A 143,534-nucleotide genomic window follows, 5' to 3' on the forward strand; every position below is an offset into this window, starting at 1 on the left:
TAAGAGAGGGGAACCAATCAGTGAGCAACAGAAATCGGTAGATAATTATTAATTTTTAAAATTTGATTTTGTGTTTTTGGCTCAAGAACAAACACAAAATTGTCAAAACTCACTGGTTTATTGATAAAGAGAAGAAAATGAAATGCAATTAATAGGAGCACAAATGCACCCAATGATTCCATTTTGCTCAAAATATTGTCATAGAAAAATCTAATCAATTAATTGGACCGAAGGGTCTGTTTCTATGCTGTACATCTCTATGACTATGCGGCTATGTGTTTCCACAGTTTAATCTTAAAATTAACTTGCGAACACCAGAGGGCACTGTCTACAAAAAGAAAGAAAGATTTCCATTAAGAGAGCTTCTCATGACCATCAGATGTCTTAAAGTGATTTACGGTCAATGAAGTACATTTTAAAGTGTAGTCTTTATTGCTAAAGTATTGGCAGTCAACACAAACACACTAAGCAGCAATGTGTCAACGACCAGATAATCTGTGAAGTTGTTGGTCAGCCAACAAATGCAAATCAGCCAAGACAGCAGTGATAATTCTATGATTCTTCTTTGAAATAGCGCCGAGGGATTTTTTACATTCACCTGACCAGGCAGTCTTGGTTAACATCTCACCTTAAGAATGCACTTCTAATATTCAAGCACTACGCTGGAATGTCAGCTTTGATTTTTGTACTTGGCCCTTAAATGGGATTTAAACCTGCAACTAATTGAATGAGGAACTAACTACCTAAGCTACCAACTTAGTCATGGTTAGCACTGCGTACAATGTGTTTGAAAAACAAAACACAGGTCTGGTATAAATTTTAAATAAATTTATGTGAGTTTTATATTTGGCTTTAAGGTCTAAATGCCTCCATAGTGCAACTGATTTTAAAGTGTTACTTTATATCTGGAATAGTATTTACAAATTCTGAAGTAATGCATGAAATAATGAGTAAAGTTTGCACTCTGGTTCAAAGCGGCAAGCCAGTGTTAATTTATCCCAAAGTTGGGCTAGTCTTGAGAACTGTCTCCATTCCGAATGTTACAGTTAACTAATTTGCATAATGCCAAACATACAATCTGTCCTAAACTAGTGCAAATAGGCAACATTTTTGTAACCAATTTTTGTTAAAGAAATACATTTTAAAATATACCTAATTTATTTAAGACAGGTAACTTTGTACAAGGTACTTAATACAGCTGAAAATGGGGTTATCATGGAAAATTACGTTTTAATCACCATGTTAATTGTGAGTAAACACATTTTAAATAATTGAAAACTACCTTACCTTATGGCTAGCAGTCAGTTCTGTTGCAATTTGTAAAGAAAGAAACTGTTAGAACATGTTTATTAGTGTTCACAAACCTAAAAAAAGTTTCAGATACTCTTTGAAGGCTTCTCTTTCTTTTGTTTCTAGTTTAATTATGCTGCCATTAGCATTGCGCAAGACCTCCAGGATCTTGGAGCAAGCATGCAATGATTTTACAGAGCTGCACATCACTGAGTGTAAATACCACTGTGTGGACAGAGTTAGAAATTCTGGAAGAACACCATCATACTACAAAAGAAGAATTAGTCCTTGTCGAAGGTAATTGTTAGTCAGAACCTGGCATATCTACCTATATATGAGATAGTGAGGAATGCAGATGCTTAAGAAGTCAGAGGCAATAAAATGTGGCACTGGAAAAGTGTAGTAGGTCAGTCAGCATCTGAGGAGCAAGAGAGTTCGACATTGCGGGCTATATAATTTGTAGCACTATTTTGCATTGATATGTTATAGCATTACTTTGAAACCCTAGCTTGAAGGTAGTCCTTAAATTTATCCTGTCCTCAAACAATCTTGAAGTCAAATTCACTGTGTGAAAGCAAACCACATGATAAAAGATGATGTCTGCTATGGCATTCAACTGCGGAGAAAATAATGTTATCAGTTAAGATCCCGAAACAAACCCAAAGACATCTGAAGAAGTGAAGGTTTCAAAAAATTACTCTTTCAGAAAATGTTGAAATAGGTTTAAGACCAACTAGCAGCCAGAAAAGCCACTGAACTGAACTACTGCTGCAAAGGAAACATCTTGGAACAGGAAACTCCTCCATTGGAACATCAGAGCATACAGTCTCGAAAAGCTTTTTGCCACCACTAATAGAGGAAACAAGCCTTTAGGGAATCAGTGAAAACATTACAAAACATTACATTAGCGGCTAAGGAGGAAAATTAAATCAAAAATAGAAGCAAAATACAGCAAATACTGGATATCTGAAATTAAGGAAAATGAAAGATGCTGGAGACATCTCGTCTTGAAACAAAGTCTTTGAATCAAAATGTTAAATCTGTTTCTGTCATGACAGGTGGATGTGAGCATAAGAGATACAGTTAGTAAGTTTGCTGATGACACCAAAATTGGAGATGTAGTGGACAGCAAAGAAGGTCACCTCAGATTACAACGGGATTTTGATGAGATGGGCAAATGGGCTGAGAAGTGGCAGATGGAGTTTAATTTAGATAAATGTGAGGTGCTGTATTTTGGGAAAGCAAATCTTAGCAGACTTAGACACTTAATGGTAAGGTCCTAGGGAGTGTTGCTGAACAAAGAGACCTTGGAGTGCAGGTTCATAGCTCCTTGAAAGTGGAGTCGCAGGTAGATAGGATAGTGAAGAAGGCATTTGGTATGCTTTCCTTTATTGATCAGAGTATTGAGTTGGGAGGTCATGTTGTGGCTGTACAAGTTAGGCCACTGTTGGAACACTCTCTCAGAACTGCCTGAGGGCCACTGTTGGAATATTGCATGCAATTCTGGTCTCCTTCCTATCGGAAAGGTTTTGTGGAACTTGAAGGGTTCAGAAAAGATTTACATGGATGTTGCCAGGGTTGGAGGATTTGAGTTATAGGGAGATGTTGAATATGCTAGGGCTTTTTGCCTGGAGCATCGGTGGCTGAGCGATGACCATATAGAGGTTTATAAAATCATGAGGGGCATGGATAAGATTAAAAGACAAAGTCTTTTCCCTGGGGTGGGGGAGTCCAGAACTAGAGGGCATAGGTTTAGGGTGAGAGTGGAAAGATATAAAAGAGACCTAAGGGGCAACTTTTCCACTCAGAGAGTGGTCCGTGTATGGACTAAGCTGCCAGAGGAAGTGGTGAAGGCTAGTACAATTGCAACATTTAAAAGATATTTGGATGGGTATATGAATAGGAAGGGTTTGGAGGGATATGGGCCGGGTGCTGGCAGGTGGGACTAGATTGAGTTGGGATATCTGGTCGGAAAGGACAAGTTGGACAAAAGGGTTTGTTTCTGTGCTGTACATCTCTATGACTCTATGTTGTCAGACCTGTTGAGTTTCTCCAGAATTTTCTGTTTTTCTTGAATGAGAGAAATTCCTTGGAAGAAATTGAGATGCCACAAAACAAGGCTGATTACCGAATTCCCAAAGATTTGATCCCCTAAAGAGAAAGATCAAAATGTTTAGTTTCCATCTGGAAAGCTGGTCTGATGAACAGTGGTAAGACATTTCACAATGAGTTCACAGATTTCAGAACCATTTATTCAATGACAAACTTAACAACAGCAGGTTAAGGTGTTTCTTCAGTTCCAAGCTTGAACAAAAATTGATTGAAGAAAGAAAAGTTGCAACACGAAGTATCAAAGCCCTAACAATGAAGTTGACAAAATCTTTAAGATTTCAATGGGTTTTACAACTAACTTTTGTTCAAAGTTTTATTCGCCAGTTAAGTAGTTTTACCAATTTTATCAATAGAATTCAAAAATAAATGTCAGATAAAGAGAAAGAGCAATTAATGATCACATTGTGCCAAAGTCAGCACAAAGATATCTTGGATGCATGAAACAAAATATGAATAATGTCCTGGCAGCCATCTTTGATACAGTCAAAACATCAGCAAATTTTCTTGACTGTAACCATTTTGATAAAGTTCCATTCACAGATCTTTGGGACATCATTCAACCATCTTCAAAAAGGAATGTGGTTATTTATTCCTATGAAGTTGTCTCATTGATAAAGGAAAACTGAACTTTAAAATGAAACAGCAGTTTACAGTTTTAGTGTGACAACAACAACCTTTACAAAAGTTCAACAACAAGTTTAAGTACAAAGAATACAAAAGAATACAAAGCAACAAAATGTATTGAGTGCAAGGAGAAAAAAATACTAACAGCTCTCTTCCAAATCAAGAAAATAATGAACAACTTCAAGTGCCAATCAATAATCAGTGAATGCAACTATATTTACCAGTACAATTCTTTTCACCAGAGAAATTTAAACTTTCAGATCCATTCAATAGATCAGCAAATTGGCAAATATGGAATGTATAATTCCTAAGATTTCAAACAGCTTCAACACTGGACACCAAATCAAGTGCGTAACAGATTAGCATATTTCTTTAGTGTATGGGATCATGTGTTAAATTGACAGCAGATCAATAAGAAGCAGATTACATTTGATAATCTCATAACAGTTTTTGATCAACATTTCACTCAAAGATAGTTCAGAAGTAGCTGAAAACAGAGTTACATCAAGACACTGGTAAAAAGCATAGAATTTCAGACCGCTACTGCCTTAAAGCTATTGTGAACTTTGATGAGTTTTATTATTGTAATATTGATACTACTTTTAGCATTTCAATGTGTGTGAGCTGAAAATAAACACATTCACTTAGCCTAAGAAGATGAGAACTGGAATTCTCACAAGTCTAAGCGCTCAGTTGATGCTATATTTGACACAGTACCATGAATTTCTTGGCATTTCAGAAGTTGTGATTTCTCTCTGTGCAATGACAGCCAGGATTTTACATCACAATTGAATTAAATGAAAGAACACAATTATATGTTTGCACACAATTAAAATTTAATTGATGCAAATCATTCAAGCTTTAAAAAAATGGCTTCTTAAGCAAATTATTCTTCTTTTTCTTCCTTCGGCATCAGTTACCTTCATTTGTTGAGGTCAAGTTTCTGATTTCCATCCCTTACAGCAGTAAGTTTAAATAATTAAACCAAACATCTGGCTGGATGTCTTAATTTACCACAGACGCAAGCAGTGGTTCGGAACAAGCAGTGGATCGGAACATACAAAGTTAATGTCTTTATTGTGGCCGTTAATTGAGGACAACGACATCAAATGTGACACCAAGCTCATGATATACAGAGCTGTTGTAGTTCTCACCATCCTATATGGCTCTGAGACGTGGACTATCCGAGAGTCACCTCAAGGATCAGTACCACCAAGACTGCCTGCACAAGATCCTGCGGGAAGAAAGATGCACAAACACCAGCATCCTCAACCAGGCCAATTTCCCCAGCATCAGCTGCAATGGGCTGGGCACACCTGTCCCACCAGCTCTCCTTGTCTCTATACAAATCCAGCCAAACCATTCAGTTTGATGACCCAGCAGCAAAACAGATGATGCCTGAGCTGCAAAGTCTGAAATCAGACCTCTTCAAAGTCTGCTGCATGCAGCTAATCTTTTCATTTTCCAGTGTTTAAGATGTTTCTATGCAACATGAGTAAAGTGTAACAGCTGCAACATATTTTTAGTTTTAATTATCACTTCAGTAAACTGTTGTATCCAGCACTTGTAAAGTCATAATCAGTATCATTCTCAAATGAGCTCAAACTGTGCATATATTTTCATGGGTTTATAATTATTTTACATGAAATGCATTATAAATGAGGACTGTCCATTTTAATAGGTTTAAACTCTAACTTTACTAAAATCCACAGCTGAATTTTCTCTCATCCTATCAGTCTCTCATTTCTGTTCTATACTTGTTTCTCTTTCGATTTAATTATAACATGCCTTATTATCTTCTTTTATTTCTGCTCAACTGAACAATCTATCCTGCTGCCAACCTTTCGCTGATGACTCATCATTCAGCCATCATGACCTCTTTATCTAGATGTCTCTTCGTAAACATTGCTGCCTTGTCTTTCTCAATGCTCAATACCTCCACAAAAAGGTGGAGCAGCTCTTCTCAACAGCAGTTAGATCATCTCCCTTAAGTCTTTGAATGTCTGTCTACGTCCACCTTACCATTTTGTAAAATCCCTTTGTTTTTATTCTCTTATAGGATGTGGGCACTCCTGACTCTGATCTTGAGAAGATGGTGCTGAGCTGCCTTCTTGAACCACTGCAGTCCATTTGGCATTAGTACATCCACAATGTAGTTGAAAGGGGATCCAGGATTTTGACCCAGCAATAGTAAAAACCATGATATATTTCAAAGACAGGATAGTGCATGACTTAGAGGATGCTGATGTTTCCCTGCATTTGATGCCCTTGTTCTGGATTATCAGGGTAGTGAGTTTGGAAGGTACTGACAAAAGCATTTTGGCAAGTTTCTGCAGTTCATTTTGTAGATGGAAAACATGACTGCTGTTATATATTGGTGGCGGAGACAATGAGTGTTTATGGGGTAGAAGGGATGTTGGTCAAGTGGCTGCTTTGTCCTAGATGATGCTGAGCTTCTTGAATGCTATTGAACTTCAACCATCCAGAAAAGTGAATGTTATTCTTCTTACTCCTGATTCATTTCATAGATGAAGGAACAGGCTTTGGGGAGTCAAGGGGTGCTTTACTTGCCTCAGATTTCTCAACTTCAATTTCTGATCTGATCTTATATCCACAACTTTTAAGTGTCTGGTTCAATTAACCTTTTAATCAATGGTAAGCTCTGACAATATTGCTAATTGCAAATTCAGTGATGATAATACCATGGAAAGTTAAGGGAAAATGGTTCAATTTTCTTTTGTCTGAGATGGTCATTGCCTGACACCTCTATGAGACAAGTGTTATTTTGACTCTTTTTCTAAATTAAAGTATGTGTAAATTGAATTGGGAATATTTCTAACTTTGAAGATAATGTAAACTGTGCAAAATTGTTTTGTAATACTGTCAACAGTGTGAATGTCTTTCACTTGAAATCAGTGGAAGTAAAAATTAGATGAGATTTATGATGAGTTGATGATTCACTTTCACCTGGTTTCTGCTGTTGTTCAAGGTGAAAATGACTCCATTGCATTTGAATCCATTTCAGAACAATGTGATAAATCTCAGTTCTCAGTGCCAACATGAAGAATCATTTGATCTGAAGCTGGATCACTTCTGCCCAATGTTTCAACATACAGCACAATATTACTCCCTGACAGTGTTAGTAGTTTCAATCAGAAGCCAAAAATATAAATGTCTGGTTCATTTAAGATAGCCCTTAAACTACTGTTTTGGACAGCACTTTGGAACTTCAGTCATTTAATTCATGGTGTACTTCATCTATGAGTGCAAAATGGTGAAAAATTTGATTTTCTACTGCAGACATTCTTTTTTCCATGACTCTTCTCCTGTTCATTTCTCACCAAAAGCAAATCATAAATCTGGTGGGATTTGTTCTGAGATTTTTCTGTACACAAGGTGACAATGGTAGCAAATGTTATATCGATTCATTTATTGTTTCATGAATGTGGTATTTTCCTCTTTCAAGGATATCTCTGCAATGTAAATTCCAATTCAAGCACAAATTTGATTACAATCTCTGATCTTTGCTAGTCAAGTAACCATGTAGTTATATCAAGAGATTATATCATAACATCAAATTTAGGAAATGTATATTGATACACTGCAAATTAATTAATCTGAGTTTGCATTCAATAGCATGAAGCCATAGATAATACCATAGAGAATCCTTCTAAACTAAGGGAAAAAAGGAGCTAAGCCCAAAAAATTCTTCTCCTTCAGTATTTCAAAAATGTAACATTTCAGCTGTATTTCTGTTAAAATATGGATCCGATATGTACTAGATTTCTGATCTTGGACCTCGATTGACAAAGGGCACAAACAGGAAGCCCTACATCTTTCGACAAAATCATATGTTTTTTGAAAAATATGTCATATGTCTGACCATGCAATGAACTTATGTGTCATATCGAAGGCACCAATCTTTATATATAATTATTTGTCTTTATTTTCTGGTTTGCACATTGCAAGGTCACATGTCCTAACCCATCAATAATAATAGTTTTAATCTGTGTCTGTTTTGAGTAACACACTTGCAAGCACTTAAAGAGAACTCAAACAATTAACACAATACAGTTTACGTTGCATGGAAGGCAAACTTGTAATGTCTGAGTTTCTACTTATCTGGCTTAACAATTATCTCCAATTGTTTGTACTACATGAGTACCTGGAACTGATGATAAATACAACACAATGTAATGTAGTTGCCTTTCCTTAGATTTACCAGGACCATTAAATCTTCCCAACTCAAACTGCTGACAGCTATCTTAAATTGCAGGTTGAGAGAACACCCATCATAAACCAGCAAGATCCTTTTAAATATGCATTAAGCTGAAAGGAAGTAGCTTTTTTACCAGGCAAAACTTGAAATTCTTATTTTCTGTGTTTTTGCCCAGGAATTTAAATCAAATCCACAATTCTACCGTTGACAGAAACGTGTGACAAGCTTTCTCACTTCCTTCATTTTATTTTGATAATGTGGTTTATGCATTAAAAAAATGGTTCTACTTTTCTAATTTCTGCCAAAATTGTGAGAACCTTAGTGTCAGCAAATATAGCAGGAAGTTCAATTACAGTTTCAGAATTCCGCATTGCTGATATTAAAGTGAACTTATGGTTACACCAGTGTTAAATCATATTTACTCTGATCAAGCAATGTTTACTCCTGGGCTTCATGTCCATTCTGATATGTCATGCATAAAACATATGGAAGCAGCATCTGCAACTTAAATTCTGCAAAGCAGGAGAGGAGGAAGACTGTCAAATTACCCAGCCAGTGGAACTATATGTTCAGTTCTAATTATATTTTATTTAGAAAGATAATGCTGAGTCAGAGCTAGGCTCTGCACATGGATGCTTACTGATGCGTATATGATGTAAAGGTTCAGAGCGATTTACAAATTCATTCTGAAATGTTAACTGCATTAAAAATGGGTTTTATGAGTGGATTCATGGTCAGGTTTTTCTCCCGTTTTTTTCCGTTCTGTCATAAGTGAGCTATACCCAAGAGGATTAGATAGGTACATGAACAGGAAAGGTTCAGAGGGATATGGGCCAAACTCAGGCAAATGGAAATATTCTAGTTTGAGAAACTTGGTCACAATGGACAAATTGGACCAAAGAGTCTGGTTCCATGCGGTGTGACTCTATACCAAGTGAATCCCAGATCTCATGCTGTCATAGAGTCATAGAGATGTACAGCATGGAAACAGACCCTTCGGTCCAACTTGTCCATGCCGACCTGATATCCCAACCTAACTTCGTCCCACCTTCTAGCATCCAGCCCATATCCCTCCAAACCCTTCCTATTCAGATACCCATCCAGATGCCTTTTAAATGTTACAGTTTTGTACACTACTTCCTCTGGTATCTCATTCCATACACACACCACCCTCTGTGAGAAAAAGGTGTCCCTTAGTTTCCTTTTATATCTTTCCCCTCTCACCATAAACCTATGCCCTCTTGTTCTGGACTCCCTCATCCCAGGGAAAATACTTCGTCTATTTATCCTATCTACTGCCTTCATGATTTTATAAATCTCTATCAGGTCACTCCTGCTGGAAAAACAGCCCCAGCCTATTCAGCTTCTCCCTATAGCTCAAATCCTCCAACCCTGGCGACATCCTTGTAAAACTTTTCTGAACCCTTTCAGGTGTCACAATATTCTTCCGATAGGAAGGACACCATAATTGCACACAATATTCCAAAAGTGGCCAAACCAACGTCCTGTACAGCCGCAACATGACCTCCAAACTCCTGTACTCAATACTCTGACCAATAAAGGAAAGCATACCAAACACCTTCTTCACTATCCTATCTCCCTGCAACTCTACTTTCAAGGAGCTATGAACCTGCACTCCAAGGTCTCTTTGTTCAGCAACACTCCCTAGGACCTTATCATTAAGTGTATAAGTCCTGCTAAGATTTGCTTTCCCAAAATACAGCACCTCGCATTTATCTAATTTAAACTCCATCTGCTACTCCTCAGCCCATTGGACCATCTAATCAAGATCCCCTTGTAATCTGAGGTAACCTTCTTTGCTGTCCACTACATCTCCAATTTTGGTGTCATCTGCAAACTTACTAACTATATCTCCTATGTTCACATCCAAATCATTTATATAAATGACAAAAAGTAGTGGATCTTCATGGCACCCCACTAGTACGGACCTCCAGTCTGAAAAACAACCCTCCACCAGCACCATCTGTCTTCTACCTTCAAGCCAGTTCTGTCTCCAAATGGTGAGTTCTCCCTGTATTCCATGAGATCTAACATTGCTAACCAGTCTCCCATGAGGAACCTTGTTGAACACCTTTTTGAAGTCCATATAGATCACGTCCACCACTCTGCCCTCTTCAATCCTCTTTGTTACTTCTTTAAAAAACTCAATCAAGTTCAAGAGATGACTTTCCACACACAAAATTAGCCTTCTTCCAATTAGTCCTTGCCTTTCCAAATACATGTAAATCCTGTCCCTCATGATTCCCTCCAACAACTTGCCCACCACCGACGTCAAGCTCACCGGTCTCTAGTTACCTGGCTTGTCTTTACTACCTTTCTTAAATAGTGGTACCAAGTTAGCCAGCCTCCAGTCTTCTGGCACCTCACCTGTGACTATCGATGGTACAAATATCTCAGCAAAGGGCCCAGCAATCACTTATCTAGCTTCCCACAGAGTTCTAGTGCACACCTCATCAGGCCTTGGGGATTTATCCACCTTTATGCATTTCAAGACATCCAGCACTTCCTCCTCTGTAGTTTGGACATTTTTCAAGATGTCATGATCTATTTCCCTATCTTCTACATCTTCCATATCCTTTTCCACAGTAAACACTGATGCAAAATACTCGTTTAGTATCTTACCCATCTTTTGCAATTCCACACAAAGGCCACCTTGCTGATCGTTGAGGGGCCCTCCACTCTCCCTAGATACTCTTTTGTCCTTAATGTATTTGTAAAAACCCTTTGCATTCTCCTTAACTCTATTTGCCAAAGCTAGCACGGTGGCTCAGTGGTTAGCACTGCTGCCTTACAGCACCAGGGTCCCAGATTCAATTCCAGCCTCAGGCAACTGTCTGTGTGGAGTCTGCACATTCTCCCCGTGTCTGTGTGAGTTTCCTCCAGGTGCTCCAGTTTCCTCCCACAGTCCAAAGATGTGCAATTCAGGTAAGTCGGCCATGCTAAATTGCCCAGAGTGTTAGGTGCATTAATCAGAGGGAAATGGGTCTGGGTGGGTTACTCTTCGGAGGGTCAGTGTGGACTGGTTGGTCTGAAGGGCCTGTTTCCACACTGTAGGTAATCTAATCTCCTGTCCCCTTTTTACCCTCCTGATTTCTCTCTTAAAAATATCCCTCCTGCCTTTATACTCTTATAAGGATTCACTCGATCTATCCTGTCAGTACCTGACATATGCTTCCATCTTTTTCTCAACCAAACCCTCAATTTCTTTAGTCATCCAGCATTCTCTATACCTAACAGCCTTTCCTTTCACTGTAACAGGAATATACTGTCTCTGGACTCTTGTTGTCTCAGTTTGCAAGGCTTCTCATTTTCCAGCCGTCCCTTTACCTGCGAACATCTGCCCCTAGTTCTTGCCTAATACCTTCAAAATTAGCCTTCTTCCAATTTAGAACTTCAACTTTTAGATCCAGTCTGTCCTCTTCCATCACTATTTTAAAACTAATAAAATTATGGTCGCTGGCCCCAAAGTGCTCCCCCACTGACACCTCAGTCACCTGCCCTGCCTTATTTCCCAAGAGTAGGTCAAGTTTTGCACCTTCTCTAGTAGGTACATCCACATACTGAACCAGAAACTTTTCTTGTACACACTTAACAAATTCCTCTCCATCGAAACTATTAATACTATGGCAGTTCCAGTCTATGTTTGGAAAGTTAAAATCCCCTACCATAACCACCCTATTATTCTTACAGATAACTGAAATCTCCTTACAAATTTGTTTCTCAATTTCCCTCTGACGATTAGGGGATCTATAATACAATCCCAATAGGTGATCATCCCTTTCTTATTTCTCAGTTCCACCCAAATCATGAAGGGTATAGACAGAGGAGATAGAGGTAAGCTTTTTCCCAGGGTGAAGGATTCAATAACGAGAGATTACGCTTTCAGTTTAAGGGGGATACACATGGCAAATACCACCAGAGGATGGTACTTCCCTGGAGAGCGTTGCCAGCACAGCTAGTAGAGGCAGGCATAGTAGTTTCAGATGCATGAGCAGGTGGGGAGCAGAGGGATACAAATGTTTAGGAATTGGACGACAGTGGATTTGGATCGGCTCAGGCTTGGAGGGCCGAAGGGCCTGTGCCTGGTCTGTAAATTTTCTTTTTCCTTTGTTCAAATAACTTCCCTGGATATTTTCCAGGAATAACCTCCCTAAGTACAGCTGTGATGCTATCCCTTATCAAAAACACCACTCCTCTCTTGCCTCCCTTTCTATCCCTCCTGAAGCATTTGTATCCTCGAACATTTAAGCTGCCAGTCCTGTCCATCCCTGAGTCACTTCTGTAATTGCTATGATATCCCAGTCCCATGTTCCTAAACATGCCCTGAGTTCATCTGCCTTCCTGTTAGGCCTCTTGCATTGAAATAAATGCAGTTAAATTTATCAGTCCTACCCTGTTCTCTGCTTTGGCCCTCCTGCCCTGATTGTTTGAGTCGCTTCTTTTCACAACAGTACCAGTCTCAGATCGATGTCTTTCTTCACTATCTCCCTGGGTAGCCCCCCAACCCCACCACCACCACACTAATAGTTTAAATCCTCCCGAGCAACTAAAGCAAATTTCCCTGTCAGTATATTAGTCCCCTTCCAATTCAGGTTCAATCCGTCCTACTTGTACAGGTCATTTCTGCCCAGAAAAGATTCCAATGATCCAAAAATGTGAATCCTTCTCCCATACACCAGCTCCTCAGCCAGGCATTCATCTGCTCTATCCTCCTGTTCCTACCCTCACTAGCTCGTAGCACCGGGAGTAATCCAGATATTACTACTCTCAAGGACCTCCATTTTAAATTCTTGCCTATCTTTCTATGTTCTCCCTTCAGAATTTCATCCTTTTCCCTTCCTATGTCATTGGTCCCAATATGTACAATGATCTCCTGCTGGTCCCTGTCCCCTTTGAGAACATTCTCTGAAACATCCTTGATCCTGGCACCAGGGAGCCAATACGCATTCTGATTTTTTAATGCTGGCCACAGAAACGTTCGACTGTGCTTCTGACCAGAGGGTCCCCTAACTCCTGCTCCAAACCAGAGGTGCCAGGAGTGGCTCAGGTATAATTCTTCTAAATTATTTCCTAGCTCCTGGCTTATGCAAATTATCTCTTCAAAATAATAACTGACTTGGCAAACTTACTGCAGTCAAGTAAACCATACTTGATCAGTTCCACCCTTTTCCATAACGATTTTAAAACTAATAGAATAATGATCACTTGCCCCAAAGTTCTCCCCAATTGACACCTCAGTCACTTACCCTGCCTTATTTCCTAAAATAAAGTCGAGTATTGTTTTTTCTCTACTTGGTACTCCCGCGTACGGAATAAGAAAGTCTTCTTGTCCACACTTAACAAATTCCTTCCCATTCAAGCCCTTAACACAATGACAGTCCTAGTCAATGTTTGGAAAGTTAAAATCCACTTTCATTACAACCTTTTTATTCTTACAGATATCTGCGACCTCTTTACATTTCTGTTTGTCAGACGCAGCAGCAACTCGAAGGGTGGGAGCTTGCACCAGGCGGCTGCCGGGAGCAATGAGTCACTGATCTGAGCTTTTATATTTGAAGTCAGAGAGCAGAGGTTTCTGGGAAAGGAGGGACTTCTTATTTTTATTTCCATCCAGCTCTATAAGTCAGTGTTTTCTCAACTCGAGATCCTAACTTTGTAGGGCCTCCCACCCAACCACCTCCTCTAACCTTAAAGCCCAGAGACATATCAGGTAAGTGTCTCTTCGTTTTTACTTTGTGATAAGGGGACGAGCAGGGATGGCTAGTTCCTCCCGCATGATGTTTGAGGTGAGGGATGCCATTCGTGTCCCATCCAAGTACATCTGCAGGAAGTGCACCCAACTCTCGCTCCTCCAAGACCGTGTTAGGGAGCTGGATGAATTTCGGATCATTCGGGAGGCAGAGGCTGTGATCGATAGAGTTACAGGGAAGTAGTTACTCCTAGGCACGAAGAAAGCTGGGTGACTGTTCAAAGGGGGAAAAACAGTCAGTGGAGGGATCCCCTGTGATCGTTCCCCTGAAAAACGTGTATACCATTTTGGATTCTGTTGAGGGGGATGACTTACCAGGGGTATGCAGTGGGGCCCAGGTCTCTGGCACAGGGCCTGTTCCTGTTGCACAGAAGGGAAGGAGGGAAAGGAGGAGAGTGTTAGTCATTGGGGACTCGATAGTTAGAGGCTCAAATAGAAGGTTTGTAGGGAACAAACAAGACTCACGGTTGGTGTGTTGCCTCCCAGGTGCCAGAGTGTGTGATGTCTTGGATCGTATCTTTGGGGTCCTGAATGGAGAGGGTGACCAGCCTCAAGTCGTTGTCCATGTAGGTACCAACGACATAGGTAGAAAGAGGGATAGGGATGTAAGGCAGGATTTCAGGGAGCTAGGGTGGAAGCTGAGAGCTAGAACAAACCGAGTTGTTATCTCTGGTTTGTTGCCTGTGCCACATGATAGCAAGGCAAGGAATAGGGAGAGATATCAGCTGAACACGTGGCTGTAAGGGTGGTGCAGGAGGGAGGGCTTCAGGTTCTTGGATAATTGGGGCTCATTCTGGGGAAGGTGGGACTTGTACAAACAGAATGGTCTTCACTTGAACCAGAGGGGTACTAACATCCTGGGTGGGAAATTTGATGGTGCTATTCGGGTGGGTTTAAACTAGTTCAGCAGGGGGATGGGAACCACAGGTGTAGTTGCAGTGCACAGGAGGATGAGAGTAGGAAGGACAGGGACAGGATTTCAGGGTCATAGGAATGTGCTGGCAGACAGCGAAGTGGTTTGAAGTGTGTCTATTTCAACACTATAAGTATCCGAAATAAGGTAGGTGAGCTTGTAGCACGGTTAGGTACCTGAGACTTCAATGTTGTGGCCATTTCAGAGACATGGATAGAGCAGGCTGAGGAATGGATGTTGCAGGTTCCAGGGTTTAGATCTTTCATTAAGAGCAGGCAAGGTAAAAGAGGGGGAGGTGTGGCCTTGTTAGTCAAGGATATTATAATGGTGGCTAACAGAAATTTTGATGAGGACTCATCTGCTGAGGTAGTGTGGGCTGAGGTTAGAAACAGAAGAGAAGTCACACTGCTTGGAGTTTTTATAGGCCTCCACAGAGCTCCAGGGAGATGGAAAAGAGGATTAGCAACATTATTCTGGGTAGGAGTGAAAGGAACAGGGTGGTCATAATGGGGGACTTTAACTTCCCCAACATTGACTGGAAATGCTATAACTCTAATACGTCGGATGGATCAGTTTTTGTCTAATGTGTACAGGAGGGTTTCCTGACACAGTATGTCGAAGGGCCGACAAGAGGGGAGGCCACATTGGATCTGGTGCTTGGTAATGAACCAGGCCAGGTGTGTGATTTAGTTGTAGGTGAGCACTTTGGAGAGATTAACCATAATTCAGTTACATTTAGTTTAGCGATGGAAAGGGATAGGTACATGCCACAGTTCAAGAGTTATCGACGGAGCAAGGGCAATTATAATGCAATTAGGCAGGAATTAGGATGCATAGAATGGGGTAGAAAAATGTAGGGGATGCAGACAATGGAAATGTGGAGCTGGTTTAAGGAACAGATATTGAGTGTCCTTAATAGGTATGTTCCTGTCAGGCAGGGAGGAAGTGATAAGGTAAGGGAACCGTGATTTACAATAGAAATTGCATTTCTTGTTACGAAGAAGAAAGAGGCTTATGTGTTGATGAGGCAAGATGGTACAGGTGAGGCGATGGAGAGTTACAGATCAGCCAGGAAGGATTTAAAGAGAGAGTTAAGAAGAGCAAAGAGAGGACACGAGCAGTCTTTAGCAAATAGAATAAAGGAGAACCCTAAAGCTTTCTAGGAGAAGAATGAGGTACGAGATATTAGACTAGTAAGGATCAAGGTTACTTACGAACAGGTGTTATCAACTCTAGAAGGAGTGGAAGTAGACAAGTCCCCTGGACTGATGGAATTTATCCGAGGATTCTCTGGGAAGCTAGGGAGGAGATAGCAGAGACTTTGGCTTTGATATTTGAGTCGTTATTGTCTACAGGTTTGGTACCAGAGGACTGGAGGCTTGCAAATGTTGTGCCCTTGTTCAAGAAGGGGAGTAGAGATGACCCAGGTAATTATAGACCAGTCAGCCTTACTTCTGTTGTAGGAAAGGTTTTGGAAAGGATTATAAGAGATAAGATTTATAATCATCTAGCAAGCAACAATTTGATTTCAGATAGTCAACATGGTTTCGTCAAGGGCAGGTCATGTCTCACAAACCTCTGAGTTTTTTGAGAAGGTGACCAAGCATGTACATGAGGGTAGGGCAGTTGACGTGGTATACATGCACTTCAGTAAAGCCTTTGAATAAGGTTCCACATGGTAGGCAGTTGGAGAAAATGCAGAGGCATGGAATTGAGGGTGATTTAGCAGATTGGATTAGAAACTGTCTTTCTGAAAGTAGTGGTTGATGGAAAATATTCAGCCTGGAGTCCGGTTACTAGTGGTGTGTGCCACAAGGATCTATTTTGGGACCACTGCTGTTTGTCATTTTTATAAATGACTTAGACACTGGCATAGCTGGATGGATTAGTAAACTTGCAGACAACACTAAAGTTGGTGGAGTAGTGGACAGTGTGGAAAAATGTTACAGGTTGCAGGGGGACTTGGATAAATTGCAGAATTGGACTGAGAGGTGGCAAATGGAGTTCGATGCAGCTAAATGTGAGGTGATGCATTTTGGGAAGAATAACAGGAAGGCAGAGTACTGGGTCAATGGAAAGATTCTTGGTAGTGTGGATGTGCAGAGGGATCTTGGAGTCCATGTACATAGATCCCTAAAAGTTGCCACCCAGGTGGATAGTGCTGTTAAGAAGACATACGGTCTGTTAGGTTTCATTCATAGAGGGACTGAGTTCCGGAGCCGTAGTATCATGCTGCAACTATACAAAACGGTGGTGCGGCCACATTTGGAATACTGTGTACAGTTCTGGTCCCCATATTTCGGGAAGGATGTGGAAGCATTGGAAAAGATGCAGAGGAGATTTACCAGGATGTTGCCTGGTCTGGAGGGAAGGTCTTATGCGGAAAGGCTAAGAGACTCGAACCTGTTTTCATTGGCAAGGCGGTGGCTAAGAGGGGATTTGATAGAGACATACAAGATGATCAGAGGATTAGATAGGGTAGACAGTGAAAGTCTTTTTCCTAGGATGATGATGTCAGCATGTATGAGGGGGCATAACTACAAATTGAGGGGTGATAGATTTAAGACAGATGTCAAAGGCAGGTTTTTTACGCAGAGAGTGGTAAGGGCGTGGAATGCACTACCTGCTAATGTAGTCAACTCAGCCACATTAGGGAGATATAAACAATCCTTAGATAAGCACATGGATGATTTTGGGATAGTGTAGGGAGATGAGCTGAAAATAGTTCACAGATCAGCACAACATCGAGGTCCAAAGGGCATGTTCTGCGCTGTATTGTTCTATGTTCTGTATATTTGTTTCTCAATTTCTCACTGACTATTCAGGGGTCTACAATACAATCCCAACAAGGTGATCATCCTTTTCTTATTTCTAAATTCCACCCTATAACTTCAATGGATGATCTCCCAGGAATATCTTCCCTCAGTCCAGCCATAATGTTATCCCTAACCAAAAACACCATACCCATCTCTATCTTGCCTCCCTTTCTAACCTTCCTATAGCATTTATACCCCAGAACATTAGCTGCCAATTCTGTCCATCCCTGAGCCATGTTTCTGTAATTGCTATGATATCTCAGCCCCATCTTCCCAACCACGCTCTCAGTTCATCTCCCTTATCTGTCAGGCGTCTTGCATGGAAGTACATGCAGTTTGATTCATCCAGTCTTACCTTGTTCTCTGCCCAGTTCTTGGCTGCCTTGATGATTTGACTTCCTCCCTTTTCTTTTGTACCAGCCTCAGCCTTTTCTCTTTTCTCACTATCGCTTTGGTTCCCACCCCACTCCACTTGATGAGCCGCCTGAGGAGCTCCAGCAAATCTCCCTGCCAGGATAATGGTCCCCTTCCAATTCAGGTGGAATCCATCCCTTTTATATTGGTCATTTCTACCCTTGAAGAGATCCCAGTGATCCCAGTGGCCCCTGTATCAGCTCCTCAGCCATGCATTCATCTGCTCTATCCTCCAATTCCTACTCGTGCTACCATATGGCACCAACATAGTCTAGATTACCCTCGAGGACCTACTTTTAACCTCCTGTCTAGTTTCCTATATTCCCTCATCCCTTTCCCTACCTACGTTGTTAGAACAAATGCGCAACAACCTCCTGCTTGTCACTGTCCCCAAGAAAACATTCTGCACACTCTCCGAGATATCCTGAACCCTGGCACCAAGGAGGCAACATACCATTCTGATGTCTCATTGATGGTCACAGAAACATTTGTCTGTGTCCCAGACTGGAGAGTCACTTATTACAATCGATCGCTTAGAAGCCGACTTACCCCTCATTAGAGTAGGACCAGTCACGGTAGGAGAATTCTGGCTGTCAATGTCATACTCCCTGAGAGGACAATCCCCCCGACAGTATCCAAAATTACATATCTGTTTGAGATGTGGCTAGCCACAGAAGACTCCTGCACTACCTGGATACCATTCCTAGCGGTCAGCCATCTACCTAACTGAATCTGCGGTGTCTCCACCTTCCTGAGACTAGCTGCCATCAAACCCCCTTGCTCTTCTTGAAAGAAAATGGTTGTAATGTGAAAGACTACAAATAACATCAATAAACGCTGTTCTTAGCACTGAGAAGACTGGAGTGTGGACTGCCAAATACATTATTTTGATTCCACTCTGTGATTATTAGGTCACTATCCAGAATACTAATCGGTACAATTTAACTTTATTAAAACATTTTACTTTGTTAGATATCCTCCTTGAGTATAGAAAGATGGAAGTACATATGAATGGGACACAATATAGGGAAGATACCAAGATAGTGAAACTATGAGAAATTTGTATCTAGTTTTAGTAAATCTTACACACAGTAAAAAGCGCAAACCTTGAGACTGTCTGTGGGAATTGCCTGTGTTTGTGAAAACACAGACTTGTAATGTCTTGGCCCATCTCAGAGGTAAGGTATTGGAGCCTTTTGATAAGAGACAATCAAGCACAGATAGACATGAAAAACATTATGCTATAATGTGATGCTCATATGAAAAGAATATGGTGGGACAAGCAAATTATCCTCACGCACAAAGCTGAGGATGATTGGAGAAATGAATAAGGTTTGCATGGTGGAGAAATGTAGAAAACAAGATAAGAGAAAGGAAGAGAGAGACAGAGGGAGAAACAGAGAAGAGCCGGAAAACCAAGTGTGTCAAGAAGAGAACTCATTGTATACTTCCCTGCCAGCAATAAGTAAGTATTTAGTCCAGATTAGACTTTATTCACTGACTGAGCGTTTTTTTTAGATTGCTTGAAAACTTGATTTCACATTATATCATTAAAGTAGCTTTATGACTTAACCTTTTGCGAGTTTGTTCCTATAAAGTTAACAGCTCACAAATCCTGAAAATCAAAACTGTGGAATCTTTTGAATTGTCCAGCAGTTCAAATGATCTTATGGCTCATTCATGATTAAATATTCCAAATATTAATTTATACGATGTTGCATAGTCAGGGAATTCTCTGTACAGAAGGAGGCCATTTGGCTCATTGTGTCTATGCTGGAAAATGTGTTCTCCAATAATCTAACTTCCAAGCTCTTGATATAAACTCTCACAATCTATCTCTTTCACCTTTCAGGAAATTAGTTCCAAATCCACGCCACCTCCTGGCTGTAAAACCAATTCCTCAGCTCTTGTCCCACGATTTACAATAATCAATGCCCATATTTATTCCTATTCACTCGATAGAGTCTTCCCATATCTTAACATCTAAATTAAATCTTCCTTTTGTTCCAAAACAAGCAATCCAGTTTATTCAAGCTTTCATCATAATCATTCTTTTCCAGTTCTGGTAACATCCTTGTAATTCCTTCCGTGCTCTCTCTCATGTGATCACATCCTTCTGAGGTGATCAGAAGTGCACGCAGTATTCTACTTGTGGCCTAGGATATAATAACCTTTCTTTTCACAGTCCTAACATGATTTCTCCCACTCTCATAGGCTATGCCTTGAACAATAAGAGAGTGAAGCCGATATGTCTGCTTAAGCACCTTATTTAACTCCTGCAACATTTGCATCTTGGGGACATCTACTCCACAGTCCTTCTGCTCCCATACATAATTCCTTATCCAAGCATTAATTTAATGCCTTGTCTTATTTGTCTCCCCCAAATGCATTGCCTCACATTTCTCCAGATTGAATGATAAATGTCATTTCTCTGTCAGTCTGACCATTACGTTGATATCTACGTCCTCACCCAAGTTTTCCCAACACTCCCATCAGCAATGTGGCCATTTTCTGGATGAGCTGAAAATTTCTTAATTATGCCCCTTATCCTTAAAACTATATCATAGAACATGGAATGGCACAGTACAGGAACAGGCCCTTTGGCCCACATGTCTATGCCGACCATGTTGCTATTCTAAAGAATCTCATGTGCCTACCTATGGTCCACATACCTCTATTCTCTACCTGTGTGTGTGTCTATCTAAATGCCCCTCAAACTTTGCTTTCTTATCTGTTTCTACCACTTCCCCAGCAGTACACTTCAGGCAACTATCAAACTGTGTAAACAAAACTTGCTTCACACATTTCCCTTAAACTTTCACCCTCTTACCTTCTTATGCCCGAAACATCGATTCCCCTGCTTCTCGAATGCTGCCTGACCTGCTCTGCTTTCCCAGCAACACACTCGCGACTTAAACCTCTGCCCCCTAGTATTTGACATTTCCACCCTGGGAAAGAGACTGAATATCCACCCTCTCTGTGCCTCTCATAATTTTATATAATCATTGGTACTTACTTCAAAAAGCAAGTGACTTAGTGCAATTCTGGACTTGAAAGTCAGTGCAGTTACTTGGTCATTTCAGCTCTCTGCTTACTCTTCCAACTTTCCATCTTTATCAACAGGCACCAATATCTCAGGGCATACTCCATAGGCAGCGGCTGCACGCACATCCATCATTGGATCTTGGTAGCCTCATTGCATCATCATAGCAGATTTTGAATCCACCAGAATGGTTCTGCACTTCAATGGTGCACTTTGGAGCATCATTGAACACTTCATTGGAAAATGGGACTTTTTGCTCCTGATGTTAAGCTACTCATCACTGGCCACCTCATGCAATTCTCCCAACTTCCTCGCATATCCCTACGTCGCTCAGTGCATGTCAAGTTTCCGCCCTTTGTGACTGGAATGCTGTTTCCTGTGGTATTAGAAGGGGCTCAATTTGGTATTACTTGCCTTTGTGGTCGATATCTATGATTGTTCACAACATTGAGAAGTTCCTCACAGCCAATGTCCAATAGTTTCCCAATTTCCTCACTAATGTTTACATGATTCAATGTCTGGAAAGACTGCACCCATTACGTTTCACTCAACAATACTGCAAATTCCTCCACATAATATTTAGTAGTCATCAGTGGTTATCTCATGTAAATTTGTTGCTAAATAAAGATTCCAAATGACTCAAGTTCATTTTGGACCTAATCTTCATATTTAGGTATGGCGCCACTCAACTTCATGACAAAAAAATCATGATAAAAAAACAAGGTATATGATAGACAGACTGCAGCATTAGTTTGAAGATAGCAAAAATGTGTTATCCTGCAATGGTAATGACTCATGTCAATTGCATATTAAGACTGGGATAAGTTGGATGCACGTTAAGTATTCGCTGAGGATTCATTTGTGCTTGTATCAGGGATCAAAGAATTTTCTTTCCAAAGTCTCTATGTAAGATTTCCTTAAGGGCTACTTTTTTGATTTTTAAAGTTTATTCTGCATTCAGAGCTCATTTTCCACTCTTAAGTCTACTTTGTTACTTGATGCTACCGAGTCCTAACATTAACTTCTGTATTTGTGTTGAATTTCATGCAGAATTTTCTTTCTGCGATTGACAACAGTACAAATATCAGGGGTTATGTTCCCAACTTTTCCAACTTATAATTTATAATTGTTTTTGTTAACTTATTGTAAAAAGAGATATCCTACATTTCTAGAGTTTAAATTTGACTTAATTGGTGCAAGATGACATATTGGGAATGAGTCTTACATCTGCAGACCCTTTAAAAAATAATTTGAAACAATTAGCAACTCTCCAGCTTTTTTTGGTTTTGTTTAGCTAATTTCAGGTTTCTTTCCCCCTCATGCTGTCAGAGTACTGACTTCCAAAGCTCCAGCTGTGCAACAAGACAAAAAGATACAATTTAGTTCTGCAACTCCAAATTACAACTATCAGATTACGAATGTTTTGATTCACAAATACTACACATTTCAGTGAATGTTCGAAGCTCATACACCCCCTCACACAATCATCTGCTCTTTAATGAAACATAGCTTGGATAAACCAAAGAAATGTTAACTGTGATTCTTCATAACCATGTTAAAACTGAGCCAAGATCTTGACAGCATTCATTATAATCTGAATTCTATTGTTGTCAGGCAGTTTTAATGCTCCATTCAAATGTACAATTCCAAGAGATTGAGTCAGATTTTGGAATTAGGGAAGAATCTGAACTGATTCAACTTTAGTAGATGACCTAAGACATGAATTTCCACCTCAAAATTTGATAACTAAAGGGATTTGAATGAACTTCAAACATTTTCTCATGTAAAGTTTTAAATAAGTATTATTCCTTCAGTTTCAAGACCACACACACTATAATCAGCCCCTCTCCCCGCACTGTACACCCTTGTCCAACACTTGAGTCTTGGTCCCACTGGCACTGATAACTTGGGCTCTGCTGACACCCCCACTGCCCAGTTGACACTTGTGTACAGCCTCAGTGGACACTCAAATCACCTGTAGCTTCAACATCAAGGAATAGCCCAGTGATGAACCAGAGTAATTCAAGCAGCTGTGCCAATTGCAGGCTCCCTCCCTCCTGTCTCCTGTACTGGTCTTACAATCATAGATTCTGAATAGTGAGGAGCAGCAACAACAACAAGAGAGGGAAAGTACAATCAGAGGAGCTGGAGATGCCTCCATGGGAGAGAGAGGGCAAAATTTTATAGGGGCCTGAGCAACATGGTCTGTGGTAAGATGTGTGGCAGAATCAGGTAAGAAGCCCACTGAGACACATCTCAATGGCAGAAGCAACTCCATCCATCTTTTATGTTTATCTGGAGCTTTAAGGTGAGTTTCACAGGACAGAAGGGAGGGAGTCTGCAGTTGGCAGTTACTTATTCATCAGTGGGCCATTCCTTGCTGCTCAAACAACAGGCAATTTGAATATCCACTGAGGCAGACGCAACAGTTAATTGGGCAGTGGGAGTGACAGCAGAGCCCAAGTATCAGTGCCAGAGGGAGCAAGGCTCAAATTACAGACCAGGATGTACAGTGCGGGGAGATGGGCTGAGTACAATGTGTGTGTTGTCTTGAAACTGAGGGAATAATGTTTATTTAAAACTTTACATGAGAAAATTCTTGGAATTCATTCAAATCATTTTTAGCTATCAAATTTTCAGCTGGGTGTACTAGGTCATCATCTACGAAATTCTGGATTAGTGGTGCTGGAAGAGCACAGCAGTTCAGGCAGTATCTGAGGAGCAGTTACTGCTCCTCGGATGCTGCCTGAACTGCTGTGCTCTTCCAGCACCACTAATCCAGAATCTGGTTACCAGCATCTGCAGTCATTGTTTTTACCTATCTACGAAAATTGAGTCATCTCAGATACTTTTGTGATCAAGTTAAGGGGGATTATTCTGGTTAAAATTCTGTTTGTTGGCCCAACATGCCTCCTTAATATTTGGGCCCTATCTTACCAAACTCGCCAACAAAGCTGGACATCAGGAAAACTCAACATTGAAACTAGTTCAGGTACCTGGCCTATTCCGCTTACCATTTACTCTGGGCAACTTCCATGTTGCCTACAACCAAACCACAGCCCAGGTGCAATCCAGGGTATGTCAGAGAAGTCTCTGACATCAAGCAGTCTCAACATTTAAGGAGAACAGGATCAAGTCCAAACAGGATAAGCAAATGCATCAGAAACCCAATAAGTTTACCCACAATGATTTGATATGTAACATTTGCAATCTGACCTGCAAATTGAAATTGCTTTAGCATTATATATGAGATACATATTAACCTGGCCAGAGAAAAATCAGATTCCTTACTAAACACATATCCATCAAAGTGACGGAGAGTCCATCATCAACACTGAACATCATTGCCACAAGCTCGATTGTCACTTTACATCGTGTATCTTGCAGTATTGTGCAGGAATTGTACAAAAATAGAAAAATGACATGAATTCTTTGTTTTAAGGTGGCAGATAATAACAACTCTGTCACATTTTAGAACTGAAGATATAAACAATGGAGCAGCTTTCTTAACGGTTAAGCGGTAGTACAAAGTCACCCAATAATTTTCACATGATTAAAGAATTTGTAATTTATTCAGTTTAACATTCATACATAAACACAGACTTTTCTTCATCTGCCTTGATAGGGTTGAAAGGATTTTGAAAATCTGCCTCAGATATACATCTTATGCCATTTGAGGTCCAAAGCTAGGATAAGGACTTTAGAAGATTCTGTTCCATAATTACACAAATTGTTGAAAATTCAAGTAATGGCTTGTTGACCTCATTCTAGATACTCAGCTTGAACTTAGTTGCATGTCTTAACGATTCCATTATTTAAGATTGCAGGATAAGAAATCATGGGTGGAATCCACTGTGGTGAGTTGTGGATGAGAATTCCCACAGTCTTCTTCCCTCCACCCCGAATAATTCCATGAGAGAAAGGCCTGTGGATGATCTTCCCACCCTGTCACGAACAGACACTGTTAAAGGGACAATTATTACTGTTGTGAATGAGATTACAGGAATGCACTATACCTCTATTCACACCACTTCATGTGTTACCATATAAAACCTGCAAATTGTAGCGAAGTCCTGACATAACAATCAATTGTATACTTTTTTTATATTACTGTAGTCCTGGAATGAAAAGATTCATCAACCAAGTATCTTGAACTGAAACAAAATTATTGATATATTATGCAACAAAATCAGTTCACTTAAGACACAGAATCAGTTAATACAAACCATTTGTAATGTGAAAAGATAGACATTTTCCCCATCATATAATCCAAAACAAACATACCCACAAACACAATGGGGAAAGTGGATAAATTGGATTTCTCATTGTAGAGATTCACTGGCCAAAAAGCGCTTTTCTTTTTAATAGGTTGATCTGGATTCCTTGCATGTGTGGTCAAATCACTAATACACAGTTATCTCTGGTGTCTCGACAGACACAGCTTGTTCAGAAATTACAGCATTATGAAGTTCTTCCAGTTGTCCTTCCAGGAGAACAATTAGGTTTCATGCTAATCTTATGACAAACATTATTTTTTCAGAAACAGGAGATTCAGAAAAAGGACAGTCTTCCTCACAGGCTTTTTGTGGCTGAGTAAATCCAGATACCAAAAGAACACTCCACGCTCCTCACTGTTCAAACAGAAGTGGTCTATCACAATACAAATAGTTTTCACAAGACTCGAAATTCCAAAAAAACACCTTGTCAATAAAACTTTCAATGGCCAATGGCCTTTCAGGTACATTTTCTTGCAAATAACTAATCCAGATACCCACATTGAACATGGAGTACATCTTTTTGCTTCCCATTGAGAAATATAAAGTGTCTTCATAACAGTATCCACTTTAGGATCATATTCTGCCACTGCTTGCCTTATCTCAGTGGTGACAGGAGGCACAGCATACATGGAACCCTAAAGGGGTTACTTGCCACCTCCAAGATAGTGAAGGAATCCATTCTTCAAAGGTATTTATAGCGTGGTTAAGGCATCCACATGGAGAAGGGGTGGCCTGTTAACAGTAACTTTCCTACTTTTCCTGCTGAAACCCCACATTGTATAAACTGCCTCCACCATCCTTCACCTGTGCCTGGATCCATCAGCAATGCTGTATCTTATGTCGTGGCATACTGGCAGCAGCCATACGTTCCCCGGTGGCATTGCTCAATGTAGAAAAACCGCTAGCCTCTGTCTGGCTGGCAGCTCTCAGTGGGTGGAACTTCCTTGATCGTGGCAGAAGGCTTTCCAGTGATCTGTCAAGTGCCTGTGATGCAGAGTTGAAGAAGGGTTACACCTGAAATCGTTGACTTCTCCACCTCCTGATGCTGCCTGGCTTGCTGTATTCCTCCAGCCTCCTGTATGACTATAGGGCTGCTGTCGGCTCTCGAATCGGGGCTAAGAACCCCATCGCTCTATTAACTCAAGCCCACACATTTGATGAGTGGTTTCCATCTGCATGTACAATCGGCAAATATTTGAATGGATGTATTTCCTTCAATGACAGCAAATTAGCATAGGTATTTAGGCACTGGAGAATTTCTTTCCAAGTGTGCAACACTAAATTTATCACGATGAGCCAGATCTTTAGAGCTATTGTCTCGCAGTGCCAAGTGTTGACACTTGTCACTAAGCTCAAGGCAAAACGTCCACATAGACTGAACAATTTCTATATCAAAGATTTCACCATTACTGACATAAGTTTCAATTTGACTCCTTGTCAAAGTGATCTCATTGTTTAGCAAAATGAGGTTAACCAACCAATCACACTAAAACAGTCTTAGGCTGCAAACCAGGAAATAAAATGCACTGATCATCCTTCACCTTTTGTAGATTTACACAGAGTGAAATAGATGTTCAGATCATACACATTTGAAGCTTAAATCACATTTTAAAATTTGAATATGTATTAAAACATACAATTTTAAATGGACTGGATTTTTTTTCTCTAGAGAAATATGGAATTAGTTTTCCTCAGCCAAAGAGATTATTCGTCAGTGTTACAACATTAAAAACCCAGTCACACCTCACCATGGTAACTTTGGGTTAGGGTGGTGGTTAAGAGCAATATTACAGCATAAAAGTTCTTTGTTCAGTCATTTCAAACTGATTACAGTTTGAGGAAGTTCGACCGTACACCCTAATGAAACGCTTAAAATCACTAACAGCAACTCCCACATTTGTCTCCATATGTGCACAATTGCAAGAGATTACTTTTGTTTTAGAGGAATATCAGTGGCATTTTTCCATCGTCATTGCCAGCACAAAATAGCGAGAGAGTTCGAAAATAGAGGCAGGGATGTCTTGCTGCAATTATACAAGGTATTTGTAAGACTATACCTGGAACATTGTGTGCAGGTCAGGAAGGTCTCCTTATCTGACGAAGGATATTGTGATTATTGAGCGAGTGCAAAGAACCAGACTGATTCCTGGGACAGAGGGACTGACATACAGTGAGAGATTGGATCTGTTAGGACAATGTTCACAACAGTTTAGAAGAATGAGGGGGACCTCATCAAAACCCAGAACATTTTAACATAATTAGGGTGCAGGAAGGATATTCTCAGTAACCAGTTCAGAACTGTCTCAGTCTGAGAATAATGGGTAGGCCTTTTAGGATTGAGATCAGAAGAAATTTCTTCACCCAGAGAGTAATGAGTTTGTGGAATTCACTGCTCCAGGAAACTGTTAAAACCAAAGTTTAAAATCACACAACACCAGGTTATAGTCCAACAGGTTTAATTGGAAGCACACTAGATTTCGGAGTGACGCTCCTTCATCAGGTGGTTGCTTTCACTCCAAAAGCTAGTGTGTTTCCAATTAAACCTGTTGGACTATAACCTGGTGTTGTATGATTTCTAAATTTGTACATCCCAGTCCAACACTGGCATCTCCAAATCATGTTAAAACCAAAACATGGAACACTTTTAAGAAAGGGAAAGATATAGCTTTTGCGAACAAAGGGATCAAAGGATATGGGGAGAAAACAAGAACAGCACGATCATATTGCATGGCAGAGCAAGCTTGAAGGGTTATTTTTCATGTTTCTATATAAACTGGGCGCAAAAGGAAAAGACCTTAAGATCTGTAAATCAGAGACTTCAATGTTTTGGGACTGAGGCAGATAGATAGTTGATAAGCAAATGGCTAAAAGATTGACGGGTCAGATGGAAATGTGGAATAATCAGATGATCTATGATTTAATTGAAAAGCATAGTCGGCTCGAGTGGCCTACTTCTGCTCCTAATTCGTATCTTCATAGTCAACTGACCCAGTTTAATTTGTATGGCCCAACTACAAAATCAGGCTAACACAGGAAACCAGAAAACAATGGTGAGATTTTAAACTTTCGTATCAGGCGTGGGAAAGAGATATGTATCAATAATAGTAAAGGGGATACGGTATTGAATAACATTTTACAATCCTGTCAATGCTCTCTAATGACCCCCAACTCTAGGACACGCCCTGCCCCAGTCTCGCCCCATTCCTGCCTCAACCCCGCCCCCTCCTGCCCCTGCCAGTCTACGCCCCGCCTCCTCAAGCCCCGCCCCCTTCTATCAAAGCCTCGTTCCCTCCTGTCGCTAGCCGCAGGCACTCCCCACACCGTCATTCTCTGGTTACGTCATAACGCGGCCCACCCCTTTCCACACAGTCCTCGCCCACTGCAAGGCCCCGCCCTGTCTATCAGAGCCCCGTCCTGGCCTAGGCCCCGCCCTCTCCCGTCCCAATTTCCGCCTGCTGCAGGGCAGACCACACTCACTATATGTCCCGCCCTCTCCTGCCAAAGGCCTCGCCCCCTGGCCGCGCCTGGACCCGTCCGCCACAGTGCTCTCAGAATCCATCACGTGAACTCCCACAGGCCCCGCCCGCCGCATTCCAGGCTCCACCTCCCATCCCCGCCGCGCCCCCTTTTCATCCCACCCCACCCCCCCCCCCCAACACGCATGTTGGTCACCTGACTCCAGCCCAGCGGCCGCCATTTTCTGTCGCTCTCTGTAACCTGTAAGGGGGGTAAAAGAGTGCGGAGGCAAGATATCTCATAGTTATCAATGGCTGGTTGGCGCCTTACCTTTCCTTTCCACCGTTAAGTACAGATTTAAGAGACAAAAACTGGCATGTTTCGCAGCATTGGTTGTTGCTGAAGGAGCGACGGGTTTGTGCAGCGCTGAAGAGGTTCCCGGAGAAAGCCGACCCGAAGGAACATGGCTCTGAAAATTGTGAAAGGCAGTATTGACCGAATGTTTGACAAGAATTTGCAGGACCTGGTACGTGGCATCCGGAACCACAAGGAAGATGAGGTGAGCTGGAGCTCTTTTTGCGGTCGCGGTCACCGTCACATCCCTCGCAGACGTGAATGAGGAGTGTTTAAAGAAACACGATAAAAGTAACTGCAAATGAATGCACCCAAGGCCTAGCGATGACAGGAACGGGACAAACCGATCTTTCCCTTCCTCACTTCGGCCCGACGCTTGGAATAGTTCGTTTCCGTCTGGAAGCTGGGCTGTCGGGCGAGTTGCTGCTGTTGTCAGGAACTCCCAAGAATCGGCACCACCTTTATCCTTCTTACCCTGGCATTTAATTTCCTCGCGAAAATGTAAATTCTGTGTTGTAGGAAATGTTGAAAGTTATTTTATTTCGCATTGCCACCCCCTTTCCATTTCTCCTTCAAATGTAACATTTAATTTTGATCAAATTGACAACTGACAGTTCAGGGTCCAACTGTGTTTTGGTCCATCAGCTGATACTTTTGCTCTCACTCTGGCCTGATCGCCAAGCGACATACGTGTTCAAGCTTCTGACTTTGCTGTCACCTAATTGTTTACTTAATGGTGCAAGAAAATGCTTAAGATTTGTTAATACTTGGCATATGTAAATGGAAGATATGCAAGTATTGATGTCGTGATGATTTGCTGTAATTTTAAATTTCTCAAGGCATTTCATTTTGTTTTGACATTGTTGTTCGTTTATGAAAATGGTCATTCACTTTCATTTAGTTGTTAAACCTTTGGTCATTCCAATAGACCTGTGGCTTAATCCTTGTTTGATAATTCTGATACAGTTTTTTTTTGTTTCTTTTAGCTATTGACCAAATTCACTCACTTGCCCACTTTTTATGTTAGACATAATAGTGCTTTTCAAAATAGATGTTTTGTATATAGTGGAAAGTTTGCTCTTCCAACTGAGGTATAGCTGTACTCACTCTGCTATGATAGTTTATATTTCAGTACTAGGTTCAAATGTTTTGTTTTAAGGTAGTGAATGGAACATTAATGATTGAAGTTTTGTGCTACTTGACAAACATATACAGATTTCATCAGATTTTGATTAGTTCACACGTGCTGTTAACTCATCAATTATGTTGAAATATTTAAGCCCTAGTTATTCATTATAAAATGTTGGTTGGATCGCTGATTTAAAGAACTAGTTTCCCTTTGTCTTTTGTCGGTGAATATGTGACATGAGGGGGAAGGGTAAGATGGGTTTAATGGCACATGTTATGTTGGGATGGGGCAGGCTTGTTGGGCCAACTGGTGATTCCCCAGTCCAGGACTGGAGCGCTTAAAATTTGTGGTTGACACTGCATGTTTTGTGAAGGACATTATGTTGTTAGATGTGCCATCGTGCAAATGAAAGCCGTCTGACTATTCAGGTGGGCATTAACATTTCAATAGCACTAATTAGTAAAAGATCAGGGAGTAAATTCTGATGTTCTAGTGATCTTTTCCTCCACGATCATCATCTTAAAAACCAATGTCTAGTCCCTATATTGGCTGTGAGAACATGTATGTAAAACACTTCAAAAATACTTTCACTGTAGCATTGTTTGAATAGTTGTGAAAGGTGTAACAGTGGAAATGTTGATTTTTCTGTTTTAAAGAAATCAGATTGAAACAGTCATACTGCTGCAAGGAAATATTGTTAAGAAAATAATGTCTAAGTTAAAATTGTCAAAAGTAATTTGATCACTTTCAAAAAAAGCTTACGTTGAAATTGCTTTGCATTTTGAGTGGTTATATGCTTTTCAGAAGCAGCACAATCCCAAAATCTGAAATCATCTGCAGTAGGGATTCCAATGACAGCCCTTGAACCTCAGTGTTTTGATTATTTCATTTAAAGTGAAGCTTCTAAATTATGTTTAGTGTGTTTGCTTCATTTGATTAATGTAAGCTATAAGTATTTGGATATGTATTTAAACTTTGTGCAGGTTCCTGAAGTTCCACCCACCCATGGCTCTATGCACCAGAGGAAATTACAAAAAATGGAGAAAGGAAATATCTGTGGAATTGATTTAGGATGGTAGCAAAGGAGAAGCTCAATCTGTCGGGCTGAAATTCTGTGGTTCCACACTTTTCATTCTGCATAATACTGTGTAACATTATTTCATTCATTGTAGAGAGTATGTGATTGCATCATCTGACGTTGGTGATATTGCAAACCATTTAAATTGAATTTACATGACTAAATGTAGCCCACAGATATTGATTATTGACATTTTCTAAGGCTGCAGTTTTGCTTTAACTCTGTTGATGCAAAAGTGCTAATGGCCAGTTTGGTGAATCATATCACCAAATGCATTTTAAATCAAAGTTGTATAATTCTTTCTAATAACTGGAAAGCATGACCTCTGTGTGCTGCACATTAGCTATAGCAATCTTCTCACTGTCATTTAGGAGCAGCCTATCAGTGTTCCATGAAAATGATCAAGCTAGTCGTTTTTTAAGAAACTGCATTGCAGTTAACTAAATGTTTAGAATTTGTTTCACTTCAGAAAGACACCCAAGTGTTGAATGGTGAACTTTAAAGTTGAGGTTGGGGAAACTTCTGTTGTTACACCATCTTTGTCATTTGGAATATTCACGAAAGCATCTTTGGGCACTGGAACTGTTCATGGTCGAGGTTTGGAAGGAATTCTGCTTAAAAAGATTTGTTACTAACTTGTGACTTGCAGTTTTGACATTGCAAGCCAAAGAAATCGTTGCCTTACTTAATGATTTACTGTTCTTGTGCCTAAACTAGGAAACATTTTTCATAAATGTGGTGACTTGATTAATTCAGAACTCAGTTTTCATTTATGAAAGCAAATCTTGTGTCCTTGTGAGGTGAATTTCCATATCGGTTGTAATTTTAGAAGTTAATATGTACCTTTAGACATGAAGTCTTCAGTTTTGTATTATAATCCTAGCTGATAGTAATACCGCTCAGGTCAGGTTCAAGAATCAAGCCTGGTTTGGTAGATCATATGGTTGTTGCGGTTGGTAAGCATGGTTGTTAGTCCCCAGGAGTTCAGTTGGCTGGACAACTGGATTATTGTACAAAGGAATGCCAACAGTGAGGGTTCGATTGTGACTGGAGATGAGGCTATCGTGAAAGACTCTTCTCAACTTCTCCCTGTTACCTGTGGCGAGGTGACTGTCTCTGTAATGAGTCAGTCGTCTCTCTACGGTCAGGTAAGACGATGGTAAATGTACCTTTTACCTTTTTTTTGTCACTGAAATATTCTCACATGAGGCTGCAAGTGTTCTTTAGCAACAGAATATGACTTCATGACACATTAAATAAGCAGAGCTATGTAAGAAAAATGTTAACACAAATCTTAAAACAAACTTAATTGCTGCTTTACGGTTTTCTTCCTTTGGACTGCTGAAATAATTTTCTTTAAAAGACTCCTTTTGAGTCTGCTAGTTCGAACCCTACTCCATTCCAATGGCCTAAACATCTGTCCAGAAACCACTGCCAAGGTGTTTAGTTCCCCTGAACTAGTTTAAACAAAACACTGAACAGTCGTCCTGCTAAGAGAAAGTCTGTTTTCCAAATGAGCCCTGGGTTCATACAAACTGAGCCTTTGAGCCTTCTGTTGAGAACTTAAATCTAATATCTACTTAGAATAAATGTTTCAAGACAATTAATTTATCTGTCATAAACCCAGGTGTACAAATATTTGTAAATGGATTAACATTTGGTGGGAATAAATCAGGCATATGCTGCAGTCATAGAAATGGACATACTTTGGCTATAGTCCATATTACATTTTTAACTTTGAAAACAAAATGTTCATGCAATGGTCAAAAATCCATTTTTCTCTTTTAAATCTAAATCCCTAAAACAGGAATAATATGCACATTTATGAAAGTTGACAGGGTTGTAGGGGCTGTTGCCTGTGTATCCTTTCTTCAGTGCTGAAAGCAGTTTGATTTTGCCGTGTAACTCTAGACCCATTATGTTTGTGTGTTGTTCCAGAGTGACTGACTTGCACAAAGCAACTTTTGGGATTTTGTTGCCTTCATCTGGGGAAGTGAAAGTGTAAGAAATGGTGGTCAGTTTGCTGTGCATTTCAGCACATTGAGCGTGTGTGTCGGTTTGTGAAATAAATAATTTTTGTGCATTATTTGGAAACATGTTTGTATTTTAGTAGTTATGGCATGTTTCGTTGGCATTGATATCAAATTATTGTGATGATGTTCAGAATTGCAATCAGTCGTAGCAATTTGTCCATTCTTGGTTTTGTTTTCAAGGTATACTTGTAGAGTTTAAAAATATTTATTGCTGAGCGAAGAACGCATGGTAATTTGAATGCATTATATTTATCAACACAGCATATTTTCCTCTGGTAGGAAATATTGCATTCTAAGTATCTGACCAAGAGTTGTATTCAAATCAAATCAGTGAATAAACATAACAATATTCTTGTGTACTATGCATTTTTATTGTAAAATACAAGCCTGAAGGAGAGACACTTCAATTTTAATCATGAGAATTAGCAACCATTGAAAGCATGGGAAGATGAACTTTTGTACCAACATCTATGTGGAGGTGAAATTGTCCTATTTTTATAGGACAATTCATTAACTTTGTGCCACTGGTCAAAAACAAAAAAACATTTTTGCCTGGTGCATAATTAATAGCAAGTTTGTTCGTATTATGTGACCAGAAGCGTTTAGAAAACAGATATGCTAAATTCCAGAAGGGAATTTCAATGAGATGACTCATTCTTCTGATAGCATAAAAATAGCAAGTGCTTTTTACAGATATTTATTGACAGTGATATTAATATCTGAATCTTATGCATGCTTTTATGTGCCATTACAGATTGAGATGTAGGAAAATATTCAAATCTAGCTTTGAGAATATCAGGCTTTAACAGATACAGAAAATAGCATTGCAAAGTCTGGTTTTGAATTTTTGTTTAAATATTTGTTGCTAGTAGAAATGACTTAATCTCTTGGATATTTTGACATTTTAGGACATGACCTTAACTTTCCCTATCACACCAAAGATTCATGTCCTGTCTCATCACTTTTTTGATGGTCTATTCTCTCAGCTTTGTGCATGCCATTGCCTTGTCCCTGCAACCAAGTTTTGAAGTTGAACATTACAGGGCATCTTTAAGGCTAAAACATGTCAAATAAGGGCAAACTGGAAAGGGAAATGAAGATAACATTTTAATATATTTTGTGTTTATTGCTAATCATTTGTGGCATTCATGTCCTTTCACTTATAATTGTGAAGAGCTTATTGCAAATTATTACCAATTCTCAGCTGCACCTCGTGTTGCTGTTATTCAAACATGAAACCTGTACAGAATTATGTTCAAATTTCAACGGCCGTTTGGTTCAACTGATCAATGACTGTATTTGTTTTCCAGTTGAGCAGTTGGTTTTCATTTCTCCCGTTGAAAGATTTAGTTGTAATATTAAGGATATGGACAGTTTTCATCTTGGGTGAAAATTAAACTTAAAGCATTCCATAATTTAAGCTTCCAATTTCTTTAGAAGATAAAAGTTTGTTATGCAACCCATTAGTATTTTTTTCTTTAAACTAATAGTGGCACAAGATTTTTTTTATAAAAACTGTTACTGTTGGTTGCAGTTTTGAACTTCAGTCTGCAGCAAGAGATAGTCAGCGTAATGATAAATAACTGGCACTGAGGAACTGAAATATTTGGACCACTTAGTACACATCAGATGTTTTGCTTCAGAGAGAGGCAAGACTGAATATCAGATATCTGATTTAGACTATGAAGTATCTAATCATGTGCCCATCCATTGGAAATGTGAACTGATGAATAAAGGAAAAGGTGCCATTCTTCTGCCTAGGTTAGGTAGCTTCTGGCTGTGGAGCTAAGACTCAAAATTACAGGCACATAGTTTGACTGAACTTTCCTGATGCAGTGCATTGACAATTGTAGCACAAAAAAAAGTCACTTTCTCCACTGGTTCAGCATTCACAAATGACTAGCTCTGGTTCATTCCCACAGCTTAATTGAAATGTCATTAATTTTTTTTTACATCCAATAGTACTAGAGCAATCTACCTGCACAGAAGTAATTCAACTATATTTCTAGTGACACTCTGCTCACTGAGCTGATTTCCCTTAAAATGTAGTTTGTAGAACTTGATTGAACTTCACTAGAACTACAAATTGGGAGAGGTTATTTTAGTATTACTTCATGCTGCTGTACAATAATAATTCTTACAAATGCCCTGTAAAATGCTGAAAGCTTAAAATTTCACTGTTATAAAAACTTCTCATAATTCCATTGTAAGCATAGGATCCTTCCACTGCAATGCTACTTACTTGATCAAGGGTAGAAGATTAAGTACACTGCAGCCAAATCTTTGTTAATAGATACTTGAGTGAAAAACAACAAGTTACTATTATGCATTGTCATAGTAAAAGCTAATGTAGTGACTGGACAATCTAGCAGTGTCCATTAACAAACTTGATGTAATTATCCCTGTCTATTACTGTGTTGGTCTGTTTGTGCATTCTGATAATGTATTTAAGTGTTGTTAACAAACCAATTATTGTGTGGGACATAATTATAATGGTAAAGTAAGCAAGACTGTCATAATTTTTCACCATCTATTTATTCTATAGACAAGGCCATCGTAGGTTTTACTAGTTTCCAGTGATAACTCCAAGGGAGTTTCTAAAATAGTTGAGTCTGTTTTAGTTTTGGGAAGGATAATTCTTCAATGTGTTTAACTCGATTTGAATGGAGGCCACTCTTCAAAAGAATGAATGTTGAAATTAATTTTGAGAAAGTTTTGAGCGAGCTGCAACTTAGTAGACACAACTAAACTCTCTTTAATTCTAAGAAAATAATTAAAAATAAAGAAATGTTACCTTGTGGCAACTCAATTAAATACTAACTAACAGGAAATAGTTTGATCAGGTTATTTAATGAGGAAATAGGCACATCCTGATTTCTCAGAACTGAATTTCTTACAAATTTGTGGCTTTTACACATCTGTTCATTTTTCTTTGGGGCAAGGGAGAATTGGTCAGATCATCAAAGCCATTGAAAGAAGTAAGACCTGATGTAATACAGATCTCTTCTCGCTTCAGCACACGTTTCTTTTTGTTTTCAGATGGAGAGAATATATATTTAATACTACTTGTCACCTTCCACATGAAGCTGTTCCAAACCTGTAATGCCCTATACGTTGAACTCGAGTTTGAATAAGCTTCATTGTTGGCTTCCCATCTCCCAAAAGCTCAAATACAAAACTTCTCATTCATACCACCCCCACCCCACTTGCCTAGCTCTCCTCTGCCTTTATTGGTGGCTTGTCAGGTGCCTGGAATACTTAGATTCAACCCTTCAGTCATCTCCTTCCTTGAAACCTAAAACCAAAAACTGTTGATGGCTGAAGATTGAAAACACAAACAGAAATTGCTGGAAGAAACTCCAAATCTGGCAGCATCTGTGGAGAGAAAGTAGACTTAATGTTACAGGTCCAGAGACCCTTCTAAAGAACTGAACCAATATGAATATTGATTTTTATTTTAAAAATTGCTCAAAGCTAAATCAGGATGGGTGCAGCTGTTGTCATGGGCATGCCCTCTGTTGTTTGATTAGGATGGGACTTTAATGCACTGAAATCCATCTTGAGCAAATAGTAAAGGAGATTTTCATTGGTCACTGAGTAATTGCCCAGACAAGCGGTTACAGTTTTTAATTGGACATTTTCAAACCTCTTAATAAAATGGATTTTACTAACTTGTTTTAGAAATCTTTTATTAAAGAATTCCTTTCTTTATTGTAAATTCTTGCTGTTAATCCAGTCTCTAAAATTTAGAGTTAAATACAGGCATTGAAATGTCCACCAAAGAGTGTAAATTTATTGTAAGCTAATACAAAATGATAGAGATTAGAGGTCTCTCTTTGTGGTTAAAAGGAGATAGATACCGATCTCTATGGGCTTTACAAATGACTCAGCTTTGTTGCATGTTGTCACTCACACTTATGCTTAGGAAATCTGTTTGTTTGAAATTTAAGACTAATGTTAAACAGAAGTTTCAAACTGACCAAGATTTGGATGAAAAGTCTTAGCTCAACTCTTCTTAGATTTTTATTAAATGGTGCTAGATAAGGTGTGATATATCAGTGGTGAGCAATGGCACATTCAGGATTTAATACAATGCAGCAAGATTCTTGATATTAAAGTGAAAACCTGTAACACAGTAGTCAGCGACTTTCTTTAATCAAATTTGACTTGAAGCAGATATATCTTGAGTATTGTACATGTGTTTCCACGCGGCAACTTCTGGTCAAGGCAGGAGTTGTAGAATTTCCTTTTTCTTTAATTTTCTCCCTTTATTTTCATTTAAAAGCTGGCAAAATTCCAATGAAAAAGTCCTAAAAACTTCATTGATGAAGGAAATTATCTGTTGTCCGAAAGCTTTGAAAGAAAGATAAGTATCAGAGTAATATGTCTGGGGAAAATTTAATGATTTCATAGGAGGAAATTGGATTCTTCTTGTTGCCAGTGCGTTTTTATTTGTATCAAGTTTTGCAGTAGTTGATTACATTTTTAAATTGACAGTCGCCTTGAAGTTTTGTTTTTCCCTTGGCATTGGCACCTTTTAAAATCTGTTTTCTTAGCTTTTTTTATTTAGTCATGGGATGTTGGCATTGATTCAGTCAGCATTTACTGTCTATCTCCATTTACCCAGAGTCAACTCCACTGCTGTGGGCCGGGAGTCACATGTAGGTCAGACCAGGTAAGGACCGCAGTCTGCTTCATGGAACAGTATGAGTGAACCAGGTGGGTTTTTCAGATGAGCAATAATGGTTTCCTGGTGGTCATTAGGTGGCTCTTAATTCCACCATCTGCCAGAACAATACCGCTGAACCATTGCTACCTCTACATTTGGATTGTACATCCATCCATTCATTCTTGAAGTTGTATATGTAAACAGGTTATTGTCCCTGTTAAGTCACTACATGGTAACATACTTAGAATTCTACTGTTAAGGAATGTTCAGGGGAAATTGGAATCTTCAAATATTATGGCATGTTGCTTCTATGTTATATAGACCTTGGGTTCTTCACATTGGAAACTGAACTTGTGCTTATACCATACAAAGTAGGAAGTTAATGAAAAGCCTCCACAAATTTACTTCAGTATTTCTGGGTTGGTTTGTTTTTAAAAGGACTGAGATATGGAACCTTGTATTTGGAGCGGAGAAAAGAAACTGCATATTGTTCAGTTATTAACAAGTTTTAAATGTAGAGGGAATTCAAGGTTCATGTTAAGTTGAAGCAAATTGCATTTCAGAATTTCGTATTATAGAGGAAAGGAAATCAAATATTTTTAAACCTCAAAATCAAATTGTTTTAATTGATACAAACTTGTTGAAAGTCTTCGTCCTTTCACCTGTCCATGGATTTAATAGACTGGAATTGTGAACTGAATCAATTGACTGGCTGTTAGCAACTTGGAAGGAATTACTCAAATATATGTAGGGCTCTGAAATCAAGTCAAGCATAGTTATTTAGCTTATTCCAAGAATTCTTTGGCCAAATTTGCCTTGTTTAATATTTTACTGAACTGCTTTTAAAAATTGAAGTGTAACATTAAAAGTTGAACTTGAGTAGCATGAAATGCCTCCCTGTAAAGTTTCCTTGCATAAGTAGCATTTTAATGTGAAGTGAAAATAAGCAAAAGGGTAATATTGAGGTTCATTGGAAAACTTGAGTTCTGTTTAGTTTTTGTGTCGATCAACAATTCTTCAAGACAACTTAGTTTGTCAACACTCAACAGTGTTAATGCAAACAAGAAAACAAATTAACATTTAATGTGTCAAAAGTCCACCCCCCCCTGCTGAGTGTGTGTCTCCACCCTCCCCTGCTCTCTGTCTGTCAGATGTATTGCTTCCCCCCCCCCCACCTCCCCGGTCTGTCTGTGTGTGCCTCTCCTCTCCTTATCAAACTAGTGTGTTAGGTTAGCAGCAGTTAGCTGTACTGCTGAACAATAAAACTTCGAACACAACATCCTCTCAATGTGGTTTAGCATAAAAGTGTTATGTTCTGTAATGCAATTAATAGTTTTAATCGTGTTTATCATTATCAAATACTTTGTTTTTGAGAATGGTTAATTATTTTGCCATTGTTTGAGTTACCATACATGTCTGAAATCTGACCCATCTTCCATGTGATATAATGTCATGGGCTGTTTGCACTATGCCTCTGAATTTCACAAGGTTTGAAGTACCATGGTTACACCATGGAGGCTGACACACGATCTACTTTGTTGTCTTTACTTGTGCTAATGTTACTGTCGTATCAAATTCCTTTGGTGACTTTTTAAGTAAGATCGAGCCTAATGCTGAAAGTAGGCTTTTGGTTTCAGCATCAACCAATCAACATAAATATTTCCAACTTCCAAAAACCAAGAGGAAAATAAAATTATTTGCTTCACTCGCTTGAGCTGGAGTGAATGTTAATGGGTTAGTGTTCTTGCAGGACTTTGGTAGTGGTGTTTGTGTTAGCATTTACTTGAGCTATCTATTCAAAGTATATGTACCGACTTGTCTAGCCTGTGAATCGCTGTGGTGGAGCTCACGTGGATAATGGTTTTGAAACTTATTACATTTATTTTCCCTTGAGGTTAAAATATTTGGGTGAGTACCAAGAATAATAGCTATTTCTAAGGCTCAAATTGAAGTTTTGGTTTCATTTCTTTGCTTGATTTTCCTTTGTTGTTGTATATTTATTGGTATCAAACTGTTAATCATGTGAGATATTGTTTCAAGTTATCTTCACTAACTCAGCAGTTCACTATATTCATTAACACTAGGTCCCTGTTCATTGATTTACAACCCTTTACTAACCCGTAGTTCACTATAACCATGGTTTCGTTGATTCAGTTACAAAACCTATTTTGTAGTAAAGTCCTCTATTACAGTTTAGACTAAAGTTAAAATATCCCTTTCATCTTGCACCCTTATCAGGCCTATTTCTACATTTGATGTGGAGGAGCTGGTGTTAGACTGGGGTGGGCAAAGTTAAAAATCTCACCTCAGGTTATAGTCCAACAGGTTTAATTGGAAACAGTTTTTGGAGGGCTGCTTCAGGTGGTTGTGGAGCAGGTCCATAAGATAGAATTTATAGCAGAAGACTGCAACGTCATACAACTGAAATGATATGTTGGACAAACCTAGTTTGCTGTTAACTCTTTCATCTTTTAGAATGGGGTGCAAGTTTCGGTTCATTAATATGTAAGTCCGAGAACTACTTTCAGTCACATTCTTGAGATAACTTAAGGTTTTATTAAAGAGAAAGTGACATATCAGCTCAGACGATGTGTTAAAGGTGTGCGGTCAGAGTCTATCTGTATCCCAATCTTGAGTCAGACTGGTATCCAAAGAATGAAGTTATAAAATATCACATGGACTGACTGCCTGCAGATTGTGTTTTTTTTTGAGCAAAATAGAATGTAATTCTGCAAATGCACATTCAGCCCCATAGTCCTATGTGTGTTTGTGTGTGCGCATGCTTGGTAAAGTGTCCATGACTGAGTGTGTGTGAGAGAGAGAAAGAGAGGGGGGGGGTGGAAAAGAGCAGTGTAGTGGGGTCACCTATAGTGTGACATGAACCCAAGCTCCTGGTTAAGGCCATCCTCGTGGGTACTGAAATTGGCTGTCAGCCTCTGCTTGGTTGCTCTGCGTTGCTGCATATCCTGACCTCTGCTTTGGAGGGTGGTCACCCAAAGATCCAAGCCCATATGTCCCTGACCACTGAAGTGTTCTCTGACTAGGAGGGGACACCCCTGTCTGGCGATTGTTGTGCAGTGTCCATTTCAGTGTTGTTGTAGCATTGGTTGATCTCGTCAATGTATCATGCCTTGGGCAATCCTTGCCTGCAGCATGTAAGAAAAACAATGTCAACTGAGTCACATGAGTGCCTGCCACATACATGGTGGGTAGTGTCCTCATGTGTAATGGTAGCATCCATGTTGCCACTCTTGACACATTTTGCAGTGGCTGACATAGCTGTAGAGTGTTGTGGGCAATGTTGGCATAGAGATGTACAGTACAGAAACAGACCCTTCAGTCCAACTCATCCATGCTGACCAAATAACCCAACCTAATCTAGTCCCACCTGCCACCCCCTGGCCCCCATCCCTCCAAACCCTTCCTATTCATATACCCATCCAGATGCCTTTTAAATGTTGCAATTGTACCAGCCTACACCACTTCCTCTAGCAACCCATTCCATGCATGCACCACCCTCTGCATGAAAAAGTTGTCCCTTCGGTCTCTTATATCTTTCCCCTCTCATCCTAAACCTATGTCTTCTAGTTCTGGACTCCCTGACCCCAGGTAAAAGACTTTGTCTATTTATCCTATCCATGCCCCTGATGATTTTATAAACCTCTGCGGTCACCCCTCAGCCTTCGCTCCAGGGAAAACAGCCCCAGCCTGTTCAGCCTCCCCCAACTGCTCAACTCCTCCAATCCTGGCAACATCCTTGTAAATCTTTTCTGAACCCTTTCAAATTTCACCACATCTTTCCGATATGAAGGAGACCAGAATTGTGCACACAATATTCCAACATTGCCTAACCAATGTCCTATACACCACAACATGACCTCCCAACTCCTGTACTCAGTATTCTGACCAATAAAGGAAAGCATACCAAACTCCACCTTGGCTATCCTATCTACCTGTGACTCCACTTTTGAGGAGCGATGAACCTGCACTCCAAGGTTCCTTTGTTCAGCAACACTCCCTAGGACCTTACCATTAAGTTATAAATCCTGCTAAGATTTGCTTGTCCAAAATGCAGCATCTCGCATTTATCTAAACTCCATCTGCCACTCCTCAGCCTATTGGCTCATCTGATCAAGATTCCATGTAATCTGAGATAACCTTCTTTACTGTCCACTACACCTGCAATTGTGGTGTCACCTGCAAACCTACTTAACTGTACCTCTTACATACAAATCATTTATATAAATGGTGAAAAATAGTGGACCCAGCACTGATCCTTGAGGCACTCCACTTGTCACAGGCCTCTAGTCTAAAAAACAACCCTACAACATCATCCTCTATCTTCTACCTTTTGAATCTGTATCCAATTGGCTAGTTCTCCCTGTATTTCATTAGACCTAACCTTGCCAACCAGTTTCCCATGGGGAACCTTGTCGAATGCCTTGTTGAAGTCCATATAGATCATAGCTACCGCTCTGCCCTCATCAATCCTCTTTGCTTCTTCAAAAAAGTCAATCAAGTTTGTGAGACATGATTTCCTATGCACAAAGCCATGTTGACTATGCCTAATCAATCCTTGCCTTTCCAAATACATGTACATCTTGTCCCTCAGGATTCCCTGCAACAATGTGCGTTCACCGGTCTATAGTTCCCTGGCTTGTCCTTACCACCTTGCTTAAATATTGGCACTGCGTTAGCTAACATCCAGGCTCCCAAGCACTGAGGATGTCACCTAGACAGGGGACGAAACGTTTGCAAGACAAATTCCCAGCTCGGCGAACAGAACCACAATAACCTCCAGTCTTCTAGCACCTCACCTGTAACTATCAATGCTACAAATAACTCAGCAAGGGGCCCAACAATCACTTGCCTAGCTTTCCACAGAATCCTAGGATACACCTGATCAGACCCATCTGATTTATCCACTTTTATGCATTTCAAGACATCCAACAATTCCTTCCTTCTCTGGAATATGGACCGAAGGCTGGGCAGTTGGTTATGAATAGTGGTCTGATTAAGGTTTGGCGGTTGTTTCGAGGTGGGAAGTGGAGATGTAGGGAAGGTCTTGGCAAGGTGCTCATCCTTATCGATAATGTGTTGCAGGCTGTGAAGAGCATTGTGTTTACTGTCGTCCCCATATTTTGCTCAAAAGCCACAGTCTGCATGCTGTCAATCCATGTAATATTTTATAAATTCTACTTTGGAAATAGAGCCAGTTTGACTCAAGATTATGATACAGATCCTCCTCACGCCTTTAAATGCATTGTTTGAGCTGAGATGTCACCTTTTTTTATAAAAGATCAAGGTATCTTGAGAATGTCACTTAAAAGAAATTCTGGGATTTACGTACTAATTAACCGAAATGTGCAACCCATTTTAAAAGATGAAAGATTTAATCGCAATCTAGGTTTATTTAACATGGCATTTCAGTTGCATCTCACTAATATTTTGTGATAAATTATCTTATGGTCCTGCTCCCCAGTTACCTGATGAGGGAGCAGTGCTCTGAAAGCTAGTGCTTCCAAAAAAGACTGTTGGACTAAACCTGGTGTTATGTTATTTTCAACTATTTCTACATCAAAAGCTGCCTCTGAATAGCTGTCAATATGGTAAACCATACCATCCCCATCAAGTTTGCTTGAAAGATTATAATATTGATAAGCCATCACCAACTGTGTCTTGACCGTGAATAGATTCCAGAAAACCAAACATTTTCCTCCAGTAATATGTATTTGTTAAATACCTTTTTATTGGGCCATTACGCCTTAGGAAACTAGCTGTCAAAACAGCGCTTAGGTGTAATTGAGTGAAACTCACCAGTAAATCCTAAACAAATCTCTCAACCCAGCTGTGGTAATCTGTTTAATATGCTTTATTCTTTAATTTGAAAATTGTACCTGTATTTTCATTAGTTAAAAAAATCTCACAACCAGGTTTAGTCCAACAAGTTTATGGGGAAATACTCGCTTTTGGAGCACTGTTCCTTCGTCAGGAAGCTGGCAGGGCTATGATCCTGCCCCTTTAGCTACCTGACAAAAGAGCAGCGCTTCGTAAGGTCGTACTTGCAAATAAACCTGTTGGACTAAACCTGGTTTTGTGATTTTTAACTTTGACCAAGCCAGTCCAACACTGGCACCACCTCATCATAATTTAGAGCATATCGGCCTAGCATTTTTACTAAAATTTACTAACTTAAAAGACAAAAGGACGAACATTTAATGATGCAAGCAGATCAAACAGATCACCTTAATCCTGTCATGAGTAGCACCCAGCATTTTAGAATATGTTTTAACCCATCTCCTCTCTGCCAGGGCAGAAGCCCCTCAAACCTTTATGTATTACAGATAAAACAATATAACAACTCAGGAAATTTTAATATATGTAACAACTATGTATACAAGGGATAGTGTAAGAACAGTATTTCGTAATTCTATTGCCGCCTCGAACTTGCACTGCTGAATGAAGGAGGCAATTTTCGCCATGCATTATACAGGTCACTCAACTTAAAATTTGTATATTTTCAAGGTTCTAACTTGCTGATAGCCAAACATCAGATGGTAGTAATCTAACCGTTGCTATGGAAAAGATGTTTCAAGTGTTTGATTGGGCAGACTCAAACTGGCACTCGGTGCTTCCATAACAAGTTTCAAGTATTGTAACTTGTAGCAGGGTGAGTGCACCCTACCGATGGGCCAGGAGACCAGGGGTCAAGTCCCACCTACTCCAGAGACTGATTAAATTAGATTTGATTCCCTACAGTGTGGAAACAGGCCCTTTGGCCCAACCAGTCCACGCCGACCCTCCAAAGAGTAACCCACCCATACCCATTTCCCTCTAATGCACCTAACACTATGGGCAATCTAGCATGGCCAAGTCACCTGACCTGCACATCATTGGACTGTAGGAGGAAACTGGATGAAATCCACGCAGAATGTGCGAACTCCATGCAGACAGTCGCCCGAGGCTGGAATTAAACCTGGGACCCTGGTGCTGTGAGGCAGCATTGATGACCATTGAGTCACCATGCCGCCGTTACTAAACTATTCTAAATTAGAAAATATCTGCTCTTGGTGCGGCTGTTGCAGGATGGATATGCAGCTGGGTTTGCTTCAGTTTAATGAAGTGTGAAAATTTGGGTCAATGTGCTTAAGTTCAATAATGCTTTTGAAATCAATGCTACCTGCTCTGGAGAGCTCAAGGAAAGCTATGTAAATCATTTGTTTTTTTTAAATTCAATAGTTCATGGAACATACGATTGGTTCCTGTGAAGTGAAGGATGGTCATGTGGTTTCATGTATGTTATAAACCTCTATAGCCCTCAGCCTCTGTGACACTGTAGGAAAAATAGCCCAGCCTCTCCCGATAGCTTAAACCCTCCAACATTGGCAATTTGGTTATCAATCTTTTCTGAACCCTTTCAAGTTTACATCATCCTTCCTGTAGCAGGAAGCCCAGAATTGCATGCACTCTTCCAATGGTGGCCTGACCAATGTCCTTGCTGCAGGAGTCGAACGGCACAAAGGCTAACAACCAGAAGCATTTGGGCAGTATGTAAAGTGCCTATTTGTTTAGAAAGATAATGTCAGAAGCAGCAGAAGTACTGTTCAGAGGCATCTCCAAATCAGTTTGGACTGAATTTCTGAGTGGCTTAAAGTCAGCAAGGGAAAATCTCTGAAAAGTCAAGGCTGTTGAAGAGGATTTAAGACTTCTGTGGTAAGAATCAAATGAGCAGTGTTGCAATTTCAAAGCCTCAGGCCGAGACATAAACAATGGCAGGTGCGTTTCGGTGAATGTAAAACTTTGCTAGTAGAAATCCGTTACAGTCAAGCCAACTAAACTGGCATTTAAGTTGGAGACAGGGTGACTCTTCTGTGGTTTGAATGTCTTTTGTGTTCTTTTTAAGGGTGAAAGGGTTTTTGTTTGATATTTGTAACAAATTTAGTTTCAGAATTTGTATTGTGTACCTTATCCTTTTTTTTTGTAATGCAGAGTTGTTTATGTATATTGACACCCTTTTTGTGAACATCTTCAGTGACTGAAGACCATAAGTTTATTTTAGTTTTGTTATCAAGCTAATGTCAGTTTAGGATCTGACTTGTATGATATTACCATCAGAATCACTTCTTAAAAATAGTTTGCAAACGACTTAGTGATACCTGAGTGTTCTTGGTGGGCAGTGCAGGTTTTGTGACACTGCTGTTTGTCTTCTCCCTCCAATCTGTTTGTACTTCCCTCCTACCCCTCCCTCCCCACACTTCATTTCAAGTATTGGATCAGCTGTTAACTGTTGCAACTACACAGTAACATTTGCACAAGACTTGCAGAACATCGAGTCAAAAAATCTGACAGCAAGAGTGGTCTTTTCTTAAATTTGAACCTGTTTTTCTAATCAACCTGTTCAGATGTTAGCATACAGCTCTGGAGCAGGTAGGTCTTGAACCTGGGCATTCTGTTCCAGGAGCAGAAATGCTATCACTGCACCACAAAAGGGCACCCTGAAAAATCTTGAAATGCAGTGCTAAATGGATGATGTCGCAATATTCTGATCATTATAATTAGATCTTTGAATATTTAAACACTAATTCAAAATTTTCAGTTTGGAAGCACTTAATATTTATACCGAAACGTAATAAAATGTATTGTAGAATTACTAAACCAACTGATTTTTTAAAAAAAATCTATGTTCAAAGTCAGACAGCACGAAAACAGACACTTGGCTTCAACTTGTCCATGCTGACTAAGTTTCCCAAACTGAACTAGTCCCATTTGCCTGCATTTGGCCCCATATCCCTCTGAACCTTTCCTATTCATGTACCTGTCCAAATGTCTTTTGACATGTTATAACTGTACCTGCATCTACCACTTCTTTAGCAGTTCATTGCACTTATGAAGTACACTCTGGAAAAGTTGCCCCTGTGTCTTTTTTAAATCTTTCTCCTCTCATCTTGAAAATATGCTCCCTAGTTTTAAACACCACCACCACCCCAGGGAAAAGACCTTTGCTATTCACCTTAGCTGTTCAATGAAATAATTAGTGTACCATCTCACCAATCATACGTAAAATGAGTGTTGAAAATAACAAATTAAATGAATTTTGACAGACAGTAGTCAAGAGGAGTTAACTTATCATTTAGACAAGGGGTTGAATTTGGGTCTTTGCTCACACATTTGGCCTAGCTACTCACAAGTAAATGCAGTGAATTTTATTGGAAACGTAATATTGTGTTAATGTCATCCAGTTATCTTTGTGCAAATAAGCCAGCAAGCTGAAGCATTTGGAGATACAGTGAGAGTTAGAAATCTTCAAAGTGTGCTCTTGTATATGAAAAGGTTGTGACCGCATCATCTGCTTCACACATATGGCCATAATTATCTCATTTCCACCACCGCCGCCCCCCACGTCCTTGGCAAAATCCTAACATCTCTCAACATAACTGACAAATGCATACCATGTATAATTGGATCACAAATGTTACTGCAATTTCATTACTAAAGTATCATGTTTTAAAACTGTTCCCTTATAGATACTTCTGTTAAATACAGTTGGTTCCCTTATTTTAGCAATGGAAGAGGGTGGTGTTTGGGAAATCAATCCAGATAATTAATCCTTGTTGTTTGCTTCCATGACATTCAAGTCACTTTAGAGTACAAATCTCTGTGAGCTCAGCAAGCTATGATAAAATGTAGTTGACTTGTTCAAGGTGAATTGCTAACCCTTCCATTCCCATAGTGAGGCAGTCCCTGAACTCAGTGCTACTAACAATGAAAGAATATTTGTAGACATACCTGTGAGCATAATACCAGAAGAAACTGGGCCCTTAACCATGAAAACGTTGTGACATCACCATGCTGCTTTCTAGTCATCTGCCTTATTCTTCAAAAGCATAAAACTAAATGCAGTCATCAAAACAGATGCTGCATGAAGACAATAACCCTCCAGCCTGTATGGAGTAGATATGTGGGAACTGTCTTGCTAAATCCAGCGACATAACCCAACCAAATTCACTCAAATTCATCATGTGAAAAAGCATCAGAACTTTGTGTACAAATACAACTTTAAAACGTGGGAGCTAACTGACATTATTCAACCATAGACCCAGGTTCAAGGCCTACTTATTCCAGAGCTGTCATTGGATGTCTAAATAGGCTGATTAAAAATATTTGCATGGTGTACGTCAAAGTATGCATACCATTTATATCTTCATGATTTTCACCAGACTCTTTCATTCCAGTCATTGTGGAACTTTGCAAATTCTGCAGCACAATTATTCAGAATATATATTATTTACGCCACAGGTAAAGTCATTACGACAAGATCCAAAATGATGTTCTGACAGACCTTGTCATTACAGACATTTTATAAAAGAATGTTTTAAGCAACAGCCTGATTCTCTTACGCAAAGTATTCAATCATTGTGGTTAGCACTGCTGCCTCACAGCGCCAGAGACCTGCCTCAGGTGACTCTCTGTGTGGAGTTTGCACATTCTCCTCTTGTCTGCGTGGGTTTCCTCCAACAATCCAAAAATGTGCATGTTAGGTGAATTGGCGAGGCTAAATTACCCGTAGTGTTAGGTGAAAGGGTAAAAGTAGGGGAATAGGTCTGGGTGGGTTATCCTTTGGCGGGTCAGTGTGGACTTGTTGGGCCGAAGGGCCTGTTTCCACACTGTAAGTAATCTAATCTAATTACACCATTTGGATGTCAACCAATATTCAAGTCATAAGATCAGCAGAGAAGATTGACTACTCTGTACATGCCACGTTAGAATATTCGTGAAAAACAAACAAAGAAGATGGAAGACTATTTGTTAAATCTTGTATTTTGAAAAAAAGGGTGATGCACTTAGGATACTTTCACCTAATAGACCAACTGAACACAGGCAAACAGAAATGCAATCCTCAATTTCTTTAGTCATCCAGCATCGCCTATACCTTTTTATCCTAACAGGATTATACTTTCTCTGGAGTCTCATTATCTAATTCCTCATTATCTAATTTTCCAGCTGTCCCTTTACCTGCGAACATCACCACCTTTTGAAAGTTCTTGCCTAATACCGTCAAAATTGGCCTTGCTCCAATTTAAATGATCAAGATCTCTTTTTTTGTAATCTTAGATGACATCCTTCCCTGTCCACTACACCACTGATTTTGGTGTCATCTGCAAACTTATTAACCATGCCCTGTATATTCTTATCCAAATTATTTATGTAAAAAATACTGCTCGTCACAGGCCTCCGTCACTGCCCTATCCTCTGTCAGCAAGTCAGTGTTTATATCCACTTGGCAAGTGATCTAATTTTAATAAAGCCTTTGACAAGGTCTAATTGGCAAAGTTCATGTAGACTGTACCCATCACATGACTTTATTTTGGTTACTTCGCTCAAAAAAAATTCATGTTAGTGAGATATGATTTCCTACGCATAAAGCCTTGTTGACTATCCCTCGTCAGTCCTTTCCTATCCAAATGCATGTAAATTCTCTCTGACTCCCCTCAAGGATCTTACCTGCCAATGATGTTAGACTGACAGGTCTGTAGTTCCCAAGCTTCTCCTTACAGCCTTTCTTAAATAGTGGCACAACATTAGCTACCCTCCAATCCTCTGGCATCTCACCCATGGCTGTAGATATGGCTGCAGAGGGCCCCACAATTTCTTCCCTAGCTTCCCACAGGATCCTTTTTGAAGTTATCTTTGGCTCAGGGACCTTGTGAATCAGAGGGTTGTGGTTTCAACTCCTGGATTTGAATGTAAAATCAAGCTCTGGCTTCAGTACAGCAATAAGAGTGTGTTGTGCTTTTGGATGTGTAACCTGAAACCCTACCTGCTTTCAAAGTAGATGAGAAATATTCCAAAGCACGATTTCAAAGCAGAGCAGAGGATGTTTCTCTGGTGCTATGACCAATAATTATCCCTTAATAAAACTGTATAAACAGATTATCTGGTTGTTATCAATTTACCCTGTGCAGATTGGCTTCCTAATTTTCTTGTTTTGAAACAGGGACTACGTTTCATAAGTATTTAAATTATCTGTGAATATCTTGAGGATGGACTCTGGTTGTGAAAGGTGGTATAGAAAACAGGTCTTGCCCTTTACTTTGAACATTTGGAATCAGTGACATATCACATGTTGGCTATGATAGTTCTGTTGCGACATTGTACCACTGAATAGTTCAACTAATGACTTTGAGAGTTTATCCAAATAACAATGATTTGCCTTTAATTAAATCCTTGATCAAATCTGATCTGTTTGCAGGACGTGCTCAACATTGAGCGACTCCCTTCATGGCCTTCTGGCCGTTACAACTGTCTTGATTCATTAGATGTCTCTGTTAACTTTTAGCTAATGTGCCATTTGAAAGCAGCTCAAAACGTATACGTGAAAGATTTGTGGATACATGTTGATGCGACAGTGTAACACATGGACTTCACATGGAACCCATTCCTCTAAGTTCATATGACCCAAGGATGACTAGGACTATCTTCCTGGAAATCATTGAAATCTTAAAGTAATTACCTTATTTCTTATTTTGTAGTCAAAGAAAAAGGCTGTCCAGAATTTGGCCTAAAAACTGTGTAGTTTAGTTTTTGTCAACGTGCAGTCATTGGTTCAAAATGCAGTTGTCTCTGGAATTTAACAAAATTGTTTGACAGTATTAAACTCTGAAATTGAGAGTATACTGTATAAAAGGTGTTTGGAATATCTGTAAAACACTGAAGGTTAAGTTAGCATAGTCTTTAGACCATAGGACTGCTCTCTCATTGGAGAGAGATGATTTGTGGTTGAACCGGAGGATCACCATATCTTGGGTGAGGGGAGAAGTTGAGAAGGAGAGTCTTTGTTGGTATCCTCAGCTGCTGCAGGAATTGAACCCCACTGTTGGTGTCATTGTGCATTGCAAACTAGCCATCCAGTCAACCAAGCTCAACATTGAAATATATGTAGACTGACATCCTAGGAATTAATTGTGACCAGGAACTAAATTGGGTTAGCCATATAAAGAGAATAGCTACAGGAGCAGATCAGAGGCTAGGAATCCTGCAATCGGTAACTCATTTCCTGATTCCCCAAGGCATATGTCAAGGTGTAATGGAATACTCCGCACTTGGCTGGATGATGGCAGCTCCAACAACATGCAAGAAGCATGAGTCAATGGATATGAAGCTGGGAAAGCATGGCAGATCAGACGGCATCCAAGAACAGAAAAGCCAACATTTTGGGCTCAAACCCTTTGTCACAACTGGGGAGTGAGAGGGGGCTACAGAAATAGAGGGGTGTGGGGCGGGGGGGGTTGGGTAAGTCGAACGGTGATAGGTGGATGCAGATGTAGAGTTCTGGTGATTTGGTCATTGGGAAGGGTGGAGCATATAGGTGAGTAGAAAGATTGGTGGGTTAGGTCACAGGAAGGCTGGACGTAGGATAGGTTGGGGTGGAGGGATCTTGAAGGTGGTGAAGTCAATATTGAGGCCATTGGGCTGTAAGCTCATTAGGCGAAATATGAAGTCTTGTTCCTCCAGTTCATGTTTGGCTTCACTCTGACAGTGGGAGAGGCCTAGAATGGACATGTCCTCCAGAGGTTGGGAGGGGAACTGAAAGGGATGGTGTCAGAAGGTAGGATTGTTTGATGCGTGTAGCGTGCTTTGCTAACCAGTCCACAAGTCTGTGTTTGGTCTCCCTGATATAGAGGAGACTACATCAGGAGCAATGGATACAACAGATCTGGTGGTATGAATAGGTGGGTAAATCTGTTTGAGGCCTTGGATAGAGGTGAGAGGAGAGATGTAAGAGTAGGTATTGTACCTCATGAGGTTGCAGGGAAAGCAGTTTGACACCATCTCCAGGAGAGAGCAGCCTGCTTGATTGGTGTTGTGTCCTTCAATAATCATGTCCTTTACCACTGACCCAATAGCATGTGTTCCATCTAGAAGATAGATGGCAGAAATTCACCAAGGGTCCTTTGATATATTTTAAAACCACAACCATTAGCACCTAGAAAGAAGAGCAACAGCGATATGCCAAAACCACTATCTGAATGATCCCTTCTCAGCCACCAACCATCCAGATGCCCTTCGGTGTTGCTGGGTCAAAATTCTGAAACTCTGTTCCTAACAGTACTCTAGGTGTATCTACATCAGATGGACTGCAATGGTTCAATAACACAGTTCATCACTTGTTAATGGAAATAAGAATGGGCAATAGATGTTAGCTGAGCAAATGAGTTCCAAAAGTCGAAGGACTTAGATTAGATTTGTTGAAACAGGACTTCAGCCCAACGAGTCTACACCGACCCTCCGAAGAGTAACCCACCCAGACCCATTTCCCCCTGACTAATGCACCTAACACTATATGGGCAATTTAACATGGCCCAATCACCTGACCACATCTTTGTGACTGTGGGAGGAAACCAGAGCAGCCGCAGGAAACTCTCACAGACACAATAATGTGCAAACTCCACACAGGCAATCACCTGAGACCCTAGTGCTGTGAGGCAGCAGTGCTAACCACTGAGCCACCATGCTGCCCCAATTATTAGGTAGGTAAAAACAATGACTGCAGATGCTGGAAACCAGATTCTGGATTAGTGGTGCTGGAAGAGCACAGCAGTTCAGGCAGCATCCAAGGAGCTTCGGAATCGACGTTTCGGGCAAAAGCCCTTCATCAGGAATGTAAATTGATGAAGGTCTTTTGCCCGAAACGTCGATTTCGAAGCTCCTTGGATGCTGCCTGAACTGCTGTGCTCTTCCAGCACCACTAATGTAGAATGCCCCAATTATTAATCTACCACAATTATCAGTCTACTCATCTACCACCCCCTGAGAAACATGACCACTGGAAATGACATCACAAACCCAAGGAAACCCACACATACAAAGCAGGAAACGCCAGTAGTGCTTCGACTGGAGGCTCAGTGAAGATGTTACATGATATGGTGATGAAACGTCTGAGAATGAACCTTCCAGGTCAGCGAGTAAACCTACATCCAGAACCTCAACCTGAGCTACAAATCTTCTCAACTTGCTAACTTATTATCAAACCTTTTCCAAACTTGAGCAATCCTTTGGAAAGAGTTAGTGCTTTATTATGTAAGTTTATTTTATCTACATTAATTTATCCATTGGGGATTTTTCCTCTCAATTTACAGCTTTCCTTTTAATGCCAGCAATTTAACTGAAGTAAATGACTGAAGACCTTCGAATCAGACCTTGTCTGATTTAACCTAAAGATGTGTGTTAAATGCAAGGTTTTTTTGGTTTCATCTGTCAGTATTAAAATCAAAAAGTTGCGTGCTCTCTTTCAGCTGTGTGCCTCAGTTGAAGGCCTGAGGCTCTTATGTCAATGGTGCATGACAGTCAGATCAATATCTATATAAATGTAGCTTTCTATATTACGTGTCAGACCCTTGAGCCATTTAGACAATGTTAAAATGGCTGGACCAGAGGGAGAGGTTCTTTGAAGAAAAGAATTGTAGCTGTGGAGGCAACTATCTTTATGTCCTGGGTTCTCATTCTGCTGTGTTATTAAAATCTATCCATACCACTGATAGTTTGCCTCACTGATGCCATAATTGGACATATTGCTGTTAAAATGGCAACCCATTGTGCTGCCACTGGCTATCATTTTCTACTCATAGTTGAATCAAAATCAGCAATTAAGTTCCCTCTACCAGAAATTATAGGCCAACTTAATTTGGAGCATTCAGCCCAACTGAATATTTCCCAGCTTCCTGATCATCATATTTGTGGTAGTGGAAATTAGTGGAAATTTTGAGTTTACAAGAAATGTTATCTGGGTTCAATGTCATTGTTCACTTATGAAAGTGGAAAGTTTGTCACTGCCTGTCTTACCAAAGGATCATTAAACCTTGGCCAAAGGACCAAGGTGTCTAAGTATATTGTTTGCCATGATCCTGAGCATGCGATCTAGTAAATTTCTTGATAGTTGACAAAAGAGAGTTCTCGAGGTAAGGCAAGAGTGACAGCCTTTGACATAATTCGATGGGGTGTGGATGAAATTCGTTCACTATCGTTGGGTCAAAATTGTACAATTCCTTCCCTAAAGGGCATTGTCTATCAACCTGCAGCATGTGGACTGCGGGATTAAAGATGGCACCACTACCTTAAGAGCAACTGAGGATGGGCAATAACTGCTAGCCCATGTCCCAGAAGTGGTTAAATAGAAAAATAGTTGCTTAACTAACTTTTCACCAAATTTTGATTTGAATTGACTGGGTGCAAAAACTTCTCACTTGCAGGTTCAGTTTTGAATCAATTGGGTATGGAACTACATAATTCTGAGAGAGCTGTGCAGACTTGATCAAATTTATACAAAGCAATCCCTGAAACATAGCTTATGCTCTGACCATTCCTGTATCTGTCAAGTTTTTAAATTAGTGTAGCATCAGAACAACAAAGATGGAGACTATGATCTAAACTGGCAAAGGTTTTGGAGCTCTGAAGCACAAAGGGATTTGGGAGTCCTAAATCAAGAATCTCTGAAGGTTCACATGCAGGTTCAGTTGGCATTTGGGAAAACGCATGCAGGGAAGACAAATGTAATGTTAGCACTCGTTTCAGTGGACTAGAATCTAAGTGCTGAGAAATACAGTCTCAGCAGTAACAAGGCTTTGGTCAAACAGCATTTGGAATACTGAAGTTTTGGGCCCCATACCTAAGGAAGGATGTGCTGATGTTGGCAGGGTCCAAAGGAAATTTATAACCATGTTCATGGGAATTAAGGGCTTGCTGAATGAGGAGCAATTTGAGATGTCTTGGTATGTGTTTGATAGAGTTCAGAAGGATGAAGGGGATCTGACTGAAACTTACAGCATTCTCAGAGACCTGGATAGACTAGATGTGGAGAAGATAATTTCACATGTAAGAAACTATGATTAGAAGGCTTAGTTCTTCATTGAGGTTGAGATGAGGAAGAATTTCTTCAGGCAGAGGGGTGGTTAATCTGAGGAACTGAGGGCTGCAGAGAGCTGGGGAGGCCAAGTCACAAGTGTATTTTAGACAGAGATGGGTTCTTAATCAATAAGGGAGTCACTGCTTACAGAGGAGAAGACAGGAGATTGGGGTTGAGAAGTATATCAGCCATGGTTGAATGTTGCAGACTTGATGGGGAAAATGACCTAAGTCTGGTCCTAATCTTGGTGCATAATGGTTTTTGAAAATTGGAATTGGCGTTCTTGGGTAATTTTTCTTCTGTGTCAAGAAAGAAAGGGTGGTGACATGGGACTGATTAAAATGTTATAATCACAGCATATTAAAATAATGTTCAGTGTGTTACGTGCAACATTTGTACTGTAAAAGTGATCCATTAGCACCTCTGTTTGCTGAAAAATTATTTTTAAAGCTTGGTTGGTCACCCTCTACTGGTACACAGCATGAATGGAGTTAAAGAAGTTGTAATTCAAGTACAGTGTCCCATTTTCTGCTTGGGGACTCTGTATTTTGAGTTCAATTTGTTTTATGGTCTGAGCACTTTGTCCCATATTTGTACCCTAACCCTCATACTGCCACATCTTGCCATTACATGGGTTACTACTACTGCTACCTTCCCATTGTTAGCCACTGTGGTCCCAATTTGCAGCTATTTATTTCCCCAGACTCCCCTTTATCCACTCGTTTGTCTGCCCAAGTGTTCTTTCTGTAGATTTAGCTCAACCTATCATTTACTACTGCCTTTTATCCTCTCCCCACCCCATCTTCAGTATATATGCCAACTTTACAATCCATTCTGAAGAAGGGTCACTAGACATGAAACGTGAACTTTGCTTTCTGTTCACAGATGTTGCCAGACCTGTTGACTTTGCTCAGCAGTTTCTGTTTTTGCTAGTTAAGTTTGAGTTTAATAATGTTTGAAGACTCCTAACACTAATAACGGATTGAGGAAGTTAATGTATAGGTGACATAAAATTTGTCAAGAGGATCTCTGCTCTGGACTCCCTGGTACTCGGGCACATCCTTGCTCTATTTAACTTTTTGAATCATGTTGGAATTTTGAGATTTTCCCCCTCTTTTTTTTTTTTCTCTCTCTGAGCTCCTTTGAATATCATGTAATTTAGCCAATCTCTTTTGATACATCAGTCCTGCCATCCCAGCAATCTACCTGGTAAACCATTATGCTCCTCACTCCATAGCGAGCACATGCGAAAGGTCTAGCTTTTAAAGGCAAGGATGTACTTCTGAAGCTTTATAAGGCTTGGTCAGACGTCATTTAGAATATTGTGAGCAATTTTGGGTCCCAAAAGTCAGCAATGATGTACTGGCCCTGGAACGTCCAGAATAAATTCATGACAATGACCCCCAGAAGGAAAGATATAACATAGGAACGTATGGGGACTCTGGGTCTATACTTGATGGAGCTTAGAAGAATGAGGAGGAATCTAATTGAAACTTAGAGAATACTCAATAGCCTAGGCAAACTGGACAGTGGGAAGATGATTCCATTGGTAGGAGAGGCTAGGACCTTAGGTGTCCTCGCCTCAATTTAGGGGTAAGGGAAGGCCCTTTAGAATGGAGATGAGAAACCTCTTCAGTCAGAGTGGCGAATCTTTTGACTTCATTGCCACAGACGGCTGTGGAGGGCAGGTCATTGAGTAAATTTAAGACCGAGGTAGGTTCTTGATTGTGAAGGGGTTTAAAGGTTTTGGAGAGAAGGTAGGAGAATGGGATTAAAACTTATCAGCCATGATTGAATGGTGAAGTAGACTTGATGGGTGGAATGGCCTAATTTGTGCTCCTGTGTCTTAGGGTCATCCTATGGTGTATCCATCCTCTTTTAAGGATTCCAAAACTGCGCACAATAATCCAGGTATGATCTCATCAATCTGCCCTCCGCAATCACCGCAAAACATCCCTGCTCTGTACTCCAATCCTGCCACTATGAAGGCCAGCATAGTAATTGTTGCCTTTACCACCTGCTGAACCTGCATGCTTCGCTTCAGTGACTGTTGTATGAGGACACAGGGCTCATTGCACGTTTTCCTATCTCAATTTGTAGCCCTTCAGATAACTTGTCTTTCAGATAAGTTGGATACCCTCACACTTATCCACTTAGTTCATCTTACTTTACCCCTCAACTTAGTGAGTGAAACATCTGTTTCCTCCTTGCAGTTGACCCACCCACCCAACTGTTATTTGCAAACATAGAGCTCTTTATCTTAGTTCTTTCAGCGAAATCATGAATATATATTCTAATAGCTTGCGTCCAAGCATTGATTCCTTCTGTGTGCCACCTAGTTCCCTATTCATGTTGTCACCTACCCTCACTCCCATGCACTTTACATGCTAATCTCTTGTGTGGGGCTCAGTTGAACGCTCTCTGAAAGTCCAAGTAAATCACATTTATTAGGTTCCCTGCGTTGTTGAGTTGCCTCCTTGAAAAATTTCAGCGGATTTCAAGTGTGATTTTTTCCCTTGTGTGCCATGTCCAATTCCTGTTACTGTTTTCCAAGTGCTCTGTTACAAAATCTTTCACAGACTCTTGCATTTTCCCTTGTCAGGTTAAGTAGTCTCTAATTCATTTTTCTCTTCACCCATGCATGCATGTTAAATTTTTTTTTAGATTGTTCTCTGCTCCACATCATTCTCTCGGCAATAACCTACCCAGTACTGATAAGTGATGGATGCCAAAATGACATGTTTGTCAGAAGCCAGCAGTATCAACTGTATGTTGTTAGCACGCCATGCCACTTTTCGTTTCAGTTGAAATCGAGTGAGTAGAATTGTAAACACGAATGTGTTCCTGGTCAAAACAGAAATTGGTTGACTGTGATGATCCTTTTCAAATAAGTGCCTTTTTTGACTGACGAAGCAAGAAGTAAAATCTGAATTCTTTAACACTTCAGGCCAAATTCAACCTCTACCTAACGGCTTGCCTTTTTTTGTCTCAACAATGAAACATGGCATGGTCGATGAGCAAGCTGTGCTGCAAACATCTCGTAGTCATAGGCTCATAATATTTAAGTATTGCGTCTCAGGCAACAGCAATTTCTACTTGAATAGCAGCTTTAACACAATGTCCTGAAGTGTTTCACAGTACAATAATGGAGCAAATTTGTACACCAAGACATGGCGCAGGCAGCAGCATTTTGGAGACTTCAGCTTTATGGAATGCACCATGTGGCAAATTGGCCAGGAGGCCGTTGGACTAGTCAAGTTGAAATACAAAAGTATGAATTAGAGTTGAGTAACAAATGAGCAGAAACAGCAAAAAGAGTCTTGCTGTCTTCCAAAGTTGGAAGAGGGCAAATTGGCCATGGCAAGGATATATGGTCAGGAGCTCATTTTGGCGTTGAGTATAATCCCCAAGGTTGCAACATTGAGTCGGTCTTGGACAGTTTCCAGCAAGAAGATTGGATTCAGTGGCACAGAAGCTGAGTTTGTAACAGGCAATGAAGAAAATGGCTTCCACCTTTTCAATATAAAAGCAGAGGAAGTTTCTGTTCATTGTATTGAATGTCAGCTTAGCATTCTGTCAATTTAGTGCTAGTGGCAGAACTCTGTCATTCACGAAAACCAATTGGACTAGCTAATGACCTTAGCAATACTGTTCAACATCTGCCAGTGATTTCAGTCGCCAGTTTTTGCTGTATGTTGTCCATTATTATAATGTACTTGCCCTTAGTTGTATTCATTTGGTCTCCATCTCTTTTCAAGGGAAGTAATTGGAATGTTTGTTTGTATGGCACGTGCATTGTGCAAGCTTTAGTGGATGTTTTTGTTTCTTGGTATTAACTGATGAAAGGGAGTTATTTTATAATTTACGCATGAAAGATTATACTGGTGGGCTCTTCAATTTTGTAAACATTATCTGATAATTTTGCTTAACTATTCAATGTTTTGATGTTTCTTAATTTTCAGGCCAAATACATTTCACAATGTATTGATGAAATAAAGCAGGAGCTGAAGCAGGATAATATCGCGGTCAAGGCCAATGCGGTCATCAAGCTTGCATATGTAAGTAAAATGTGGCAAATTTGAAAGAATCTGCATAAAATTAGATACTGCCAGCACACTGCACAATCTGTTTATTTAAGTTGAATACAACTGACACAAATCAGGCCCTTTGGTAAAATTCTGAATTCATGTTCGGCTTTTAAGGTTGATGTTTATTGCTCTTTGATGTGTTCTGCATCAGTTCCTCCTTTAGGTGCAATAGTTAAGAACGTGTATTTGAAATTGTTTTCTCAACCCCAATATTGTGCTACTCAAGTACCAAAATGTCACCTAAGCAGATACAGTTGTCTTATACTTGAATTAAATATTGAGAATTTTGCTTTGTGCCATCAAAAGATTTGAATGTGACATTTGAAATAGAACAGCAAGTCCTGGAGGGACCTTTAGTTTGTTTTGCTAGCTAATGAATTCAGATCTTGACACCTAAAGTATGTGGAACAAGTTTCAACTTGGTAAAGTTGAGACTGACACTAAACTTGTGGTTTAAGTGCTTCATTGTGAGACAAATAGAAAAATAATTCTGTGTGGAATCTTTCTAAAAAAAAGATATATTTTGTTTACTATTATCTTAGTGGTTGTCGTGTAATTGTTTTGAATGCCATCTTAAAGTAACAAACTGTTACAGTTACAGTTCAAAATGTTTTTCCACCCCCAAAACAGCTGCAGATGCTGGGTTATGATATCAGCTGGGCTGCCTTCAACATTATCGAAGTAATGAGTTCATCGAAGTTTACATTCAAGGTAGGGATGTTTTCTCTTCTCTGTACAGTGGCCTTATAAATGAAGGAACGATACAGTAATATGGCAATATGAAAGATCGTTCTTTACCACTTAAACAGTGGTATGAACTGCTAAAATATCATAACATTAATTTTCTGGGAATTCACCTTGAGATTTACTGATGACAAATAGTCCATTCATGAACTGAGAAATGAATTTTAATTTTTTGTCTTCATGCCTCATGGTATGAGAGAGAAGAATCTTTGGCTTAATTAAAAAAATCCATTGTGGGAGCACCTTGCACTCGAATGAAATTTTAGTTTTTGCAGGTGAAGTTGTAGTTCAACTTGTTGCTCAAACTTGTGTATAATCGCAAATGATGGGTTCTCTGTGATCAGTGTGTGGTAAATTGGTGCAGTTTTACTTTTGAAGCTGAGAAGGTATTTATCACAAGCATTAATAAAAACACTATCCACCCATGGGTGACAAAATTTTAAATGACTGGAAATGACCTTTTTTTAAATAACCGCCCTTCTCACTTCAGTAAGTACTGGTTGTTACAAAGAAAGAAAATTTACAGCCCAGGAACAGACCCTTCGGCCCGAGCCGGTCCAAATGTACTGCTTAAACCTGTCGAACAATTCCTAAATATTTGTAACCCTCTGCTCCCCACCTACTCGTGCATGTGTCCAGATACATCTTAAATGAATCTACTGTGCCTGCCTCTACCACCTCTGCTGGCAATGCGTTCCAAACGCCCACCACCCTCTGTGTGAAGTACTTGCCGCGTGTGTCTCCCTTTAAACTTTCCACCTCTCACCTTGAAAGCATGACCTCTGGTTATTGAATCCTTCACTCTGGGGGAAAAAGTTTGTCTCTATCCACCCTGTCTTATACCCTTAACGATTTTGTAAACCTCAATCAGATCCCCCCTCAATCTCCTTTTTTTTAGTGAAAGTAAACCTAACCTACTCAACCTCTCTTCATAGCTAGCACCTTCCATACCAGGCAACATCCTTGTAAACCTTCTCTGCACCCTCTCCAAAATGTCCACATCCTTTTGGTAAGATGGTGACCAGACTGTACACAATATTCTAAATGTGGCTGAACCATTGTTTTGTACAATTTTAGCATGTCTTGCCAGCTCTTATACTCAAACCCTGTCCAACGAAGGCAAACATACTATATGCCTTCTTGACCACTCTATCCACCTGTGCAGCAACCTTCAGGGTACAATGGACCTGTACTCCCAGATCTCTCTGCGCATCAACTTTTCCCAAGGCTCTTCCATTCATTGTATAATTCGCTCTAGAATTATACATGCCTAAATGCATCACCTGACATTTGCCTGGATTGAAATCCATCTGCCACTTTGCCACCCAAAAAGAACAAAAAAAATTTGCATAAATTAGAGATTTCAGTATTTAAATGTATTTACAAGATGCCTATTTGTGTAAATGCAATAAATAATGTAGCTTCCTTGAAAGGTCACAAATACAATTGGCGAAGTTTGCCACGCTTGGTTTAATTATAGACATGGCCAGTTTTTTAGCCAGGACTGCCTTCCTATCTGCTGTTTTTAAAATTATAAAACATTGGTAAACTTGTATTGGACATTCCTTGAATTTTTGAACTATTTTAGGTGAATTGGGTAAAATTGTATTACTAACCAGTAGAATGGAAACTCTTCTTGTGCACATCTAAGGTTTTGAGTCTTGCTTATTGCATGCCCTTGTTGTCATTCTATTAAGTACTAGTTCTTCTCTTGCCAAGCTGACTTTCGCCATATGTAGTTTAAAGTTTTTGAGTCTTCATGATTAAAGTCTGTCTGTCTTTTTTTCTCCCCTCACCTTCCTGGCATCAGCTGTGTCTTACAATTCACTTCACAAATACTAGCAGTTGTAAATTTTGATGAAATTTGTATTTTTTCCCATTTCCTTGAAATTGAGCATTCATCGTGGTACCTTAGGCTGTGTCTGCTGTCTTTGTTCTGATCTGCTATTGCCTTTGCTTTACTCATGCCTGCAGCCTTGACTGGATCTGCTTATACGTTTCCAGCTTGCAGTCCAGTCTCTGCCTCACCATAAAAGGACCAAAGTAAAGAGAGAAATAGAGCAGGAGGAGATGAAAATTGGGCGGGGGGAAAAAGGAGTGAAAGAAAAGGAACAGTCAGAAGGGAAGGTGGTGGTACTAGATAATGAGACTGGCTTGTGATTTATAATAGCTGGTCTGTGACCAGATCAAACTTCATTCTGATATGTAACAGACAATAAAGAAATCACTTCAGAAAGGAGTGAGATCAAGAATCCAGTTGATGAAGTAGAGAAGGAGTGAACAAAACAAGTCCTAAAATGATGATGCTGAGAATGGATTAATGTGATGGAATGAATTTGAGCCCACACAAGCAATGGGTGGCAAATCAGATAATGAGCTGAATCTTAAAAAAAAAAAGGAGAAATTAATGCGGGAACAATTTAATGCATGAGAGTCCAGTAGAAATATGGAAAGAGGTCCTTCAAATATTTTTTGTAAACATGTACCAAAATGAGAGCCTTAGAGAAAAACGTGAGTCTGGGCAATTAATGAATATAAGTAGATAGCAGGTGAATTGAACAGAGTTTACATTAGAAGATGCAAGTGACGTGCAAAAATTGCTATAAACAGAATTGAGTAACTCCATGAAATGGCAATCATAAGGGGAGTGGTACTGAGCTCCGTGGAGCTATGAGTGGTGATGGACTTATCCTTGAGTCTTATAGCAAGTGCCTGGTGTTAAAATTAATGTACAACTTTAAATTTTGCACAATTCCCTAGATTTTGGGCATGTACTAGAAGATTGAAAAGTAATGTGTGTGTACCCCTTCATTCAAAAAGGAAAGACAAAATCACTGGGCAGTTAACTTAATATCTATCATAGAGAAGATGTTTGAAAGTATTACTAGAATACTACAGGGCACTTTTGACAAGTTCAAGGTGAACAGGCAGAGTCAGTGATTTTTTGAAAGGGATATTATATTTAGTCAACTTATTGGAATTATTTGAGAAAGTTATGTGCACCATGCATGTAAATTTTCAGGATTCATTTAATAAGGAGTCACATCAACGGTTAATGTGGAAAATGAACGCTCATTCATTCTGTCAGAGCTACATATTGGCATGGCTATAATTTACACAGTGCCTAGCAGTGGTGAGGGTCGTGAGTCCTGGGAACATTCTTCCTTAAATTGCTTCCACTGCTTTTTTGAATATTTTTAAGGTCAAGGTAGAGATATTTGATAAGACATCAGTGAGGTGTTATCGAAGCAGTCAGCAATGTGGTGGAATAATCATACAACTGTGATCATCTTCAATGGCAGAGCAGGCTCAAGGAATCTAGTAACTGACTCCTCCTGATTGCTATGTTTGTATGAATGTGATGCATTGCAATATGCATGTCTATCATTTCTCACTCTTATGCATTCCTTCTGATTTTTCTGACAATCTCTGTGGTTTGTTATCCTGCAGAATCCAAGTAATGATCAAGACATAGGCATCAACTTTGTTTCTTTGTTTCTCCCATCCTCCCTTCTCCTGGATAGAAACCAAATTTTGTTGCAAAACTTGTCTTTGCCAGTAGTGTTTCCTCATCCTGATGCTTTGGGTCTTCCTGGATTCATAAGACTGATTTTTTTTTTGAGCTTCCATTCTAAGAACTTCCTTGAGCAAGTTTGAGATTTACCAGTATCTTGTAAATCTGCAACCAATGCTTGCAATTGCTCAAGGTTAGAAACATCCCAGTTATGTTACAGGTTTGAGAATGTGCTGTCATGGAGTGGCTGCAGTGGCTGAGCTTTACAAAGGAACAAATCGTGAAATGGACCTTTTGTGATTTTTGTCGTAAGCCCTGGTGATAAGAGTTCGTAACCTTTTATAAGACGTTGTCTGTTTACAAGCCTTTATCTTAAGGTTTCAGAAATTGTTAAATGTAAGAATGCAATTATTGCTTTGTATTTCAAATTTATGCACAGTAGCCTGATTAACTTGTATCTTTGACCAAATCTGAGACTCCATTTACCTAGATTCCATCGTTCTGAACCAACGTGAAGAATTCAGCTTCCTAATTTTCAGTTCAGCATGCATTAGTTTCAGCAAGTCATGCTGAATCTGCACAGTTGGTAATAGTTCAATGCTGGGCTTCTGCTAGTTAGCCACGAGTTGGACAATATAGCTTGCTTCCAACTTCCAGATTGAGAGAACTTGGCAGTCCACCTTTTTCAATGCATACAAGTGCTGAAAATTTACAATTGTGCAATTTCTTTTGAAGCTGTAAATGAAAACCATTTTGGTCAGACTTAGCAAGGTTCTAAGTTGTGATCTTATTCTGGGCTTGAATTTAGACTGCACACTGTTTCTCATCGGAAGTCCATTTCAACTTAATTTTTTTCTTGGAAATAATTTTCTGTGCTAAAATCATGTAAGCTGATAAGCAGCATCAATTAATTGTTTACTTCAATATTGGGCATGACTAGAAGATATACTCATTTAGAAATCTTTGTTTGCTAGTTACTTGTTTTTGCTTTATTGCAGAGGATAGGGTATCTGACTGCCTCTCAGTGCTTTTATGAAGGGACTGATGTAATCATGTTGACAACTAATCAGATTCGTAAGGTAACGTGAGAGATGTTTCCAATACTTTTCAATTCAAAGCAATTCTAAGTTGTGGTGCAAAATTGTACCTTTGTCTTCATTTCATCATATCGTATTATTAATCCTAATTGAAAATTTTACAACATTCACAGGACCTCAGCAGCCCAAATCAGTATGATACAGGAGTTGCTTTGACTGGTTTATCATGTTTTGTTACCCCAGATCTTGCCCGGGATTTGGCAAATGACATTATGACACTGGTGAGTGCTTTGGATTTGGGACTTGTTTATGCTTTATAGGAATTCCTTGTTAGATCGCTACTTAGATTATTCACTAACAATATACTTGACTTCTGGTCCGCAGATGTCTCATACAAAGCCTTACATTAGAAAGAAAGCTGTGCTTATTATGTACAAGATATTTCTCAAATACCCAGAATCCCTGCGACCTGCCTTCCCTCGCCTTAAAGAAAAGCTGGAGGATCCTGATTCTGGTGAGTTATCTTCACGGCAAGCAATACCACGCAACGCGTCGGAAGTTTACACCAAATGATGGGAAAGTCTTTTGCATTGTATAAATAAAGAACTCCATGGCTGTACAACTGAACTAGAGCACTTATCATTTCTTCCAATAATAATTAGGAATTCAATTAAATTAATTGCTACTTCATTAAAATGCTAAAGAAGACAAATTTGAGTACGTTATCAGGAATGTACTGATTTTACTTCAGTTCCCACGTTAGCCTTTAATAAGAACAGGAAGTGTATTACTTGTACACAAGTTGTTCCTCCAGTTCTTGGCTAAAAACATGTTCTCAAACTCTACTTTTAGATGAGAACAGGAATGCATTTCCCATTTAGACAATGCTTATGGTATTCACAAATGGTAATTTGCATATGGAATTTTGCATTGTTTTCATATCTCATTTTACAGTTTTAACATTTTGAGATATTTAAGTATTTTAGTTTTAAATTCACAAGAGGAGTGCTATACAAGGCCACAAACTGATGAGCAAGCACAGGGCTAGAACATTTTCCAAGAAAGAACATGAAAGCTGATCCAGATCATTCAATGTTGACTGTTACCTCTGCCTGTCTCATAGGTGTCCAGTCTGCTGCCGTGAATGTTATCTGTGAGCTTGCCCGTCGCAATCCGAAGAATTATCTTTCCCTTGCTCCGTTGTTCTTCAAGCTAATGACTTCTTCAACTAACAACTGGGTCCTCATTAAAATCATCAAACTAGTAAGACTCAATTAACTGTTATTAGGGAAAAAGAAACTTGTTGGGCAGTCAGTTATAGAAAATCAGGAAAAGTGTTAATTATTCATGGAGCTTTTTCCATAGGAAGCAAAATACTGTTTGTTGTGATGAATCATACAATAAATATGTAAACATGGCTTACGACCACTGTATTCAGTTTGCAAACAAATTGTGTAATATAAAGATTAGGTCTACTCAGACTACACAGACTATGGAGGTGTGCCGTCATTAGGGAGAGACAACTGGTGGTAGTTTAACCTGGGGATCTCCACCTGAGGGAAGAAGTTGAGAAGGAGACTTCTCTTTTATGATAACTTGCGCCAGTGTGAGTTTTGAATCCACGCTGTTGACATGACTCTATTGCAAACCTGCTGTCCAGCCAACTGAGCAAACCGGTCCTCAGATTATCAGTTCTGTGTAATATCAAGTATTAATCTATTGTTAACATGAGAGATTTTTTGTGCTGCACTTAATAAAATATTAGAATTAAGTGCAGCAGAAATTATTCTATTCTAGTAATATATGTTACTACTTCCATAGGTTGGAGGTTACCTTTTTGGTTTTACTGATAAAATTTCATAAAATTGACATCAATATTAATTGGTGCTGAAACTTCTGGAAATATTGGTTGAGGTGTAGTTAATCTAGTATCATGGGATAATGCAAGTTTGAGACAAGTTCTGGAGCCTAGTAGAATACACAGAGGCTATGTCTCTGAGTTTAAATACCAAGCATCGATTGAGTAAACCTCCAAGACAGCCTTACTTTTAATATGCCTTCCATGATGACTGAATACCTTTATAATGCTTTCCAGTCAATAAATCTTTTGAAGTGTTATTGCTGTTGTAATGTTGAAAACATGGTAGCTTCAGGAAATTTAATTGTATTTTCTATTTATTCAACTGCTTGTAATAAGATATAGTTGTCATTTATCAAAGTGGAACTTCAGCATTTGATTCAACGAAACAGGGCTTTGACTAGAATAATTCTAAGTTTTGTTATGACTAACTTCTCAAGAAAAAGGAAAATGCTATGCTTTCGAAAATATTTTCCTATCTAGATTTTAAAATTTAACACTTTTGGGTGTGGAGATAAAAACAGTGTTATCATATTGATTTCATGGTATTTCAAGGAGCTTGTTGGGGAATTTGGAAAGAGGATTGGGAGCTCTGAAGGAGGAGGCAGAGGGACCTCTGTCAAATTGGAATGCTGAGGTACAAAACTGCTTTTTATGCAGTTCATGGATAGGTGCCTTACATGGAAAAATAAATTTGGTAACATTTCTCACCTGGAGAGAATTTGATGGCGTTGCTCAAAATATTAGCATATCAAAACTCCAGAAAATGGGTTTCTGCAGAGCAAGTAGAATATAATGCTGAAAGGACGTATGTTAATACTTCTAATTCCTTCAGCAGTCACAGCTGAGTTTACAAATTGAAAATATTTTGCATGCATTAATTTAGGGACTGTATTAAACAATCCTTCTCTGTTTATCTTGATATTTTGATGTGGAACCAATGTAACTGTGATGTGATGTTTGAAACAGTGCTTAATGCTATATTAGATTTTTAATTTGTTTGGTTTTTATTTGCCATATAAATTTGGCTAATGAGAGAGCTTTAAACTAATTGGCAAAGGAGGTTTTGGGAAAAGGGAAATGCAAACTTATGAAACAAAAGCATCTGTAGGCATTGCAGTACTCAGAGTAAAAACATAGAAAAACTGCAGCAAATGGAGTCAAAGAATGAAAAGATGACTAAAGACAAGATTAATATAAATGTGTGGAATATTAGCCACAAACTAGATGCATTAATGGAAAAAAATACAAGTTGATGACTATGATCTTAGAGCTATGATGGAGACATGATTGTAAGGCCATCAAAGATGGGAACTAATTGGTCAGCTATTTCTGACTTGTCGAAACAACCAGCAGGAAGTTAATATTGGTGGAGTAGCTTTGTTAGTAGGAGATGGTATGTGTAAGTTTCCAAGGGATTACCTTGGACCAGATATTGCAGAATCCATTTAGGCAGAGGTAACAAAAAAAAAAGACAGCCCTGGTGGGAATCCTCTACAGAACCCTGCCCAAAGTTGCTGCTATTGAGTCATAGAGTCTTAGAAATGTACACCATGGAAACAGACCCTTAGGTCCAACCTGTCCATGCCGACCAGATATCCCAACCCAATCTTGTCCCACCTGTGAGCGTCTGGCCCATATCCCTCCAAACCCTTCCTATTCATATACCCATCCAAATGCCTCTTAAATGTTGCAATTGTACCAGCCTCCACCACTGCCTCTGGCAGCTTATTCCATACATGTACCACCCTCTGCGTGAAAAGTTGCCCCTTAGGTCTCTTTTTTTTTTATATCTTTACCTTCTCACCCTAAACCTATGCCCTCTAGTTTTGGACTCCCTGATCCCAGGGAAAAGACTTTGCCTATTTATCCTATCCTTGCCCCTCATAATTTTGTAAACCTCTACAAGGTCACCCCTCAGCCTCCGCTCCAGGGAAAACAGCCCCAGCCTGTTCAGCCTGTCCCTAAAGCTCAAATCCTCCAGCCCTGGCAACATCCTTGTAAATTTTTTCTGAACCCTTTCAAGTTTCACAACATCTTTCCAATAGGAAGGAGACCAGAATTGCACGCAATATTCCAACAGTGGCCTAACCAATGTCCTGTACAGCGGCAACATGACCTCCCTACTCCTGTACTCGATACTCTGGCCAATAAAGGAAAGCATACCCAAACGCCACCTTCACTCTCCTATCTACCTGCGATTCCACTTTCAAGGAGCTATGAACCTGCACTCCCAGGTCTCTTCGTTCAGCAACACTCCCTAGTACCTTACCATTAAGTGTAGAAGTCCTGCTAAGATTTGCTTTACCAAAATGCAGCACCTCGCATTTACCTGAATTAAACTCTATCTGCCACTTCTCAGCCCATTGGCCCATCTGGTTAAGATCTTGTAATCTGAGGTAACCTTCTTCACTATCCACTACATCTCCAATTTTAGAGTCAGCTGCAAACTTACTAACTGTACCTCTTCTGCTTGCATCCAAATCATTTATGTAAATGACAACAAGCAGAGGGCCCAGCACCAATCCTTGTGGCGCTCCACTGGTCACAGTCTGAACAACAACCCTTCACCACCATCCTCTGTCTTCTACCTTTTGAGCCAGTTCTGTATCCAAATGACGAGTTCTCCCTTTATTTCATGAGATCTAACCTTGCTGATCAGTCTCCCATGGGGAACCTTGTCGAACGCCTTACTGAAGTCCATATAGATCACATCTACTGCTCTACCATCATCAATTTTCTTCGTTGCTTCTTCAAAGAACTCAATCAAGTTTGTGAGACATGATTTCCCACACACAAAGCCATGTTGACTGTTAATCAGTCCTTGCCTTTCCAAATACACGTACATCCTGTCCCTCAGGATTCCCTCCAACAACTTGCCCACCACCGAGGTCAGGCTCACCGGTCTATAGTTCCCTGGCTTGTCTTTACTGCCCTTCTTAAACAGTGGCACCATATTTGCCAACCTCCAGTCTTCCGGCACCTCACCTGTGACTATCGATGATACGAATGTCTCAGCAAGAGGCCCAGCAATCACTTCTCTAGCTTCCCACCGAGTTCTCGGGTACACCTGATCAGGTCCTGGGGATTTATCCACCTTTAACCATTTCAAGACATCCAGCACTTCCTCCTCTGTAGTCTGGACATTTTGCAAGATGTCACCATCTATTTCCCTACAGTCTATTTCTTCCATATCCTTTGCCACAGTAAATACTGATGCAAATTATTCAATTAGTATTTCCCCCATTTTCTGTGGCTCCACACAAAGGCCACCTTGCTGATCTTTGAGGGGGCCTATTCTCTCCCTAGTTACCCTTTTGTCCTTTAATATAGTTGTAAAAATCCTTTTGATTCTCCTTAATTCTATTTGCTACAGTTATCTCATGTCCCCTTTTTGTCCTCCTGATTTCCCTCTTAAGTATACTCCTACTTCCTTTATACTCTTCTAAGGATTCACTCGGTCTATCTTGTCTATACCTGACACATGCTTCCTTCTTTTTCTTAACCAAACCCTCAACTACTTTAGTCATCCAGCGTTCCTTATACCTACCAGCCTTCCCTTTCACCCTGACAGGAATATATTTTCTCTTGATTCTTATCTCCTTTCTGAAAACTTCCCATTTTCCAGCTGTCCCTTTACCTGCGAACATCTGCCTCCAATCAGCTTTTGAAAGTTCTTGCCTAATACTGTCAAAATTGGCCTTTCTCCAATTTAGAATTTCGACTTTTAGATCTGGTCTTTCATTTTCCATCCCTATTTTAAAACAAATAGAATTATGGTCGCTGGCCCCAAAGTGCTCCCCCACTGACACCTCAGTCACCTGCCCTGCCTTATTTCCCAAGCATAGGTCAAGGTTTGCACCTTCTCTGGTAGGTACATCCACATAGTGAATCAGAAAATTGTCTTGTACACACTTCAGAAATTCCTCTCCATCTAAACCTTTAACACTATGGCAGTCCCAGTCGATGTTTGGAAAGTTAAAATCCCCTACCATAACAACCCTATTTTTCTTAGAGATAGCTGAGATCTCCTTACAAGTTTATTTCTCAATTTCCCTCTGATTATTGGGGGTTGTGTAGTACAATCCCAATAAGGTGATCATCCCTTTCTTATTTCTCAGTTCCACCCAGATAACTTCTCTGGATATATTTCAGAATATCCTCCCGCACAGCTGTAATGCTATCCCTTATCAAAAATGCCACTCCGCCTCCTCTCTTGCCTCCCTTTCTATCCTTTCTGTAGCATTTGTATCCTGGAACATTAAGCTGCCAGTCCAGCACATCCCTGAGCCATGTTTCTGTAATTGCTATAATATCCCAGTCCCATGTTCCTAAACATGCTGAGTTTATCTGCCTTTCCCTGTTAGGCCCCTTGCATTGAAATAAATGCAGTTTAACTTATTCATCCTACTTTGTCCCTGCCTGCCCTGACTGTTTTGATTGGCTTCTGTTCTCAACTGTACCAGTCTCAGATCGATCTCTTTCCTCACTATCTCCCTGGGACTCCCCCACAAACCTTAGTTTCAATCCTCCCAAGCAGTTCTAGCAAATTTCCCTGCCAGTATATTCGTTCCCTTCCAATTCAGGTGCAATCCGTCCTTCTTGTACAGGTCACTTCTCCCCCAAAAGAGATTCCAATAATCCAAAAATGTGAATCCTTCTCCCACACACCAGCTCCTCAGCCAGGCATTCATCTGCTCTATCCTCCTATTCCTGCCCTCACACTAGTTCGTAGTGCTGGGAGTAATCCAGATATTCCTACCCCTGAGGACTTCCTTTTTAAATTTCTGCCTAACTCTGTTATCTCCCTTCAGAATCTCAACCATTTCCCCTTCCTATATCGTTGGTTCCAATGTGGACAATGACCTCTTGCTGGCCCTTCTCCCCCATGAGAACATTCTGCACCCTCTCTGAGACATCCTTGATCCTGGCACCAGGGAAACAACACACCATTCTGCTTTTTCTCTGCTGGCCACAGACGTCTGTCTGTACCTCTGACTACAGAATCCCCTAACACAATTGATCTCTTAGAGGCTGATGTACCCCTCGTTGCATTAGAGCCAGTCTCAATGCCAGAAACTTGGCTGTTTGTGCTGCATTCCCCTGAGAATCCATCACCCCTACATTTTCCAAAACAGCATAACTGTTTGAAATGGGTATATCCACAAAAGACCCCTGCCCTAGGTGCCGACCCTGGAGGCAATGAGTGCATTTTCAAAAGGCAGTACATTAATTATGGGTGATGCTTCAGTCATGTAGATTGTAAAAATCAAATGAGCTAAGGTAACCATTAATTTGTGTATTTTGGACAGTCTCCTAGAATACTATGTGGGCTCAGGCTATTTTGGACTTAATAAGCAGTCGCAGCATAAATAATTCTCCAGGCAACACTGCCAAATACAGAATTTAGAATGCCTTTTAACAGGGAGAAACTTTGGTTAGGAGCAAATGTACTGAACTTAAATGAGTTCAATACAAAGGAATGATACCATAGTTGGCTAAACTGCATTGAGAAAGGAGATGATCAGAAAAGGCGGTTGGATACAATTGCAGATGTTTAATAAATACTTAATTCTCAGAATAAAGATATCCCAGTGAAGCAGAAGGATTCCAGGAAGGGGTTTGATTGTTAACAAAGAAAGTTGAGGATGTTATCAAATCGCAAGTAAAAATGTGACTAAGATGGTAGTGGTATGCCAGAGGACTGGGGAAAGTTTTAAAAATTCAACATCCGAAATTTGACCAAAAATAAACCAAGGGAGAGAGGAAACTGAGGGTAAACTAACAAGTAAAATCAAAACACAGTAAGAGCTGCTTGGAGTGCAGGTTCATAGCTCCTTGAAAGTGGTGTCACAGGTAGATAGGATAGTGAAGAAAGCGTTTGGTATGCTTTCCTTTATTGGTCAGAGTATTGAGTACAGGAGTTTGGGAGGTCATGTTGCGGCTGTACAGGACATTGGTTAGGCCACTGTTGGAATATTGTGTGCAAGTCTGGTCTCCTTCCTATCGGAAAGATGTTGTGAAACTTGAAAAAGTTCAGAAAAGAATTACAAGGATGTTGCCAGGGTTCGGGTATTTGAGCTACAGGGAAAGGTTGAATAGGTTGGGGCTGTTTTCCTGGAGCATCAGAGGCTGAGGGGTGACCTCAGAGGTTTACAAAATTGAGGGGCATGGATTGGGTAAATACGCTATGTCCTTTCCCTGGGGTGGGGGGAGTCCAGAACTAGAGGGCATAGGTTTAGGGTGAGAGAGGAAAGATATAAAAGAGACCTAAGGGGCAACTTTTTCACGCAGAGGGTGGTACGTGTATGGAATGAGCTGCCAAAGGATGTGGTGGAGGCTGGTACAATTGCAACATTTAAGAGGCATTTGGATGGGTATATGAGTAGGAAGGGTTTGGAGGGATATGGGACGAGATTGGGTTGGGATATCTGGACGGGTTGGACCAAAGGGTCTGTTTCCATGCTATACATCTTTATGACTCCTAAGTAATTAAAAAGGAAGGGTGAGGTCATAGTGGAAATAAGTCTCTTAGAGTAAGGAGATTGTAGTTGATGGGGACAAGACAGGATAGTGGATTTGAGGAATGTCAGAGCAGACTTGATGGAAAAATTATCTATTTCTGCTCCGATGTCTTGAGAGAGTTCATACGCTTAATGTCTTCGTAGTTGAAGTGTGCTTGTCATATTTTGTGACAACTACTTTTTATTTCAGTTTGGAGCCCTTACCCCACTTGAGCCACGGCTGGGAAAGAAACTCATTGAGCCACTGACGAACTTAATACACAGGTGAGTAGTTGTTTTTCATGCAGTGACTGTGTGCAGATAATTTTATAAGTCTGATTGTGCTGAAGTGAAAGTTGTTTTGTTGGTATGTTTGCTGATCTTGCTTCAGGTTAACAATGAACTTTAAACTGTTGTACCTGTTAACAAATCTACATTATTTCTCAACATCCACATTTTTAAATTCATACTTTTGTGAGCATCTCTGGCTTGGCCAGCACTGATTGGCAATCAGCTGCATTGCTGTGGGTCGGGAGTCCATTGTAGGCTGGACCATGTCAAGATGACCGATCCCTTTCCCTAAAGGGCATTAGTGATCCAGATGGGTTTTTCTGACAATGTTTTCATGGTCTTTGATTCCAGATTTTTATTGAATTCAAAATTCCACCATCTGCCATGGTTGATTGAACCCAGCTCCTAGAATGTTTGTTGAGTTATTGGATGTCGAGCGATAATACCACTACTATTATACCTCACTTCCCCATTATTAGTGTGAGTGCTGAATTTTAAAGTAACACTGTAACAATAAGAAAGCTAAAGATTTACAAAAGGAATTAGTACCTGAAAGGATAGTGCAGCCTGAATTTGACAAAATTATTGAAGTGCGCTACATATCCAAAAAAATTAGAATTGCTCATATGGTTTTGGAAAACCAATTAAATAATGTCGTACTGTACAGATGTTTCACTTGATAAGATTTGCACAAAGCATTCCACTACTCTTGGACAATCAGCCTTTTCTGATTTGAATTGCCTTTTTTTTTTGTAAAACTCCATATTTAATTTCAAGTATTATATTTGAAGTATGTTTATCATAAATCAACTTGCATATTTGTTGTTTGGCATTTGAATTTCATCTTTATTAAGCTAACTTTATTCACCTTCCTCTTGCCAGCAGAGAATTATTGGTTCTTAATTTTAGAATTGTTCCTATTGTGATAGCAGCAAATCTGTTTCTAGTCTCTCGGTTTCCTCAATCAGTTTCATATTCAGTATGGCTAGCAAAGACGTATGTTTTGTGTCATGATTAGTCACTGCTGCTTTCACTGTTTTTACATTAAATCCTAAATGTTACGTGTCACCAATTTATGTCTGGAAAGGTGTATTAGAGTCAGAGATGTACAGTATGGAAACAGGCCCTTCGGTTCAACCTGTCCATGCTGACCAGATATCCCAACCCAATCTAGTCCCACCTGCCAGCACCTGGCCCATATGCCTCCAAACCCTTTCCTATTCATATACCCATCCAAATGCCTCTTAAATGTTGCAATTGTACCAGCCTCCACCACATCCTCTGGCAGCTCATACAATACAAGTACCACCCACTGCATGATAAAGTTGCCCCTTAGGTCTCTTTTACATCTTTCCCCTCTTACCCTAAACCTATGCCCTCTAGTTCTGGACTCCCTGACCCCAGGGGAAAGACTTTGTCTATTTACCCTATCCATGCCCCTCATAATGTTGTAAACCTCTATAAGGTCACCCCTCAGCCCCAGGGAAAACAGCCCCAGCCTGTTCAGCCTCTCCCTTCAGCTCAAATCCTCCAACCCTGGCAACATCCTTGTAAATCTTTTCTGAACCCTTTCAAGTTTCACAACATCTTCCCGATAGGAAGGAGACCAGAATTGCACGCAATATTCCAACAGTGGCGTAACCAATGTCCTATACAGCCGCAACATGACCTCCCTACTCCTGTACTCAACACTCTGGCCAATAAAGGAAAGCATATCCAAACGCCGCCGTTGCTATCTTATCTACCTGTGACTCCACTTTCAAGGAGCTTTGAACCTGGAATCCAAAGTGTCTCTGTTCAGCAACAGTCCCTAGGACATTACCATTAAGTGTTTTAAGTCCTGCTAAGATTTGCTTTCCCAAATTGCAGCACCTCGCATTTATCTGAATTAAACTCCATCTGCCACTTCTCAGCCCATTGGCCCATCTGGTCTAGATCCTGTTGTAATCTGAGGTAACCCTCTTCGCTGTCCACTACACCTCCAATTTTGGTGTCATCTGCAAACTTACTAACTGTACCTCTTGTGCTCGCATCCAAAAAATTTATGTAAATGACAAAAAGTAGAGGGCCCAGCACCGATCCTTGTGGCACTCCACTGGTCACAGGCCTCCAGTCTGAAAAACAATCCTCCACCACCACCCTCTGTCTTCTACCTTTGAGCCAGTTCTGTATCCAAATGACTAGTTCATCCTATATTCCATGAGATCTGACCTTGCTAATCAGTCTCCCATGGGGAACCTTGTCGAATGCCTTACTGAAGTCTATATAGATCACATCTACTGCTCTGCCCTCATCAATCTTCTTTGTTACTGTTTCAAAGAACTCAATCAAGTTTGTGAGACATGAATTTCCACGCACAAAGCCATGTTGACTCTCCCTCATCCCTTGCCTTTCCAAATACACGTACATCCTGTCCCTCAGGATTCCCTCCAACAACTTGCCCACCACTGAGGTCAGGCTCACCGGTCTATAGTTCCCTGGCTTGTCTTTACCGCCCTTCTTAAACAGTGGCACAACATTAGCCAACCTCCAGTCTTCCGGCAGCTCACCTGTGACTATCGATGATACGAATGTCTCAGCAAGAGGCCCAGCAATCACTTCTCTAGCTTCCCACGGAGTTTTTGGGTACACCTGATCAGGTCCTGGAGATTTATCCACCTTTTATGCATTTCAAGACATCCAGCATTTCCTCCTCTGTAATTTGGATGTTTTGCAAGATGTCACCATCTATTTCCTTACAGTCTATATCTTCCATATCCTTTTCCACAGTAAGTACTGATGCAAACTATTCATTTCGTATCTTCCCCCATTTTCTGTGGCTCCACACAAAGGCAGCCTTGCTGATCTTTGAGGGGTTGTTATCTGTCTATTTACAATCACTGTTTACGTGAGGAAGCGTACTTGCTCATCTCTTCTAAGGTGAAACCTATGGCACTCCTTTAAATAGTGGCTTTCTAAATCTACTTCGCAATGTATCCATAGAATGGAAGGAAAAAGAGGTATACATCTGGTGGGTCAGGGAAGGGTAGTGAGGCCAGAATTAAAATATTGAGTTTTAGCATAACCAGTGGCTTGTTACCAGTTATAAATATTTGTAAATGTGTTCTCTGAATAGCCACCTATTGTGTTTATTTTCTTTCAATTGCAGCTATTTGGGACAGCATACTGTTTAGCTGAGGAGGGAGCAGTGTCAGTGGGGATGTGGAAGGGGATAAACATCTGGCCTGTTTGGAACTGCAACTAGAAGAATGAAAAACTGAAATTGGAGGGGTGGATTACCAGTCCAGTTGAATGCAATCTGTACAGGGCCATCCTCCCAGATAAAGTAGAATTTTGCTGTGTCATAAAAAAAGTTGTGCTATCTCAAACTGTCTCTTGATGTATGGCCTTCAAAGTGTGCAATGAGAAATTGAGTGACGTGTGAAAAAGGTTTTAGACAGCTCTTTGTAGTTGATATTACAGTGTAAATACAACAACAGTACTGCAAAAGTATGTAATACTTGTATGAAATACAACTGATGTCAAATCTTGCACATCTTTTAACTGAACAAAATACTTTCTTTTCATTGCAGCACCTCAGCTATGTCCCTTCTGTATGAATGTGTGAACACTGTGATTGCAGGTAACAAATAGTTTGTCTACTGATGTGGATTGTTTTGTTTTTCAACGTGAATGGTTGTTCCATAACCTGTTTAGTGGAGATTGGGGAAGAGGGGTCTGGATTACATAAATAATTTATTTTTGGGCCACTTCATAATATTTGATTCAAAAAGGCAAATTAAAGCTAACCTGTATAACTTGATTGAAATACAAGTGATAGAAGTCATCCTCACCTAAAAAAGGCCTTTTGTTCGATCCTACTTGCTGCCAACCTTTTGGAAAGATATGTTGACCTTAGGGTAAATAGGTTGACTAGAATAATAACCTGACTCCCAGAATTAAATTTGCAAGGAAAAGTTCAACAAATAGCATCGTATTCCCTGAAACGAGGTGCATGGGTGATTTTTTTAAAAAAAATTTAATTTGAATTGTCCAGATTTTTGAAGGGAATAGTCTATAAAGTAATTTGTTCCGCTAGGGCAGTATAGTGTAGAAGTTATAATTTGTCCTTTTGGGAGTGACATTAAACATGTAAACATTGGATGCACACTTGTTGGTAGGAAATTAGAACTTCATGATAAAGTAATTGATCAATTTAAATAAATTTCAAGTTCCCATATTGATTTCTATTATCTCAAGGTTTTGATAGATATGGAACCACAACAGGTTAATGGAACTGGTTCAGAGTTAGCTGCTGTGTCATTGCTGTGTACAGGCTTGAAAAGATAAATGGTCTACATATAAAATTTTGAATTGATGATTATTTGAGCTGCTGCGTCATCTTCAAAACAATTAATTATGAAGCGACACTAAATTTAGAAAATACTTAATAAAAGGAATTAAACATTCATAAAGGCATAAAAATTAGAAAGGATTATCCTAAACAGAAAAATACTTGTGAAGCAAGTTAATTGAATCAAATTATGGCAAATAAATTATGATCAATAAGTTTCTGAACATCTATAATCATTTCAAAAAGATTTAAATTTGCTTGACTTCTCCATTTTGGAGGTTTTGTATTAGTTAAGTGGTTACAAAGTGTACATTAACAGAAGTGAAATGAGAGTTTGCAGAACTTTGTTAGCTTGGTTCATTGTTCATCTGCTTGACTGAAAGGTAGATTCATTGTCACATTCTAAATGTAAACTTGAACATTCTTTACTCATGATAGTGATAGAAACCTTGTTTGAAATGCTACCTTTCATATGAGGTGCTAAACTCTGCTCTTTCTTCAGGTGGACTTCACAGATCTCTAAGCATTGTTTGAAGAATAGCAGGGGGATCTTTTGTCAACAATTATACTTCAACCAACACCCACAAATAGTTTCTGTTTATTTATTTCAGGGCCGTTCGTAGACTTTGAGGTGCATAGATTGGCTGACATATTAGTCTGCATCCATGATTATACTACTTGAACCTCTTAGGAAATTCAAAATGAATTATTGCAATTATTGTAATAAACCCATTTTCCTGATCCCTCCACCCTTAACTCTAGCAAGTTCAATGTTTGTGAGCAGTAAGTTGGACACTCTATTTAGCTGCCTCTGCTGCATTTCCATTATTCCCTTGCCTCCCAAGTCACACCATCTCCAAGGAACTCCCTGTCCTAGCTTTGAATTTGTATTATTCTCATTTCACCGTGTTCATTTTTGAACTTTATAATTACTAATCCATGAAACCTACTGTTCATGATTTGATCTGCAGATCTTCATTACTGCTTAAAAAGACAATTTATCCAAGCTTTTCGACTTGCACTGTTCAGGATAATTCACAAGAACTGCCAATTGAATGGTTTCCACAAAATGTCTTTGTTGTGGTTCTGTTCGCCGAGCTGGGAATTTGTGTTGCAGACGTTTCGTCCCCTGTCTAGGTGACATACTCAGTGCTTGGGAGCCTCCTGTGAAGCGCTTCTGTGATGTTTCCTCTGGCATTTGTAGTGGTTGGAATCTGCCGCTTCCGGTTGTCAGTTCCAGCTGTCCGCTGTAGTGGCCGATATATTGGGTCCAGGTCGATGTGCTTATTGATAGAATCTGTGAATGAATGCCATGCCTCAAGGAATTCCCTGGCTGTTCTGTTTGGCTTGTCCTATAATAGTAATGTTGTCCCAGTCGAATTCATGTTGCTTGTCATCTGCGTGTGTGGCTACGAAGGATAGCTGGTCGTGTCGTTTCGTGTCATTTCACAAACTTTGAAAATGTCTTTGTTTCTGGCAAACCTGCTCTCTCGATTACATGTCTTCACTAAATATGTTGACTTCTGTCCTTCCCCTTCTGTCAGTTAACACAGTAGGATCCTATCTCCTTGGATTTTTGCATCTTTTCTGAACCATTGTTCCTGACGAATCAACCCAAAATATCTGCCTTTTTGAAATACAGTAGTTCCCCCAATACCTGCGGGGGCTATGTTCCTAAACCTACCACGGAAGCCCGACACTGCAGATAGGACCAAACCCATTCGTTTAAATGGGAAATTTACCTTCCTGGCAGCTTCTTGGTCTCTGATTCCGGGAGTTTCCCTATAATATGTTCGGGCCGCAGTAAACTGCGGAAAACGATTTGTTTTCCTGTAACCTGTTTCCAACGATTTTGTCTCCCAAATTCTTGATTGCCATTTTACCACTTCAAAAGTTCATGTTTATTATTCTTGTAATATCACGCATAAACCTATTGCATGAACTTTAGCCAGTTCCACAGCACTGAAGGCACTTGAATCAAAGTCATAAATAATGTCCACAATATTTTGTGCTTATGACCATGAGTATCTTAGTCTTCCTTATTCTCTCGATCACTCTGTCATCTGAAATTTGTGTGAACAATACCACTCTCCTGCAACTAATTTCCCCCATTATCCATCTCCATGGAGTTGTCTTCAGTCCGACTATCAGATAGCTAATTGGAGATAGAGCATCGCCACAGGTAGCTTCTCTTTCAACTTGTACCATCACTTGAGGATTCAGCAAGAATCAAATTTTGGAACTGCCTGTTTTTGTGCTATTTTGTCACAATGTCTAAAGATGATTAGAGTTATCTGTTGTCGGCTCGGTTTATGAAGATTGAGAGTGTTCTGTCATTGAATCAACTGCAAGATAAAATTTTTGTGAGGCTTTTTCACCCTTTAAGGTTCATAATTCAAATTTTTTCACTTTTGAATTGTGACATTAATCTTTAAATGTTACTGTGTTAATGGCAGTTATTTTGGATCATTGTTTCTTTGATGTCTAAAGCTTTGATGTATAAAATCTATTTCAATGCACCATTGAATTCAGTGCTTTTGTGGGAAACAAATTGTTGCTAGATTCAGACTCCTGTTTTATTTTCTCTAGTTCTCATCTCTCTATCTACTGGAATGCCGAATCACAGTGCGAGCATCCAGGTAACACTTGCTAACAAGCAAAGAGAAGCTCTGCTAAAATATATTATTTTGTACATGTGCTGTATGGCTTAGACTATTATCCTATATGTGCATGTATGTAATTCTTAAACAAATATATTCAGTATAATTTTGAATTTGGGCTTATTTCCTCCACTGCCTTTTGCCTTGGAGCTTTGAAGATTGAGTTTAAATTTAAATTTTAGACCCATTCAATAAATTAATTTGATTAGCCCTTTCAGAGATTTTTATATTAGAATCATGTTAGTTAGTGTTTAGATGTTCAGGTTCTTTGGTAACCCTTAAGGAATTGATTTCTATCTACGGTACTCAAACATAATGTTTATTGAATTGTAGTAAAATTAATTTTTTTGTTCTTCTGCATTGATAGTTCTAAATTATTGATGGTACACCACTCATTACTTTAAACTTGACATTCATGTTTCCTTTCAGCTTTGTGTACAGAAATTGCGAATACTTATTGAAGATTCTGACCAAAACTGTAAGTGGGTGCCATTAAATTTTATTTCTATTTTGGGATCTTTAAGTATGTCACTGTTGAATGCTTGTCATTGTTTCCCGCAACTGAGCTGAAAAGACTGCTGAAACTATGCATTTCCCAAGCTTCACCAAAATCAAACCTTAGTTGTGCAACAGTCATTACTAATTTGGTGTTGACACAAGCTGGACTTTTCTTGGGAGATGGGATGTTTTGCTGTGAACATTTGAAGCAGTCTTTGTGAGTCATTCTCAAAACCTCCCGTTCCATTTTTGTGATCTCCTTTGTTGGATCATGCAAGTGCATCATAACATTTTCTGGTTTTATTGGTCTTTATTTTCTGTAGAAAGATAAGAGCGCACAAATACCAAAGATTGTTTGTACATTGGTCAAATTTTTAATTAGTAAACACGTGACATTCTCATGTAATTTAAGATTGATGAATTTTCCATACTGTTTCCAAAATGGGTCACATACATTATGACCATCTGTCTTCCCCATCCTAAAATACAAGTAGGTCAGTTGGTTGATAGTTTGCAGAAACACAACTAATGGGAAGGTACCTTTTTGTTTGAGGCCAGCTAGAAAGATTATTTCATAGACCACAGTTAGAGAACCACTGCTTTAACAGAAGTCAAATACTTTTAGAAATAGCTTCCAATTTCTGAACTTAGGTTTCAAAATGTCTTTATAGCTAACAATAGTTTTTCCATAAGTATCTGTTTATGTGGTAATTATTCTGTCCAATAGTCAAAGATTCTGAACTGTCTTGCAGTGAAATACCTGGGTTTGCTGGCCATGTCAAAAATTTTGAAGACTCACCCTAAGTCTGTACAATCCCACAAGGATCTTATTTTACAGTGCTTGGATGACAAAGACGAATCTATACGACTCCGTGCTTTAGACCTTCTGTATGGAATGGTAATTTTTAAATTATCCGTTACTGATTAGATGTGTCACTGTTGAATGTTTCGTGAATCAAAAGAAAATTTCAGTTGCACCAAAGCAGAATACTTGATGGTGGAAATCTGAAATTATAAGAAGAAATGCTGTAAACATTTGCCTGCCAACAACATCAATGAAGCAAGTAACTGCTGTTAACACTGATGACTTTACATCAGAATTGGATAATGTTGAAAGATGTAACTGATTTTAAGCCTGTCCAAAGTTGAATGAGTAACAAGAGGAAAAGTTAGTGATGAGATGAAAGATAAGGGCGATTAAATTGAAAAAAGATATGCTAATGGAGCAAATAAAATAAGATGGGTTTAGAGGAGGTGTAAATAGGAACAACAAAATCATTGTTGACGGATATAGTAATTCCTCATGTAAGATCACAGTTGTATTTCTGAAAATTATAACTTTAAATGAATTATTGTTACACTGATCAAGTGTCAGCACTGCAACTGATGCAAAATATTATTTTCAACAAATTATGATGAACCAAGTTGTCAGTTCCTGTCTTCCAATTGTTATCATATTTAATCCAGTAAAAGTTTATTCAACATAAATTTTAAGATGTTTACCTATAGGTATTGCAGATCCATCTTTTAAAAGAAAATTTTGTCTCTCTAATGTTAAGTGATTTATGAATTTGTATTTGTTGAACATTGAGTTGCTTTGAATGGTGCTTAATGAATATGTCGTAAAAGATAATACGAAAAATATAACCTCACTTCTAAAGATGTCAACGAAATTAAAAATATAACTACTCTGCCTTAATATCAAGATGGCAGTCTGTATTCATTTAAAAATATTGGGAAACCACTGAGGTTTAGCAGTACTAGCTGTAATTGTTCGCACTTAAAAATTTTCTCATGGACTTAAATATTGATAGGTTTCAAAAAAGAACTTGATGGAGATAGTAAAGAAATTAATGATTCACGTGGATAAAGCAGAAGGCACAACGTACAGAGATGAGCTCCTTACAAAAATCATTGACATATGCAGTCAGTCCAACTATCAATATATCACCAATTTTGAATGGTAAGTTTTCAGTAGTAATAGTTTTATAAAAAGAAATTGCATTGTTTGTGTCCGCGTAGAATTTACTCTTAAGTTTTAGGCTTTATAATCAAACTGCCTTAAAGTTTAGCAAATGTTAATCAAATTATTGGTTCATATTTAGTTCCCAAATTTCTGGTGTGCTTATTTTAAATACAGGTATATTAGTATCCTGGTGGAACTGACGCGACTGGAGGGAACACGACATGGCCATTTAATTGCAGCACAAATGCTTGATGTAGCTATTCGTGTGAAAGCTATTAGGGCATTCGCCGTGTCACAAATGGCAATGCTGTTAGATAACGGCCATCTGCTTGCTGGCAACATGCAAAGAAATGGTATCTGCGAAGTTCTGTATGCTGCTGCCTGGATCTGTGGTGAATTCTCTGAGTATGTACTATTTAATATTTTTTTAAAATTCAAGGCTGTTTGTAGGTGATTCCATTTATTTCTGTTCTCAAGTTGGAGCATTTTAATGTCAAATGGAATATTTTTAGGTCCTAATATCTATTTTGTGCATTCTGAAATCATACTGCACCAAACAAATGCATATTTTTCTGAGTGCAGTGATAATTTTTCAGCTACACCTCCAACACTGAGTCCATTTGCAGCCGTCTGATATTTTAACATTTTCTACACCAGCCATCTTTTGAAACAGTGTTGGAGATATATATCTGGCAACGTCTGTGGAGAGAAAAAGAAGGTTAAAGTTTTGAGTCTAATTATAACTCTGCTTCAAAACCTTCGAGTATTTGCAAATATTTTTCATTTTGTCAGAGGCAGATAAGGAGCAAGGAGTCAAATGATGTTGAGGTCCAGTGCTAAAGACATCTTAGCCATCCTTTGGCCTGTCTGATGTCATTGAGTTTGGTACAATTCTTGTCCTTTATGGCTGTACAACTTAGAAACAGCACATAATCATGTTCGAGTTGTATAAAAATGGGAATCTGATTGGCTTTGTAAACAGCAATTTGCCTCATGAAAAATAGCCCAAACCAAAACTTTTCCACAAACTAGAGCAGGTCATGCAGTTCTTGAGTTTTCTTTCCATCTTTTCATTTGACTTTTGGTAATCTGTACTTGAAAGACATTTACCTGCCCTTGTTGCATACACTCCAATTTTTCACCCAACAGAAATCCTTTGATCTCAATCAAAAAATATTCACTTGACTACGACTTTGTTATACCATTAAGCAATTCGTATAGCTCTTTGAAAAATTTGGCATACATACAGTTCTAACTTATGTATTTTTCAGATATCTTCAAGAGCCTAACCAAACATTGGAAGCTATGCTGAAATCCAAAGTCACAACACTGCCAGGGCATATCCAGGCAGTTTATGTGCAGAATGCTGCAAAGCTATATGCATCGGTTTTGCAACAAAATGAACAAGCTGGCAACAAGGAAGCTGCTCAAGAAATAACACAAATGTTGATTGACAAGCTACCCCAATTTGTTCAGAATGCAGACCTTGAAGTACAGGAGCGGGTACGTGAGCAGGCTTTACTTTCACCACAGATGACGATGCAGTTTCACTGTGTCCATCATTATGGTATTTTAGATACATTCTTCTCTTGCTTACAGTAATTTTAATTTGAAAGCAAAATAACTCTGTTTTGGGTGATCTGTTTCCTCCAGCCCAGGAGCAAAAAGTATTCTAACGAATAAATGAATATTATTTTTGTCTTCAGCTTTTGCCCATCTCATTTGAAAACATTTGATTTATGTTGGATTTGTGCTAACTAATCACCAGAACTGGTATGTTACTTGCACAAATAGTCATGCATAATTCTTAACCATGACTGTGGAGAGGCTATTGAGTCATTGAAGATATATTTATAGGCAAGCATTACTTTCTTCCTCCAGTAAAGATAGCTGGTTCATAGAAAACAGAATCTATGTTTTCACACTTAATCAAGGGCTGTTGTGGTGATGATTGGACACTGAAACTCATTCTTTGTGTCTTCAGTAGATTTGATTCAGAGTCATTAGGCCTCACTGTTCATTCATTCATCTTTGCCTATTCCAAGACATTGTGTTAATGTTGTCAGAATCACTGGGAGCACTGCTTTGAAGAAACTTTTGAATTTTCTAGCATTCCACAAACAAAAGTCTTGCACGATTAAAAGTATTATTTATTATGATAATGCACAAATACAATGAGCACACAAATACTTCAATTTTTTGTAAAATAACCTTCAGTTTTTCCTGCTACAGTGGCATGTGTGTCCTTGAAGCTGCTGTATGAATTTGAACAATTACAGAATTAGGAAGTTTGGAATATAGCCATTACATGATGGTCTCTTCTGCAGCCACCCTTGCCCCTGAAAAAATGTGCTAATTATTTCAGTCCTTGCCGAACTCCTGTTTGACCTTGCTTCACCCATTTTGTCTGATTTGTACTCGATGAATCAATGCAATTGATGTCTTAATTATGTAACCCTGTCCCACATTCAATACTTCCAAGTATTGTTGTTCATTAGAAAGCATTACAAAATTGACATGTGCTGTCTCTTTCAAACACTAATACGATAGTTGTAGTAATCTGCACTACTAACTCAGATTTTAATGTATGCTTCCTCTGAATGGCAAGAACATTTTTTCTGCTCAGAATTTGATAGAACAATAGGATGTAAACTGTTCACACCTTGAGCCTCCTTCATCATTTTAAGCTAGAGCGTGACCAAGTTTTGACAATGCCATTTTCCTATACTACCCTCTTTGATGTCATTAGTGTCAAGAAAAATATTAATTTCTATCATGAACATGCTTGCTGGTGGACTCTGGTGGGCTTTCTATGGTAGAGAACTTTCAAGATTCATCACTGTCTAAGTAAAGAAATTTCTGACCACTTCACAATCGCGAGATTGTCCTGGTTCTAGACTCTGTACCCAGGAGACTCATCCTTCCTGTATGTAGCCTCTTGATCCCTGCAAAAATTTTTTTGCTACAATGAGATCACTTTCATTCTTCTTAACCTTTGAAGAATATAGACACTATCTCCTAAAAACTCATTTGCACCATGCCAGGGAGCAGTATGAGCATGAGTTGCATTTTTTATGTCTGACCAGTTTATGCTCCCTCAGGTGAGGGGTCCAGAATTGTATGCAATACTCCAGTTCCAGTCTCAGCAAAGCCCTGTAAGATTGTTGCAACATTCAATCACACTGTACTGAAATTCTATTACAGTAAAAGCCACAATATCAAATCTGTTTCTTACTCTTTGTCAGACAGATTATAATTTTTTAAAATAAAAATCTTATCACTTGTGAATTCTCAACAAGTAGGCAGCTTAGGTAAATGGGCTAGAATACAAGACAATGTGAATGGTGTGAAGAAATCCTGTTTTAGAAAGGACAGAAAACTTCTTAAATGGTGGGAAATTTGGACATGTTGACATCCAAAGGACCTTGATGTTTTTATTCAAATCTTTCACAAAAATAACTATCATTAATATGCTGCTTGTTTAAAATCCAAATACTAAAAGCCGCAGGTAGGGCATGTGTGTCCACTCACCGCCCTGAATGGAAATATGTCACCATTCCTTCACTATTGCTTGCTCAAAATCTGAGCTCCATTCTTAACCGAACTGTGGTAGCCCTAAGGGCTACAGTGGTTCAAGAAGTCAGCTCACCACGATCTTCTCCAGAGCCTCCTTGCACACATGGATGGGCAATATTTGTTGGCCTAACACCCTATGAATAAATATATTTCCCCAGCTAGTTAGTTTAGTACCCTGGTATAAGTAGCCTGAGGTTAAGATTGGGATGAAAAGGAATTTCTTACTATGTAGTCAATATTTGGAAACCTGTGAAAGTTCAATCAGTATGTTCAAAACAGAAAGCAATTATTTCTGGGGGTTGTTGACATCATGGTTTTGAACTAGCATGGCAAAATGGTGAGGTCTGTTGACAGCCATGATCTAATTGAATGGTAGGTCAGGCTTACTGAACTGTATAGTCTCAGCTGTTTCTTTATGCAAGTTATTTAATATAAAAATATAATATGGCATCATTATCATAGAACTATCCTTCTGTGGGTCTCATATTTGATTTTTATTTTTCAGGCTTCTTGTATTCTTCAATTGATAAAATACATTCAAAAGCTTCAAGCGAAGGATGTCCCTGTCGCAGAAGAAGTGATGGCTTTGTTTTCTGGAGAGCTTAACCCTGTTGCTCCCAAGGCACAGAAGAAAGTTCCATTGCCAGATGGGTAAGAAGTCTTATAAGCAGCATGATAGCTCAGTGGTTAGCACTGCTTCCTCAAAGCACAGAGACCTGTGTTCACTTCCATCCTCAGGCAACTGTCTGTGCAGAGTTAGTATGGGCTCAATGGGCCAAAAGGGGTCTCTGCACTGTAGGAGTGTTATGACTGCTTATTTCCAATGTTTCAGGTGCATTTAACAGTATTGGTGTAAATTTGAAGAGTGAAGCTTTTTATTGTTGAAATGATTTTTGCTGTGATTGAGCAAATATCTGTCCACACTAAAGAACTGAAGTGACCGATTGTCAACAGATTGATGCATTATTTACTTAAGAAAAAGATGAATGGTTCACTGTGGTTCTACTATTGTTTTGGTTCCCAAGTGAGTTTCAAATAGTAGTGCTATGTGAGTATAATTGTGTTTTACAGCTTTTCATTGAATGTCTAGGGCAATTGCTGAACTTAACAATGAGCCAAGTCCACTGAAATACCTAACTGAACAGATTAGAAAATTCTTGAGGATAGTTCTGAGCCTTCACTAATTTCACCCAGGATACTTCTAGAAGCACTTGTTCAAACAGGGAAGTGTGTGCACATTTGGACATGAGTGACTGCAGACTGTCTTATCTTTATTCCTAAAGATCAATAGCGGCTGATGCCCACCTCACATTAAGTTTATACATTAGAAATTGTGTCTTAGACGAAAGTATGAGCATTGTCCACAGAACTGTAACTTAGCGTCTTGAGTAGAAAAAATGAGAACATGAATTTGTGTGTCAAGTGTGGTAAGTCTTCTGTTTTATTTCTCTTTCTCTTCAGACTGGACCTTGATGCCTGGATCAATGATGCACCTTCAGAAAGTTCTTCAGATGATGAAAGCCCCAAGAAAATGATTTTCCATGAGGAGGAACAAAGGAATGTCAGGCATAGACAGCCAGAACTGGATGAAGACGAGCTTGCTCGGGTAACTTGTACATTTAACATTCTTCAGTTTAGAAAATTGGAACCTTTGTCTTTCAGTCCGATTTCTGTCAAGTCTCAACCTTGTTTGCAAATCTTAAAATGCATTGTTTCTAACTCATTTAATCAAGCAGTTTTGATTCTGCACAACCCTAAGTACTAAGAATTTAGCAGTCACAAGCAATAATGGTGCTCTTTGCATCACCGACAGACAGTGGTAACTTTTGATCTTTTCATAACAGTTCAAGTCAAATCAAGCATCTTTCCTTTCTGGGTTACTTTGATTGCATCTAATGACCTTTGTTATGTATGTGTTACCTCAGCAACGCATTTGGAGCCGTAAGACGTAGTAGCAGAAGTAAACCATTTAACCCATTTGAGTCTTTTCAAAACACTCTTCAATTAGTTCAGTGACTGATCTTTTAAACCTCAACTCCATTTTCTTACCTTATTCACAACCCTTGATTCTCTTATTGATTAAAAATCTAACTATCTCAGCCTTGCACGTCATTCATGACACAGCCTTGACAGCCTGCTGTGGTAAAGTATTTTGCAGATTCATTACCCTGAGAAGAAATTCCTCCTCACCTGTATTAAATGGGTGACCTCTCGATATTATTTCCTTTGTTCCTAGACTCTTCCACAAGTGGAGATAACCCCTCAGCATATACCCTTTAAGACCATAGGTCATTCAGCCCATGGTGTCTACTGACCATTCATTGAAATCATGGCTGATGTCATCCTCAGTCCACTTTACTACCTTATTTACATAATCCTTGATCAAAGTTTGTGAGAAGGTTTGTAGTTCGGGTGCTTGTTGTTGTGGTTCTGTTTGCCGAGCTGGGAATTTGGGTTGCAGACATTCGTCCCCTGTCTAGGTGACACCCTCAGTGCTTGGGAGCCTCCTGTGAAGCGCTTCTGTGGTGTTTCCTCTGGCATTTATAACTGCCGGAGGAAACATCACAGAAAGCGCTTCACAGGAGGCTCCCAAGCACTGAGGGTGTTACCTAGACAGGGGACGAAACGTCTGCTACACAAATTCCCAGCTCGGTGAACAGAACCACAATAATCTTTGATCCCTTAATGATTTAAAAATCCACTTCCCCCTTGAATATTCTTACAGACACAGCCTTAAAACCTTTTACAGTAAAGACTTTCACGATGCACTAACCTTAGAGGAAAACTACCCTCATTTCTCTATTACATATGCGAACCCTTATTCTAAGGTTATTCTCTCTGGTACTAGACTTGGTCCTGGGGAAACAACTTCTCTGCATCTAACCTGTCAAGGCCTTTGATAACCGTAGGTGTTTGGATAAGGTCACCTCCTATACTTCTGAACTCCAATTAATCCAGGCCCCAACCTCCTTTACCACCTCTTTCCAGACCTGTATTAACCCAGTGAACCTGGATGGTCTCCGATGCCAGTGTATTTTTTCTTAGATAAGGGACTAAAAGCGTTCACAGAATTGTGGTTGAATTAGCGACACTTTATTTTTAATTCCATTCCCTTTGAAATAAAGGCCAACATTTAATTTGCATCCCTGTTTTAGGTAGGAAACCTGAATGATAGCTTTTTGTGACTAATGCCGAAATGCCCCAAAATTCCTGTTCTGCAGCTTTCTGCAGTCTGTCGTTTTTAAAAACAATTCACCTCTTCCATTCTTTCTGCCAAAGTGCATAATCTCTCATTTCCCACATTATGGTTTTGTCCACTCACTAATCTTCTCTACATGTCTATAGACTGTCATCTTCACATTTGCAACTTGTGTTGCCAACACACAGAACCTATCTCATTCCATTAATAAGTATCAGGTTTCAGCCTGTATTAAATGCCTCTCTTGAAAATAAATTCTTAATTGATTGCATTCATGCCTCACCTCTGCAGAAGCTTTTACGCATATGATGGCACTCAAATTTACTCTGTGATACTGGTGTTGACTCTTCAAACATCCATGTATGTTCAACTGTCCAGCAATTATCAAATCCAAAACAATTCCACACTTTTTTAAACCTGAAACCATTTAATTTCTATACCTTGTACCTGATTTCTTGATTGTCTTTGGTCTTTCTTGTGATGAAAGGTGTATAATGTATATATAGATTTACTTGGAAGTTGGATTTCAAAATCAAGACACATGGGTCTTGATTACTTCTGAGAAGGGCATTTTAAAAAAATGATCAGGGTCCTTCTGGAACAGTGACAAAGTCCAGCATTTTGTCAAAAAGCATGTGTCCACACGTCCTTGTCATGTTAATGGAAAGATATTTATACTGTAGTGTTAACAAACAGCATGAACAGATAAGGACATTCGTTTGTTTTTCCATTCAGAAGAATTGAGTTTTGAGCAAGGTTTTTTTAACTGCTTAATTCAGAGGACACCAAAGTTGAATTCAGAAACTCATTTGGTATTTCTTCTAATGAATAATTGAGGGAGCAAGTCACCTCAGCAGCAAGGTTTCTTTTCTGAATCAATCAAACCAGGAGAGTTAGGTTAGAAATCATGTTACTGTGCAGAAAGATGCCATTTGACTCATGTTTTTATAAGCAAGATCATAAGTTATTGAGACTGGGCAAATGTAAGCTCTGATTTGTCAAAGACTTATCAGCAGATCACCTGTTCAATTGTTTCTGCAGTCCACAGCTGAAGAAACTGTCGGGAGTCAGTTAAGTAAAACCCTAAAGATTTGAGCAAGGGGTGTAACTTCATTGGACTTGATTCTCTTTAATCGGGAAATGGATTAAAATATAGCTTTGCTGTTTAATTTAAATATTATTACTGTTTGCTGTTTAGCTTGGTTTATCTTTTTCTTATTTTGTACAACAAACTTCATTTGTCAAAAGAAATGTATAACCTTGTGTGAGTATCTTTCAGTGACTCACGGCCATGTTAACTAATTAAATGATAATGATACCTGGCTAAACAGATTTTTTTATTAGATCTGATTTGTGCTGCTATCAGCTAGCATCATAGAATCTGCCAACCATGTGCCACAAGGATTGTTGCTTGGTCCACTGCTTTTATTATATAAACGATTTAAATGTGAATGTAGGAGGTATGATTAGTAAGGTTGTAGATGATACCAAAGTAGGTGGCATAGTGAACCACAAAGGAGGTTCGCTCAGAGTACAGTAGGATCTTGATCAGATGGACCACTGGGCCGAGGAATGGCCAATAGAGGTTAAATTAGATAAATGTGAGGTGTTGCATTTTGTAAAGCAAACCACAGCAGTGCTTGTACACTTAATGATAGGCCCCTAAGGAGTATTGCTGAACAAAAAGACCTTGGAGTGCAGGTGCACAGTTTGTTGAAAACTGAGTCGCAGGTAGACGGTGGTGACGAAGGCATTTGGCATGCTTGACTTTATTGGTTAGTGCATTGAGTATCGGAGTTGGGAGGTCATGTTGCAGCTGTACAGGCCATTTATGGCATACTGCATTCAAATAATGTCTCCCTGTTATCGTTAACTTGAAAGAGTTCAGAAAAGAATTAGAAGGATGTCTGCAGGATTGAAAGGTTTGTTATAGGCTGGGGCTATTTTCCCTGGAGTGTTAGACTGAGGGGTGACCTAATAGAGATTTATAAAATCATCAGGGGCATAGATAGGCTGATTAGCCTAGGTCTGTTTCCTGAGGTGGGAAGTGCCCAAAACTAGAGGCCATAAGTTTAAGATGAAAGGGGAAAGATTTAAAAAGGATCTGAAGGGCAACATTTTCATACAGAGAGTGATGCCTGCATGGAATGAGCTGCTTGAGGAAGTGATGGAGGCCGGTACAATTGCAATACCGAAAAGGCATCTGCATGGGTATATTAATAGAAATGTTTTAGAGGTAAATCCGCCAAATACTGGGAAATGGGGCGAGGTTAGATTGGGATGTCTGATAGGTGTGGGTGAGTTGAGCCAAAGGGTCTGTTTCCGTGCTGAGATTCTGTGGCTCACAGACTTATTCTTAGAACTGTCTTAAACTCCCTTTTGATTCTAGCTGAACAAAGAGTACATTGCTTACAATCCCATTTTAAGTCATTTCCAACCTGTGTCCAAATTCTCACTTACCTTTTGATTTTGTTTTCCATTCTTCTGCATTAACTTCAAAATAAATGCTGGTTTTAAAAATCCAATGTCTTCCCCTTCCAATTCTAGCTTATTCTGCTTCACCTGTCCTTTGGCATGCTACTAGTTGTATTTTGTTTAACAGTTTAAGCCAGACTTTTTTTTTTCCTCACTCAAGTTTCTTCAACGGCTTGTTTTTCTCCATTTTTGAACTGCTGCAACACAGATTGGTATTTGTCTCCCTCCAATTTTCGACTTAGTGGTCCATTGTACTTCTACCAAAGGATAGTATGTGCACTGATATTTTATAACATACATAAAGTCTATAATGCAATGTTATTGGAGTGTCTTAAATTCAAGTTCTTAGTTTTTAAGGTGCATTGTCACATCTGATGTTCTTCTTCGTGCCTGTTACATTGACCTTTTCAGGCAGAGTTTTTTTACCGTCTTCTTTCAGACTATTTTGCTGTGATCAATCATTTCTATGGGAGTCATAAACCTAGAATCTTTAAGTTAGTGTCAAGCTTCAAGTAAAATGTAATTTGTGATTTAAAAAGATTTGTTTGTTTCCTAGCGGCGAGAAGTAAGGAAACAAGAACAGGCAAATAATCCATTTTACATCAAGAGTTCTCCATCTTCTCAGAAGGTGAGTTGGTCACCCGTAATTTCATACTACCTTGTAGCTTTTCCTTTCAATATTGTGATGTATGTTTACTCATTCTTCAGTTTGGTAATGGGGTGGGGAGGCTTTGTGTTAAAGTGGATGTTGGACATGGTGTCTGTGGTTTTCTCTTGTTCAGTTCACCTGATGAAAAGAAAATATGTTGAAGTCCTCTAGATAAAAGAAGAGCTATTCCCTAACATCTTGATGGAACGAGGCATAAGCAGTTGTAAGCCTAAACCATATAGATTCAAGATTCCTTGAATATATGATAATATGAGCTGTAGCAGTATTTTTGCGGTATGGCATTGGCATTGAAGCCTTTGAGCTGAAAAGGAAAATACAATTACACAGGATTTCACGCCAAATTCCACAGATGACTTAATGTCAAAATGTTTTTGGGCCAAAATACTATGAACTCGAATTTTGGTCTTCAATCTTGACTGGCATCCACAGCTGCTGGCAGTTGATACTTGGACAAGTTTCAAAAGGTTTGTTGCTTCCTTGTGGGCATTTTTCAACTAAGGTGAATGCCTGTAGGAAGAAAGGGGGTGACCTTTGGCATGTATAGAACATTGTTTAATTTCAACTGGAAATTCGGCAGATACTTAAAGGAAATAAACTTGCAGGGTGACAGGGATACAGTTGGAAATTGGAACTGACAGGATATTCCACAAAGAAGCCAGCCTGAGCTCAATGGAGAGAAGAGCCTCCTTGTTTACTGGGATGACTCTGTAGCTAATTATTTTCAGAAATGATATCATAGTATGAGAATAATTGTTGTAGCTTATTGGTAAGAAGACTGACATCAGAATGGATAAAGATCAATTTATAGTTAGTATCTTTTGTTCTTTAAGTAGTTCCATGGTATTTACTGTTTATGCGTTGAACTGAGAAAAGTTAAATTTGTGCATATGAAATTCTTGCATTATTGTCATTGTCTACAAGGAGTTATTTTAGAATAATGAATACAGGAATGGTATTGATTAATTTCATGAACAGCTGCTATTATTTTTATTCCAGAATTACCAAGATGCCAGTGGCGTTGATCATATACCTGTGGTGCAGATTGATCTTACAGTACCATTGAGAGTACCAGGTAATTGATAAAATTATTGCAGTTCTCTAGCTTCTGTCTATTGCATGTAAAGTGTATTTGCAACATATTGCACTGTTAATGTTTTTTATAATGCATATCTGTAACAATGTAAAATCAAAATAACAACATTCCAGTGAAGCTGCTTTCCCCCTAGTCCAAATTTTCCCAATATGTGGTCATTGATCTGCCATTCCTGATGTATTTATTAAATACACTCAGGGAGGAATATTGTTTTTTAATCTGTCGCCAGTACCATTATGCATCTCCTGTGAACGGCCAAGTCAGAACTGTCTGGCACCAAGTTAATGTGTGCAAGATCACAATGGTCCTTGATTGTGGCAACAACTGAGCAGAGGGATAAATAAGCAGTTATTGTTCACAATGTTGTATTAATTCAGCAAACTATCTGTATGCTATTTAATCAGGGTTTGAGTAAATGATTAGCTGATGCCAAAAGCTTTCAAAAGGATGCATTTGGCTGGCAGTTTCTATTTTGGGAAATTGTTCACTCATTGCTGAGGTCAATTTTTTTGATAATTGTAGCAGCAGAGTCAATGTCAGACTTCATTGTGTGTATGAAATAAATTAAACTGGTGGAAAGGGATCCATGCAGTCTCCCTTTTTCCTGAGATTCTTGAAACAGCTATAGTCATGTGTAGCTCAGATGCAGTCATCTGTTATATTTATGTAAACAGGAATGCCTTTGTCAGATCAGTATCTTAAGCTGGAGGAAGAACGCAGGCAGCAACAAAAGCAGGATAGACTGAAAAAGAAGAAAAAACAGAAGAAAGACAAAGGCAAACGTCGCCACGATTCACTTCATACTGAAAGTGATGAAGACATTACTCCAATTCATCACGTTGACATTATCACAGAAGAAATGCCTGAGGTTAGTAGTTTACTGTTCATCTCTGTTGTCCTGAACTGCTCAAAGCAAGTAAATTTAGATAATTGGCAATTGATTTGACACAACTGAAAACAAGAGTACAGTATAAGCAGTAGGTTGGCCTTTAAAACTTGCACTAAAAACAATTTGCACGCTTGTAAAAGATCGCATGCGATTTCTTTTGATGTTGTCGTGGTTTAAGTTATTTGAAATTGTACACCATATGATTAATGACAACTGCGGTTTTCGTTAGCAATATTTTGTGTGAGGGATCAAGTTAGTGCAATAATTTTCAAAACTCCACTATTTTGTGTTTGGATGAAATCCTAATCTAACTGGTCTCTGTCAGGCTAATCTGAGAGATCACTTCTAATTCTTCAAATGTTTAGGAATTCAGGTGTTTCCACAAGCAATTGCTTGTGGTCATTTATTGCGTGCTGTTTGGGTAACGTGACCACTGTAGAATTGGTCCTTAAAAGTATTCTTAATGAGTTCAGATTAGCTATCTGCTTGAATTGCTGCTCACAAAAGTTTTCTTGTGTAATATTTTGACAGATTTGTCTGAAAATGATGTATCAAGGCAGGTCTTTTATTTCCCTTTACTCTATCCTGAATGCTCTTGATCTCATTCTTTTGGATCTGGATCTTTCATTCCATTTGCTTTCTTGTATTCTTGCTGCATCTCAATTTCCTGCTGTCATAAATGCACTCTGTTGCACATGCTTTTGCATTTGCACTCTGACTCTGATTGCACTATTGTGAAATACTATATCTCATCCTGTTTTATTACGTTCTCTTTTGCTAGTGTGCTTGTCTCACTTTAATTTTAGTGAGCTAAAGGAAACTTTTTACAACTTGAAGATATCTTTTAGTATCAAGAAATTGGTTTTTGTTTTAGGCTAATTTGTAAGTCAACATGTATCTTAGGGTGTCAATTCAGGTCAGAAATTGATGTTTTAATGGGGAATAAAGACAAGACAGACCAATTACAGACAGACCTAAAAGTAAATCAAAACTGCAGACAGGGAAGATCTGAAACAAAAGCAGAAATTGCTGAAGAAACTTGGCAAGCCTAGGAGCATCTGTAGACAGAAAGCAGAGTTGACATTTTGAGTCCAGTGACCCTTCTGAAATACTTTGTGGCAATGTAATATCTCCACGTTTGCAGACAAGACCTAGCTGGTTGGAGGTTGATGTGAGGAGGATGTAGAGATGCTTTGGTATGATATGGGCAAGTGAATGGCAGATGAACTATGATGTGGATAAATGTGAAGTTATCCACTTTGATAGCAAAAACAGGAATGTAAATTGTTATCTGAATTGTTATTTGTCAAAATCACAACACACTATCCATCCCTTCCCTCCTGCTTGGTCGGCCTAATTATTTTCTTTTTCACTATTAATGCACTCAAGAATATTCCCATCAGATAGTTTATAAATATTTTGGATGGGTTTGTTGCCTTTATTCAAGCAGATCATTCTCTAGGTCTCAGTGTAATGTGTTTTTCACAGATTATATCAAACTAATTAACATAGTCCTCCATGACACTGTGTAATTCTCTTAAATAGTAAATTCTCTGGCACTATCTTGAGTGACATGACATTTTTAAAATGTCTTCCATTGAATTCTATCCTGTTATGTAGCTCCGTCATCTGGCTGCTTCCCTATTAGATATGGACATGAATTTGACCTTTTGTTTTAACTTAATATTTGACCGAACCCTAACAAATGCAGTGGTGCTCATGTTGAAATGAATTGTAGTGGGGGACATTAGTAACATACAATTAAAGTTATGTTTTGGACTTCTGAAAACTTCCAATAATTTATATGTACTGCGATCCATTTCATGTCTTCAGATAACTTCATGCTATAGTATTTTTGAATACAACCTTTTATTCTGAACTCTGCCATCAGACTTCTATTTTGTGTTGTTTGCTTATAGAATGCCTTGCCTAGTGATGATGATGATAAAGACCCAAATGATCCATACAAAGCATTGGATATTGATTTGGATAAGTAAGTGTACATGACTTTGTCACAAAGTCAAGTTTTTTTTTAAGCTATTAGTCTTAATTCTGTTTGCAGCTGGCATTTACAAAAGCTGCTTAAAACAGATTGTTCTTGGCTCTGGTACAGCTTTAGGTGATTTACACAAGTGTCAACTGAGATTCAGCTCATCAGCACTCCTGTCTGAGTTAAAAGTTGAGTTCAAATTTTATTCCAGGAAACCAAAAACTACGTTTGATAGTCTGTTGTGACTTAAGGAATGGTGCAGTGTTGGAGGTTCTAACATTTAGTTGAAATGTGAAATTCTGGCAAAATGTGCACTCAGCTATATGTATAAGAGCCCATCGTATATGTCGAAGAAAGTCAGAGAAGTTACCCCCATCCCCCCAGCGTCTTGGCCAATATGTATCAATCAATAAACATCATAAAAGCAGATAATCTGTTCATCACATTGCCATTTTCTGCAGTTCACTGTGTAACTTGCCTATTTTGCTGCATTGCCAAAGCACTTTATAAGCCACAACGCACTTTACGATATCCTGTGGTTGTGTAAAGCTCTATATCGTTGCAGTCTTTTATTCACCAATACAAGGTCATGTGTACTAACCTCAAGTTGGGATTGTTTAGTGTGCCAGGAAAACTAAATTTTGACTGTCCGCAATGTTCATTCTAATTAATTTTCTTTCACAGATCATTTTGATTCTTGCCCCTGTGTTTATACATTTTCAACAAGAAAATTGGATTTCGTACATGCTTTTAGAGTTTAAAATTTTAAACGTGATTGAAAAATCTGTGGTTTTAGACTTAGTACCCTTTTTTTGGATTTCTTCTGCCCCTCTCTTTAGATCTAGTTCTATCTTTTGCTTTCCTTGCCATTTTATAACTTCCTCAAAATTTTGACTGGCCATGTTTCCCTCCTGCAGATGTTTGGCTTTGCATTGACTGAGCTGTATGAGCTGACTGTTTTCCTTTTCCTTTTTTTTAATGTGTCTGTCTGTCCTCCCCTCAGTCCCATCTATAGACACTTGCACTGCATTTCCCTTGGCAGCTCAGTCATGAGCAAATGTTGATCGTGGGAAATTACAAAGCACCCATAATATGAAGTGGCATATCAATATTAAAGGGATTTTCAAACAGATTAACTAATTTTAAAATTGCATAATGTCGCATATGCGAGCAACAAATAACTCAACTAAACTTGAAATGTTTTTCTGAAGTTGTGTGGGTGCGTTTTCAACTGTACATACTGTTGAATGCATTACTGTACTTTTGAACAGAAGTTAACTCATGCATGTACATTTGTCCACCAAACCTTCAATACATTAGTCCCACTTCTATCTTTTATAAAATCATAATTGTAACAAGATTACATAACTGGGCATATACTTTTGCATGAAAATGCTTGATTGCAAATGTAACTATAATAGGAAAATATGTTTTGCTACCAGCTATTTAACATCAATGCGAAATGCTTTTTTAAATTGTTCAGAAGTGCACACCACTGATCTATGGCTTTTTGAGTTCTGTGATTTCTGTCTCTTCCCTTCTCTCCTTCTATATTTAATATGCCACTCCAATTTTTTTTCTGCCATTCTTTCTGTCTTTCTTTCTACTGCTTCCACAACCAACATCTTTGTGTCCCAACAAAAGCCTAAATCCCATGAAAAAAGGAAGGTATGTAAAGTGTAATGCTTTGTGTTTTTAAAATTGTGAATTTTTGAAAACTTGACTTGGAGATGAATTTGAGTGTGCTTTTCAATATTTAACCCTTTGTTTACCCTGTATTTGCATTTTTGAAAAGTTAATGTTGTGTTGATTGAAGCTGAATATTTGAAAATCTGAATCTATCATGCAACTCATTTGGCTGAAATATTAAAATCTGCAATTTTAATAGTCAAAGGGTTAAATGAAGACATGATTCATTTGCCTACGATTACCGGTGTTTGGTAAAAATCGTATCAGTGAGTTACTAGAAAACTGTGGAAAGTTTGAAAGTATTAGTTCTTTAAATCAATCTCCCAAGATCTCAGAATGGACAGTTTATTGTGGTTACCACGACTCATTACGTCCAATTTGTTACTTCCTTGTTGCAATTTTTTAATTTTTGTGAAATGGCAAAGACGATATTGAGTCCATTTCTCCAATATGGACATAATTAAGAACAAAAACAAGGTTCCGATCTTCCCAGTTTAATAAACATCCTTGGCATTCTGACCTTATTCAAAATTTGTAAATGCTTTTCACAGTTAGTCAACGTTAGCTGTCTGTTGCTTTCTAATCTTAACCAGCTTTTTCATGTTCTGAAGTCTCTCTCAGGAAATCTGACTTATTATACCTGTCAATAATGTTAAATGTTTTATCCCTTGCCTTATCGCATAATTAGACCCAGAAGTATCGGTGTTCCATTTATAATTGATCAATGGTTCAAGTTGTATCAATTGTTAAGTTGCCTGATTTCAATATATTACATTGATCTTGTAAATGGAGTATCGGAAAGCTGTGTGAACTAAGAAAGCATTCAATTCTTATCAGTAAAATTACATATAACTGGTCAGACTTGATTAGTAACATGTTTTTAGCAGGTTCAAGATTTCTTCTGAATGTGGACATGCAAGTATTACACTGGAATTGTCTAGTTGCGGCATTATACCCATATTGTTCTGTGAATGGATTGTAGAATGGATTGACTGGTTTTGATTAAACTAACATTATGGAAGGGTGAATAGAATACAAAACTTCCCCAATCTTTATCATTGCCTTAACCCTTACTGTCATTTAATTTCCCAATTATTTTTTAAGGCCTTTAACAGATAATGAAAAATTACCTGTGAGAACACACAGAGTAACTGAAAAGAAAGCACCAGAAGTTGAGGCTGCCTCAATAGAGGATAAAAGCAAAAAACCTAAGAAAGCGAAGAAAGAAAAAGACAAAAAGAAGGAAAAAGAAAAAAAGGTAAAACTGATCTGTTTTGAATTTTGATTAATTTGTGGAATTTTGTTGTTCTCCAGTGTTATTTTGGGTAGCTTTACTTAAGACAAAGCAGATTATTTTGCTGGAGCCATGTCTAAGTAATAAATATATAAAGTCTGAACATTGGATAGCATCACACAAGAAAATCAGATTACCGAATAGCTATGAAATATTTCAAGATAGACCTAGTGCAGAACTACAACACAAACTTAAGAAACTTATGATAAACTGTCCATTTGGTTTTAGTGGAAATAATTAATATCAAAGTTACATTGGTGTGTCAGGATGCAAATTTGAAATTCAGGCACATTGTTTGCAGAGACCAGAATGGAAGACCTTTGTTCAACACACAGCCTGTGTTCATGATCTTATTATGTCAGTTTATGGATGAATTATGTGAAACAATAAATAAAACTATGACCTTACATTCTAAATTATTAGCCGGCTGAAAGTCAAAAACTGTTGTGCAGTGAGCTTCTCTGGATTTTTCTATCTTTTCCGTTTAAGCAGCAGATATGAACAGACTTGTTGATAAATAGGAATTGTGTTGAGAACTTTAGCTTGCTGCCTGGGAGGAATTTAAATATATCCTTCACAAATGTGATTGCTTTATTTCTGGGCTATCTGTTCTCTTGGTACAGAAAAGTAAAGACAAAGTCAGCAAAAAGCAGAAGTCTGCTGAAAATGCAGAACATGTACATGCTGCACCTGAAGAAGAAACTGTTACACCTACATCCAAAGCGGAAGAAAGTGAAAAGCCCACAGGAGAGGTTAGTTCTGAAGTGAATATTTTATTTAATTATTTATTTTGACTTTTTTTTTAAAAAACAGTTTCCCTTAATTATGCTTGATGGCTGTCTGTTGCATGCACCTTCATTTGTTGTGCATTCGAACATGATATGGTGCCTAATTGCAGCCCTGCATGGTTTTCCACAGCAAGGTGGAACAGTTTGATTTTGTAGTGACAGGTAAGACTTTCTAACTTTTTGTCATTGCTGCTTTGAGATCGGATGTAGGTGACTTAGAAAAAGGGCCACCTCTGGCGCGCACCCCAGTAAAATTAATATCTAATAGAAAAAAGCAATTTTTCTTTGGATTAAGTTGATTTCTAGTTTGATTTTTGCACTGTTGTTCTCTTTAAGTCAAAAAGGTTGTAGGTTTACGTCCTACTCCAATCTTGAGTTGACTTTTCAGGCTGATGCTGCTTTGTGTTATTGTCATCTTTGGGATGAGTTACAAAATCAAGTATTGGATTGTTCACGCTGGTGGTGATAGTTATTCTGACAGAAATCAAATCTCCTACCCTGCAGTATTGTCGACCGTGCTAACAAAGAATTCAGCAGGCGTACCTGCTGTTCAGGTACTACATCTGTTCAGGTCCAGGGCTACTCTCCACCTATCTCCTTGGGCATCCATTAACTGTTTAAAATATTATACTAAAACTTTGGAGGCTGACTAACTGTTAGCACACAGATTGCAGCGTCTCCCTGAAAGATCTGATGCTCGTGGTCTGACCTAAGTAGTGCAGGTGAGAGTCAAACAACTTTGACAATTTTTTTTTGAAAGAGAACATGGATTATAACATTTCTGTAGCAACCCTGAAGTTCTATAAAGGAATAAAGGTGCTGAGATAAGGAGTTAAGCAAATTGGCTGAAGGAATAACCATTGCATAGTGGAACAATTAAAGGAAAATGGGCTGCTATTGAGAAACAATCGACAACAGCATTTCAAAAATTGTCAAAAAATCGTTTGTAAATTTGTTTCATCTTTCACCTGGAGCTTTGGAATATGAAAGTGAGAGTATGAGGTTTTGATTTAGAATGTTTTTTAATTTTAAAAAATTTCATTTAGCTGCATAGTAATTTATAAATATAAAGTTTTATTGTTCATCTTAATATTTCAATGTTCCTTTTTTGGAAAAGAAGGTCCAATTTGAGTCTCATTCTGTCTTTTATGTTGCGATCTAAGGCAGCCCATGATTCCTTGAAAGTAACAATTTTCAGAAACCAAGCCAGACAATATCTTTAAGTGAGGAGTGCCTACAATTTTTAATTTCTAATTTTGAAGCATTAACCTTCTTGCATTTTTTCATCTTAAGGCATCAGATCTGGACTTCTGGTTATCTCCTGCTCCCGTACAAAGTAAATCACAGGTATGTATATTTGGCACTCTATTCATCCATTCGTCAATACTCATTTTAGATCATGCTCCTAAGCTGAATATCTTGCAAAGGATTCCATGAAATTTACAACCACATCTCAAATTAATCTGGCCCTATTTTACTTAAGTTTTCAGAGTGCTGCATAGTATCTGTATTTATTCATTGTGAATATGTTCGGAGTTCTTGAAAATGTAAGAGTATTGGATACTGTCAGTAATATCAGTGCAACTTGTGATGTGAAATGCTGCAGAACAACAATAAGCTAGCTGAATTGCACCTGCGCATTCTGTGTAGAAACATGTTAAGTAATTATATTTGGCTTGATGTGGAAATAAGTGTTGGACCTTGAGCTGAATTGGGGTGTTTTCTATACTCAAATGGGGTGGGGGCGACTTGACTAAAAATGGTGTTGTGAACTTCAATTTTGGGGTCACTAGTTCCAATCTCAAAAGTCTCCTCCATCCTCCACCTCACAACTGCTCATGATTGAGTCAAGGCTATTTTCTATGTCCAAAGTAGAATCAAGTAGAATCAAATAGAATCGCAAGTCTTTGGGAAGCACTATTTTTATAAATTCAATTATTGGAAGATATTAAATTAAGGAAGAATTGTTCCAAGTAGAAATTTACAATTTTGTCAGGATATTTTAGAATTTGAGTATTGCTTCCACTCAAGTTGAAAAGTTGAGAGCTACCTTACAAAGAGGTATTCATATATCTGAAACATTATTCTGATAAATAATGTTTGCACTTTACCTTGAGTAGCAAGGGTATAATTTTTTCAAGATAGTAGCAAGAGCATAAATGGTAAGTTGACAGCAAAAAGCATTGAAAAGAAGGTAATAGGAATCTGCAATAAATCATTGACATATTGTCAATTCTTGTGAAAATGAATTATTTCTTGACAAAGCATGAAAGGACATGGGTAGTAAAGTGGATAATTGTAATACACAGTGACTTATGGAAAGGAACAGGATGGTCAGAAACTTGATTTTTCCATTTTGATTTGTAATGTTTTGAATAATGCTTTTGTGTATGGTTCACAAGAATGATTTGCTAATTTTGTTTTTTTTTGAAGTGTGAATTTAGTGATACGTTTAAATTGTATTTTTGTATAATAATTAAACATGAGGGAGAAAAAGAACTTTACGACCTGTGTTTGCAGATAATAGTCTTTACTTTTAATCTATGCTGAAGTGCTTATGTCTAAACAGCTTCCAATATATGGAACCCTTATGTTTCCCTATTGAATAGCTGCAATGAAGTGAAGGATTTATGCTCTGGTGTTAATATTTCTGCTGGGGCATCATACAGTGATGTTTTAGTCATGGTACTGCACTAGTAACTCAGGTTGAATTCAAATTCCATTATGACGAGTTGTGAAATTGAATGCAATAAATCTAACAGCAAATCAAATGTCAAAGTAATGCTGAAAGAACTGTCTGGTTATTATAACAACCAGAATGATTTTGTTCTGTTCCTCAAGGAAAAATACCCACAAGGCTAGTAAGCAAAAATTGGAGTAATAAATGCAGCCTTGTAGGTATCTCCCACAATCATGGAACAAATGTCTTTGAACCTTGCTGACATTAGAAGGATGATAATATAGATCCTGGTTTACAGTTGCACAGATTGATTTCTATTGAGAACTGAAGTCAAGAAAACTTGTTGTAAATGGATAATAAGCAGTTTGAAAATGTTGGTATCTTTTTGTAGTCAGAGCCGCATAGTAATGAAGTGGCTTCTGAACCTGAAGAGACATTGAAAGAAAACAAGAAGGAGGAAGATGCAGTAAGTATTTAATTTATAGAGACTTACTTGGCATCCAGCTATGCTTTAAATAAAATACCTCTGAGGGATTCTTGTATTATTTTTGTGCTATTCCATTAAGTCTAAATACCTTCTGCAGTTAAACAGGTTTAGTTAGCCACCCTGTGATTCTTAGGGTCATGTTAGAGTTTGTCCTTCTGTCATTAGTACTTCTCATCTAAGTAACCTTTTGTTAATATTGTTCATTTTGTTATCAGATTTTGCTCCTTTCAACAGTTGCTTGCAAAAATGTTATTTAAAGTATCAACACTTTTTTGTGTAAAGGGGAGGCAATGGTCTACTAGAATTATTACTGTACTCTTAATGTTCTGGGGATTTGGGTTCAAGTCCTGATATGGCAGATGGTAGAATCTGTGGTCAATAAAAATCTGGAATTATGGGTTTAATGACCATGAATCCATTGAATCCATGTTGATTGTCTGAAAATCCATCTGGTTCACTAATGTCCTTTAGAGAAGGAGACTGCCATCTTATCTAGTCTGGCCTACCTACCCACAGCAATATGGTTGACCCTTTACTGCTCTCTGGGCAATTAGGCATGGGCAATAAATGCTGGCCCAGCCAGCAATGCCCTTATCTTGTGAATTTTAAAAAGTAACTGTTGAAATATTAAAGCACCATTTAAATATAGTGTGCATGTAATAAGTTTAGCATAACCTTTTGGATTGCTGTGACCTTGTTTTTCAAAAGCAAGTTACATTTATAAATTATTTTTTAAAAATATTGGCGATAAGTTACAAACAAGTACGTATTGGTTTTGAATACAGTATATGGCACTTCAATGGTAAAAGTTCAGGAAGTCAACACTCTCATTACTCATGTACCCTCTAATGTCCCAAAAGTGAAATACTACAGATATTGGAATCTGAAAAAACAAAATGCTGGAGAAGTTAAGTAAGTCTGGCAGCGCCTACCAAAAGAGAAACTCGGTTAATGTTTCAGGTCTGTAATGATTATTCTTCTGAACTAAAACAGATTGTCGGAAAGTGATAGCTTTTATACTATAGAATGAGGTGGGGAGCAGCAAGGGAAGACATCACGAAACAAAAGTAAAAGGAATAGTTATGTTCGTAGAGAACATAGATCCAGATTGACGCCAGATTAACACCCAGCAAAAAAGACATTGGAGGATTGGGGTCAGAGAACTAATCAAAGTGGAGGACCATACATGGTCGGGAGTTGATATTTCCAATATTGAGTCCAGAAGGCTGCGAAGTGCCCAAGTAAAATGAGGTGCTATTCTATCAGTTTGTGTTGGATTTCGCCAAAACAATGCAACAGGCTGAGGACTGAATTGAGAGCACCAGAGCAACTTGCTGTGTCAAAATGACAAGCAACCAGAAGGTGGCGATCATGCATGCAGATTAAGTGGAGGTGTTCTGCAAAAGAGTCACCCAATTTGCATTGTTTCCCTAATGTAGAGTAGACCGCATTGTGAGCAACGAATAAAATAGACTCGACTGAAATAGGTACAAGGAAATTGCTGCTTCATATGGAAAATGTGTTTTGGGCCTTGGAGAGGGAGAAGGTTCATGAGCAAGTATTACACCTCCAGTGATTTCATGGAAAGGTGCCACGGAGGGCAGGGAAGATTCAGTATTGAGGTGACAGAATGGATTAGGGTGTTGCAGTGGGAGCAGCGCTCTTGATGTAAACTCTTTGCGCAGTTGCTGCCAGACATGCTTAATTCCTCCTGTGTCTTATGTTTTTATTTCCCCCTCATGATCCCTTGCTATGTGCAGCCCATTCATTGCATTGGTTGGTCCCTCTAAGATTGTTCTGTCTGTGTGCAGAAATATTAGTGTACGTTTTGTTTATTCCCTGCACAGTACTTGTCTGTTTGCCATGCAGCCATATGCCAACACAGTTTGAGGGCAATCTGGTCATGCACCATCTGTGTTGGTAATTAAATAAGCACAAAGCCAACTTAAACTTGTAGGGGAGGTAAAAAAATTTTAGTGCTATTTCGTGGAAGTTTGACCAGATCATTAGTACTCAAACCCAAGGACCATATAATGGTTACCAAGGGGTTTTTTCTAAGAAAATTTAGAATAAGGTCTGGGTTGAGAAACAGGCAGGAACTTTCAGAATATTGGGCTGGTCTTAGAGCTCCAAGATAATAGTGGCTGTTGTGGAGCACAGACTGGCTTCTGGCAGCTGAGAGATCTATTTCTGTACTTGATTAGATTACATTACACTGTGGAAACAGGCCCTTTGGCCCAACAAGTCCACACCGACCCGCCGAAGCGCAACCCACCCATACCCCTACATTTACCCCTTACCTAACACTACGGGCAATTTAGCATGGCCAATTCGCCTGACCTGCACATCTTTGGACTGTGGGAGGAAACCGGAGCACCTGGAGGAAACCCACGCAGACACGGGAAGAATGTGCAAACTCCACACAGTTGCCTGAGGCGGGGATTGAACCCGGATCTCTGGTGCTGTGAGGCAGCAGTGCTAACCACTGTGCCACCGTGCCGCCCATACTTGGGTTTTCTTTCTACTGGTGGGCATGTCTGGGATGTTTTCTGAGGCCTATTTGCTGCTGAAAATGTCTATGGAAAGTTAGAGGGTTCATCTTTGTGAAAATTCCATCTTTTGATAGACTTTCTCCCTTAAAACTCAACTCCCATCTCAACTGAAATCTTTCCTTCCCCATAGCCAGCTTAGCAACATACAAAGTCACCAGATTTTTCACTCTAGTCACAAAATCTGAAGCATTAAAAGGGATCACATTAGGGGAAATGCTTGGAAAGCATTGTTCTCCCTCCTATGGCTAAGGTCATGGCCATCTGTAGCAGGGAAAAAGTGACTCTGGAACCATGGACCGGAATCTGGATCAAAGAATTGTGGAGATGTACTGCTGGAGGATATTATGGTGAAGGTATATCAACAGTGCAGTCAGGAAGTGGATTCCATGATTTTGTCTCCAGGAGATTGAAAAATTGGTGAAATAGTTCCAAGTCTGTCTGCTTGTTTCATAAATTGGCATTACTGAATATAGATTAAGGTTATGAATTTCTCAAAAAAGGCAAGTCAGTTTTAAATGGAACCTAAAATAAGATTTTCTAATTGCTGTGCCGCTACTGCTTTAGAAATCATTGAAGCATAAAAAGAAGAAACACAAAGAAAAGTCAAAGGAAGAAAAGAAATCCAAGAAAAAGAAACACCACAGTGAAGAAGAGGCTCCAGAGTCTGTTCAGAATGGTAGCTTGGACGATGAGCCCTTGCCGGTATGCTAATTTGTACATTAGCAGGTTTTCAAGTTCTGGCTGATCCTTTTGTACAGGGGTATCAAAACAAAAATGATGGAATCACATCTGTTTTGTTGCCATTACCATGCTGTAGAACATAGAACAACACAGCACAGAACAGGCCCTTCTTCCCACGATGTTGTGCCGAACATTTGTCCTAGCTTAAGCACGCATCCATGTGCCTATCCAATTGCCGCTTAAAGGTCACCAAAGATTCTGATTCTGTAAGACCTTATGATACTTGTTTTCTTTAGATGATGTAGGAAACCTTTTTGAAATCTTTAAATTTGTAAACTCATGAATTCGCAATTGAATTGTCAAGTATCATTGTTCAAAGTAATTGATACAAGTAACCTTCAGGTTCATAAGCTCATTCTAAACGTTTCTTTGGTGCATACCCTTCTTTCTGGCCCATTGCATCTGTCTGAAAAACACATGTAGTTGAAGGGATGAGAATCAAAACTCATTCTGTCATATTCTTTCATGGCCATTAACTCTGGTCCGAGTCAAAAAGTGTGGTGTTGAAAAAGCACAGCATCCAAGGAGCAGGGGGGTCAACGGTTTGAGCATGAGTTCTTCATTAGGAAGGCCTCCCTCGCTCCCTCGCTCCCTCGCTCCCTCGCTCCCTCGCTCCCTCTCCCCAATTAATGGGGAACTAGGAGGGGATGGATTAATGCTCTGCAGTTCTCTTCATGGTACAAGACACTAATGCCATTCCAAGAATACTAAATCATGAAGGAGGAGAGGAGGAAATAAATGCAGTAACTATCATTCATATCATTTTCTTATGGAAACTAATGGGGCTCTGGGGCAATTAAATCCCCTGGACCTAATGAGTTGCATCCTAGGATAGCAAAGGAACTAGGTAGAGGGATGAAGCATCTGCTGACAGTATTCTTTCAATAATGCATAAATTGTGCAAATATCCCAAGGATTGGAAAGTTGTCAATGTAAGCATCTTTTTCAAAAAGGAAGAGAAACAGTAACTATAGGCTGATTAGGTTAGCATCTGTCATTGGAAAAATGTTACTTTCTATTAAATAGGGTGTAATAGCAGAGCATTTAAAAAATAGATAATTTAGTCCAGTTGAATCAGCATAGCTTCACAAAGTGAAAATCTTATGTGACAGATCTATTGGAATTCTTTTGAGGGGTAACAATCAAATATTTGTAAAGGTACTGTTCATCAAGTTATTTAAAAGAATAAGAACCCAGGGTGTTGGCGTGTAGTACCTTAACATAGATAAACAATTGACAAAATGCAGCATTTTAAAGATGGCAATCTGTAACAAATGGAGTGCCGCAGGGAAGAGTGTGCTGCAACAATTATTCGCACTCTATATTGACAGCTTGGTTGTGGGATGTGAATGTGCCATAAGTTTTTGAATGATATGTAAATTGGTGGGAGAGCAGGTAGTAAGAAAGACCAAATCTACACAGGTGTAGACTGTTAAGTCAGTGGGCAAAAACTATCATGTAGGAAACTGAGGTTATGCATTTTGGCAGGTGAACTGAGGCTGTTTCTGATTGGAGTGGACTTCCCATTCATATCAGCAATAAGTAACCTGTAACACTTTGCATAATCATTGTTATTTGCGGAACTTACTTCATTTATCTTGGGCAGCAAGAGAGGAAATTTTCTGTATCTCTTGTCCACCCAATCCCATCGCTCCAAATTGGATTGCTTTTGTTTTCTCCCCCTTTTCTCTCAAATTGCTGACTGTATCAGACTGGCTGGATAAACTAATGACTCTACCTGGTAGTCATTTTTATGTTTTTGTATTTTTGTATATCTTACCAATTTTATTTTAAATATTTTCTAGCCAATGTCCAACTATTGCCTTCTAGCAGAAGATTCCTATGTTAAAATGGTGAGTACCATAATACATCCATTTACATTGTCATATAAGTTGCATTTTATATGTAGCATTCCATATTTTGAAGTAGCTCCAGAATAAGATTTCCTCAGTTTTGCTCTAAGTTAGTACATTTTAATCTTTCGCTTAGATTTGTTTGAATTTCTCGCATCTACTGGTGAGCAACCTACATAGTTTAGGCCATGGCTTGTTCTGTTAGTGTGACCAGATTTCATTTGATTGAAATTCTCAGGTTATTTTTAATGAACATGTTTCTATTACATTCTTTTAATGTAACAAATATGGAAAGATGGTGCATAAAATGGGATCAGAAATTCAAATCTCTCAAGTTCTAGCTAAAGTGTATCTGATCATCTATTTGCAAACAGTCTATGATTTTTGTACCACCCCAGAATTACAATTCAACAAGCTCGTAAATCAACAGAAATGTGTCATTCAAGCACAATTCATACAGCTGGCAAACATCACAAGATGATTTACTTGTAAATCTGTCTTTACACTGGACACAGAAATTCATAGAGGAAAATATTGCATCAAAGATTGAGTCCTTGACTGAATTGTGGGTGTAGCAGGCAAAAGGATTGTTCCTCAACTCTGAAGTATGAGAAAATAGGTGCTTGATCATCCACTCCTCTGATTTATTTGGACTGCAATATTTCACAGTTCAGCCAACAATTTTTTTCAATTTTGAAAAAGCACTTTATACTTCGTTTGGCAAATTAATTCCTATTTCGTTCTTCAGTTTGTGAAGCGGTGATAATGACCTGCAGTGCCAGCTGGGCCTGTAGGTGGTGTTGCAATAGCCATTTTCAATATTAAACTCTGGCTTCTATTTTCAAGTGCATATTTTTCGTACTGAAATAACTTATAACTGAGCAGTATTTTTAAGTGTGCTGTGCTAATTTAGAAAATGTTTTTACTCATACGCCAGTACACAGAACCCCTATATTAATTGCCTGAAAAAGCACAGTTTAAACTTATTACTGGAATTACTGCCCCATTCAACATTTTTCTCTGACTTTGCCAACTAATCCCCACTGATAATTTTTCCCAAGATTCAAAGGCACACCTCCACCCACCCAGGTTGAAGGAAACCTGACTGCAAAAGACAATTCCAGCTAATTAGAATAGAAAATCTTTCTGAACCAACATGAATGTGTGACCAGGGCAAAGCAGGTCCCAGACCAGATAATGGATAAAAAAACACACAGAAAAGTTAGGACAGTGGCTAGTGCTGCTGCCTCACAGTGCTAGATGCCCAGGTTTGATTCCATCTGTGTGAAGTTTGCACATTCTTTGTGTCTGGGTGGGTTTCCACTAGATGCTCCGGTTTCCTCCCTCAGTCCATAGATGGACATCTTATATACATTAGCCCCGGTTAATGCAAGTTACAGGGGTAGGATAGGGGAGAGAGTCTGGCTGAAATGCTGTTTGGCAGATTCGTGCAGACGTGATAGGCTGAATGCACTGTAGGGATTCTTTGCTTTTTGTTCCATAATTCTACGATTGAGTGAAAAGTTCAGAACTTTCCTTTCCCCACCTCACCTTAAATCACAGTCATGTCTCTGGTAGTTCAATTAACTCAATACCAATTCTCCATGAATAAATTAAATCTTTGTGATAAGCACCATGTTCAGGTGCCATCTGAGTTGAACAAAGCTGATGCAAAGTTTGCACTAATAAGCTGAGAAAGGTTGAGACTGCCATCTCCCTTCTCGATCAGTCTGTCATTAAATTACATGCTTAGATCTGACAGTTGAACCCCACCAGCTCTGTTTAGCTAGAACTGTTTGCTGCTGGCCGTTTTCTCACCCTGTTCCATCTTGTTTTCTTTGCCCCTTAGCCTTGCACTACTTGGCCTTTATTCACTTTGTGCAATGCCATGGGTGATTGAGTAATGTATTAAATATGTTGAATGTTTTTGTATGACATTATTTAAGTAAAAATATGCTCTTTTTTGAACTATTTGCTAGATGTATGATATTCAAGGAAATCTTCAGGATGGAAGCCAAGTTGTTGTATCAGTTATCTTCCAAAATCAAAGCAATGGTTATCTTAAATCAATGGAGTTCAATGTTTTAGATTCTCTCAACACTAAACTGGTTCGACCAGAAGGATCCTCTATACATGATGGTATATCTGTTCCTTTCCAGCTTCCACCAGGTAAGACATTTCATTGCTATGGCATAATTAGTCATACTATTTACTTTCAGACTTATTTTCAGCTAACTCCTAACCATTTGAGTAGTGCTACAGGATTTGTGCTACATTTCAAACTTTGCAACAAATTAACTGCTTGAAGAACAAACAACAATGTACAATTACAAATGCAAATTTTTAAAAAGACAAAAAGCCCAATCATCATCATTTTGTTGAAATTAGATTAGATTAGATTACTTAGTGTGGAAACAGGCCCTTCGGCCCAACAAGTCCACACCGCCCCGCAGAAACGCAACCCACCCATACCCCTACATCTACCCCTTACCTAACACTACGGGCAATTTAGCATGGCCAATTCACCTGACCTGCACATCTTTGGACTGTGGGAGGAAACCGGAGCACCCGGAGGAAACCCACGCAGACACGGGGAGAATGTGCAAACTCCACAGTCAGTTGCCTGAGGCGGGAAATGAACCCGGGTCTCTGGCGCTGTGAGGCAGCAGTGCTAACCACTGTGCCACCGTGCTGCCCTTGTTATCTTTAATTTTGTTTGGCACTAAGGATCTGATTGCTTTATGGATTTCTACTGCCCTGTGAATTTCTTCAGTTTCTAGTTTAATTTTGTTATTCCAACTGAGTTGTGCATTTTCTTAATTTGTTCAAATAATATTTTTTAAATAATCACCAGACAAGTTGCTACTTGTCTCACCTGTATCACTACTTGTGTCTCATGTCTACACATTCGGTAGCACAAATCATGTGTCTGTCATCGTTTTAGTATTGCCATGTTCATCATTTTCTCTACAATGCCTGCATTTCAGTGATGTCCACACACGGGAGAAAAGAGTGAACTACCTATGCAATCTCTTAACAGTGGAAAGATGGGTATTCTGCAAGGCTACAACACAAGCCTTTTTTTTTTGCCATGTTTGTGCAATATAGAAATAGAAAGTATTTATTTCCTATTCCTGCCTGTCCTTAAGGTGGTTGTGAACCATCCTCCTTGATCACTGTAGGCTCAAGAATTGAAGACAGCTATTTGGGAGTTCCAGTGTTTTGACCGTGATGATTTCTAATTCAGAATGGTGTGTTACTTGGAGGGAACGTTTGCAGCATCTTTGTATTGTGGTGAAATTCCAATACCATTTCAGCATTGTCTTTCTTTGTGCTTGGTAGATTTACTTGAATTGATGGCTGTTGAGTTGTGTATAACAGTGTTTGTTAGAATGTTAACCAGTTGAATTGTATTTTTTAAAATACAGAAGTTTCAAATGAAGCTCGGTTTGTGTTTACTGTGGAAAGCATAATCATGCCACAGAAACTGAAAGGAACGCTGACCTTTATAGTAAAAGTAAGTTCAATCATTGAGTAGATTTCCTGTTTCTGAATTTTTCTTGTATTCTATTCAGTCCTTCACTATACTGTTCTTTTTTCCAGACAGATGATGGATCGTCTCATGAAAAACTTGATTTTAAGTTGCACTTCACTTGCACTTCCTACATGATCACAACGCCTTGTTATAGGTTTGTTTCAAGTTTATACTAGGATTTATTCTGCTTTGAAAATATTGGTGACACCCAAGACAATTCAAGTATTAATTATACTTTAATGCCAATCATGAAGTGGTGATACTATTAAAATGAGGTCACTGAAGTGAGAATAGAAAACTTGCATGTACAATTGTGATCTGAAGTTAAATATAGGTTAACATTAAGGTCCTTCTTGAGAACTTTAAAAACCTTTGCTTACAACTTAGTTGCAGTTATCTAATGGCAATATTGTCATTCTTGCGCATTACGCACTAACCTAATTGTTCAACTGCCTTGAGCAAATTTGCATTTCTTTTCTCTTTCTAGTTATTTACAACAATGTCATGTTGCAGTTGTATATTCTTTTGATCACGGTTGATGGTAATGCTGGACAAGCCAGATCTCAATGAAACATAACTTAATAGTATAAAAACTAAAAGAACTGTGGAATCTATAATTCACAAACGAAAACAGAAATTTCTGGAATAGCTCAGCAGGTCTGGCAGCATCCATGGAGAAAGATCAGAGTTAACATTTTGGGTCGAGTGACCCTTCCTCAGAACAGGATGGACTGTGTGTGTTTATTTTTGCTGTCGATTGTTGTGGTGGTTGGTTACTAAAGTGCACACTCATTCATATGGTTACACAAAAATAACAACCATAGCGTTTGGATCTTCAAACCAGTAACAAAGTTTCAACGTATTTGCTAACATTTTTTCCCAATGTTTGATTCCAGAGAAACGTCATTCCTATCTCAAAATCATACATTTTAAAATTTAACTGATTCTTCGTGTTTTTCCCCCTTGGATCGCTGAGAAACTTTTAAAAATCATTCCCAAGTCTGCTGACTTTCACAATTTTGATGGCCTAAACTTTGGGTTTTAGTATCTTTAAGACTTCTATACAAGCTTACTTGGCTTGGAAACTTTACAAATTCCATACGGAGAGAAAGCTGATCTGTGTTCTGAATTGAAATCCTGATTCTTCTGATCTGCTTCAAGAAAACTACTCTCACTTCTGGTTTGAAGTTAAAAGTTAAACCACTAGCCTCTAGTTTGTTGTAAACTTGGCAGTATAAACATTCCATCCATTCACCACTGGTGTCTTGCCAAGCATTTGACTGAACTCCTATTGCTTGATAATGATATATCTAGGTCATTGACAAGCAACTTCATGATTTTGACTTTTTTAAGAAAAGAACGTTAACTTCATAGAAGTGGCCCAAGTCTATCTGTCTGTTTATCCTGAATGATATATTTTATACTTCGTAATATGTGGATTAGGTCTTCACATCCTGTATGATGCAATGGTGTACTATTTCCGTTTAAATGAATAAGGCAGTTTGCATTTTTTTTTTGTTTATATACAGAAAGTTTTGCTTTTGTGAGTACACAACCCTTCTATAGGAGCATCCTGTTCTTTCTGTCTTCTAATTTTTTGTGGAATCTACGGAATTGGTATCTGGAATTGTTCAGCAGTGACTTAGGAGTTTCTGTAAAATAACTCCAACGTTTCTTTAAAAGGACCAGACTCAATATTTGAGTGTGTGGCAAGTTTTTTTTAATTGGTTAAATCAAAGGAATTTCAAGGTCTTGCTAATTAAAACTTGAACACATCATGATCTTGTAATGCCAAATGCTGTCATGGTCTCTTTTTTTAGCTCCTGGAATTGTACATTTGACACTAATATACCTGCTTGGTATAAATCTGCTTTTACTTCCCTCTCCAAATGTACAAATAAGACTGTTTTGGTTCACTTGTTGTTTTAACCTGTTCCTGCCTCTCTGAACTTGTTTCTTTTTAACTTGACTTTTTTCCCCTCTTTGGTCCAGATTCTTTCTCCCTCCACCATAACTCCAATTTCTTGATGCTGACCACCCCTTCTCGAGGGGCATCGAACCTCTCTGTACTTTCATTCTCCCATCAAGGTAGTTTGAGAGCTCTCCTTGACCCCCCCCCAGCTTCAAGTTTCATATAATTTTAACTTGCCACTTTTTGCTCTCATGCCACAGTTCCATCCTCCAACCTGCAGTGGCCCAATAAAGCTCAATGCAAGCTCGAGGGACAGCACCTCTGCTTCTGAATCAGCAATTCACAGCCTTCTGGACTCAACATGGAATTCCAACAGTGTCAACATTCAGCCTGTCCTCTTTTATTTGGCATGTTTTGTCTTAGTTTTAAGTGCCCAAAAGCAAATTCATGAAACAAATTTCTTTATCTTCATATTCACACTCACTTTGAGCAAATGTTTGTTTACGACAACTCCTTGTGTCGTCTTTGTCATCTTTGCCTTTTAACATCACCTAGCCTTACCGTATCCCAAATGAGTCTATTATTCACTCCTCCTCTTCTTCGCCCCTCCACCTTTATAAAACCCATTACCTTTCTACTTAACTTCAATTCTGACTTGGTACAATGTTAATTGTCTCTCTCTGAACAAATGCAGCCAGACCGCCTGAGTATTCCCAGGACTTAGTTTTTATTTAGTGTAAATTTCATAACTCCTTGAGCTTATGACCAGTAAAAGTGGGCATGATCAATGTTAACAGGATTATGTCAGTGAATAGTGACATAATTTAGTAGCTATCATACTGGCATGCATCCCTCTATCTAACTCTAACTTCAGTATGTTTGAAAATTTGTGGATAGACAAGTGGAAAAAACATTGCAGGAAGTTGTTTGCTTTTTAAACCCAAGTAGTTCACTAAAATGCTTTTATGCAAAGGAACCAGTCACCTCTTACTGGCCTGGTATGTATGTGACTTTAGTTTAGTTACATAAATAGGGACTGTGTGTCAATTAAGTTGCCTTTCAGGCCCCTCTGTTGTTAACTATTATTTTTCAAGGGTGTCCACTGCCTTGGCAACCTTCCCATTTGCCAACAGCAGCTATTTCATGTTTTAAATATTCATCAAACTTTCACATCAAGAATTTTCTAACCACAATGATGCCAACATATGGAGTAGTTGGTTGGCTTGTTGTGTAATTACACTCTCTACAAATTAGATCTTTCTTATACTGAAAGGTTCTTGATTACAAAGTATTGTTTCTAAATATTTTCTCTTGCTTTGCAGTGACGCGTTCGCAAAATTGCTAGAATCTGGAGAATTGAAGATGTGTTCAATAAAAGTAGATGGAATAAATATTTCTTTCCAGCTGCTTCTAGCAAAAATTTGCTTTCATCACCACTTCTCAGGTACTTTTTTCTGTACTGATATTTGTTTTGTTGTATTCACACGGAGTTTCCTTTGAATATTGATGACGTCTATGCAACTGACATTGTATTTTTGAGTTAATTGCATGTAGACTTGCTGTCATAGCCTCAATGTGCCAGCAGAACAAGTCAGAGCCTTTGTATAATACTCAAAGCCCATAGAAAATGTACGTGGCCTTACATAAAGCTGAAACAAACAATTTGTAGTAGCTGAATATAGTTTCTTGCCATCAGTTTAGTTCATGTGGGCAGAATGTTTTGGACTAGCACAGCTGTGCTTTGCTGTGGAAAAGAAAACATTCTTACTGAAAGTTTGTTTTCAATAGTGCATGATTATTTTAGTTTTCAACAATGTTTGTACTTTTTGCAATCTCCAGATACCTTCAAAATTGACTGAATCCAGGATACCTTTTATGTAGCACATTTGATGCCAGCCCTAATTTTTACTACACAATACATTTCTGATATACCTGATGAAGCAGTGGCGCTCCGAAAGCTAGTGCTTCCAATTAAACCTGTTGGACTATAACCTGGTGGTGTGTGATTTTTAACTTTGTACACCCCAGTCCAACACAGGCATCTCCAAATCTTGATATAACCTGGCCATTGACACGTAGAAATGCAACATTAGAATTAATCTCGCACTAAACAAGTGTAATACAATCGCAGTACCATTCTTTGTATTGTGCCTTGAAGATTGCTAATTCTTCCTATTTGCCTGAGACTGATGGACTGCACTTCATTGGTGAAATTAAGGGTTCATTCTTGCTAGAATGCACATTAATTTTATCCAGTATGTATCAGGCCAGCATTGAAATCATTCAGTTTAGTTTATATGCTGCACGTATTGGATTTGCATTTAGTTACCATGTGACTCTTTAAAACTTTCGTTTTTGCAATTGCTATTCGGAAATAACTTCAAAGCTTGCCTCAAAATTCTGACTGAATCATCTTCATTCTGGTATAGTTACACAAATCTCACACAAATAGGTCATAATTGTTCCACTATCTAAAAATGAACACTCGTTTTCTGGACCTGACCATCCAACGCATGCAACTCGAAAGATCCATTGGTTAGTGAAAAATGTAAATGGCCTTCCACTGGAACTTAATCTTGAACAGTGAAACATTAGTCATTCTATTTTTCATGTTCAGCTTTGTTTTTGCCAGGAGCTCAGATCACAAGACAGATTTCTTTTTATATTTTAATAGGGTGGTCTCTTCAAATGCAAACACTGTTGTAGATTTGGTTTTAACAATAAAACAGATCTTCACTGTGCAAAAGAAATGAAGGTAAAATAGATTAAACCAAGTTATGTAGTTTAAATCTAAAGATTTTAGAGAACACGGTAAAATTAAATCCTAGTAATCCAAACAGCATTACGTTATAATACTGTTAAGGGCTAGAAATCATTTGCTTCACCATCCCACATAAGATTTGACTTGGCTGTGAATTAAATTCCTGGCTGCAAAAATGTGGTAGCCTTTGCTTCGTCATTTGACTGAGCTTAAAACCTTTTCAGCTTCACATAACCCCTGTAGTGTTTTAACCAAACACACTGGTATGGGGCTTTTTAATTTAAACGCTTTACACCACAATTGTAGTTAACCATTCTAAATTATCTTCTCTCTCCGTCAGGACATCCAGCTTTAGTTAAGAGCTCTGCAGAACTGCCCAAAATTTAACTAAAATATAGCTTTTTTTTTCCAATTTGTTTCCCCTAAGCCTAAAACAAATTTCAGAATTTCCTATCTAAGCGCCTAATGTACTACCCTATTTACTTCGCTCACCATAAACTCTTTCAGTTGAAACCAAAACCCATTAATCCCCATGTAGCCTTTTCTCACTTTTTAAAAAATCTTCATGGCTGGAGAAATATAGACATTAAACCCTTCAAAAATACACAACCCAAGTGCCACTAATTCAAATTCAAGAATAGAAATTCAAAAATTAATATTAAAAAATCTAAACAGTATACCATACATCAAACCACTTGGTTATAAACAGTTCTTTTACTATTAATCCGAATATCTTGATCATGTAACATCTTGGAAAGTGCTTGATCTAACACGTGCTAATTGATTAGGGTATTATGGGACAAGGTTACAACTGGAATGGATCATCTATTTTCAGATGGCCAAGAAGAGTGTTTGATAGATCTACATTTATTTAACTGGTTGCTGTCAGCTTCTTATTGCAAAGAGCTCTCCTGTTAATTGAGTACAACGCAGGCTTGTTATCTCCTGAAGAATGTGCTATTCTGATTAAAAATCTATTTGTAAAATTCTACAAATAACGAGAGGAAATACTTTCTCTTTTTCCTCGCACCAAACCAGGAGTATTCATTTCCTAGAGCGGTCTTGAGCCATCCTGGTCCTTGTACTTGATTTTAAAAATTCTACAAAATGGATTCATAAAACTTAGATGTCCAGCTTTAGCATTTTTAGAACTTTCTTATCATAAACCACTTTTACTCAAATGAGGTTCTGCTGTATAACATGTTGAGTGAATTTTTAAATTGTATTTTGTGGCATAATGTGTGCAATAATCTTTCTTTCCATCCTCATAGTTGTGGAACGAATCAATTCATGTGCATCTATGTATAGTCGTTCTATCCAGGGTCATCACATGTGTCTTTTGGTGAAAATGGTGAGTATGAGCCTGTAAGTAGAATGTTGTGATGTGTCAGTGTCACGATCCTTTTGCTTGTCTGTAATCCTTGGCCTCTATCAGTTTTTGAAAGCTAGGACGTGACTCCAATACTTTAAGCATACAGTGAGAACTTAATCATACACTGTAAACATTCCATTGATAATTGTAAATAAAGAGATGGAAGTGAGGGAAGACTATTTCAAAATTAGAATCACTAGGGAAGCAGAACTGAGCAAACCGATGGAGCTGTGGGCTCACAAGTCTCCAAGTCCAGATCGGCTTCATCCTAGGGTGCTAGGTTCCTGATGAACATTGGTGTTAATTTTCCAAAAACTCCTAGATTCAAAAGGTTCCATCAAATTGGAAAATAGCAAATATGAAAATGGATCATTTATGGAAGTTATAGCTGTGCACTGAGAAAATCTGAAGGCATTCAGGAAGAGTTTCAGGGATTCCTGCATGGAAATTGTTTAACAAATTTATTAGATGACTTTGAAAGAGTAATGTGCTGTGGATAAAGGGTGCTTTTAAACATAGTTTACTTATTTCAGGAAAGAAATTTAGAAAATTTGATCAAGTGCCACATCCAAGGTTATTGCAGAAGGTAAAAGCCCATGATGTAGGGTGTGAAATGATAGCATGGCTAGAAGATTAACTGTTAACAGTAAACAGGATATTATACAGTGAATCTTTGACAGGATGCAACAATTAGAAACCCACAGGGTTCTGTGCTGAGGCCTCAACTTTTTATAAATGTCACCAATGACTTAGATGAGCGGAATGAAGGCATACTAGCTAAACTTGCAAATGACACAGTTCAGAATGTACACTTATGAAGAGGCGTAGGAGTTCCCAAAATGGAAGGTTGAGTGAATGCGAATAAATCTGACAGATGGAATATAATATGAGGAAGTATGAAGTTCTTCATTTCAGGGAGAATGAAAAGCCATATCACTTAAATGGAGAAAAGCTAAGGAAATCCAGTGGCAGGAGAGTTGAGTTGTGCTGGTGCACATGTCCAAAATGTTAGTGTGCAGGCAAAGCACATAAGGTTGATTGGATGCTATCCTTTATTATGAAATAAATAGAGCTTGAGGATATTGGTGAGGCCACAACTTGTAGTGTGTGCAGTTTATTTTCTTTCATAAGGAACCCCATAAGATCCATCTTCTGTAAGAACTGAAGTAGGTCATGCAGCTCATCAAGCCTTCTCTGCAATTCATTGAGGTTATAGCTCCTGCGACAACCCTCAGCTCTGCTTTCCTGCCTTAATGCCCATAAACCTATGATTCCCTCAATGATAAAATTCTGTGCATCACAGCCTTGAATTTACTTAAGGACCCACTCAACAACCATCTATCATAAATAATTCCACAGATTGATCATATTCTAAGAGAAAACCTCCTTGTCTGTCTCTTAAATAAACTGTCCTTTACTGTGAGGTTATGCCCTTTGGTGCCAGATCCTCCCGGAAGGGGAAGCAACATTAGAATCTACTGTCAAGGCCCATAAACCCAAATGCCTTACTTTCTGAAGAAAATTCTTCCATTTCCAGGCTCAGTGTAGTGAACCTTCTCTGGACTTCCTCCAGTGCCAGTATATTTTTCCTTGGATCAGGAGATTAAAACTGGTCACAGTATTCCAGTTAGTGTCTTGATTTGTTTTAGCAAAGTCTCCCTGTTTTTAACACTCCATTTGCATTTAAATAAAGCAACAGTCGGTTTGCAATCCTAGGATTTAATGAACCTGGAATTTAGCTTTTTGTGATTCATGCACAAGGATTCCCAAATCCCTCTGTGCTGCAGATTTCTGCAATCTTTCCCCATAATGTTCAGCTCCTTTATTTTACTGTCAAATTTCACATCATCCCACTTATTCCATCTGCTAAGTCTTTGTCCACTCGATCAACCTGTCTGTTTTCTTCTGTAAACTAATTCTCATCCTCATTACTTGACATATCTCAGATGTCATTATGTTGTATATCCTCATTGTGACAGCTATCCTGTAAAGATAGGCAATGAGTTTGCAAATCCGAGGCCCTGTTCCCAGTGTTATGATTTCTCTAATCCAGTTACTTCATTTGAATCTTACTGATGTCAAATAAAAATGTCAGCATCCCACTTGAGATTTCTTATAGGGCTATATAGTTGAATTTAGGAATTCTGATCACAAAAGGTGCTACAGCTAAATGAGCGCATTCAACAGTGCCAGGGCTGATTGCAGTGCCGTACAATTGTGCTAACACAGCCAAACAATAAAGCATGATCTTTAGCTCAGGGTTACTCGAGGGTCTGAATTTGCGAACTTATTTGGGGAAGCTCAAGATTTTATCGGGTGTTTTTTGAGCTGAAATATTGCAGGTAAACTGCTTCAAGTTAGATTTTATCTTATCAAATGTGAATAGGTGTGTGCCATTTCAAGCATTACAATTTTATTTTAAACAGGGTGATAGCTCTGTCTCTGTGGATGGGAAATGCAGCGATTCTTCCCTTCTTGGAAATCTACTTGACGAATTGAAGCAGACATTGACAGAGAAGTGCTGAGCTGTTGTAAATCACACTCGAACTGTATTATGTTTTCCCTGAAAGCATGAGCTACGTAACACAAGGCATGTGAATTATTTATCTTCACAGTCATTTGCAGTTAGACATCTTAATCTCGTGTTCAAGATTTTCTTTGTTTTCTTTGGCCACTACTCCACATACAGTTTCATCACAAATTCATTACGCAACCATGTGTATTATACTGGTTACTGAGACCAGCAGCCGTTCAAATATTCAAACTCCTAGAGTGTATTGAACCGGTTTGTGTATTTCAAATTGATACTGCATTCCTGAAGAACTGAATTGTAGTGACGCTGTGTAAGCAGCTGTAAACCCAAAGTAATCTGCCAGTCTCAGTCACAGACTGAACATTTACTTTAAATTTGTCTTAATTAAATGTTTATTCCAAAAATAGTGGTGTTTTGTTTGATGGTCAAAACTGTCAATCTAGCATGTAGAGTTCTCTCATAGAATCCTGTGTGTTGATTCTAGGATTTTGAACAATGTGTTTAAAATTATTTACTATCAACATTCCCTCTTGGAGGTTAAAAATAATAATGACAAGCTGCTGTATCTTTTGTGTCGATAAACCAATAAAAATGTAAAACCTTCTGTTGGCTTGCTTTTTTGAAAAAAAGCCACCTCCTCCTTAGTTTTAGTTTTAAGCCTCTTGCAGCAGGTGTTTTATCATCCTGTAATTCACTATATGATCAGGTCAAAGCATTTGGACTTGGTGTATTGCATCCGTTCTGGTGTCAGCTCGCAGCCAGTCACCCCACTTGATTGAAATAAGATTCTTATAAAACATTAAAAGGTCAGACAAACTTTTTCTTTCTCGCTTATAGTGAAGGATATACAGTTCCTCTCGACACATCTTTTGAGTCCCTTTTGTTACTTATAAATTTGCTAAGCTTCAGGCACCATGTGACCACGGGATTCTGTGGAAATAATTTCTTAGATAATCCTACTCCATTAGCTCACACTACATTTTCCTGACTTCACTATAGCCAGGAGACAGTGAGGACTGGAGATCAGAGTTGAGAGTATGTTGTTGGAAAAGCTCAGGCAGCATCTGAGGAGCAGGAAAGTCGACATTTTGGCCGGAGCCCTTCATCAGGGATGACCTTCATTACTACCTGGTTCAAACATAGCCAACGGAGCTGAATCAGAGTTCAGATGGCAGTGACTGCCCTTGACATCAAGATGGCACGTGACTTGAGTGTAGCATCAAGGAGCTGTACTGCACCTGGAGTCAATGAGAATCAAAATAGATGTCTGCTGTTTGCTTTGTGCTAGGCATAATTCCCAAAATGGTTGTGTGTGTTGGTCGGTTATCTCAGCTCCCAGATGTCTCTGCAGGAGCTCCTCTGGGAGGGCAGGGTCCTAGGCCAACCATCTTTAGCTGCTTCATTAATGGACTTCCCTCCATCATAATGTCAGAACTTGGAGATGTTTGCATGATGTTCAACACAATTTGAGATTCTTCCAATTGTGAAGCAGTTGACATTTAAATGCAAAAAGACCTGGACAGTTTCCAAGCTTGGGCCAAAAGGTGGCAAGTAACATTTGCAATACACAAGTGCCAGGCAATGACCACCTCCAAAAGAGAATCTAGTCATTGCCCTCTGACATTCAATTGTATTACCATCATTGAATCCCCCACTATCAACCTCCTAGGAGTTACCATTAACCAGAAACTCGACTGGACAAACCAGAAAAATACACTGGCTGCAACAGGGATTTGGAATTGTGCAGCAAATAACTCTCACCTGACTCCTCAAAAAGCCTGTCCTCCATCTATAGTGCACAAGTCAGGAGTATGATAGAATAGTCTTCCCTCACTTGCCTGGATGAGTGTAGCTGCAACAATGCGCAAGGAGTTTGAGCCCCGTACACCTAACCCACTTACCTGGTACTGCATGCACAAACACCCACTCCCTGGGTCATTGGCACGGTGTAAAGGTAATGTGGAGGTGCCAGTGTTAGATTGGGGGTGGGCAAGGTCAGAAGTAACATAAACCAGATTATAGTCCAACAGATTTATTTGAAATTACAAGCTTTTGGAGTGCTGTTCCTTAATCAGGTGAAGTACTGTGTAAAGATGCAGAACTTCACACAGCACCTTCCAAACTTAGACCACTTCCATCCAGAAAGACTAAGACAGTAGATGTATGCAAGCACCACCTGTATGTTCCCCTCCAAGCCACTCACCCTCCTGACTTGGAAATCTATTGCTGCTCTTTCAGTGTCATTGGGTTAGGGTTATCTCATTTTGGTCTTGGAACTCCCTCCCAAATGGCATTCTGGGATCTACCTACAGTATGTGGACTGAAGAATCATCACCTTTGAAGGCACCCAAATGCTGGCCGAGTTAGTAATGTTCACATTGAGTGAAATTTTAAAAAACATCTTAAATTCACCAACTAAACATGGCCGAATAACTGTCGGCTTACTTATGTTGAGGGTAAATACAACTGGAAAGTATATAAAGGAGCAAAAATGAGCAAATTATCATGCAAAGAGGAAATGTGAAATAGAAATAAAAATAAATAATTAACTTGGAAATAACTAAAAAAATTTACAAAGCATATTGTAATATCACAATTCGCACACTGAATTACTTTTCCAAGTACTTTGCGCAAACCTATGGTAACAATATCTCAGCAGTGGTGAAATTCATGACCAGTTAGTCATTTTTGTGATCATGTTTGCCTGGAAGCCTCTTCACATCATGTCCCCTGAGGAATTCTGATAAAATGATGCAACTGTAGTACTATGCTGGGAATAGCACATTATGTGCTGAGGGCAGTTTTCCTCCTTCATGAACAGCACCAACAGGAAATTGACTGCATTGGTTTCTTTAGGGTATGCTGTGCAAATTTTAAATCTCCAAGGTCCTTTATCCTGCAACCCAGAAGCTATCTGTTAGCTTTACAGGAATGTACAGTTGAAACAATGCACCTGTAAATAGAAATCGTCAAAATGATATGATTTCCCAAAAGCCCGAGGCTCTGGTGACCCAATTTTAAAAACATTATGGGAGGTACTCAATGATTCAGAGACCAGAAATCCAATGGGTTCAAACCTAATAGGAGAATCTAATTCAATCCTTACTAGTTGTAAAGAAACAAGAATAAATAATTCAGCCTGAGTCTGCTCATCGTTCCATCAGATCGCATCTGATCTGTACCCCAACTTCATTTACCTATCTCTGATCAAGTTGACTTGCCACCCTTTTAAATATTTTTGGGCACATTTTCAAAATTTCAATTGACCCAGCGGTATCTACAGCCTGTTGATTTTTGGGCTAGCAATTGGAGGACCTTTATTGGGTTAGGCCAGTCAGAATTACACTAACGTGTGGCAGAAATGTTTCTTTACTAGTAATAGAGATGTAGAAAATTAATAAGTCATGATTATTGTCTGGAGAACAGACATTCACCTTAATTCTCAATCTACTCATGAGGGGCAGGTGTAGCATGAATAGCCAAGGTATTTTTCCTGGAGTGGGGCGAGTCCAAATCAAGGGCATAGGTTTAAAGTGAGAGGGGAAAAATTTAAAATGAATTTGAGGGGTGACTTTTCCCATTGAGGGTGATGTGTGTATGGATGAGCTGCCAGAGAAAGTGGTGGAGGTGGGTACATTTGCATTTAACAGGCCTCCTTATGGGTATATGAACAAGTCGGGTTTAAGGGATATGGGCCAAATACTGGCAAATGGAACTGGGTCAGATTGGGATGTCTGGTCGGCATGGATGAGTTGGACTTGAGGGTCTATTTCCATGCTCTATGACTCTACTGATCATTTTAAGAAAATACGGTGCAGTATTGACAAGTTCTGCAGTGTAGCTTTTGTGAGCTTGCATCCTGGATAGTTGAGAGTGTGTCATCCTGTTACTGTCCATTTAATGTTTAAAAACATTGTGCCCATCCTTGTCTCACTGTTGTCAGCGTACTGGGTTAATGAATACACTGCACACTGGACTAATGTAAAAGGAACGGTTAAGAGAATTCAGCATGGCATGTTTCAGACTGAGATTTGGTGATAAGGATCTTTGATTTCCTGGTCCTTAATTTATTCTGTATCAGTACTAGACATCCTGCTGCATGTATGGCTTCTCTATTATCAACCACTGAAAAGTTCATGAATCCATTTTTTATAGCAAAAGCAAATTTAAACTTATGGCCACAGACCTTGTCTAATTGCTCCTCAGTTGAGGGATTTAATGAATAAACCCAGAGGGGACTTTATATTCCAACAGCAAACACACCTCTAAACTATTTCTTTGTGAAGTATTTTGAGCGGTGCTTTATAAATGCAGTCCTCGAATAGTAATTTCACAGCTACGCTATTAAAGCACACCACCTTAAGCAATAAATGAAACCTGTTAGATATTTTAACCAGCTTACTTTAGTTCCAGATGAATAGAAGAATAATTTAGCAAGTAATGCAATTTTTTAAAAAAAGAAAAGATTGCCTCGTTCTGATGGATGTGAAGTCATTAAAATTTAAATAGAAAGTTGAGCATGTGGAAAGAGCACGTGAAAAGATCGCATTCATACTCATCAACTGATGATAAGATTGCATTGTTTTAATTTTTTTTAAAAAGCCACTTCCTGTTTGCAGCAAAATATTGTCCTTCGTCCCACCTTCGAGTTCAGACAACAAAAGAAAACACAGTGCTGTGAGGGTTGCTTTATTGGACAAACATTTGTTTAAAGCAAAACTTGTACTGAACATAGCACTTTGAAAACAGCCAGGATGGACCGTCAACAGTCTAAGTGTGTAGTGTTGCCTCTCAGCAAGCTATTCTTGTTAATTACTTGGTGGATGTCCACTGTACAAGGTAGGCATATTTGTAAAATTCAATAATTCAATGACTTCAAGCCTCACGAAAGATGTTTTTTTTGTAAATAGTTTGTTATCAAAACCATAGGATTGTAAATATTTCCATGTGGAAGAGTTCTTTTAACCAGCCTTCGCCCTATTTGCTAAAACTCCACATTGTAACTTCAATCTTTCTGTTCAATGTTCAAATAGCCTTTGCTAATACACAGGAAAAACCATGTTTTGTAACACTCAAACAATTGCATGCAATTATATTTGAACTATTAAATGATTGCATACTCTATTAGCTTTCATTATGTTTTCTTGGTTTGTGAAAAAGATTGTGCTGGTTTAGTTTGAGTTTGTTCACTCCTAAATAATATTAAAGACTCTTCTTAGAGTATGTAACAAATAAATTTATTTCATGAAAAATGCAATTGAAATTTATGTTCAACTAAAGTATCTAAAATTATAAAATTTTATAATGACACGGAAGGATGCCATTTGTACCCATGTTGGTTTTCCATAAGCAATTAGTCCGAGCCATTCCCTACGCAGTCATGAAATCAGTTTCTGGGGTTTGTCAGCTCAATTGGCTGGATGGCTAGTTTGCGATGTCAGTGATACCAGCAATGGGAGTTCAATTCCTACGCTGGCTGAGGTTACCATGAAGAATTCTCCTCTCAATCTCTCCCTATCCTCAGTGGTGGTGATGCTCAGGTTAACCATACTAGTCAACTGTCTGTCTCTAATAGGAGACTGGCTCTGTGGCCTGGCAAAGTTTTGGTGGCTTTACCTTTCTAAAATCTTCCAGGACTGCTGTGCTTGTAAGTATGTTCGCTGAGCTGGGTAGTTGATTTGCAGACATTTCATCCTCTGTCTAGGTGACATCTTCAGTGCTTCAAACACACTGACCTAGACCCAATATACCAAGCACTGCAACAAATGACCGTAACCAGCAACTGGAAGCTGCAGGAATGGAATCAAGTAAATTCCAAAAGAGACAGTACAGCAGCGCTTCACAGGACGCTCGAAAGCACTGAAGATGTCACCTAATAAGGGGACAAATCAATTTCCCAGCTCGGCAAACACACTCACAACCACGGCAACTGGCACATGAGCTACAAATCTTTACACAAACCTTGATCTTGTAGGGGCACCCAACCTACGGTCAGCAGGTCACAAATGGCTCATTAGAGCACATCATACAGTTCATTCAGAGGGTTCCCACCAATAATTATACAATATTACACAAGATGTATGATACACCAGGAAAAAAATGATGCAAAGTGAAAGTTTTTTATGTTTTATTTGAAGCCAGAGTTTCACGTGCAGAGGGAGAAGAGAAAGGTTTTGCAAATAGTTGCTGCTTCCATCAGAGGCCCTTGCTCTCCCATGTGTACTGCTGCAGGCCTTACTGGTGAGGCTATGATCAGCATACATGGAACAGAGGTAGTCTGTATTTGGATTCACAGTGAATAGCCCAAGGCCTGGAGTCATTGGACCAGCTTTGGGATTGGGAGGCTTTCAAGAAGATTCTGGTTGAGAAAAAGAGGGAGGAGATGACAGTCACACCACAGGGAGAAGATTATGAGAGTTGAATGGAGGGGGAGTGATAGGCTGACCCTCCCGCTGATTATTCTTCCATTCAGTTTTCTAAAAAGAAATCGCCTTTTGCCAAATTGGATTTGAATCTCATTGGGAAACAAACGTAGCCACTTTCATTTCAATGTGAAATGCTTGTTTGTGGGATGATAGTGTTGGTGGAAAGCTTTGGGATGCAAAGCCCCATGGATTATTTTCTTAAAGTTAAGGGAGAGGCAGAGTAAGGTACACAGTGAGAGGAGTAAGAGAAAGAGGCTGGGTGTGAAGAGAGGGGAAAGGGTGAGAGAGAGGAAAGAAAAGAGTACAGGGAAGAGAAGATGGAGAGAATGAAAGCAGGCCGAGAGAGGAGGGCGTCCAGGTGGAAATTCAACTCTGTTCCAATCTGTAATTTCATGTGAATCCTGATAAGGTCAGTTTAGCGTATGCCCCATCAGAGGCAATCCAGGGGTAAAACTATTTTGTTTTTGGCTCCAGTTGCTACCTTTTTCCCTGGTGATCATGAATTGAAGGTAATTCCATGTATTAGAATCTATTACAGCAATGTATTTACTTTCTTGTTATAGGGAGGTGGTGGCTTGGTGCCAATGTTACAAGTAACCCAGTTCTGCAGGTTAATGTTCTGGGGACATGAGTTTAAATCTCACTTGGCAGAAATTTGAATTCATTAAAATCTGAATTAAAAGTTAACCTTATGGTGACCACATAGAGACACGTCTGGTACACTAATGTCCTTTAGGGAAGAAAATTACCATCTCCGGTGGGTATGTAACTCCAGACTTCTCAGGAGTGTCTCTTAAATGCCTTTTCAATGTATCAGTCTCAAGCAATTCTTTCATTAGTATGATGACAATGTAAATATTGTCAAACCGAAGTCCTGTATATCTTGACATTATGTATTTGCTTTTGCTCTCTATGCCTCTCTTTCAAAAAGTAACAACCTCATTTCCTTTTTCAGAGCTTTAGCAATTTGTCCTCCTATTCTTATATTTTTGCTTCTCATTTTAAAGTTTTATAAATGAGTGCATGTTGCCTTTTTCATTTTCCCTACATAAATAAAGCATGCCCATTTTCTTTTGAGATCTATCTAAGCAATGTACTGACCCATTTGTCTTTCTGAAATTATTTTATAGTTAACCACGTCTTTTGCCATCTGAAAATATTTTCATTGGCTCTATTTCTATTTTCATTGTCTGGATAATGAGCTCTTACAAGAAATATCAGAGCAAATTGATAAAGGTGTACAGTGGATGCTGTGTATGTGCTTATTCAAGATGAGTACAATAAAGCATATAACTGAGTGAAGTGAACACATATGATAGTGAAGTGAACCAAGTAGAAAGGATAGTACATGATACATTTTGTGTTTGTGTTGTTGCAACAAGAATAAAAACTTGGCTGAAGGATAGCAAACAAAGTTGTAGTCACTCAATAATTTGAAGACTGTCAGAATGTTACATTCATAGTAATAAAAAGTGATCAAGCTGTATTGGATTGGAGTGTGGCAGGGAGCACCACTGTTTACGTCGCTTCATTTATTTTTTAAAAAGACTGATTTTAAACCCCTTTTACTGTCCAGTAGGTTAAAATTTGAAATCACTGGCTTCAGTCATCGTAGTAAAACAAAGTTTGTAATATCCAAGTACATAAGCAGTAATTAACAAAACCCCAAAGATAATATTATCTGGTCTGATTTAAGAGGTGGGTTTGAAGAATACAGATGGCTTGTTCACACCTATAATTATATTTCTCTATGCTATCAAAAGCCTATAATTGTCTAGTTGCAGACAGTTCCCTGGTGCTCTTAGTTTCTTTCACTTTCTATACCATGTTTGTCTGTTTCTGTACAAAGGCAGAAGTCACACAACACAAGGTTCTATTCCAACAAGTTTATTTGAAATTACAAGTTTTTGCTCTTCCATCAGGTGAATGAAAAGCTTGTGGTTTCAAATAAACCTGTTGGACTGTAACCTGGTGTCATGTGACTTCTGACTTTGTCCACCCCCATCCAACACCAACACTCCCACATTATGTTCCTGTACAATTAACTCATGGACCTTGAAGTTAACAATAACTTCAAAGTTATTGGTGGCATGGTTGCTTAGTGATTAGCACTGCTGCCTCACAGCACCAGGGTCCCAGGTTCGCTTCCAGCCTCAGGTGACTGTGTGGAGTTTGCACATTCTCCCTGTGTTTATGTGGGTTTCCTCCGGGTGCTCCAGTTTCCTTCCACAGTCCAAAGATGTGCAGGTTAGGTGAATAGTGATAGGTGCATCAGTCAGAGAGGGGTGGGTTACTCTTTGGAGGGTCGGTGTGAACTGGTTGGGCCAAAGGGCCTGTTTCCACACTGTAGGGAATCTAATCTAATGACTCAAGCTATAAGAAACTTCAGTCTCAACATCATCTTTTTGCACATTGCAAAGAGCACATAAAATGATACAAGAAATATAACAAAAATGTAATACTTCATTTCCATTCAATGCAGCTTGATCACTTTTGTCACTATGGATATTATTTTCTTCAAGATAGCAAGTGACCACGACTTTTTTCCTATCCTTCAGCCAAATGTTGGAGATCTGTCTGCTTCATTCACTTCAGTACCATATGTATTAATTTTATTCAAACACTCATAACACTGACTAATTTTTGTCAATTAATTACTTCATAGAGCATCGAATAGTTATTGTTATTTTTCTCCTCCTCAGTTTCAGGACACAATCAAACCAAGTGTCAACTAAAACTCACTTATTCAAAATCCACAATCTATGCTGTGGAAGGTGCTGAATTTTCTCTCTCATGCACCACGAATTACTGTAGGAACAGCTCCTCTGTACCAGAATTAAACTGGTGTAAGCAGACATCAACAGGTTGCACATTGTTACCTCAGCTGGAGGAATTTGTCAATCGGACCACATCCTACTCTCATTTTGGACCAGGCACAATGACCTCTGTCCTCCATATCTCCCCTGCTCACATGAACCACCATGGAGTCTATCAGTGTCAGGGCCAACTCCCTAGTTACCGTCCAGCTACTGTGATGGGCCACATGATAACAGTTTTGGTAAAAAGTAAGTATGAATAAAGAATAATTTTAAGCTTTTTCAAGTGTATAGTGTATAGTGTTTCAAAATTTCAAGACATGTCCAAGGCTCAATTTTCTGAACAAATTCCATTTAAGCTTTTGGTTATTGTTGCATTTTTCAACCAAGGATATATAGTACCATGCAAGCTTAAACATTTTCTAGTCAGTCATATCTGAAACTGCCAGGTATGCTGCATGCATTGGCTATGTAACCATCACAACAGAGCTGTACATGTTCAAGAGCTTTTCTGCAGCAGAGGAGCCTGTATCGCTCCATTTAAATGATAGCAGGTTGCAGCTAACTATGTGGCTTAATTTCCTGTAGTTTAATTTATAACTGGCATTCAGTTGACAGGATAGTTGTAGTACTATTGAATTTCCAAAGCTAGAGCATGATTAGTTATAGATGAGCCACACTTAACCAGAAAACATAGAAATCTGAAGTCAAACAGAAATGAGGAGGCAAATCTCGAAAGAGAGAACAAAGTTAACTTTGTATCTTTCTTCAGAACTGGAAGACGTTGGGGGTGGAATAGTTTGTTAGCGCTTCAGAAGCATCAAAAACAAAGGGGAAGGTCTATGTGATAAGGTCCAAGGCAGGAGATATAAAGTGACACAAAAACTCAGCAGGTCTGACAGCATCTGTGGGAAGAAAGTTAATGTTTCAAATCCGGTGAGTCTTCATCTGGACTGGACTCAGGATTCGAAACATTAGCTCTACTTTCTGCCTACTGATGCTGCCAGATCTGCTGAGTTTCGCCAGCAATTTCTGTTTTCATTTCAGATTTCTAGCATCCACAGTTGTCAATTGATTATTTTATAAAGTATCAAATAGTTATGGTTATTTTTCTCCTCCTCAGTTTCAGGACACAATCAAACCAGATGTCAACTAAAGCTCACTTATTCAAAATCCACAATCTATGCTGTGGAAGGTGTTGAATTTTCTCTCTCATGCACCACGAATTACTGTAGCATCCACAGTTCCTTGTTTTAATATAATGTTGAGACCTGACAAATGGAATACAATCACAGGGCAAAAATGTGACAGTAGTGGGCTAAACAAGGTAGAAAATCTTAAAGAGGTACAAATGAAAATAGCAGAATAATTATTTATAGCTGGTCAGTGATAAAATATGAACAGTTCCTTTGTATGCAATTGTTGATCACAATATTTTACTCAGGAAGATAGTAATGTATCTGATGAGGTACATTTTCATGTTTCTGTTGAGTCTCATTGAAGTGTAGGAGGGCAAGATTGGAGAGATCACAGTTAGAGTGCAATGGAAAAATGAAATTGACCGTCGGAAACTTTGGCTCATAACTGAACTAGACAGATGTGTTCAGCAAAATGCAATCTTTGCTTGTTCTCCTAACTGTGGAGGATACAGCACGTAAGCAGAGCTAAGCAGTGCATTACACCATACTGAAAGAATTACAATGAACTCACTTACCCCTGGAAGAAATGTTTGGAGCCTTGAACAGTGAGAGGAAAAGAGGTGAAAAGGCCAGGTTTGCATCTCCTGTGAGAAGATTCATTGAAAAGAGGTGTAGGAATGTTGGGAATGTGTAAAAGGTGGACCAGGATATTATGGTCCCTCAGAATGTTGGAAAGATAGAGGAAGATATAATTGGCGATGACGTTATGCCGTATGGAGCAAAGCTGTTGGAGGTTGATCTGTTAAGTGTGCACGCTGGTAGCTAGAAAGTATGGACAAAGGGAATTTGTCATAGTTCTGGGAAAAGAAGGGGCATTAAACAGACAAGATTGAGAGCCCAAACAATCAGTGTGGCAGAGAAATCTCACAATAGGAAAAAAGAAAACACATTGGAAGCACTGGCATTGAAGTTGGTACTGTCAGAAAAGATGTGTCAGCGACAGAAAATGAGAAAACGGAGAGTTGTGGGACTCAATCTGGTGAGTTTCTGAAGTCATCTGGAAAGGGGATGGAACAAAGACTGATTAAATTCCACAAATAACTGGGCATAGCTTTGAGAAATATGGGTTTGCACTATGTCATGTTATTTGGCACAAGAGTGGAATAATAAGTTCAATGAGGCAGAGGACTCTGATGGATGAGGACTTGGTGGACTTCCATCCAGGAAAAGAGCAGAGGGTACACAGGCCAATCTCAGGGAGGTGGAGGTGTAAAGCGATTGTTCGGTTTCTTGGTCTGAACCTTGCTATAAGGCTGATCCTCATATCTGCTGATGTTTAAGATGATGTTAACCTCACCCGATGTGTGACTTCAAGCACCTCTGAAACATTGCCATCTATCTCCTGTACATTTCCCCAGCACTGTTGAGACCTTATTCAATACATCTAGCATCTTGAAGTTTTTTGATCCAGTTTTCTCCTTCTGAGTTTTCTACATTATGTGCTGTAACTTACCAGATTTCCAGCACTGATCGCCATCAGCCTTGAAAATCTACACTGTCTTGTGCCCAAGCACAATTAAGAGATCCACATTCTCATGTTCAACAAGCTTTGCCCCACTAGACACCAGTGATACCCTTTAGTTCAACATTCCTGCATGTGTCCTAATCTCCTCATTCCCAGTATCAGTAACCATTCCTCCAGCCATACTCTCTATGTGTTATGGAACTGCATCCCAGAACTCTACACCTTGCTACCTTCCTTCACCTTCTGGAACCATTCGCTTTCCCAGAACTTCATTACCAGCCATCTTATATCCTCCCCTTTCCTCCCCTCTTTCCTGATAAGTACTCCAAGACAGTCCCTCTTTAAGAGGTACCCAACAGAAAGTGTTTCTTTAATGGTCAATCAATATTTTTTGGCTTGGAGAAAGATTCAGAGTGGAATTCACCAGCATTTGGTTTGGGGGCTATTGCTTTTCCTGATATATATAAATGATCTAGATCTGGCATGTGCAGGAAGCAATTTCAAAGTTTGCAGATGACTTGAAGCTTGGAAGAGTTTTGAACTGTGAGGAGAACAGTGCAGAACTCCAAAACAACATAAACAATTTGGTGGATTGGACAGATTGTTGGCAGATGAGTTTCAATGTAGAGACGTATGGAGTGATCCAACTTGGTAGGAAAAAAATTGGAAGGAATTATTAAATAGCGCTACCATTCTAAAGGGGATGCAAAGATCATTGAAGGTGGCAGGAGAAGTGGAGAGAGCAGGAGGTAATCATGCTGTATCCTCTGCTTTATTAATAGGGGCATGGAGTATAAGAACAAGGAGGTGATATGGAACTTGTGCAAGACACTGGTTAGACCTCAGCTAGAGTATTGTGTATGGTTCTAGATGCCCCATTTTCAGAATAATGTGAACACATTGGACAGAGTGCAGAAGCAAATCAGAAGAATGGTTCTAGGGATGAGGAATTTCAGTTATGAAGATCGATTGATGACATTGAGACTGTCCTCTTTGAAAAGAAGGAGGCTAAGAGTAGATTTGATGGAGTTTTCAACATCATGAGTGGGCAAGATTGAGTAGATAGGGAGGAACTGTTCCCACTTCTAAAAGGAACAAGGAAAGGGCATAAATTTAAAATTATTTGCAAAAGAAACAAAAGTGATTTAAGAAACTTCTTCTACACTCAATGAGTTGCTCGGGTATGGAATGCACTACCTGGAAACGTGGTGTAGATAGGTTCAACTAAGGTATTTAAGAGGGCAAGGATGGAGAAACAGCAGGACATTAGTACCAGGTATTGGTGCTTATTTGAAGAACTGGTGCTGACACAACAGACTGATTGCCCTCCATCTGTGTTGTAAGACTTCACTGCTTCTGACAGTCTCATACTGTCAGACACAAACATGCATCTCATTTAATCTTATGATCACAGTTTTATTTTTTAATCCTAAGAATTCAAGATGATTATTCCCAATTCCAAAATGAGAGGACAAAAAGGAGGCTTCCTAAGGCTTCACTGTACTGTGAAATTTGATGAAAATTTGAATAACATACTGAAAGTATTTTGGACAAAGGACAATGAAAACTGTAGCCAGTCAATGCAAATGAACAGCAACAGTATCCACAACAAATCAATGGAAAGAGATAGACATAATTTTACACTGATTCTTTCCAAACTTCGAAATGAAGATGCTGGAAATTATTACTGCTGTGCTGTTACATACTTGTCATCACAGATCATTGCAAGAGGCTCAATAAATGTGCAAATATATGGTGAGTTATGTTCATTTTATTCGAACTTTAAGGAGCTCATATTCTCCACATATTAATGTAACATTGCAATTAGTGTCTCAGCTATCTATGCTTTTAAATGTAATTTCAGTATTTGAAAATTATCACATCTTGTCTTATTAAGCATGAAATCTCTTCTCTGTGACCTTGAATTAGAATGTAGAAATATGTCACGTTTTCATTGAGGGCATTTTGTATTGAGTTTTGCAGTACAAAGCAATCTCTACAATATAGTTTTGAATGATGAAGAAGTAAATCTTATTACATGAAGGAAGTACAATAGTACCAGCTGCAGGAAGGTAACCATGAACAGTCAGCCTGGAAGAACAATTCACTGGGATTTGGTTTCATTGCCTGAAATCTAACCATTTCTGTTTATCCTCTTCCGGAAAATAGCTCAATCACATTAAGATCACAAAATGTTATCCATGATTTTGGCAGAATGGTGGCAATTCAAAAAAATGACTGGGCACAGTCTTAGGATAAGGGCCCAATCATTGAAGACTAAAATGAAGAGAACAGAATCCATTTAGAGTTGTGAATTCTCTAGCCTCTAGGATTAAGAATACTCTTATTAAACATGTTTAAGGCTAAGATAGACAGGTTTGTTTTGCCTCTCAGAGAATCAGCGGATTTTAGAGAGGGGGGTGGTGGACTGGAAAGTGGAATTGAACCCCAAGGACAGGCATGTTGATATCAAGTGGTGGAGCAAGTTAAGTCTCTACAAATTTACCTTTTCGTGATAATAATATGCAATACAATAAACACATTGCCCAATGCCCTATCTAAGTGACATTAGACAATCAGGGCGTTATGAATCTGTAAATAGCCCATCTAACTTGCTCCACCACTTGATATCAACATGCCTGTCCTTGGGCTTCAACTCCGCTTTCTCGATCTCATGAGGCCTGTGGGAGGCACTGTAGCCTTTGCCTTCAATGTCTATTTTGATGCAGTACAACAGGTTGAGATGCACGCGATACTTTCCAGGGCCTGAACCTCGTGACCAACTCCTTGTCAGTGTCCAGACCATTTACTCATGGCATTTGGCCACGTCCTCCTCATTTCTGAAGTATTCATTCATTTGCTCCTGTTCCTGGAATGGTTTCAGTCTTCCCAAAGCTCATTTCGAGAAACATATGACTTAGCATCAAACAGACACTACAGAAATGAACATTAGATTTGAAAAGTGGGTGTTATCAGTAAGCATACGAAATCATGAAATCAAAGAATTGTCTGAGGAAAACGAAGAAGGCCAGGATAGACCATTTCATAACTCCAAAGGTAATGCCAGTTGCAGGAAGAGAAACCATTACTGCCTAAGTATTGGTTGCATTCAGGCAAGTAGGAATGGAAGTATGCCATTGCTGTCCCATAAAAGCTGGACAATGGAGAAGAACAAAGTGTTCCTCTGTGTCAAACGTCAAGGGGAGACTGAGGACAGTAGGAATAATGGTACACAGTGGTCATTGCCATAAAAGGCTATGATAATGCAACTTTGTTGTTATCTGCCCGGTAGGATTTTATTTGTTATACGAGTAATAACACAACCAAAGATCTTCGAGGAGAAATGGCTGGGCAGTGCAAATGAGTTAATATTTGTTTTTGATAGAGAGAATTCACAAAGTACAACTTTGAAAGGGTGGGGCTCATGTCACAGGAAAAGAAACCAATACAAAGTGGAAATGGGATTGGGTGATACATTAGTGATTCGAGGTTGATTGAGGAGGGATTTAAGGAATAGTAGCCATGTCTCCATGCAAGAAAATAGAAAAAGAATTAGAATAAAAAGCTTGGAAAAGGGATGGGGAATGGTAGAGTAAATGCAGGGCATTAAGGAAACATATTACTGAGCATGATAAGAGATTGCACTCGCTTCTTACCTTACAGAGTCAGTCAGTTTGATGAAAGAGAAATGGGTGATCCTCCAAACACCTGCAAGAAGCTTACACTAGTTAGGACAAATTAGTTGACTTGATTGACACACATCCATCATGTTCAGTATTTACTCCCTTCACCGTCAATGCACAGTGACAGCAGTGTGTACCATCTACAAGATACTACACTGCAGCAACTTCCTCAGACAATACCTTCCAAACCTGTGACCTCTCTCACCCAGAATGACAGTGAGAGCAACTGCATGAGAATACCATCACCTGCAAGTTCCCCTCCAAGCCATGCAGCAACCCGACTTGGAACTAGACTGCTGTTGTGCCATAATCGCTGGAAATCAATCTCCTGAGGGTACCTCCACTCCAAGAACTGCAGCAGTTCAAGAAGATAGCTCACCACCACCTTGTCCAGGGATGGACAATATCACATTTCGTGAATTATTTAAAAACGTAACTTGTTTGTGTAGCTTCCAAACTTAAAATATGCTGTATATGGAGGTGAAAATAACACTGAGCACTTGTATAAAACTTTAGTGAGGATAAAACTGGACTACTGGGTGCAGTTCTGGTCGCAACGTTATAGGAAGAATGAGGTTGCACCAGAGAGGATACAGAGAAGATTAACCAGAATGCTGCCTAGCTAAGTGGTTTGAGCTGTGAAGAAAGATTGGATAGTCTAGGGTAATTTCTTTGGATGAACAAAGGTTGAGAGGGAACCTGATCAAGGTGTATAAGATTATGAGCGATATAGATGGCAAGTCCTTTAGCTATTGGTGAAGGGGTCAATAAGCAGGAGGTATCAATTCAAGGTAAGAGGTCAAAGGCAACAAAGAGGGCTAATGAGAGTTTTTCAACCAGAAGGCGGTGGGAGTCTGGAGCTCACTGGCTGAAAGAGTATTTGAATCAGAAACTCTGGTAATATTTAAGCAGTATCTCGATATTTAGTTGATTTGTCATAGCCTCCAGGGCTATGAGCTACAAGCTAAAATATGGGATTGGTGTGGTCAGATCTTTGTTCACTAATGTTAACAGGATAGGCCTAATTGAGTTGAAAGTTGGGATTCCTCTGATGTTCAAAATTTTAAAAATTCTCGTCATTAATGTTTCATCATTACGGTTTTCTAATTTTTTCAGCATTCAACCAAACCCTGTTGAACACTTCTCTGCTCATTGCCTGCAAAGCTGTTGTCTTGATGATTGTTGTGGCAGTTGGGTTTGCAAACAGAAATGGTAAGCATTACCGCCATCAAAGGGACGGCCAGTAATTGTGTTGTTTATGAAGCACGACACTCCCTGTCTGTAGTTTTTTTTTAAAACCAGAGGATGTTCAAAAAAACTTCACAGCTGTGTAATGTAAGGAACGATCGCAGTCAATGCATGTAGAGCAAGAACCCCCAAAGAACAAATTCATTTTTTAAAAAATTCTTAGCTCAAAATCTACTGACTCAATTTATAAAACTTGGACAGATCCAAGGCTGACAATTATGCAAACTAGACTGAAGTTTTTTTTTAATCCATTTATTGTGGCGATCTTTTTCTCAGTCTGTTCGCATATTTGAAATGTTCATTGAGAGACATCTGTCTAAGTTATAGCTGGGGTCCACAACCATATCAACATGACATTTTTAAAATGTCAAATCATTGTCACCTGCAGCAACAATGCTTTAACTCTCTGAAGAGGCAGCTTGTTTGTCAGATTAAGAAAAAGATTTGATTCACGTACTTCTGCTGTGTCTTTTGATACGTGAAGGGGGATGCAGGACATGCTAATGTCCATTTCAATGCCTTGCTTTTTCTGGAACATGTTGCCAATCTATTGCCAGAGGCTTTAGCTTGAAGGGGGAGGCCACTCCACAACAGACTTGCCTGACCAGGAGACTTTTCCGCTTTTACTGCCTGCCGTAAACTAATCAAAATGATTTTCGGGATGATATTCTGCGTGTTTAGCTACCCTATGAACATACTTTCCTGGCCATCAAGTCCATGAGTGAGATTTGAAACTAGATCATTTGGCTCAGAGGCAATCAATGCTCCTGAAATAGAGTTCAGACATTTATAGAGATTACTATGCCTCTAGTAATAGGGATTACTATCATATGTTGAACAAAGGTAAAATGTTGTGACTGAGCAAATAGTCAATTATATTTTCTACCTGTCCCATGTCAGCATAACACCAGCGCACCCAAGAAGTACACTGTCAGAGTTTATAAGGTCTACCTTGTTACACTCATGAGGCATTTAATTTTATTTTGAAGGTTTCATTGCCTTTTATTTGTGCAGAACTCAGCTCTGAGCTGTGAGCCGACTGAAGTTGGGAAATTAATTCTTTCAAATCTTGTTTGCGCTCAATGACCTAAATCTGGAAATACTGACAGAGTATGTAGAGCAGGAAGTGGTGCACATGTTTTCCTATTCAGACAGCTACAGAATACATTTTAAACAGCAGGCATCACCATTTTAAAAAGAAATCTGAAATGCACAGGACTCTTAGACAGTAAATCACGTGATTTATTCTATTTTGTAGGATCCCATTTATGATGACTACAGAGACAGTGACAGTACAATTAGATTACATTAAATTGTGGACAGTCTTAATTTGTGCATACTGAATGCACAAACACATATTCACCCACATATGGTTTCTGATTACTTTTCACCCAGATTATGTAGTCTCTGTTACATAGAACTGACAATTATTGTGCGTGCATGCTAATGAATACATTTTTTTGAGTTCTACTTTTAAAAAAACATCGTAAGAAACTAATATATTGCATTGCCTGATATCTCAAAATCTTGCACCAAATAGGGAAAAGTGAACAAAATGTTTTCATTTGTTTCAGACAGTGGCAGAAATCTGAAGACAGAACAATGTAATGAAGAAGAAAATAAATGAAAAGCTTATCAATGAGAAATGCTGCACTTCGCGTGGATCTCAACTTGGAATCATAGAAATAAATTGCTTCACACATCCACTTTAGTAATGGTGTGTCTTGACTTATAAATCATGTTTTGGCTATTATTAAAATATTTTTAAAAAGGTCAGTATTTCATGTGATAAACACAGATGATGGAAGTCAGGGAGTATAACATGTCGCCAATCTGCTCCATTTTCCACCTTTGCCACAAATTAGCATGAGTCTCAGTACATGGGTATCATGAATAAGTTTCCAGGAGAAAAATGCAGCAAAAAGAGAAATACCTCTCTAATTATTAATCTGCATTTTCAGTGAATAATAACACAGTATAAACAGGCATATATACATTTTGTTTTATTAACAGATTGTAGCCATTTGCTGTCGTGCCAAATGACAACAGCCCACAAATCATTTCTATTTTTGGAGTGACTTGGAGACCACTGTGTCGTGATGTTTCATTAATAGTGAAGCAGTGTACAGGAGTTAAGCCATGGCTCAGTTGGTGGTGCCCTTCCTTGAGTCAAAATGCAATGGATCTTAAAAATTCAATGTTGGAAATTACTTTAAGCTCCCCCCAATACAGTCTTTGGCAGGGAAAAGAGGATTCTCATAATGGGCTTAGTTAATATGTCAACTAGTCAATAGTATTATTTTTAATCAGCCTGTTTGGACATGTGATGGTTATATGAATAGGAAGGGTTAGTGCTGGCAAATGGGACGAGATTAGGTCAGAATATCTGGTCGGCATGGACAAGTTGGACTGAAGGGTCTGTTTCTGCACTGTACATCTCTGTGACTCTATAACTCTATGCTTTTGGTATGTCTCCTTGGCAGGTGGGACATGAACCCAGGTGTTCCAGTCCAGATTAGGGGCACTACAACTGCTCCACAGAGTCAATGCAACTTCTACCTATTGTTAAAGTGCAATAAATTATATTTTGTTAAGACCATTATTTCTTCTTATGGTTCATCCTTGAGTACTATTAACCAAATGGGCCATGGACTCAGTACAAAGTGGAAGATTGAGGGTGTTGTGGTGTAGTCTTAGTGTGAAAATGATTTTTCTCACTTCGTATTTACTTCTTTTGCAAAACACATGGAAATTGTATCTGCTGATTTTTGATCCTTTTACAAGTGGAAACAGTTTCTCTGTCTACTGCGCCCAGAACACTCATAATTTCAAAAATTTCTATTAAGTTTCCCCTCAGCTTCCTCATCCTCAAGGGCAACAGTCCCAATTTCTCCAATCTATTCTCATTATTGAAGTTTTTCACCCTGGGGCCAGTCTTGTAAGCCTATTCTACCCACTCACCAATACATTCATATCCTTCCTAAAGTGTGGCTCCCAAAACTGGGCACAATCTTTCAGGTGAGATCTAACTGGTGCCTTTTATAGGTTCTGCATAATCTTATATGCCACGCCTGTATTAATGAAGCCTAGAAAGTTTTTTTAAAATAGTTTTGTGTACTTATCCCATCATCTTTAATAACTTATGCACATATACACCTATTTCTGCTCCTGCACACACTTAGGAATAATACTCTATATTTATCCTGTTTCTTCATGTTTGTTGTATTGTCTCACACCTAAACTTCATCTGCCACCTATCTGCACACCATCAACTTGTCAATGTTGATTTGATACATCAATGCCAGAAATCTGAAGCAAAAACAGAGAAACTCAGCAAATCTGGCAGTATCTGTGGAGAGAGAAGCAGAGTTAACATTTCAAGTCCAATATGACTCTTCTCCAAAACATATCCACTACAAACCTTTCTCCATATCAAAAAACAACCATTAACACTATTCTGGGTGTTAGGGACATGATGACCTAGTGGTATTATCACTGGACTGTTACTCCAGAGACCCAGGTTACGTTCCTGGGACCCATGTTCAAATCCTGCTATGGTGGAATTTGAATTCAATAAAAATTTGGAATCAAGTCTCTAATGATGACTGAGAATCCATTGCTGATTGTCAGCAAAAAAAAAATTGTTCATTAATGTGCAGGTACACAAGGAAACTGCCATCCTTACCTATTTCTGATGAAGGCCTTTTGCCCGAAATGTCGATTTTCCTGCTCCTCGGATGCTGTCTGACTGGCTGTGCTTCTCCAGCACCACACTCTTGACTCTGATCTGCAGTGCTCACTTTCACCTGTCATCCTTACCTAGTCTGACCTACGTGTGGCTCCAGACCCACAGCAACGTGGTTGACTCTTAACTGCGCTCTGGGGATGGGCAATAAATACTGATGCAGCCAGTGATGTCCTCAACTCATGAATGAATAACAAAAAAGCTCTGAAGTTGAGTTGAACCAGTGGAACCTGAAGTGAGGGTATGTGAGAAATTTACTGTTGAGTAATTGCTGCATGATAGTACTTTAAAAGATACCCTTCTTGCAGGTACCAGGCCTATTAAAATAACCTAACTACAGAAATACAGGCTGCTTTGATTTGGCAGATGGAATTTCAGATACCAGGATAAGAAGGGGAAAAGGACAATTAGTCATAGGTTTTTTTGCCTGAATTGTATTACTGCACTGAATTATCAACAAGGAATTGCGATTGTAAAAGAGGACAACCCTGAGTATTCTTTTCCACTCAGGGTATTGCTGACCCAGTGCCACTTGATAGCAATATCAATGAAACCTCCATTCACTTTGTTAGCAATCAAGAATGGACTGAATATCGAGAAAACCTTTCTTTAAAGATTAATCAAGTAACAGTTGGACTGAAAACAATGAATAAAATTCAGGAGTCAAGTAGTTAATTGACTAATTTTCAATTTTCCAGTCAGTGAGCAATTTCTTGGAAAAAAGTCTGAAAGTGGAGCAAACAAGTTCAGATTTAACTGAGAGATGGTACAAACTATATAGGTCAAGGCACACTGGCTATCGAGTATGTAATGATGATAGAGATAAAATATATAGTCGACACTGAGGAGTTGGACTGCAAAGTGAGAATGAATGTGTTAGTGGTTAAGAAACTATGCTTCTGACCAACCACCAACTAATGCCCATCAGATGCTGAAGTTATAAAAAGTTTGAAAGTACAGAGATCACAACGCAAAAATGACAGATAAACAGACCAAAATTATCTTTGTAACCACATTGTTTCATTTCCCTTCCCCCCATCCAAACCATCATGCGTCATAGTATATTATTATTTAAAAAGAGAATTTGCGCATCTCCTACAGTACCCCTCAGTAAGATGGAGTGGATCAGAAATATTGAAGATTCAGTCAATGGCTAAAGGATGAATTGATCTCAGTTAGGATACGGTTGGAATTATTCTCTTTCCCACTTACTGCTTGGGCCCGTTGCTGCTCACAAGACCTCATAGATAAAGTATAGAAACTTGGGTGAGATTTTTGGGAGGATTGTTTCTAATGTAGTTGTACCAAGTGTGAGCCATGATCTTAGGCAGCTAGTTGAAGGAAGTAAGTAGTAAAACTACAACTGAGTTGTTCAGGTTATAAGCTCTGTGCCTCTGCTTTGGTGAGTCTTCATTAGAGCTTCCAGCATCCAGATCTGAAGTTAGGGTTCTTAATTTAGTAGGTGACATGATGATGTGTAGTTATTGAGTGTATATCTCTAGTATTGACTGGCTATGTTTTGTTGATAACTGTATAAAGGGATGTACTTTTTAAAAGTTAATCCTAATGTTCATAAGACTCTGAAAACTGATCTTAAATGAAGGATCGAGCACACAAGTGCAGCAGGTGTTGAGGAAGGCTAATGGCATGTTGGCCCTTATTTCAAGGGAGTTGGAGTATAAGAGTAGGGAAGTCTTACTACAACTGAACAAGGTGAGACCACATCTCGAGTACTGTGAGCAATTTTGGTCCCCTTCTTTTAAAAAAAATTCATTTCATTGGAGGCATTTCAGAGAAGGTTCACTCGGATAATCCCTGGACGGGAGGGATTTCTCTTATGAGCAAAGACAAAAACGGTTCGCATGCTACTCACTGAAATTTCAAAGAATGAGAGGTGATCTCACTGAAACATATAGGGTTTTTACGGGGCTTGACAGGGTAAATGCTAAGAGGATGTTTCACCTCATGGGAGACTCCATGACCAGGGGCCACAGTCTCAATTATAGAGTGCTTATATAAGAGTGACATGAAGAGGAATTTCTTCTCTCTGAGGGTTGAGTGTCTTTGGAACTCCTTGTCACAGGGAGCTGTGGGAGTAGAGTGCTCAAGGAAAAGGCAAGGAAATGGTTGTCAGATCTGTCATGATACTAGTGAAAAGCAGAGCAGCCTTGAGGGGCCAAATAGTCTATTTTTGTTCCCATTTCCTATGGTTTTATGGTCTAAGGATTTGTTTGCATTTTCTTAGAATGTGTCTCAAAGCAGAGTCTTTGTATAC

At 39.0% G+C, this 143,534-nt stretch overlaps 1 protein-coding gene across 2 annotated transcripts; it reads left to right on the forward strand.

Moving 5' to 3' along the window:
* The first annotated feature begins 29,138 nt into the window (after positions 1–29,138).
* On the forward strand, positions 29,139–121,282 carry ap3d1 (adaptor related protein complex 3 subunit delta 1). 2 transcript variants are annotated; one of them, XM_072594109.1, is made up of 34 exons: positions 29,139–29,493; positions 59,060–59,155; positions 59,816–59,896; positions 64,442–64,522; positions 64,654–64,761; positions 64,865–64,994; positions 65,604–65,743; positions 73,053–73,126; positions 76,705–76,754; positions 80,055–80,104; positions 80,555–80,603; positions 81,376–81,521; positions 82,438–82,586; positions 82,764–82,994; positions 83,861–84,092; positions 86,671–86,816; positions 87,627–87,771; positions 92,396–92,467; positions 93,506–93,581; positions 94,277–94,470; positions 96,411–96,484; positions 98,126–98,149; positions 99,275–99,428; positions 100,088–100,216; positions 101,546–101,599; positions 103,324–103,398; positions 106,536–106,673; positions 108,518–108,565; positions 110,545–110,734; positions 111,994–112,082; positions 112,169–112,254; positions 115,335–115,456; positions 118,045–118,124; positions 120,572–121,282. In XM_072594109.1, the coding sequence occupies exons 1-34, from the start codon at positions 29,398–29,400 to the stop codon at positions 120,668–120,670; spliced, it is 3,708 nt and encodes a 1,235-aa protein (XP_072450210.1). In that variant the 5' UTR covers positions 29,139–29,397; the 3' UTR covers positions 120,671–121,282. The 2 variants fall into 2 exon arrangements, with proteins under 2 accessions (XP_072450210.1, XP_072450211.1); XM_072594110.1 differs by lacking the exon at positions 98,126–98,149 and having other exon boundaries at positions 29,140–29,493.
* Positions 121,283–143,534: the final 22,252 nt, after the last annotated feature.

Source organism: Chiloscyllium punctatum, chromosome 24 (genome assembly GCF_047496795.1).
Source record: "Chiloscyllium punctatum isolate Juve2018m chromosome 24, sChiPun1.3, whole genome shotgun sequence".
NCBI classification, from domain to species: Eukaryota; Metazoa; Chordata; class Chondrichthyes; order Orectolobiformes; family Hemiscylliidae; genus Chiloscyllium; species Chiloscyllium punctatum.

What these genes read in the sequence shown, in the direction of transcription:
- ap3d1 (XM_072594109.1), top strand. Translation starts at nt 29,398, where the DNA reads ATGGCTCTGAAAATTGTGAAAGGCAGTATTGACCGAATGTTTGACAAG. An exon ending in TTGGATATTGATTTGGATAA is followed by an intron (nt 96,485 to 98,125) that starts GTAAGTGTACAT and finishes TCCCAACAAAAG; the next exon opens with CCTAAATCCCATGAAAAAAG. An exon ending in TGGACGATGAGCCCTTGCCG is followed by an intron (nt 106,674 to 108,517) that starts GTATGCTAATTT and finishes AATATTTTCTAG; the next exon opens with CCAATGTCCAACTATTGCCT.